This window comes from Notamacropus eugenii, chromosome 6 (genome assembly GCF_028372415.1).
Source record: "Notamacropus eugenii isolate mMacEug1 chromosome 6, mMacEug1.pri_v2, whole genome shotgun sequence".
Classification (NCBI taxonomy): Eukaryota; Metazoa; Chordata; class Mammalia; order Diprotodontia; family Macropodidae; genus Notamacropus; species Notamacropus eugenii.
Window position 1 is genome coordinate 344,987,447 of NC_092877.1, and position 121,921 is coordinate 345,109,367.

At 39.3% G+C, this 121,921-nt stretch overlaps 2 protein-coding genes across 5 annotated transcripts in view; one reads left to right on the forward strand and one right to left on the reverse strand.

The window, feature by feature from the left end:
- KCNMB3 (potassium calcium-activated channel subfamily M regulatory beta subunit 3) overlaps positions 1-7,176 on the forward strand; it is a 17,608-nt gene extending 10,432 nt beyond the window's left edge. Inside the window, exons 3-4 of the mRNA XM_072618426.1 lie at positions 4,940-5,138; positions 6,618-7,176. Of these exons, the coding sequence (XP_072474527.1) occupies positions 4,940-5,138; positions 6,618-7,007 (589 nt within the window). The 3' untranslated portion in view covers positions 7,008-7,176. The remainder of the gene's footprint in view (positions 1-4,939; positions 5,139-6,617) is intronic.
- Positions 7,177-13,023: 5,847 nt separating this feature from the next.
- On the reverse strand, positions 13,024-103,752 carry PIK3CA (phosphatidylinositol-4,5-bisphosphate 3-kinase catalytic subunit alpha). Of its 4 annotated transcripts, none has more exons than XM_072618430.1 (22): positions 103,622-103,706; positions 60,170-60,515; positions 51,503-51,930; positions 50,333-50,542; positions 47,958-48,208; positions 46,106-46,351; positions 44,541-44,626; positions 43,948-44,053; positions 43,183-43,335; positions 42,915-43,049; positions 39,001-39,125; positions 36,633-36,714; positions 36,124-36,288; positions 35,742-35,845; positions 30,481-30,652; positions 28,889-28,995; positions 27,849-27,970; positions 23,177-23,255; positions 18,355-18,525; positions 17,463-17,580; positions 17,196-17,347; positions 13,024-16,471 (listed from the first exon to the last, which is right to left on the reverse strand). In XM_072618430.1, the coding sequence occupies exons 3-22, from the start codon at positions 51,852-51,854 to the stop codon at positions 16,201-16,203; spliced, it is 3,207 nt and encodes a 1,068-aa protein (XP_072474531.1). In that variant the 5' UTR covers positions 51,855-51,930; positions 60,170-60,515; positions 103,622-103,706; the 3' UTR covers positions 13,024-16,200. The 4 variants fall into 4 exon arrangements, with proteins under 4 accessions (XP_072474531.1, XP_072474532.1, XP_072474529.1 ...); XM_072618431.1 differs by lacking the exon at positions 103,622-103,706 and adding an exon at positions 62,206-66,704; XM_072618428.1 differs by lacking the exon at positions 60,170-60,515 and having other exon boundaries at positions 103,622-103,752.
- Positions 103,753-121,921: the final 18,169 nt, after the last annotated feature.

A 121,921-nucleotide genomic window follows, 5' to 3' on the forward strand; every position in this document is an offset into this window, starting at 1 on the left:
AAGATATCTTTGTATTTCTGAGCTGCTTGGTTCTCACATCAAATTTATTATCGGAAAGAGTATAGGGAAGAAAGCTCATTAGGGAGAAAAAGTTCTTTGAAGAGGTCCCCTGGTAGGAGTTCAGCTTAATGTTCCAATGGGAGGGAGGCATTTACCATTGAACAAGAAGGTAAATATATCCCAGATTTCAGATCTATAATATTATAGAGTAACCCAGTTCTTTTCAGTGGTAGAGAAATGACATTGCATCCCCTTTCTCCTGACTTAATGTTTTCCTCAGTTCAGTGTTTAAATAGCTCTGTCCCCTGAAATTTATCAGATTGAAATGACGCACTATTCAAAGAAAGAACCAGTAGTCACTTTGACATTTCATGAGACATTGTGAAGATAATGGATGCTAAAGATGTTCACACTGGCACTCAAGGTCTGTGGGAATGAGTTTGGAGATCATCCCTTCTATCCACATTTACTGAATTATTATACCACTTACTGCCATTTTGCTCATGAATACTATTTGATTACTTGAAAGCAGAGCCCCATTTATAGACCTCATAAGTTCATGCATAATTAAATGTGAAATCCAGATGATTAAAGTTGTAAGTAATTGAGTATTATAAAATCATTATAAAATTACAAAAACCAAGCCAGACAAATAGGGGCAAAATAAATATTTCTACCAAGAGTAGAGTGAGTAAGTGGGTGATGACAGAGAACAGGATCATAGATTTAGAGCAGAAAAGCATTATGGAGATCTAGTCTAACTGATATTTTTAAGATGAGGAAATGGGTCCAGAGAGAGAAAATGAACTCAATCCAGTTGACCTAGGTAAGTAGTGGAACTGGGAGACAAAGCCAGGTCCATTCACTACACAATCAGTCTTTCCACTGTATGGTGCTGTCATTCTTTGCTCGTTTCAATGTTTCTGGGGCTTAGAATTAATTATGTGGCCATATTGCATTTAGTGAGTGACGTTGCTCTTAGAATCTTAGGTACAATTTTGGACTATCTTCCTACAGTTGCAGGTAAACTCAGTAAGAATTGAATCAAGATTGTAATAGAGTAGCTTGTAGCCCAGGAATATTTCTGGAAGCTGTGGGAGGAAAGTGTCTTCTGTGATCAGGAATTGATCCAGAGACCTTTCAAAGGTGTTCTATATGCCACATGGTCCTGTGCTGCAATATGTGTTTGTTGATTCTCATAATGCCGTATAATAACCTTGCATGTAATATTATAACAAACTATGACATCTTTACGCACAATATCATTCTAGAATGTTATAATTATAGCTCATATGTGAATAAAAACTCATGCGTAAGACTCACAAATCTGTCTCCTTACAACAAACCTGTTAGGTAGGCAATGCATGGACAATTGACTGTCTCCATTAACACAGGCCCACACCACAAATACCAAGTCTGGACTTGGACCTACTACTTCTGACCCTAAGACAAATGTTGTTTCTACTGCACCTGTGAAGAGTTCTTTTTATTGATTATTTCTTTTATATTTCTGCAGTTGTATATTTCAGTGATTCTCAGCATTTAGGACAAAATAATTCTGTAACAATAAAGGATTGACTCACCTTTCCCCTGGTACTGATATCCAAGATAACACATTTAGGGGTGAAAAGGGTGGGAGAAGTGACATGGCATTAGACTTGAATTGGAATGTTTGGGCTCATATCCCAGCTCAATAACACACAGCTAGTAAGTGTTAAAGCTGTATGTGAATTCAGATCTTCTGAACCTCTCTGTGCTCCAGTTCGCTCATCCGTAAGACGGAGATAGTAATGCTTTCTGGTTACCTCATACAGTTGTTTTGGGGAATAAAAGAAAAATGTGTGTAAGGCTTTCTTGCTACCATAAAACATTAAATAAATGCCAACTCTTAATTCCTGTTAAGGCTTGACAATCACAAGAATATAGGCCCTACTCTCAAGGCACTTCTATTCCAATGGGGGCAACAGTACTTGGAGGAGGATTCCACTACAGGGCAGGTAGAAAGGTGCTGTGTTCCTTAGGGTGCAACAACAAGGTGGATAGTAATGAATCTTCTTCAGTGCCATATCCATTGATTACAAAAATATCCATTACTGACTTTGAGCCATTTGACAGTCCCAAGGATTGTGGTAGTGAAAATTCCTTGGGTCCCTACAGGGGTTGTAGAGTCTAGACTGGAAGCAGAGCTGGTGGTTTGGGGGACACTTCTTATTTTTGATGATCTTGGGCACATGGCTCTGAGTTGCCTCCACCAGGGTTTGAGGGGAGGTGGTAGTTGAAGGTTGATGTGTTTTAGTTGACTGGGCACATACTATCTTCTGACTTATCCTCGTAGTCCATTGCTACTTCAGCTAGACTGCCTGGACCACTGCTGGTGGCAGTAGGTCAGTGGTTAATGATAGTGAGGATGGTAGGACCAGTCTCCACAGGGGTTGCTATCTGGATGATGGCTGCCTCTTCTAGAGCCCTTCTCCACCATCATTCTCTTTCTTTTGCATCTTTAATCTCTTTACTCACTGCCTCCTCCTTTTCCTTCCACCCAATTGAATCTGATCTCAACAAGTATTTAAGTACTAGGCATCGAGATATAAAGACAAAGTGAAAAATCCTCCCTGCCCTCAAGGAGTTGGTCCTGTTCAGCCATTCTGAGAGGGAGTTTGTGCATTTCTGGTTCTGGTTCAAACTTGTCACTACAATTAGAGTTCCCTGCCAGCACTTGAGTATGAATGGAATTCAGTTGGGTTTAAAAAATTGGTGGCCAGGAATCTTATCAGGAGTGTCAACATCATGTTTCCTAATCCCCAAAGGCTGAAAGAATAAAGGAAATGATTAGGGATGACCTAAAACAGGTTATGGAAAGAGGCAGACCATCATGGAAAACGTTCTAGAGCTGAGATCAAATACCCACTCTGACATTTATTAGCCAAGTGATCATAATTAAAGTTAATTAAAACTCTTTCCACTTTGTTTTTTCTACCTTTCTGCCTTGGGCATAGTTTTTTGCCTACTTCATGGGGTTGTGAAGACAAGGCATCTTATTCTAATGACTTTTTATCTATACTACCTGTGGATTTGATAACTCAGTGCTGTTCAAATATTATTTCTGACACTGACCAGCTGTGTGATCGTGGGCTCTAAGCCTCAGTTTCCTTATCCATAAAACAGGGATAATACTTGAGTAACATTGGTGGTTTGTTAGTGGAGGTTACTGTTGGCCTTGCCTATTTCCACCCTGCTTGCTTTTTGGGGGGGGACATTTAATTAACCTCATTTTGTTACAAGAGCTACCTATTTTATGGAATTTATAAGAGATGAAAAATTAATAATATAATAACAATAGCTCAGAGCCCCTAATTTGGAAAATTCCTAACATTCAAACAGAAGTTTAGCTTTCTGTCCTAATTTAAAGTTTTATATAGTTAAATCTTTATTAGTACAAATAATGAATCCCCTAAGTAGCTACATTATTCAAATTTACACTGCATATTTCCATTAGGCTGGAACCAATGCCCACACTTACATAATAATAGCTTCAAATAGTGCAAATTCAAATACATACAACTGCTTCAGAAGATTCACACGCCTCAGGACCTAGCTGTATTTCTAGTTCACTCATTCCCTCTTAACATTTGAAGCAAATTTAGAATACAGGAAGTGTTTAGGTAAAAGAAGTGAACAGAGTATGTTACAGTGTTTGTTACTGGACAGACATGGAAAGAGCAGACTTTTTTTGTTGAGCGAGGAGGGAACTTCCCTCATTTCTTGAGGAGGTGATAACTTCAGTCTGAATCATTTATTTCAAGGGCCCAATGGCCTCCCTAGATCTGTTCCTTCTCTGTGGCATCTCAGCGCTCACTTCCTTTTCTCATTATTAATTTTTCCTTTCAGTTGCTGTCTTTGCCCTGCAGTTCTTTCCACAAGAGAGCTAATTCAGCTCGCTAAATTCTAGGGGAGCCTGGGGATTCTGTGTCCATATTACTGCTGCTGCTTCTCAGGTCTCTCTCACCCAATCCTTCCTCTTGGTCTGTGTGTATCTCTACAAACAACTGCATGTCACTCAAGTCTGCCTTCCAGTTCAGAGACCAAGGTGGAGAGAGAATACTTGTCTCTCTGGACTCCCATAAAGGTCAAAATGAGGTTCTCTGTAAAATGCTTTACAAACCTCAAAGCACTCTAAAAAGGTCACCTATTGCTCTTACTGGACTCAGTGATCTTGAAAGTCCTTCCAGCCTAACCTTGTGTAATTATTTGCTGAAGATCTGGTCCACCCCTTGCCTGCTTGTTGATGCCCAATAAAAAGCATGACTTAGTAAATTAAGATTTTGTATTAGTTAGGGAGTCCATCACCTGGGTTGGTTAGTACAAAGGAAAGTCCTTGAGGGCAGGGAGGGATGTTTTGTTTCGATATTCCCAAATCCCAGTGGTGTGGTTTGATGGATATGGGTTCTGGAGTCAGGAAGATGCAGCATGTGTTCTGGCACCATACTGACTGTGAGAATCTGGTCAAGTCACTTACCTTCCCACTGTTCCAGGAAACTAGGACTAAAAGTTACAGAACCGTGACTGACCTGTATCAATATAGTGTGTTTCGGAACAGGGAGTTACCTACAAATGGGAAATCACAGTTCTGGATCCATCCCAAGCACTCAGGACAATGCATTTAATTAATTCTTGTTGAATCAAATTGACCCATGACTTCTCAGACTCCTTGAAAAATGAACCTCTCACTGATTTGCTCAGGGTGCTTAAGTCTTAAGGGGCAGGGCAGAAATCAGGGTCCACAGGACCTGATCCCTGACTCGGCAACTTAACCCTTTGCCAAGAATGTTGATGAAAAGAAGGGCAGTCTCCCAGACTTGATTTGTTTGTATGTCAAATGCTGCTCTGCCAGAACTGTGCTTTAGAGGAAAGGTAAATCATGAATATTTTTGAATTCAAGCACGCAGCGAGAAGAGGCAAACTGTACCATTATGGACATGCACGTGAAGGACGACTGGGTGGATTGTTCGTTCACCTGTGGGGTTGACTGCCGGGGCCAGGGGAAGTACCCTTGTCTCCAGGTGTCTGTAAATCTCTCCCATTCTGGCCAGAAAGCTTTCCTGCACTATAATGAAGAAGCTGTTCAGATAAACCCAGAGGTAATGTATGTACTGGTGAGATATTTAAAGGGCCAAGGTTGCCAGCAGCTTTTTGTGGGTCAGGGGCAGAGCCTTCCCTCCAGGGGGTCCAGGGTCTGGAGTTTACTCTTAGGGGGCTTTGGGAAATCACACGATGTTCTTGCCCAATGCATAGAGATAAAAGCAGGTTAAAATGATCAAAGAGCCTTATGAGGAAAAAAGTCAAAATCGAAGAGTGAGAATGAGTTGGGTTATAGAATCATAGATTTATGTCTGGAATGGATCTCAAATAACGTAGTCTAGGACTTCTTAACCATTTTTGGTGTCATGGACCTCTTTGGCAAGGCTGTGGACATCATTGCAGAATAATTTTTAAGTGAATAGAATGTGTGTGTTCATCCTTTGTTGCTGAAGAAGACCATGCCATCAGAGAAATAATGACATGACTTGCACTTGACTTTGTTTTGAGTGAGGGAGTGTTGTGCAGGTCACCTGCCTCACTTCTCCTCCAGAGCCATCTGGATCCAGTGACCAGATATTCATCAGGATGACTGGAGATGACCCAGGATGAGGCAATTGGGGTTAAGTGACTTGCCCAAGGTCACACAGCTAGTGAGTGTCAAGTGTCTGAGGTGAGATTTGAACTCAGGTCCTCCTGACTCCTGCACTGGTGCTCTAACCACTGCACACCTAGCTGCCCCCAAGTGCATAGAATATATAGAATTACAAAGAAAACAAATTATATTAAAATACAGTTATCAAAATAGATTTTTTTAAAAAGTTCACAGACTCCAGGGTAATAACTTCTGATCCAGGCTGACCCCTTAATTTTAAAAATGAGGAAATTGTTACATGATTTGTCCAGAACCACGCAGATTTGAACCTTGGTCCTCGGACTCTAGGATTGTTCCTCCAAGTTATTTATGTGAACTTCACATGCTTTAAAAACTCCACAAAAAATCAGCTGACAAAATCACACCCTTCTTACCTGCCTTCCTGAGTTGATGTTCAGTACCAGAACCATCTCTCTCTCCTCCCCCCAGCCCTCTCCTCATCCAAGGATTCAGGGCAATAACAAAATATGACATGTTTGGGAGATATTTCTGACCAGTATTTTAGTTGCTGGACACAAGGACACCAGATAGATAACTTGAGAAGTTGACAATTTCAAACAGAAAAGTGAGGTAACAGAAAGGAGAGACAGGGTTACGAAGTCCTAGTGGGAATGCTGTTGTGAAGGGAAGGCAGAGAGAAGAAACAACTGAAGATAACAGGTGTCTCCATCCTCCAACACTTCTTACTGTGAATTTTCTTTTGATTCCCAACTTGAGATCACCAAACCACTGCTTCATCCTCCGGACCCTTGTCCCAATACCCTGCTGCCCTGGCACCATTCCATGGCTATGAGACTAAGGCCACATCTAGGTTAACTGTGTTTTAGCATTTTGAAACTGTTGCCTTATGACCATGTCTTTCTTTCTTCCTCCTTTGCCTTCCTAGTGCTTTTACACACCAAAGTGCCATCGAGATAGGAATGATCTACTCAACAGTGCTATGGACATCAAGGAATTCTTTGATCACAAAAATGGGACCCCTTTCTCCTGCTTCTACAGCCCAGACAGCAAACCAGAGGACGTTGTCCTGATAAAAAAGTACGACCAAATGGTTATCTTCCACTGCTTGTTTTGGCCATCATCGACTCTGCTGGGTGGTGCATTGATCGTGGGCATGGTGAAATTAACACAACACTTGTCAGTGCTGTGTGAGGAGTACACCAGTACAGTGAAGGCAGAAGCTAGCAACACAGCTTCCCGGAAAGAACTGCAAAAATACAAACTGTGGAGGAAGGGGAGACAGAAAGGAAGAAATCAAGGGTTTTTAAGATGGTAAACACGCCTACTCTTCTCTTTACTAAAGTTTATTTAGTCACTGCTTAAGTCTGCTTGCAGACCCTGCAGAAGGTAACTCTGAAATTGTTACATTGTATATTTCATTGTGAAAAAAAAGGACCATGCATTTCTTTTAGCAATTAAAAATGCACCAGTTCTTTTCCCCATGATCCCTGTCCATTCTGTCTAGTTTTTGATACATAACCAAAAAAGCACAAGATCTAGATATTTTTGGACTCAGATTTAAGCTCTAGTTTGAACTGGTCAATGATGTGGGAGGGAGCTGCATCACTTGCTCCCCAAAGTGGTATCATCAACTGATGTAGACACACTAGGTAGGGTCCCCCCTCTAAACTGGCTTAGGCAGACATTAAATGTCAACTCATTCATTACAGAAAGCCGAAAAGAAAGTTTTCCAAATCCTATTACCAAGAGAGGAAAATATATAACCTATATGTCATTTTGATTAGAGTTGTTCCTTGATGGGAACCTGGAAAATTCGGTGGCCAATCCAAAATCCATATATATTTACTTCTTAATGGGCACGTTTTTTTTTTTGTGCAAGTTTCTCTTGCACAAAATTATGTTTCATAAACTTATGTTAAATGAGTTAATAGTCCCCACACACATACATTCACAGAGACACATATTGGCTGGGTAGCTGTTTTGGGCAGGTCCTGGAGTGGGAAGAAAATGACTGAGAATGTAGCCTTCACTGGGGGCAATCCATAATGTCGCTAATTCCCACAAAATAGGTAACAAATGATAGTCCTTTTAAAGATCCTGCCTTGGAAACTGAATCATGAAAGTTCTAAGACTTTAATAATGTTTTTCAGATGAATTCAGAACAACTTGGGGTTGAATATATAAGGCCTGTTACTGGCTAACAGAGTGTCTCAATAATTTTTTTTTTTTTTTGTTTGCTGCCTGAATGACTCTGGGCAGGTTGTTTGGCTTCTCCAAGACTCAGTTTGCTCATCTGTAAAATGAGAGTGTTATAGATGTTATAGAGATGTTACAGATGGTCTGTAAGGTCCCTTCCTGTTCTAAATGTATGACCTTATGGTCACTGGGGTCCATTCTAGGATGAAATCTACAATCTTTAGGAACTTCTATCATCATAGGCTCATGAATCTAGCACTGGAAGCAGCTTTAGAGACTTTCAAAGTGAATTCCCTTATTTTGCCAGTCAGGACACTTGGGCCCAGAGAGGGTAACTGACTTGTTCAGGGTCACACAGGGTCACACAGCTAGTAAAGGTCTGAGGGGGGACTGGAAGCCAGATCTTCACAACTCCACAGCTAGTGTCCTCTATACTCTACCATACTGCTCCACAGAACAGAGAATGGGGAACTTCAGAAATAACTTTTGGATGTCACCAAGTCACAGTCAAACACTTTCCTGTAAAACTGAAGCTTGCAGAATCTGAATGTTAATGTAAGAAATACTTTCTAGACCCAAAAGCAGATCTGAAAATTTTAATTCAGCACAGTGATAGAAATGAATCTCAAGGTTTTAGGATCACAGTAACTAAGTAGAAGACAGAAATAACGGTGCTAGGGTTAGGATACTTTCTTCTTCCACAAAGTTTTCTAAAGACTTGAAAAATTTGCCCAAGTTTTGCTCCCTTTAGGCAGTCTTATCTCTGCCCTGGCCTTCTCAAAGTTATTGGTAAGACTGAAAAAGAAGGGTTAAGATCTCAGGAGAGGGGGGGAAATTATACTACAGTCAAGTCTCATCTCAGTCCTCTGGATTCTAGGGGCACTGGATTTTGCCATTTTAAAGGACCAGTTGAAGAAATTGGGTATGTTTAACCTGGAAAAAAAGACTTAGTTAGAAGGGATGTCATAGCTGTCTTCAAGTTTTTGAAGGGAGTTGGGGCGGGAGGAGGGATTTGTTTTGGTGACCACAAAGCACCAAACCAGGAGCAATGGGCAGAAGTTGCAAAGAAGCAAATTTAGGCTTGATGTCAGGAAAAACTTCCTATCCATTAGCACTGTCCAAGAATGGGGCAGGCTGCCTTGAAGATAGTGGTGCCTCCTGGAAGGTCTTCAGTTCCTCTGATGGCCACTTGTTGGATATTATAATAGGGATTCTTTTTGTGCATTGGTTAGGCTGGATGGTCAATGAGTTCTTGTCCAACTTTCCAATTCGGTGCTTCTGGGAGCCTTCTGGCAAATTCTTACAAGAATCCCTTTGAAGTGTGACACAGTCAATAGCTAGTTTTATCCATTGAGATAAAATCGGTTTTCCTAGTTTGGAGAGCACTTACCATAAGATTTATTTTTTGGGGAAAATTATTCCAATCTATATTATAGGCAATTTTAGTATTTTATACTGGATTATGGAGAGTATACAAAATGTACAGTACCAAATGGGCTATTTCAAGGAAGTGAAACAACTAGACAAGAAGAACAAAGTCAATTCAGGAAAAGACTTAATCCTTTGATCACATGGGGAAATTGTGTAATAAGTAAATGAGATTTCAGTGATTATCTGCTAGAGAAGAAAATACAACATTTTCTAGGCAGAAGCGTTGAACTTAGTGGCGCGGGTCTGCAATGCAGTCTATTTCCTAACCTCTACGAAACACTTGAACCTACCAGTGTCCTACCATTGTGCTTTCTTCCCCCGACTTCACTGAACAGTGCCCAGCCTGCCACTACACTAATGGCTAATTTCTAAATTCTGCAACTAAACCCACTGTGTGATGGGCCCAAATTCCTTATTTGACTTTTGTGGCTGAGGAGGACTAAACTGTCAACCAAAAACGATCCAGAAACAACCAATTCTTAAGACTACCACAATTGTGCTTGTAAATACACAGGAGAAAATGAGACATCCATACTTTACTGTGTCTTTTTTTTAAATACAAGGAATACTAAGGAATGTTCAAACACATAAGTACAAATAATTATTTTGCTTTGTTTTTTTTTTAAATAAATAGCATGATGATACAGACTGCAAAGTTAAAAGAAAAAGCAGAGCCAGTTTCTGCTAAACACAGCTACACTAAGTGCAGTCATAGGCCAAAGTCTTTTTGCCAGGACTAACAAGGGTGAGAAAGATGCCATCTTAAATTAATACTGCAGTATTCTACATTTTCAATACAATAAACACATGCACCTTGCTCTGTCTTAAATAATTTTTGGCCTATAATCAAAAATAAAATTTAAAAACCTTTAAAAAATAGGTATAATACATTATACCACAAGATTTCAGTCTTGAGAATGCCAAAATTACTACAGAGCAATACATGTATGGCAGCGGATGAGTCTGAAATGGGTGTCATCTCTCTTTTTCAAAGATTCCAAAGTAAGTCAGATCATAACTCTTCTGTTCCTGGTATGATGTGCCTGGCTATTAGTGAGGTTTGCTGACTTTTTGAAATAAGAAAATACTCTTTGGGGTCCTGTGGAGCATTAGACCTGGGAGCTGTCAGGTCTTGGTTCTATCCTTAGTTCCTGCCAGCGTGCCCCTCCTCAGGCAGCCCAGTGGCTTGCCATGTTGGTGACAGGTTTACTGCTTTTGCCCCAGTGCAGTTCAGAACTCCCCAGCTGCAGAGATTTACAGGCATTAACCCACCCCCACCCCCACCCCACCCCCCCAGCAGCAGGGAATCCAGATGGGGCCCTCTATCCCCTGTTGCTCTTTAGTTATTAAAAAAAAAAAAAATCAGATAATGATCTTATTTTGTAAAAATCACACTGGAATTGGGAACCAAGTGTTAAGAGATTAAAGTATTTTGAGAAATTATTAAAAAGGAACCCCTTCTAGTCTCCTTGGCAACCCAAGACAGATTCAAAATGATCTGGACCAACTAACAGCATACGGGACAATTCTGTCTTAGTGACAGTTTAAATCAAGATTGCACATTGGTTAGAAAAACAAAAACAAACCCAACAACAGTTCTCAGACTTTACTAGGTCCTTACACACTTACCAGGTATAAATGTATGATTCCAGTGATGGTAGGTTGTGAGCATTAGCTGCCCAAGGCAGTGTAGCACCAGTATAATGGGACCATTTTTTTTTGTTTTTTACTAAAGATCAAAAATTAAAACTCTTGCCCGTAGCTGGGCTTTAAAGTCGAAAATTTTCTTTAACTCCTAAACCAGTGGCCTAGGTTAACAGTAACTTGGTTAGCTGGAATAAATATATTACTATTCCTAAGACCAAGTAGGAAGAACAGAATGGCAGCTATTAGGAGTAAAAATGAGAGTCCTTAAAGCAGTAGCAAATGTGAAATGAAATACAAACCTATTTAAAAGTTAACTACTTGACTTGGGAACTTCACTGAATTCCAAATGCTTCTGAAAGTCCCTTCTCTAATCTGAAGCACTCTGAAAGCAATAAAATTAAGACCTAGCAGAGTACATGCATGAATCTGTGCATGTTTCTACATACATATGTGTGCATGTGTAGGCATCAAGCCTGCTATTAATGAAGAAAATAAAATTAAAAATTTACAACCCTGCCCCCCCATTCACATCACTGTCAAATCTGTTGGCAGGTTTTTCCCTCCCAAAGTATAGCTGGGTCACTGATGAGAAATGCTGAAGATTCCCAGTTGCTTTCAGTGGAGATCAGCCTTAAGAGCTATGAAAATAGCCAGAGTTAACAATCCACAATGCTTTGTTTGGCAAAACTTGGGTAATATTAACACATCATTCAGAATTGAAAGTCCTGTAGGTTGACTCCTTGACACAGTGGGTCTTAAGAGGGACTTTAATTAGATCCATGGTCATCTCTTATATTGAGATCCACAAATCAATATGCTCAGGTACTGCAGACTGATCTGTTTTAGGGTTTGTTTTTTTTTTTTGGCAAGGCAGTGGGGGTTAAATGACTTGCCCAAGTTCACACAGCTGTTAAGTGTCAAGTGTCTCAGGCCAGACTTGAACTCAGGTCCTCCTGATTCCAGGGCTGGTACTCTATCCATTGTGCCACCTAACTACCCCTTACTGATCTGTTTTAAAGAGTTTATTCAAGGCCACAGCATCTCAAATCCCAGACATGAAGCTGTTTGTTTTAAAAAGGTAGTGAAAAATAAACAGAATGTTTGTGGGTGTACTTTAAAAACAAAGAACAAACTAGTGATATTACTCTTTTTGCAATTCAGGATTCCTGTCCGGTGGTACCTGTGAAAGTACCTTTCACAGTTCTTGGACAAAGGCCAAAATGTGTCACTGATTACCCTAAAGCTAGAAATCAGAATTGAAACTTTTGCTGTACACATCTTATTCAAAACGGACTGGTAGGCTACTTGGATAAAAACAAACACCCTCCACAGAAAGGGCTGATGTTCACTATCTGAACAATGTATTGTAAGTTTTGGGCACTCTATGTAACACAGGGTGTGCGTGCATCTGACAGCAGTGGTATAAAAAGTGATTGTTTTCTGAGTAAAAAAAAAACCAGAAATAAGAAAGTTGTGTTTAGAGAGCAGAAGGAGCACATAACACTTCACTAACACCATACTACTTTCTGTAAGTTGAAGTACTTTGGGGATATCTTAGACATCCATATGATCATTATTTAAAGGGGACTTTTCCGATGGTGAATGGGTCCAGCCCAGGTCTGCAATCTGTACAGACAGGAAAATATAAGGAAAAGTACAGTTGTTCAGTGTGGACAGTAACATGCTGATCATACAATAACGAAGCAAAGGAAATGTCTTCAAAGAGCAGCAAGCATGAGTTATTGACCATGATAGGACTAAAATGGATTTACAAAATTATTGAGATGAGAAAAAAATAAAACAGTAGGGGATAACCAAGTACAAACTTATCTACAAGCTGTGAAATTGCTGTGGTGCCTTTGAAATATGCAGGCTTCTTGAATCTTTTCTACAAGATCCCAAACCATTCAATTTTCAGTTAAAAAAATTATACAGCCAGTCTGGTTTACCTTTAAGAAAACCTAGCAATATACTTTAAAAAAGGGAAAGGGAAAAAACCCAAGAGTGTACAAACACTCTAATCAATACATCATATTCTCATTTAGTAAAGACTACACTTTACAGAAAAATACTTTATCAGCAGCCTGTTTTCATCAAAAAACCAATAGTCAGTTTCACAGTTGAAAAAATTACATTAAAATATTTTACAAATCATTACATATTCACCAGTTCCCCATTTTCTTAATGGGCTTATAAACACAAATCGATTATGGGACAAATCTCAGAATTGATTATTTTCGACACGATTTTACAGGTGACAGTTACGAACCAAGAGAAACAACCTCTATGGTAAAATGTCAAATAAAATCTACTCTCTGATTTAGAGATGCATTCTCAGAGTCTTCAAAATGGGTGTGTCCCTTTAAAGAGAGGCTATGCTGAAAGGTCAAGCAGGTTTTTGGATTTCTTTCTAGGATGTACTAAATGTTAGGGCTTCTGCTCTTCAAAAATGGGCTCCATTTCTCCTTCTTTTCCAAATGATTAGGCAAGAAAACATTTCTTGGGAGAGCCAATGGCACTGAAAGTCAATGGTTATATCTAAAGTTCTGAGAGGTGGTTTTGGGAATTGAAGCAATCCCAACAGTTCAGTGATTTTAGAGCCCCATAGCAAGACTTCTGATCTGAAATCAATTTGAATCATCCAACAGTTAGGTGAATTAAAGCTGTAATGGCATGGTCTTTTGAAATCCTCTTTTTCTCCTTTCTTTTTCTCAACTTCTCCTTTCCTAAGCTCTATTCTGCTTAGATCTGTTTACAATTCAGTTTGGTTTCAGGTCACTTAGTTTGGCTTCTGTTTTTGTTTTTTTTCCCTGAATTCTTCTACACAGCTCAGATAAATGGAAACTAAATTAATTTGGCTCTAGTAATTCATGCACAAATTTTCACCAGGGTCCTAGAAAGTGATCTATACTGATGTGTGCAATGCAAGTATCTTTTATTTCTGTACATTATTAATGCTTTAGGGACATTTGGGTAAAAACAACATTCTGTTATAACTTTAAGGAACTTGATCAGGGTTTCAGATATTTTTTACTGGGTTTTCCCCTAATCAATCCCTGATATTGGAAAAAGTAAAATGCCAGCATGTGTCCAGTGCCAATTTGTAAAGATACATCATGGTTATGCGTCAAACAAGGAGATGGAATCTATTAGCTATGAAAGCCTTCACAACTGCGAAGGAGAACTAACCACAAAGGGCTTAAAATCTGCTGAACTGTTCTGAGACAGTCAATTATAAATATGAAAAATGAATATTCCAATACTCCAAATTTATTTTTCTCAGTGGCTTTCACTAAGACAGTATTATTTACACGCTTTAATAAAGTACCTAAGTCTTCAACAACTAACTCTAGGGAGCTTATATCCATATGCGTCCTAAAATAGCCAAGGATGTTTTATGAATCTTGGCAATACAGTCCCTGGTTTGCTTGATCTAAGGCTCTAGGATAAGTAGCTAATTTCATTAAAGAACTTTTTCTAAATGAAGTAAACCATTCAATAGCTCATCACCAAGACAGAGAACACAATGTGCAGTTTTTATAAAGTTATATTAGAATATCATGCCTAATCTAGACACTTGCCAGCCCCCCTCCATTATTGCACTTTTTTTTCCTGTGGCACAAAGACATCTGCAGAAGCGTTTTCCTAGGCCCGTGGGCATTTATTCCAAATACCAAGTGGAAAAATGGGTCTATAGTGAGGGAAGCATCCTTACAACCTAACCCTTCCCTTGCAACTCCCAATCAAAAAAAAGGGGGGTGAATCACTTCTTCCGAACATTTACGAATTTATCTTAAGTGCAACTTAAGAAATTTGGAAAATGGCCCCTGGCCACTTTCAAGTGGGAACCAATCTCAATCACCTTGGGTTCCATTTTGATTCTTGAGACAGAGGCAGAGAGCCTGCAAACACACAACAGTCCTGGTTCCTTTTTCCCTACTGCTTGGAAGGCTCCTTTTTTCTAAGTGCTTCCATTTTAGAAGAAGGTGAATGCAAACAGGACAGAAATCTGCATGTTACTGAGCTGATTTAAAATGATTACGCTTCTTTTGGTAGAAGAGAGAGAGTGGGATAAAAGTGAAAAGGAGGAAAGAGGTGGTCCTGAGCAGGAGATTTTGCCAACTTTAACAGCGTATCCCTGGGCAACAGTGTACATGATGGAGGGGCGCCTAGGCTTCTCTCAAAGATCAAGAGAATGACTGATGAGGTGACTATGGAGGGCAGAGTCTTACACCAAAATATCTGAGGCTGTAAAATAAATGCATGACTATGGGAGAGATAATCTAAATAAAGAGTATATATTAATGATAGTTTTTATAATATAAATAGCCTTTTATAAAAAATAATCTTTTAATAACATTAATACTTTCTTCTAGGTTCTGGAAAACATGCATGAAAAATGTATTCAGTTCAATTGCAAAAAGAGGGGAAAATGTCAAACCTAAGGTGAACACTGCATGATTCTGGTACATGACAGCTAGTCCTTCGCATTCCTTTTCTATGGCAGTTTATTTTCCATAGGAGCTCAGAATTTCCCTGGGAAATGAACAACTGGATCCTTGTAAATGCTTGTCCAGGAAAAGCACCTTCTAAAAGGGCTTCCTTCTCTTTGCTCCCCAAACTATGCAGATAAGGCCCAAAGTCATCAAAAGGTTTGATTTTTTTAAAAAGGAAAAAGCTACTGAAATTTAAAGATTCTGTTCCACCCCAAGTGTTTTTCTTCATGAGAACTGGGAGTCAAAAAACTTACTTCAAACTATAAATTGAATATAATGGAAAAGTGATGGATTTTCATTCTTAGCAATTCTCATGCAGCTCAACACCACTCTCTGGTTTCCTTGGGCTTGAAGTACAGACTGACTTTGTTGCTTTCACGTTTCAAAACATACAACATTTGCAACACAAAAAGAACATATTCTCTCTCCTTAACCATCAGTTTCTATATATTTTGTTTTGTTTTTTAAAAAAATGATACAAACAATCTTCAAAGTTTACCTTTTTGGACTTAAGGCATAACATGAAATTGCACATTAGACTACAGCTGAATTCTGAAGTGTCCCAGTTTAGTGCTATCAAACCCTGTTTGCATTTACGCTGTTTCAATGGTAGAAGAAAGAGCTCATCTTGGTTCTTGCTGTTTATCCTAATGCTGATCCTGATTTGTGCGATTCCTACACAAGCAGCCTTGGCCTGCTGACAGTGAGAGCAGTTGGAGCAGCCCCGAGGCCACTGCTTCAGTTCAAAGCGTGCTGCTTTATTGTATGGAAAATCCAATCCATTTTGGTTGTCCAGCCCCCATGGTGAGCATCGTTCATCTGCTTCATGAAATACTCCAAAGCCTCCTGCTCAGTCTTATCCAAGGCCAGGGTCTTTCGAATATAGGCGATATCATCAAAAGACTGTAGTTCAGGCATTCCTGAGCCAAGCATCATAGAGAAAAGATTGATGAAGAGATTGGCATGTTGCCGAATAGCTAAGTAAGCCTTATAGCACATTTCCTGAAATCTGTAAATAGAAAATTACAGTTAGAGCGACATGGAGTAAGTGGTATTAATATCTCACTTTAGCTGCAATTCTAGTTTCCTTTGGGTAAGCTGGAATTAGTCTACCACGGACAGCAATGGAAAATGAATTTGCAAAGGACCTTGCCTTGTTTCAGCTTTTAGCAGGGTGGTACCAGAATAGATGGAGGGCCAGCTCTGGAGTCAGGAAGACCTAAATCCAGCCTCCAACACTTACTAAGCTGTGTGACCCTGGGCAAGTTATTTAGCCTTTGCCTGCCTCAGTTACCTTAACTGTAAAATGAGAATAATAAATTCACTGACCTCCAGGTTTTGTTGTGAGGATCAAGAGATAGTATTTCTAAAACAATGAGCACAGTGCCTGGCATACTACAAATGCTTATTCCTTTTCCTTTGTTTATTAGTTCCTACCTATGTGTCCTTGAGAAGTCACATAACCTTTCTGTACCTCAGTTCCCTCTTCTGTAAAATGAGGAGGCCACACTAAAACTCCTACAAGGGAAGCCTATCAGCTAGGGCCAGAACAGTCTGTGGGAGGTGAAATTCCTTTCAGCAGTCACAGTGGCTCCTCTGTCTAACAAGACAGGGCTGTCAAGGAACTCTCCTGCCTCCAAGGCAGGCCTCCTATCCCAGCACTCCGCGCTGTCCCTCTCCAATGAGCTTATCATGTGAAATCGTGCCCACAGCTATCTGTATTTGAATCCTACCTCTCAAATTCTCTTGTCTTTGTGCATTCTTGGGCTCCTTTACTAATCACAATTAAGAAATCTTGCGTCAAGACGAAGGGCACACGCTCTCGTTTATAGCCAAATTTCTTCTTCTTGTGATCCAAAAAGTGTCCAAAGTCTATATGAAACAGCTTTTTAAAAAAGAAGGAGAAATTACATTATATTTTTGGCCAATGCAAGCATGTGAGATATCCAATTTGTGAAAGTTCAAATGTCAAAAGATTTTTAAAAAAGGAAGCTTATTACTTGTCCATCATCTTTCACCATGATATTGCTATTGTGACGATCACCAATTCCCAAAATGAAGGTAGCCACACAGTATCCAGCACAGGAACGTGTGAACAGATCAATGGCTGCATCGTATCTGTAAGGACAAATAGAACAGTTCTTTAGTAGCAAACGCAATGAGGCTCACAGTCATTCAGTCAAGAGATTCAGCAACACATTCCATTTTAATTAGGTACATAGCTATCGACACTAGACATGGAAAATGTGACCTCTGCGAGTCTACTCCTTTTTGGCTTGCTGTCAAGCAACTTTGAGAGGGATTCGAGGGAAGTTTCCAGAAGTCATCTATTAAGACTATATGGAGAAAGCTTACGATAAAGGGTTGCTGATGCACTGTTTTTGTCACTAGTACTCAAACTGCCTCTAAGCAAACGTGTTCAACTCAAAAAAGTGGAAAAAAAAACAAAACCCAAGTATATACACCAAAAGAGTATGTTTTGATAGCAGAAACCTTTAGGCATGGTGCAAGGGTTCCCCCTGAATTACAGCACTTTGGACCCTCTGGGTTCATTAGCATCCATATGTTTGAAGTGGACTGTACCTTTCTTTGTTAACTAATTCAGTTTTAAGGAACTCTATTTAAAAAGTCAATCTATTAGCAAACAAATTTAGATTAAACATAAGAAATAAGTTTATAATATCTCCACAACAAATTTTTAATCATACACAAAAACTTTCATTCTTTTAACTTTTATAGAATGTAAAGATTTAATTGAGCATGCATCTAAGAGTTACTTCATTTTTCCTTTTTCAGCCAAGGTATTCAATGACTTTTTTACCTGAACCCTCAGGGAAATAACACACAGACCTATCAAAGGTCAGACTTAGGAACTAGACGACATCCACTCACATTTCTCCTTTATTCTTGTCTTTGAGCCACTGATGTAACGTATGGCTGTTGAACTGCAAGGCCCCTTTCAGGCCACCTTTACACTGAATCTGCATGATAGTGTGAGAATTTCTGACCACCTCAATGAGGCCAACGCAGTCCCCGATTGATAGACAACCATAAGGTAGCATCCTGTAAAAAAGCATTAACTAATTTATAAGCAATTGGAGGAAAAACCCGAACCACTTAGCAATACAATATATAAACACTGCATTTATATAGCATTTGAAGGCTCATAAAAGCACATTTCTTCCTCTCAGCCTCCAAGGTCAGGCAGGGGCTTTCCAGTTAATGAAGGTGAAGCTTTGGAGTGCAATGACTGGGCTAGGGTCACAAGGGAGGGAAACTGGGGCTCAAACTCCAGTCCTTTTACTTTGTCACTTACTCCTGCTTTAACTCTCAGGGCACTGCTAAAAAGTGTATTTTAATTGGTTTTTGATTGTAGCATAACTGGCAATATTCCCAAGAACATCACCTCCCACAATTCACAGGACAACCCCTTCCCCACAAGGAAGTCACAAGAAAAAGCCATTATGAACCACAGCATGTTATGGAAATGGGAGTAATCATTTTCATTCTGTGCCATCCATGGACTGCTGGAATGCTTTATTTCTCATCTGACTGATGCACCATAGCTGTGTGGAAAAAGCCCTATGTTTGGGATGTTAAGCCGGCAGACGGTAGGTCTGGATAGGTCCCACCATATTGGAAGGGCTCTGGATCCAGTCCTAGATAACCCAGACTGCTATCCCAACTAGGCCAGGGAAGCCCAGGGGGACTCTTTGGCACAAGGCTGGTCACCAGATAGTGATTTTTTCTAGCCACAGGCCCTTTGTATACACTCTCCCAGAATGCATGGAAGTACTGCAACTACCACTGGTAGTGACCTTGTGCCACAAAAGAACAACTGTGAAGAAAACAACTGCAGCCAGAGGCACTGTCGAACACTTGAAATAAAAAATATAAAACCATGAAACTGTGAGGTGTTTAAAGAGATCCGTTGGCTGTGTAAATATGAACTTAAAAACAACAACAAAATCAAGCTTCATGGGAAGTTGTGAGGTCTTCGGGGCAGCAGGGCCCGTGGGTGTCTGGAGTTGGTCCAAATCAATCAGTGTTTATTAGGTGCCTAGACTATGTTGTTCTATGATACCACAAAGAAAGGTGAACATCCTAATGTCTGAGGAGCTCGCAGGGCAGTGGAGGAGGAAGAGACCCAAAATGTGCCCAAATGAGCACAACAAAAGGAACCAAGGAGGAGGGAAAGACTGCTCTGAGCTGAAGGCTCCAGAGAACCCCAAAGGAAGATGTTTTGGGCAGGTGGAAATGAGAAGGGGGCATTCTGGGAACAGGAAAGAACCTGCGCAAATGAAGGGAGGGGAGAATGCAAGCTAAGGTCTGGGAATAATTGTAGGAGTGTGTGCATAGTACAAAGCATAGAGTGAAGTAGTGTGCAATATATTTGAAAAAGGTATTAGACCAGAATTTTAGAGGTAGGAGGGAGCTCAGTACTCATCTAGAAAACCCAGCTCTGAGAAAAGACTTTCCACTATACCCATGACCCACCCAGTAAGTGACCTACTCTCCCCCCAGCTTTTGCTTGAAGTCTTGCACTGAAGGAGGACCCACTGCACTGTGGGACAGCTCTGGTGGGAATGCAGCTTCTCTTGACATGAAACCACAGTCCACCTCTTTGCCACTCCTCATTCTGCCCTAGGGGCCAAACGGAGCAAATCTGATCCTTTCTCCACAGAAGAGCCCTTCAAGTATCTGAAAGTTGGGTGAAGCCAGATTCTAAATATCAGTAAAGTTTTTTAGTTAATAATGACCTCCATGTATTGCCTGAAGATCTGCAAAGTATTTTACAGATATCGCGTGTGGTCCTCACAACAACCTTGTTAGGTTAAGTGCTACCTCCATTTTATACATTTGGAAACTGAAGCCAAGAGGATGTTTGTTGCTGGGATCACAACGCTAAGAAGTATCTGTAAGCAGTAGTTAGGCACTGCAGGTGTGAGATGGATGAGACAGACCTACTTTTCCTATAAAAATGTAGGCTAATTCCATTTTTTCTTCAAACGTATAAAATTATAAATTGAAATGAAACGATTCACTTATGACATCATTATTCAACTAACGCATGGAAGCAGAGTGAGGAACATCAGCTCTCCTAATGACCTCAGCTTTTTAAAAGGGCTTTCACATAAACTACATCAGCTTGTGGGAATCATCCCCAAATAATTTTTACCTCATTTTGGAATATACAGCAACACTACAGTTAACAGTTGATCGCAGTGATGGCATGGATACTTAGGCTTATTTTTGTATACTTCCAATGCACCTTAATCATCTTTTAAAAGGGTACTTGCACATTTTGTTTTGACCCAACAGCCATTTGCCAAATATGCGTAGCCCCTTACAGAGCACACTCCCTGAGTGGCCTTTTGCTTTGCCATGGTTGCCACCAACGTGGATAATGCTTTCTTGTCTCTGCATCCTTTACACGAATCTCCTCAGGATTCTCTGGATTCCTTCTGGTGCAATGTCCCATCACATTCATATGTCAGCATTTATCTCGTCATTTCCCAGTCACTGGGTATATGTTTTGTTTCTAGATTTTTGTTATCATAAGTAACATTATGAACATTTTTGTCCATGGAGACTTAGCTGAAGCTCTTGGTTCATCAAAGAAATCGATTTATGGCCATAGCAACAACCACAAAAACAGAAGAATGTTGGTGATAACCACAGGTGCAGTCTCCTTCGAGGCCATGTGGGGGCTGTTCCCCTGGCATCTTTCACAAGCTAGGAAGAGGTAGGATTTTGTAGATGTTTGTATTTGACTCTACATATACATGTATACAACCTTCAGATAATTAAAGCCTTACAAAGCAGATGCCTAGAGGGTTGTAATCTGACAGTTTAGTACTTTTTACACAGCGCCATCAATCTTGGTTACAGGCTTTAGAGGTTTCTGTGACTATTTTTGACAAATTGTGAAATTTTAAGGAAGAAGAATGAATCAAAGATGAAGTGAGCTGACAGAGCACTTAAGTAAAGCAACTGACAAAGACTAAGGAATCCAGAGAGAGTGTTAGATATGAGGAAAGTAAGCATGACATCTGAGCGCTATCAATGCATTTTAGTTCAGCACTGATCCAGAATGAGCCAAAATGCAGCTCTTGAAGTTGACCTCTACGGACTTTACGCTAGGCCTCCCAGGGCTTCTGAAACCCTATCCCATGAAGAGTCAGATGTGACTGAAACAACTGGACAACAAAACATCAAACTTAAACAACATCAGGGTTCCACATAATACCCACTGGATTGACTGGCAAAGATGACAAAAGAAAGATGACAATTGTTTCAGGGGCTGTGGAAAAATGAGAACATTAATATACTCTTGATGTAACTGTGAACTGTTCCAGCCATTCTGGAACACAATTTAGAACTTCCCAAAGTGACTAAACTCTGCATACTCTCTAGCCCATCAACACCACTACCAGGTGTATGCTCCAAAGAGAACAAAGAGGAAAATGACACATATATGTAAAAATATTTACAGCAGTTCTTTGTGTGCTGGCAAAGCGCTGCAAACTGGGGGAAGGAGGGAGTCCAACAGCGGGGGAATGGCTGAACAGCTCACAGCATGTGAATATAATGGAATACTATTGCACTATAAGAAATGAGGAAGGGCATATTTTCAGAGAAACCTGGGAAAGCTAGAATGAACTGATGTAGAGGGAAGTGAGCAGAACCAGGAGAACATTTATGTAATAACAATAACATTGTAAAAACAAACAATTTTGAAAGACTTAAAAAGTCTGATCAGTTCTATGACCAACTGATTCCAGAGGACGCACAATGAAAAATGCTTCCCACCTCCTAACAGAGAGGTGGTGGACTCAGGGTGCAGACTGAGAAACAGAATTTCTGGATATGGCCAATGTGAGAATTTGTTTTACTTGTCTGCATATTGTCAATAAGGATTTTGGTTTTCTTTTTTTTTTCTTTTTCTATTAAAGGTGAGAATATTTCTGCTACCTGAAAAACATTTTTTTTTTTAAAAAGAGCACTGCATTTTTCGTAATGGTGAAAAAAAAAATCAAGGCTTTGTATGTGCATCTGCTGGTGATGGGTCCTTCTGAACCTGAAATATTCCGAGTCTGCTTTAACTCCTTGCTCCTGCACAGAAAGGAAAACTTTTTCAAGAATGATTGAAAGCTAGTATTAAAATATGTATCTTTTGTCTCCCTTTGCATGCCCTGCTATCCGTGCTGGGGCTCCAGAGGCCATTTTAAAAATTCTGACAGTCTGACTGCTCTTCTCACTGGAGATATATCTATATCTACACTTATATCTATACCTACATCTACCTCTACATCTATACCTATATGTACATCTATACCTACATCTACAACTATACCTATATCTATGCCTACATCTATACCTATATCTATACCTACATCTACACCTACATCTACACCCATACCTATATCTATACCTACATCTACCTCTACATCTATACCTATATCTATACCTACATCTATATCTACATCTACACCTATACCTATATCTATATCTATATCTACATCTACATCTATACCTATATCTATACCTACACCTATACTTATATCTATACCTATACCTATATCTACATTGCAACCCTCAGTATTGGAGAGAAGCTGATTTCATCACGACTGAATGGCTTTCTCAGTTTAAGTCAACTTTCCACACATAAGAAAAGAAATCTGTTATTCATTGTATTAGTTCTATTACTCACCGAAGATCAAGACCCTGATTTTGCCAGATGTTTTCCATGATCCGAATGATCTGAAGGGTTAACATATCCTGCCGTAAGTCTGAAACAACCAAATACAACATATTATTCCATAATATCATTACAAAAATTGGCTACCATGGGATTCCAACAAATTCAAAATAGGTAATATCCTCGACATATATAGATGCATTCACCCAAAAAGATTTCTCATAACAATAAGTAATCATGTTATTATTTTTAAAGTACAACAAATATGAGAGGCTGAAAAAGAAATATGGGGGTGCAAGTCTGGCCACTGACATCTATGTGCTGTGTAATCTCTCAGTGTTCCAGGCAACTCTTTAAGACCTTAGGTCACAGAAAAATTGCCATTCTACATCAAGGGAAGGAACTTCCACATTGGAAGTTTTCCATACTGCTAAAATTAAATGTCTAGACCAAAAAATATGGAAAAAAAGAAATAAAAACAATCATATTTGTGGAACAAATTCAAGATCAGTCATCATACAGTTCATAAAGGGTTTTAAAAACCATTTGAAAAGTTTTGATTTTCTATTGCCCTCTCTTCTCATTTCACCATCAGACTCCTAAGACAGCATAGTCTATACTTCTCTATTTCCTCACCATCCACTTACCCTTTAACTGATGATGATGTGGATAAACCCAATATAGTTGTATTGTCTTAGCCTTCTCTCATCTCTCGGGGGGCATTTGATAGGATTAAAGGATCACAGCTCTAGAGCTGGAAGGGACCTCAGGGACAAGTTTACAGATGAAGAACCCCAGGAGGTGAAGGGCCTTGCCCAAAGTCTCATGAGTTAAAAACTGTTACTGGGAACTACAGGCTCAGAATTTTGATTGCCGGTAGCATTCTTTGCCTTGTAAACAATGCAGGGCCTGCCTTTGTGAGATGCTTTTTCTTATTGGGTCTCCTTACTGGTGTGCTCCTACACGATTGTTCTGCCTTTCTGAACACTCTGGATCAGAAAATTCAAAGATGGAAGGGACTTCAGGGGTCATTCCTATACATGAGAAGGGACCCAACCTGATGAATGCTCATCCAACCTTTGCTTGAAGACCTCCAATGAGGAGGAAGCTATTGCTCAGAGAGGCGGCCCATTCCTCTAAACCCTCCCCAATCCACTCTGTCTCTTGGTTTTTACTTGATAGCCCCATAACTACTTGAAGATCTCTATCATGCATCCTGGGGTTGCCTGTCTTCAGGCTAAATGTGCTCCGTTCCCTCCACCATTCTCATATGTCATAGATCCAAAGTCTAGGATCTTCACCATCTAGGGCACTCTTTTCCGGACACTGTCTAGATTGTCAATACTCCTTCTTTAGCTGTCATACCCAGAACCAGATGAGGTCTGACAAGGGCACTATCACCTCCCTAACCTTGGAAGTCATATCCTTCTCAAGGAAGCCCAAGTTCATATTAGCTTTTTTAGCTACCATCTCACACTACTAGACTCATATTGGGCTTTCAGTCCACTAAAACCCCAAATCTTTTTCAGAATGGCTGCCCATCCATTTCCATACCTCTCCTCCACCATCATCTTACACTTGTGAAGTTAATTTATTTTTATATCCAAGTGAAAGACTTTACAATGATCCCCACTGATGTATCTTACTAGATTCAGTCTAATGCTCTAACCTGTCAATATCCTTTAGGATCCTCTAAATTGTTAGCTATCACTCCCAGTTTTGTGTCAACTGCAAATTTGATGAATAAATTAAATATGCTTTAATTCCAGTCACTGATACAGAGCAGAGGGCTATGCCTAGAAGCCTGGGGCACACTGCTAGAGACCTCTGTCAAGTTGACACTGAGGCATTAATATTGGGTGTTTTTAGTCCAGACATCCAATACATTCTGAATCCTTATGTTGGGTTGTATTGCAGTCTACACCATATTTTTCCACCTTCTTCACAAGAATAGTGTGACTTACTGAATCTAAAGCTTTGCTAAATCTAGGTAAATCTCAGTATTCCCCTCCTCTACTGCTTTAGCAATCCTGCCAAAAAAGGAAATGAAATTCTTTTGGTCTGACTTGTTCTTGACTAAGCCATACTGACTCTAATCAGTTTCCCTTTCTAGATATTTGCCATCTCCTTAATGATATATTCTGGAATTTCCCCCGAAATTTAAGTTAAATCAATAGACTACAGTTTGCGTATTTGGTTCTTTTTCCTATCCTCTTCAGTCCTACTATACCCATCATGGTTCAGGTTCTTCTTCTTGGTCACCCAGGCTCCTAACAGGCTTTCCTAGCTCCAGTCTGTCCATTCTCCACACGACTGCCCAATGAGCCTCCTAGCCTACAATGCTCAGGTCACTCTTCTTGGCCCAGCAGTGGCTTCAAGCTGTTCTTCTCCCCGTCACCTTAACTACCAAGTATGAACTCTTGACAGACCTTCTAAGGTCACTATAATCTTCTAACCTGCTTGTTCTCCCTTATTTCATACCACCCCCCCCCCCCGCATATATTCAACTTTCTAGCCCAGCTATATTTTCTTTATCTACTGCTTCCTTCTCTGCTGACTACAAGTACGCCAAGACCTTTCCCATTCCTCAAAATCTTCACTAAAAACTGCTGTCCCCTTAGTCTAGCATCTTAGATGATTCTTCCTTGCTGGATCAACTCTCCCCAATTATGATGTTTTTATTTTGTATATATTCTCTATATACACATATACATATTTGTGCCTATGTATGTGCATATGTACTGTATGCCTCCTCTGAAAGAAGGCGCCTAAGAGTATGGATTTTTCATTCTTTGTATTTATACTGTCAGTGCCACTCTCTTACCTTCAATTTCTCTTTCTCTTGGCTGCTTTGCTACTGCCTACAGACATGCACAAAAAAGCCCTCACTTGATCCATCTATCCCTGTTATCATTTCAAATCTCTCCTCCCTTCTGTAGCTAAATTTCAGGAGGTTGTCTACAACAGATGTTTTCATTTCTTTTTCTCTCACTCTCTTCTCAAGTCTCTGTAGCCTGACTTCCAGCCTCATTATTAAGTTGACATTATAATTGATCTGTTAATTGACAAATCCAATGACCTTTTCTCAATCCTCCTCCTTCTTGACATCTCTGCAGACTTGGACACCATCAATCACCCTCTTCTGCTTGAGACTCTTATTTCACTAGGTTTTTGTAATATTATTCTCTTCTAGTTTTTCTCCTACTTACGTGATTACTTTCTCTGTCTCCTTTGCTGGATTTCTATCCAGGTCATGCCATGGTCCTCTTCTCTTTTTCCTCTATACTATTTCACTTGATGAGCTCATCAGCTCCCATGGATACAATTATCAACTCTATGTTGATGATTCTCACATCTACTTATCCAGTCTTAACATCTCCGCTGACCTCCAGTCTTCTTTTTCCAACTGCCTATTGGACATCTCAAACTGGCTGTCCGACAGACACCTTGAACTTAATATGTTAACTTCCTCCTCTTCCCCCTGCCCCAACTTCCCTGTTGCTCTCAAGGGTACCATTATCCTTTCAGTCCCCTCGCCTTGCAACTTTGGTGGTATCTCAACTTTCACTCACCCTCCATACTCTACCTGTTGCCAAGGCTTGTACATTTTACCTTTGTAACATCTCTCCCATACATGACCTTCTCTGCCTATACTCTACATTCAGGTCAATCGGACCTATTTGCTGCTAAGATGCTTTACTTCCCGTTCCTTCTCCCACCTCTGTGTGTTATGTTCTCCCTCCTGCCTCCACGGTCTAGAATTCCGAGCTTCCTTCCAAGATTCAGTTCAAGTGCTGCCTCCTACGAGGGGCTTCTTCTGACTCTCCCAGAGGCTCCCCCTTCCCTCCCTAAGTTAATTTGTATTTACTCAGTACATATCATGTGTGCGATTCTTTCCATCTGTATTTGTTCACCTTCAGTCCAGTGTAAGCTCCTTGGAAGGATTTCCTTGTCTTCAACCCAGCATGTTAGAGGCAGGCTTTTAGTAAGTGCTTGCTGATTTAGATTTCCTATGATCCCTTAGTGAGTTTCGTCTGGGCCTCTCTAGTCTCTGTGCCCAAGCACGCAACCTCTCCCATACCTGGAATGGATCTCCTATTCGCTCCCCTTCCCTTCCTCCCCACTGCCATCTGTGGCTGTCCCACCCTTCAAGGTCTGAGTCAGGGACCACCTTCTCCATCCACGGCTCTGTCCCTGGCTCCTCCAAGTGAACACCATCTTTCTTTGCTCAAATCTCTCATAGTCCTTTTACTTTCCTTTGTAACACAGTTATTTGTGTATATTTTCTTCCCTGAATTAGACTGTACATTCATTGAGAGTGGAATCACGTATGGAGTCACATCTATATTTATATCCTTATCACCTAAAATAGCTGAGGTTAATAAATGTTTAGTTGAATTTGTATGTTTACATGCATGGGTGCTCATTTCAGAACTTCAGTAATGATGGGAAAAACTGATACAATAGTTGTTGCTGTTATAAAGTTAATCCTGTTAAATTTAAATGTCATGCTTTTCTTTGCATCTTTTCTCAAGAAAGCCAAGATTTTAGACCAGCACTGTGTACTTCATGAGTATATTTTTAAAACAATTTAAAATAAAGTTTAATTTGTAGTACCTAAGATCTTTATATACAAAGACAGTGGCATATATCAATTTTATAAGTTCATTAATATTTTCCTTACCATCCCCATTTTTAAAGATGATCTCATTGTTCTGAAATAGTAACTCTGACATGATGTCTGGGTTCTCCCAATTCAACCACAGTGGCCTTTTTGCAGAGGACATAATCCGACACTCTTCAAGCCTTCAAAATGATTAAAAACTTATATAAAATATGGTACCTTCATGTCAGACTAATCTACAAAGTGTGGATCTTTGAAATGATACCTTTAAATTTAAAAAAATTCCTTTTACATTTTGTGGATATGATACATTTCTAAGGTACTCTAGGGAAATGAAAATAACTAAATATTAGCTTGTTTGCAATTTTCAACTAGGAGCTTAAATTTTAACAGTATTGTGTTATAGCAATCACATAAAATTTATTTTAAAAATAATCACATATTCTTACTAAAGAAAATATAGCATATGCTAGGCTTGTATTTATCCAAAGTCAGACTATTTTCATTATTACTATTTTGTTGGGGGAAGAATAATCAGATCATAGCATCAACTAATTCATTTATTCTGTTTTTAAAAATATAATTTTTTCTAAAATGTTTTGTCTAGCTAATAATAGCTCACATTTCCGTAGGTACTCTAAGAGGTTTATATGGTATTTTCTGCACAGTAACCCTGGAGGTAATTAGTACAAGTATGATATTTTTCATTTTTACAAATGGTGAAATTGGGGATCAGGGAGGTGATGTGATCATCACTAATGGACCCTGTGTATTCATTCTTTCATTCCTGATGAGTTCTACTTCTCTTGGCCAGGATGGAATGCAGGGGCTATTTCCAGGCCAATGCCCCTCTGACTGGCATGAGAACTTTGACCTGCTCCATTTCCAACCTGGGTCAGTTCACCCCTCTTTAGTCAATCTTGTGGCCTCTTGCTCCTGGAGGCTCATCAGACTGATGCCCCAAAGTGAGGGCAGATCTATAATTGACATTGCCCCCCTTGTATTTCAGAACTCTAGAGTCAACCTCCCTGGTAGCTCTTCATGCTTAGTTCTGAATGGATCCTTAAATTTACTCATAAAGATTTGATACAGCATCATACCTGAGATTTCCTAGTTGATGAGCAGGGTTAAGGGGAGAGATAAAGCCTTGTAAAGCATCCATGTAATCAGGCCGTCTCATTTGCTCAACCAAGAACTTCATCTGTACCTGATATAATAATCACAGTCAATGTCTGAGAACTACAATGGCATAGATTTCACGAGAAGTAAAGCAATCCTTCCTCTTTCATAATCGAGTCTTTGAACTGGACCTTGACACTGGACTGTGGTGCATCTGGCTGAGCTCTAGAAGAAGGTGGCTGTAAAAAAGGAGAGAAGCTGGGATGGCCCTGCACTCCTCCTTGGAGGGCATGGGGTGGAGAGAAGGCTGAGGATATTGCCCTGTGCCTGCTGATAACAGCACTAGCTTCTGGCTATGAGAGAAGAATCTGAACATGGCACAGTGCATTAGCCTACAACTTTTTGATTTTTCAGACAACAGTATTGCCCTTTTCCCTGTAGCAGGAAGAGATGATCCTGAAAATTTAAAAAAGCAGAGGACTGGCACTATGAATTCAGCAAGGATCTATGCTTAACTGGGTTCTGTATTTTACAATGGGTCCAGTGTATGAACTACAAATCACTTCGCACTACTTCAAGTCAGACTTAGGAAAATATGCAAATTTATTTAAAATACATTTAATGATTGATGCAGTTTTTTTTTTTGTCTAAGTTCAGTTACTTAAAGGATAAAATGCATCTAAATATACATTTTTGATTCCTAAGCAGTGAGGTCTCTCCTGTTGTTGAATTAATATGTAAGTATAACAGTATAATCACTTCCTAAGGAATGAACCACACACTCTAGTTGTCCCTTGGGTTAACACGGTGAATTTCTTTTATCAATTTATTGATTTTGGGGTGGGTGGGTGATAAGAAGTAGTACTGACAGAACGAATTGGATCATTCTGAAGATTTTTAGCTGGTATTCTACACACAGGTCTAAAATCTACCACAAAAAAAAAAGCCAAACCAAAAAAACCCAACTAAACAAAAAACCCATGCAGGGTATGAAGATAAATAGAGCCTAGACTGACTCAGGAGCCCAAGTACTCACTAGCCTCTGCTCTAAGTCTCCATAAAGAAAACTGGGCTCTTTGACCCAAGCCCCTGGGGTAAAAGAATCAATTATAGTACGGTGCCTGATGATCTCCACACATGTCACCATTTAGACAGTCATACTGTTTAATTCCAAAACAAAAGAAAATCCTTTTTAGTCTATACAATAAAAATCCCGCTGCTTTTAGGGAATGTGGCAGATAGAATTAAAACAGAAAAGTGTGAGGGCAGGAAAGATGGGAAGTCCTATTTCATATTCTTCACTATTATAAGAACTGGATTGGTGGACTATGTCACCCTACTAGGAACACAGGGGCTGAGATGATAAACATCTTTATCACAAATTTACAGTATGAATATGTACAAAGTACTTATGTCAGTAATTTCACTTGCTCCCCAGCGAACCCTGTGAAAACAACACTACTCTGTATTTTCAGGAATACTGCTAAAAAGGATTTTATGACAATAGGTTGGTCAAAGGAAAGAAGCCTCCAACATTTACTGGCTGAGAGGGAGCCTATAAAGAAAGCTGTACCTTTTGGGTCTCATCCTTCTTCTCCTGTTTGAGAATATCGGTGAGATTAATCAATTTCTCCATGGCCTCCACCTGCCGATTCAGATGTTTTAGATACATCCCACATGCTCGGCAGTACGACTCCAAAAGCAAGCCAAATCTCTGGCTGACAGTTTTGTTATGCATTTCAGACCTAAAATGACATTTTGAAACTTAAAAATAGTTCCAGATACCTGATTTTGAATATCATTTGTATGTGCTACATAAAGGACTCCATTTCTATGATAGGATACTTAAATACTTATTAAAGCAACAGGTAGGGTAGGGCCTGGGAGCTCATCCTGTGACTTCACTGGTGTGGGGAGCTGAGGATCTCCCTTTCCCAGTGTGGGTCAGAACCTTGTCATGAGGCAGCAGGGGTGTGACTTAAACTTGGGTCTCCTGGCTCAAAGCTCCGTTCCCCATCCAGCACCCCAGTTTGCCACAACTGAGTCTTACACCCCACATCTGAAGTTGAGGGCAAGCCTAATAAGGGTGGATCAATTAGAATCGAGACCTTTAGCTATCACTTGCAAATGAAGACTTTTATAGGACTAATTGATATTACCATTAGGCATTTTTTTCAATTACTTGTCATCCATTCATTTGTTATATGAATGGTCAGTAATGATCAAAGTTAGGTGAACTTAGAATGAAGTAGAAGAGGAAGAAGCAAAGAGCTAATTTGTACATTAGCCTCTCACAGAGTCCCTGCAGAGCTCTGTGCTAGGGAGAGGGGAAGATACCCAGCTAACTAAGGAGGTCAGATAAGGAGGAGAGGATCAGGACATGCCCAAGTACCACAGCATGAGAGCAGGTGTGCAGTAATAAAGGCCATTCAAGGACTAAGGAAGCTCTGGCAGGACAGTCACAGTCCTCTGGCATAAGAACACCTCCACTGGTCTACACTGGCCCAGAACACAGTCAATTTGAATTTCATTTCGATAAAATAGTGATAAAACTTGTCAGACTGGGCAGACATAGATGAGCAGTGATAGGTCTCACTGGAGACAGCAATAGACTGACACCTGAGGAGATGCCAGATTTCTCAGGGTACTGAAACCTTATCAGACAAAGTGTCTTTAGATTAAAAAAAAAAATAAAATAAAATGAAAGCTCAACTCTGCTTATTATTGCATATACCACCTCCACTAAAATATTATGTTACTTGAGGATGCTAGACGGTACAATGGACAGAGTGCTGGGCTTGGAGTTCAAAGGAACCCAGGAAAGCCTGAGTTCAAATCCAGCCTCGGATGCTTCTGAGTTGTGTGACTCTGGGCAAGTCACTTAGCCTTGTTTGCCTCAGTTGCCTCAGCTGTAGAATGAGGACAACAACAGCACCTTCCTCCCAAGCTTGCTGCGAGAATCAAATGAAATGGCATTTGTAAGAGCGCTTGGCACAGTGCCTGGAAGGTTGGCACTTAACAAAGACACGTTCCCTTCCTTCTCTTCCCTAAAAAATTTCAGGTTTTTACCAAACTTGTTCATACGAGGAATAGATGAAAATGACATGAAGAAAAACCTTTGAATAGTTTAAGCCTACGAGCTCTGTGAAACCTGTTAGAATATTAGCCTGAATGCTTCACTTAAAACTTAATTTGAAAGTTCCTCACAGTATTTTAAATTTTGGAAATGTGCTCAATGTAATGTGGACTAGATTAACTACTTAGCAAGCAGCATAGTTCTACTGAATCAATTTAAAAGAAATAGTGAGATACTAATGGATTACTAATATGATTTAACTATTTTGTATGTAAAACTGGTGAGGATCAATGTTATCGCCAGAAGGAACCAAGGGAATTATCAAGTCTTAGATTAGGGGTTCTTCACTTGAGGTCTACAGACCCTAATAAAGGTTTGTGAATAGACTTAAGGGAATCTCTGTGAGGTTAGATATGAAAAAATTCACATTTTTACGTTTACTAATCTCTAACTGCAATTTAGCACTTCCTCAATTATTTAGAAACCTTCTGAGAAGAGGCCCCACCAAACAGCCAAAGGAGTCCTTCATACAAAAAAGATAAAGAACTCCTGGATGTGACAAAAACCTTAAGGGTACAGTTGCTATTTGAATGTAGGAGATAAAGGAGAGAAAGCTGACTAAAAAGGTGATGTCTGAGAAAGGGATTTGTATGTATGGACTGTGGCTGAATACATAAGACTGGCTCTTGGTCAGGAAAGGAGAACACTTAGTAAGGTCCAGTAAAAAGATATTTGCTTTAGAGTCTTATAGTTCTGATCAAGAGATCTTTAACGAGAAAATTATGGCTGTGGATCAGTTAATCCTGGTATCATAAGAGATTAGGAGGTATAACATAAGAAGAACAGCAAAAAAATGAATCACTAATTTATGGGAGATGAAATCCAGGAGAAGGGGTGGCACTAAAACATCTGCCCTCTGACCACAATAAAACACATAAAGTATGGGTAGCAAATTGAATGAACTACAGATATGAGTGCAAAGAAGGAATCGGACCTCAGACATCACTGAGACTAGGCAGGGTTTCATGCTTGGAATAAAGCTCTTGAAAGGCATTCTTTAATGAAAAGGAAAATCTAGATAAAAGGCAATGGGGAAAGAATTGAATAAGAAAATATGCTCATTATGAAAATCTGGAACTAAAAGGGCAAGCATTGAGGAAAAAGCTTGGGAAGGCATCCATGAGGGAAGGGGAGAGAAGCAGTCTGGCCGTGGGGTACACCACAGACCACCTGGAGAAAAAGAGAAATCAGATGAGTTTGTGAAATAAGATCATAAAGCTGGCATGGAAGCCTGTAGGGATAGAGGACTTTGTATCAACACTGCTGATCTACTGGAGTTACCTCACTGCCAAAAGCAGAGTGACTGGTAACATTTGCGACTTGCCTCAATGACATTAATTCTTCAAAACATAAAAGCAGCTGCAAAAGAAGCAGAGAGTCCAAACCGGATACTGACCAATAAGGAGGAATTGGCTTCAGTCATGAAGAGCTCATGACAGACAAGGAGAGGAATGCCAGGCAGAACCTGATAATCACAGATTTGGGAGAACATAAGGAGATCACTCTTCTGTCTTCCAACTTATACTCATGTCTAATCTGTCCTCCATATAACAGCCAAACGAATCTCCCTAAATCACACCATGCAAATCCACTGCTCAAAAGTTTTCAGAGTTCACTATTGCCCCAGGATAAAATACAAACCCTTCAGTGCATAACTAAGTTATGCCTCCAACGTACTTTTCTAGACCCCAATTGGTCTCTATGAATTCTCTGACTTCATACCTTTGCATGGAGGCTGTCCTCCATGCTGAGAACACATCCCTTTGTCACCTTGGCTCTCAGAATTTCTAGCTTCCTGCAAGGTTTCATTCAGGTGTCATCACCTGCTCTCCTAGAAACCTCTTTTGATTCCCTCAGTGGTCAGTGGCTTTAGCTTGGATTTGCTTAGCTGTTTCCTCACTTCCAGGCTCTAGTATCATGCAAGTTTCCGGAAGACCAGGATTGTTTTCTGGTTCTGTATCCCCAACACCCAGCATAGTGCCTTCTACACAACGGTGGAAATTTGACGCTTGTTGGGTTTAATATGTCTTATGGATGCTCCAGGTATCTGCATGGGGTTCAACAGATCTATCTATGATTTGTATCAAGTTACAGAAGACATATTTGCCATATCTGCAGAGGACACACAGCTGGGAGAGCTCACCAGGCTATCAGAATGGGCCTGGATTAGGGATCAATGTAAAGTTCTAACCACTGAGGTTCAAAAAAAGCCTATGTCCACAAATAGTGGATCCAGAAATCATGGCTTGATGAGGGTTCCTGTGAAAAAGACCTGGGACTTTGATGGATCACCAAGTCAATATAAGTCAGCAGTGGTAAAATGGCAGTCAAAATCCAAGTGTTTACCTCGGCTTTATGATGAGAATTCTGCACAGGGTCCAGAACAAGGGTAGCAAACACTTGATTCTACTCTGGTCTGTTCAGAATACATCTGGAACTCTGTGTTCATTTATGGAAGGAAGGACACTGACAAACTGGAGTGAATTCAGAAGAGGGTGACCAGGATGCTGGGAGGATTGGGACCATGACTTGAGAGGATAACATGAAGCAGGCTGGGATGTTTGCAATATGGAAGAGAAGCTAATTACCTAATTACCTGAGCCTCTGAGAATCCTTTATTTCTTTCAAGGTTTAGCTCAGAGGTCTTCTCCTTTGGGGAGCTGTTCCTGACCTCTGGTTGTTAGTGCTCTATCTATCTGTTTACATATCCTACCCTCCCAGGATAGGATTGGGAAGAGAAAGGGAGAAACAGAATGGGGCAAATTATCTCACAGAAAAGAGGCAAGAAAAAGTTTTTTCAATGGAGGGAAAGAGGGGTGAGGAAAGAGGAAAAGGGTGACCCTTCCTCTCATCGCATTTAGCTTAAGGAAGAATAACGTGTACACTCCATTTGGTATGAAAATCTATCTGGAGTCTCCCAGGAGACTCTAAGCTGCATGAAGGCAGGGGTTGTTTTTCTCTTACTCCTGTATCCATAGCATCTCTTACAGAGTCTTCCACATTTGGGGGTGGGGGTGCTCTCCATGTGTAAATTCCATTCACTAAAGGACATTGGCAACTCATCCACAACTTATTATCTAGAGACCTGCCTGGGACAGTAAGGATGTCAATCACTTGCCCATGGTTCCCCAGCAAGGATGTGCCAGAGGCAAGACTTAAACCCAGATCTTCCTTACCAGCAGAATGGCACTTCTACTCAGTAGACTACACTGCCTTGTAGATCAAAAAGAGCTAAATAAATGTTTGTTGAATAAATGGGTGAAAATGATAGATATTTTCCACGTATTTGAAGAAATGTCATTGAGAAGAGGAATTCAACTTGGTCTACCAGAAGGCAAAATTAAGATCCATGGGTCAAAGAAGCAAAGGGGAAGATTTTGGTTCCCTGTCCACCACAGCTACCCCACACTCATAGAAAACACTCCATCCCTGGATGTTCACTGGACTTGTCAGAAGTACACATTCAGTAAGATGACCCTGGAAGTCCCTTTGGTGCCTTCTGACTAACCTCCACAAACCCTCATCTGCTCCACCCCAGCAAACCTGTAAGATCTACCCAGAAACAGGCACACTGATTCTCAAGTCTAAGGGAAAAGTAAATCATAACTGATGAACACCTAATGCTCACAACATACCTCACAACTACAGAATTGAACGGGGGGGCGGGTAGGGGAGGAAGAAAGGGAAATGTAACTTACTTTAAATGCCAAAAGAAAAAGTGTCCTATCCTTTGATTTGTTAGTGCTTTCTTGAGTAAAAATCTCACAAGTAGGTTATCCAAATATTGTTCATATTTCAGAACCTAATGAACAAAAAACCATTGCATGAATTGGAGAAAATTTTTTAGATGGTTAACATTTTGAAAACAAAGTGTTCAAAATGCAAGTTGCTTTGTGCTTTTAGTACAATAGATTAAAAATTTCACATTTTAGAAAGAATAAGCAGGTTAGTCACACATTAGGTGGCTTTTGAGTTTATATATTTTATACATCTTAGGAGAAAACATTTACTACAAACATAAAAAAATCAAGATGATGTTTTATGAGTGAAATCTTAAAATGATAAAATACATGAGCATACCTGAACTAGTTGAATTAAGTACTGAGACAGTTTGTCATCAGTTAAATATTTCTCCAAGCATCGAACAGCAAAAGCTCGAACCATAGGATCTGGATAATTACAATCCAAAAGTTCCATGGCCTGTTCTGGTTTGATTGGGGGCCAATCTTTTACCAAGCAATACATCTATATGTGAAAAGATAAAAATATGTGTACATATCTTAGATATAAATAGTTAAGAACAAGGCTTATTCAAATGTGTTGCTTTCCAAGTTCTAAAAGTAATTAAAGCAAAAAAATACTATGAGTATATAATTTAAACTTTTCTATTTATTTTATTAGCTGAAGTAGCATCATTTTATATACTCTAGCAGGAGACTTTTTACTATTGATTACATATTTTATATGTATATTGCTTAGAGTAAAATAAAATCCATCAATTGATACATGCTCATTTCATACCTGTTTCTCCAGTAATGGGTGTGTGTGTGTGTGTGTGTGTGTGTGTGTGTGTGTGTGTGTGCATTTACCTGGGCTACTTCATCTCTAGAATTCCACTTAACAGACAGAAGAAGTTTAGGTAGAATTTCTGGTATATTGACACAATAATGCCTGTTCAAAAATAAAGAAATAAGTAAATTAAATACATACATTTACCTTGTTTGCACATTATTCAAAAGTTTTCATTGTCTAATTATCAGTAATTCATAGATATCACTACGAGTTTTAAGATGGAGGGCACAGAGGATAGAATGCTGGACTCTGAGTCGGAAGAGTTCAAATCCTGCCTCACATAATTAGTAGCTGTATGACCCTGGGAAATCACTTAACTTCTAGATGTCTCAGTTTCCTTAACTGTAAAATGGTGATGGTAATAGTAGCCCCTACCTCCCAGGATTGTTGTGAGCAAACAAGAATACATGCGTAAAGCAGCTGCAAACCTTAAATTGTCATATAAGATAATAGCTGTCATAAGTAGGAAAAAAGGGAGCATTACAAAAATAAAGGCCTATGTACACAAACACATTTACAGTCATTTGTAGTAAATTTTGTAGAAGCAAAGAACTAGAAACAAAGCAGAAACCCATTGCTTGGGGTGTGGTTAGGCAAGCTGTGGTCTATGAAGAGAAAATGAATTTTAGTTTACTGTAGGAAAAGATGAATACGCTGAATACAGAACATGGGAAGGCTTATTATGAGATCAAGTGAAGCAGGGAAACATACACAGCAATAATGATGTAAACAGAAAGACATGGAAACGACCCCCCAAACCCAAAACCAAACGCTGTGGTTATCAGGCCTAATCTTGGCCTCCCAAGACTTGTGTCATGGCACTTTCCCTCTCTCCCATGCTTCTTTGCAGAGATGAGGGTCTATGGGTATGGAACACTGCGTATATGTCAGACTTTTTGACATGTACATTATTTTTGCAGAACTGCTCCCCCCCTTTTTATTCTTTGTTATAAGGGGGAATCTCTGGAAAGGACAGGGGAGAAGGATATACTGGAGATGTAGGCAATATGAAAAAGAAGATATCAATGAAATTTATTTTAAGAAGAGATAAATAGGAAACTTAAAATGGTATTAATCTAATGGGGAAAGACAGGCCTGAAAAGAGCTCAGCTAGTGGACCAGAAGAGAGAAGGGGACTGTGCTTGGGATCTCCTATCAATATAAGTCAATGCCTTCTCTGCAACTATGGATCTTAGAAAGTTGCTTAAAACACCATGGAGTTAAATGATGAGCCATTCTATGTCAGAGGCAGGACTCAAACCCAGCTTTCCTGCCCTTTTCTAGCCATTATACCATGCTGCCTCTTCTGAAAGGGCAGAATGACTCAGAAAGTTTTTTAAAGGAGTCAGTCTTAGATTCACTTGTTCATTTATACAACATACAGCAGATCTAATATACAGCAGTAGTTTCATTTCAAATGTAATTTCAAACATCTTTAGAGTCTTGCAGAAATTTGCACCATTCAAACTATGTTACCTCATTTTTTCATTATTGAAAATGAGACCTATGTATAACTAAGAAGGTTAAAGAATGAGATTTAAAATGAAAAATGAAAGTTTTTATTTTAAAAAGTAAAAACAATAATCAGTTCTCCACCATTAACTTAAAGGAATGAAGCCCAGGGAGAGAACACTGGGAGCCATAGCTAGGCCCCATTGCACTGAGTCACTAATTTCAGTTTCTTTACTCAATAAACCTTTTATCAGAGTTGCTAGAAATGAATGATATTAACTAATTTAAAATTCCACCCAGAACGAAATAAAGGTCCCAGGACAGGCAGTGGAAGGACAAGAAACAAAGATAGTTCTTGAATGTTGTAAGCAGAGTTGGAACTATCAATTACCTGGAATGGGGAAAGAAGGAAGTGAAAGATCAAAGAAGACACGATCTCATTGCTCTCCTATCCTCGACTATTTTACAAAGTGAAGTGCCTTACCATATGTGTCAGGCCTCAGTTCTCTCCCATGAGAAAGAGACAGTATCTATACTACTTACCTCACAGGGCGACTGTGAGGACCAAGTTAAAATAAAATTGAGGTACAGAACTCAAGTGTTATTATATAAATGCTACCTATAGTATGAACCTTGATATTCAGAAGGAAAACCCTGATTATGTAATTTACTAAGGTAAAAGAGAGAAGACATATGTTACAAAGACTTTTAACCAGGCTGAAACAAAAAGATTCTCAGAGATAACCAGAAAATTAGTACACCACTTACTGATCTAACTTAACTATAATTTTGAGCTCTGTGCACTGTGAAATACGTTTTCCCTTACAGTAGATTAGATTTTGGAAAGGTCCTCAGTAAAATAATATTCAATTAAAATCAATACTATGTGTTACAAAAACAAACCATATTTTGAAAGTGTCTTTTAACCCTGACCTGTGACTCCAAAGAAAGTCCTTCTCTTGCTCTGTGATCTCAGACAGAGGGTCTCGTGTGCAGATTGCCCGGAGTTGTTCTTTGTCATTTTCTCTTAATTCATTATCTCGAGCTATTCTATTACTCTGTAAAACAAAGAAATGTATTAGTTACAGTATCCTTCTGTAGAATTTATTTCTGGATTCATTTGAGTTGTACACACAAACAGTTAATAAAGAGATAGATATTCATTGCTTTTCCAGTATTAGCAGGGACTATCTGAATGGCCAGACTATGCGAGATAAGCTGGAAAGGCCAAATTTCCACTCAGTACTATCCCACAAATTCTTGGTGTAAGTCTGGCTAAATTACCTGAAATTCTGGATGTACCACACTACCTAACAAGGTAGATGGATGATATGGCCTGGACAGCAGGGTAGGGAAAAATAAATGATGGGTAATTTATTTCTCTGGCTCCCAGTGTGGTCCCTTCCCATTCGATTGGAACCTAGGGGGAGACTGGCAGAGAAATGAATGAAAGCCTTGAAGGTCTTCAGGAGACTCATTCTTGGTAGAGGCCCACTCTGAATCATTCCTGTGACTTCCTACATTTCTTTTGTATATGGGTTGGACCAGATGGCCACTAAGGTCCTTCGCAAGTCTCAAATTCTGTCCTTTTGTAGCAATACCTACAATTTAGACATGTAAGAAACAAAGAAAAGCACTAGTAAAATTCTACAAGCCATAAGGTAAAAAGGGAAGGAAAAAAATCCAGTTTCATTTTCTTAGAAATTATCCATTTCCTTTTCATTTTGAATCAGATTCTTCAACCATCACAAGCAACCATTGATTAAGCACTTGCTATATGCCAAGCACTGTGCTAAGCCCTAGGAGACATTCAAAAGAGTCCAACAGTCCCTGCTCTCAAAGCTCCCATTCTAACAGCCTCAAATTAAATGGAAAGGTCCACTAGTCCTTGGGGTACAGCACAGAACAGAGACTTAGGTCTCTTCTTTAATGTCATACCATTTTCTGATACTGAACTACTGGGCAGTGTCAAGGACTTTGGCAATAAGAACTTTCTTTTCTAGGTTTTCAGTAGCACCTACAGGAGCAGGTCCAGGCTGCATCTTCACAGGGGTTGCTTCTGGGAGGATGGCTGAGGGCCCTGGGCTGGCAGCAATGCTGCTCTCTAGAACCGTGGGTCTGGGGTTCTGGTCTTACTCTCTCAGGGTCTGAGGAGAGATGGCGGTGATTTGACTCACTTGACTCTCCCTCAGGGTACCTTGCTGATTCAGTTAGGCTGGAGTGTTTGCCCTCTAGGTGGCAGCTAGTGGGGATAGCTGGTCTCACAGGAGCCACTTCCCTGGATGATAGCTGTGCATGCTGGGCTGGAAATAGGACCACTGAGTCTTGAGGGTGGCACAACTCCCAAGATCTCTAGGTCCATCTGCCTGATTGTGGTAGTGAGTCTGCAGCGATTGCCTACGGTGATAAAGAAGGTGGGCTTCTTCTCCACAATGCATTCTCTCCTACGTGATGGCTCCAAGGGCTAGGCTGGAAGCAGGTCTGGTGGACTGGATAGCACTGCCATTCCCAAGACTCTTGGCTCCTGGATTGTAACCATCAGGGTCTGATGTGAGATGGCAGTCAAGGTGGTAGTGGTAACGGCCTAACTTGCCAGGTATATGCTTCCCCCTATTTGTTCCTTAGCTTGCCTTGCCTAGGCATGCCATGCCATTTCTGACAGCCAAAATCAAAATCTGATTGACTCAACTGATTTGTGGTTCTGAGTACTACTCCTTTACCCAATAGTAAGACAATTTACTTATACATAATGGATTCTGTGAATACATGTTAAGTTTTATATTTTCTGGTCATATGAACCCAAAATAATTTGATAAAGCTAATGCAGTGAAACAGATTATCCATAACAACTAAAACTTGTGCTAGATAAGTACATATTTAAGAGTTACTAAGAGCTTCTGTTATAACTATCTTATAATCTATCTTTAATAGCTACTGTTGTATATTCAGTGTTAGATACAGAGTAATACAGTTCATAATTGCAATATCCCAAGGTGCCTATAGATACTGCTCTCCTGATATCACTATTGTTTGGGGAATTTTTTTAGGTGTTTCTTCATACAGTATTAGTGATTTTCCTTCTCATGAAGTAGTACCAAATATCAGTGGAGGTACAAAGGAATAAAGTTATTTTCCTCCTGGGAGAAAGTTGGGCCACTTGGCCTTGGAAAATAGGATTAAGCAAATGGCTCTCCCCTTGTGTTCAATTGGGTGATGATTCCAAAATAGTATCCAAGATAAGACATTTAACCATCTGATCCACTGTAATTTTTTTCTTAGCATATATCAGGTATTCTAGTCTCATAATTAAGATGAATCTGTGGCAAGTTAATGACATAATTTTGATTAAGTGTTATTTGTTCATTTTCCTTACTATCACCAAGGTAGAAAAATACTTATTTGTTTTAGGGAGAAGGTAGTTGTGATAAAAATATAGAGCTCACCTTCTGTACTAATGATCAAAGGTAGTTACTTGTTTGAATCATGACCATACTAGTACTAGAAGAGAGCACCATGGGAGACTTTGAACTGCTATGTTAATGCTAACTCTCAGTAAGATGGGACCATAGGTCTGAGGGTCCCAGATGTGGAGCTAGAGTGGACTTCAGAGATTGTCCAGTCTAACTTTGTGATCTTATAGATGAGGAACCTGAGGGCTCAGCAAAGAGGTCACACAAATAATAAGTGGCAGATCAGGGATTAAAACTCAAATACTGGACACCAAATCCACAACTTTTCCCATAACCCCATGCCCTAAAGGAGCCTGAGCTCTCAAAGGCAATACAAGATGAGCTCTGATGACAGCTACCATGCCAGAGCACCCTAGATTGAGGGTACTCACAACAACACCCTGAGCTGAGCACAGAGAGGCCAAGGACAGGCAGGAAGACCACAATGTGATACATTCTTTGAAACAAAGAAGAATTAAAAGTGGCCCTCAGTCCTGCACAATCTCCTTCTGTCTCCGCAGTGATAGAGATAGGGCAGTGGGAAAACTGTAGAAATTACTAAGAATAAGATTGTTTTCAGACAATCTAAAACACAAACTTAATAAGACCATTATAGATTATATAAATGTCTACAGTTTTATGTGTTATATGTTATCTCACATGTCAGAATGAATGTATTAGCAAAATTTAGGTAAAAGAAAATCTCTACCTGTAACTAATATGGTAAGACAGAGGTAGGAAGAAATAAGATATGTTACATCATAAAAAATAACCACAATTAAGAGGCTATGTCATGGAAGGCTAGACTATTAAGAAATGTCATCAATGCATCATTAAGCAATTTCAGGTTGTCACTGATTAAGGAAATTGCAATATTTCTTCTGAAAGACCAAAAGTTTTCTACACACATAGTAATGGCAGTGCGGCACAGGAGAGAGGCCACTAATCTTGAGGCCAAAAGACTTGGATCTGAAATCTGGTCCTAACACTGAGGATATACCCTATTCCTAGGAAATCTGCTTTCATCTCGGAGTGTCTGTGGCTCATGTGTAAAACAGGAGTCATAGCACCTGTGCTACCTACCTCACAGGGCTATTGTGAGGAAAGCGCTCTCTCCACTTTAACCTGCAACACAATCATGAATTGTCATTGCTGGTCTGGGAAAATGTTTTCATTCTATCATTTCCTCCCATTATACCACATTAATACACAAAAAGGACACTTGCTATACAAAAAATATTTCCTTGCTTCAGTGTCATCTGATAAGGATAATCAAGTGAAACTTGGAACCCTTGCTATAACAAAATTCATGGATAGACAGAACGTCTACTGGTTAATGTTTATTCATTTTTGTAAATACCTAATGATCCATTATTTTCAAAAGTAAATTTGCCTTACCAGTCCAGCATGGGAATAGTTAAATCCTAGTTCTCGAGATACAGTCCAATTAGCATGTTCTTCAATCACTGACATATCTGGGAACTTTACAGGATTGCTAAACCAGTCAAATTCCAGCTCTAAACATGGAGTTTCCTAGGAGAGGAAACAAGAACTGTCATTTGTAGTCCACTTAACTACCATGAGTTAGCAAATATTTTTTACTTTTACTCATCTTTTTTCAAAAAAGATAAATGATTTTAAAATAAGTATGAAAGCAACATCTGACCTTATTGGGATTTGACCCAGTAACTCCAATAGGATTCAGCAAATCTTCTAATCCATGAGGTACTGGCCACAGATTCAAAGCCATTTTTCCTGATACCAGAGTATCTGTATAATCAAAGAGGTTAATATTTCCCCAAGCCAATGGACAATGTTCCTTGAGAGAAGAGAAACAATGAATGTTCTTTAGTTATCTGTTTCATTGCAAAAATAAATTTTTCTGACAATGGCTCTCAATGACATCGTTTTATTGTAAAATGTTTGTATCTAAAAGAAGCAATGTTATTTTTCAAAGTTTAAATGTTGACATATCTTTGCTTTTTCCCATTTAAATCTTTAATTTTCCTTTAATTTTATTTATATGGAATGTAATTATGAAAGAAGTAAGAAAGCAATTTAGTCACTTGGTGGCCAAAATAGGTGGTTCATATGATTTTTAATAAACGAACTTCAGGAAGTATTTTCTATCTTAAACAGAATCCTGAAATACACAAAGATTTTCTTCATCCCTTGGCTACATAAAGCGTCATGATATTTTGTTTGAGGGGTGCGGCATGGGGAGGAGGTTCACTTTTCTTGTGGTTTAAAAAACTACATCTGAGACAAGATTTGAACCCAGATCTACTATGATTCAAACTCAAACATGCCAGGCTGCAAGTATCGCTCATTATTCACTGTGCCACTGTGTCGTAACAATTTCTGTTAAGAAAATGCAATCAGGGTATGATAAGATATCAAAGATAAACACATTTATTCCTCAAGTCCTTACCTCTTTTGCCCCTTTCCTGCCTTTAACAGAACAAATGGAAAGGCAAAGTTGAGCAGCACGTGGAAGATCAGGAATGTATATATCATACATTAGCCATTCATTCCATCTAGGAAATTTTTAAAAGTTTAAACAGAATTCAATAGTTAGATCAAAAGAACAAACAAACTTCTGTACCATAATTAGAGTTAGATTTTTATCAGAAAGTCAGTAGGTGAATGAAATGAAAGATGATCTGGAAAATGTATCAATTTCAGGATGCCTACTTTTTAAGAAGCAACACAAAACAGGTTACAGAATTAAGGAAAAGATATCACAAAACATCACAGAAAGACGGGTAAATTAGGTTATCAAGCAATAAATGCCTTTTACTTGCCAGTATATTAATTATGAAATTATACCTATGGTGTTTAATCAACTGAAATGGGGATGTGTGGTCTGAAAGGGCTATTCCTCCTTTATCCTACTTCCTTTTATCATTTTATCATTTTAATCATTTACAGCTAGTGATTTAAAATTATCAATTTTTTAAACTAGACATGATTATAAACACAGATATGACCTCAGAAATAGAAACTGGCATACTTCCTCTTTACCTGGGATTGGAACAAGGTACTCTTTGAGTATTCACATTGTCACATAATGGCTCTCCCCCATGGCAGATACCTGTTCGAACATAGATCTAGAAAAGAATATAACATTAACTAGGATAAAAGTAACATAACCAACATGGCTTTACTATTTCTGTGAGTGACATCACCATCCATTTAGTTTCTAGTACTCAAATTGTTCATATCACTTGGCATCTTCCCTCACCTTCACTTCTTATATTCAACCTCAGTTGATAAATTTTACCTTTAAAATATCTCTAGTACCCATTGTCTTTTTTTTTTTTTTAAACAAATCCTCCCATTGTCACCACAATATTAATTTTCAGCACCACCTTCCTGGATCACTGCAATGTTCTTCTTCTAGGGTTCCCACCTCTACTCTCTCACTTCTCCAGCTCATCTTTGACTTAATCTTCCTTCTGTATGAATCTAGCTGTAGCACCCAAAATGCTCTCTCCATACCTATTGAATCCAGCTCTCCTTTCTCAGTGTAACCATCTACAATCTGGCATTAGACTATCACTCTAGCTGGATCTTCTTCAACTTTGCCTCCATATTGCTCCATGATCTAGCCAAACCATACAACTTGCTTCAACCCCAGATAACCTAAGCTTCCTATTTCTATGCTTTTGCTCATATGGTGTTCACTGCACTTGGAATTTCTCCATTCCATTCTCCTAATCAGCATACCTATTCCTTTAGATATAACGCAGATGCTATATCCTCCATAAAGACTTCCCACATTACTGCAGTCCATAAAGATCTCTGTTCCTTGGATGTGACATCAAGAGACATAAGGGAGATGAAACTTCGAAGACTCCATGAAGATGGGAACCATGTCTTAACTAATCCTCGTATGTTTACCAGCATCTAGCATAGTGCTCTATACATAACAGACCCTTAATGGTTTCTGGACTCAATCAAATAAAGCAAATCATTCTTAAAACAGATATCAGATATATTTTTGTGCTTTCTTTAGTCTGCTACAAAATAAGCTAATGGGGACTTATATTGACAGTAGTTATGCTGCCTCCACCAATCAAAATGAGGAAAGTAAGCACAACTATTGAAATACAGGATTTCTAATGATGAAAAAAACCAAAACGAAATTAGTAGCAGAAACTAGAAAAACAAATAAAACCTGACTTCCTTATTCTCAGACAGGGCTGGGTTGTTTTCTAGATAAAAAGATGGCATGTTGTAGCAGAAACAGAACTAGATTTGGAGTCTGCGCCTGAGTTTAACCACTTCAGAGCTGCTTGATCCTTGGCAAATCATTTCTCAATACTGAATTTTAATTTTCTTATCTAAAAGTTGGTGTATATTCGCCTGCCCTTCCTACTTCACTAAGGTGTTGTGAGGATTAAATGAGAGACGTACATGACAACATAGGCATTGTATAAATAGAAGGTATTATTACTATTCTAGGCCCTTGAATACATTGCATTGCGGACAAATGCAGTTTTACAGTGTCAGTACACAAAACTGACAGAAACACAGACATTACAAAATTATTTCTTTGTAGATTAAGAATCAGTATTTGAATTTACCTTATCAATATCCCGAATATTTACATTTACATAAGTTGCACAAAGAATTCTTATGCGGAGTGCACTATTTACGCCCCAAAGGGATTTGGTTGAAGCTTCTCCATTCATGTATGGTGTGGCTGTGGAGATTCTCCTGGAATAAGACGGCATTGTAAAAGTATCCAATGGTAGCTGGGTGTAAAGACTTTCTTTAGCCATCAGCATCAGATTGGGCATTCGACCAAGCATTATACAGCTTCTTATGTACTGTAACAAATTAGAGGAGGGAGGGGAGGAAGATTGGTGACTGTATCTATTTTCTTTAGAGATAATGCCTACAAATATCAAAAGGAAAATACTTACATAATGCACAGAGATTAAAAACAACCAGCATTTATAGAAACATTTATAACCAGTTATGTTTATGTCATTTAAGACTGCTTTTAGTTGCACTAAAATTTTAACATTCTGGAAGAGCTTGGACAATAGGGCTGACCATGCAATATTGAGTGCAAATTAGGGGGAAAAACCCACCACATTCCTCTTTAGGTATAGTAGTAGTATTGTTCTACTACAAACACAAGCAAAGTATGAAATTTACATGAGGAGACTGCTCATTAAGACAGTGAAACAAACTTCCAAAGGATTGGGACACCATTTAAGCAATAGGCAGAGTGGTTCATCTCTTCTGTCCATGGTTTCCTGACAAAGTTAACATCCAGTAGTAAAACGAGACAAACAAAAATACTAAAAGAAATGATATAAAAAAGATAAAACCATGGCAATATTAAAAAAATTAAAACAACTATTTTGGTCTTCATTTTTTGTAGTGGGTACCTAAGCAGAAAGCTTAGAAACATCACTATAAAGGTTATCTCTTTAAAACTGGGAAATTCTGGTAGCACTTGACTGAATTAGAGGGTTAGTGTAAAATTTGTACAACAAATCTAGAGGTTTAAACGTCTTCATTTCTACTGGTTTATAAAACTGCTAACATTTTTAGTTTCTTCAGTTGCAGTATTCCAACTCTTGCTAATTAACTGTTGTATCAAAGGCAAAGTATAAAGTAAGGCCAAATAAATGGACAATATTAATCAAAATATTACCTTAAGGTTTTTTTAGTCTGTTCTAAGAAAGATTCTCTTCATACATAAAACTCATACAGTTACACTCTTTAACTGATATCATTAATTGGTTCCTCAAAAATAAATGATTTCTAGAGGAACACTATCATGAATGGAAGAGATTTCCTGGGTAAATCTGATTGAAGATGGTCCTAAGTAGACAGGATTTGCTATTAAGGTTTAAAGCAAGAAAAGCAGGAAAGGATTTGAAGAGGAAAAAGAAAGGGAAAGGACCAGCATAAAAAGCTTTCATCAGGCTAGAACCTCTCCCTTCTTTTCCCTTTCATGGATTATTCCTCCACTAGCAGAAGGAAAGGAAGACATCTTTCCCATGCTGGCTCAGCAAACATATTCTGACTGGCTGGACTCAACTGGGTTGCCTCAAGACAGGTGGGGGGGGGGGGGGTTCTACCTCCTTGGAGATTTTTGAACAGAGGCTGGAGGTCCTTTGTTGGGCATGTTATAGGGGAGATTCCTTTAGGATGTGGGTTGGACTCTTAAATTCTGTGATTCTGTGAATCATTCTATACCAATTTGAGGGCACAGTGGTTCCTGGGAGACAGGAAGGAAACAGCTACTGTCTAGGAAAATGTCAAAATAGACTTCACATGAAAAACATCAAAGAACTTTTGTTACTGTTAAATGTAAACAGAATGGTTGGGGTGATGCTTTATAGGGTATGTCTTTACACTGTAATATGATTTTTTAATTTTCTATCAATAAAATCTTAAAAACTCAAAATCACTCACCTTATATTGGCTAAGAGGATATTTTTCTAGCAAATACTCATCACATCCACACACTTTTAAAATGTATTTGCCCTGATACTCTAAAACACAGAGCTTCAGCTGCTCAGATGACAGCAACATACTACGTGTTTTTTTCCGGATTGCTTCAGCGATAACATGTTCTGGTACACAGTCATGATTGATTTTTAAAGTGTACTTCTGCTTGTCATTGTTTGGGGAAACTATCACCCAAATCACCACTATTATTTGCCCTAGAACAAAATGCAATATTGTTATGTGCCATCAACATGAACAATATCATTTTCAAGACATAAGAGATTTTTCATTTTCAAGAGATTTGTAAGTCTGACTAAAGACCCAGGCAACTTTGAAGTAAAAACAATAGAAATGTACAAATAATGTATCTTCATTTCTGCTCAACAATCTCAATCAAAATCTTGACGATCCAATAGGTAGCAATTACGTTTTCCGACATCACTGCACACATTTTCTACTCATTTATGACTGATGTGTTGGCACTTCTTATACTAGTAAGTTATAAGCAGATTCCCTGTCTCTAAAAGCATGTCTAGGGCAAAGGCGCCACACCCCATGGATCTAATAATGGGAGTGATTGATTCAGAATTGCAACAGACAAATAACCTATTAAAGTAGATGAGTGGTAGAAGCAACTCCAACGTTTTACAACTGGGAGGCACATTTTAAAAGTATGCGATAATAGCTAAAATAGCTGATAAGTTAAAATGACAGAAAAAGATGAGGAAATGTAAATTTTCTTAAGGCAAGGAAGACTGAGAAGACCAAGACGCATATAAAAAGACAGGAAAATATAATAAGATCAAAAGTATATGCTAGAGAAGAGATAACTTTATTTAAGTTGCATAAATTAGGCCCAAATGTGATTAGCAAAACATTATTAGTAAGGTTATTTGTTAGCTCTGTAACCAAATATTTTATACTCTAAAAATTAGGAATTCATGTTCCACAAATCAAAAATTAAAAATAAACCTGTCACATGCAAAACACTTTTTTTAAATTCTGAAGAATCTGGAGTTTAAAATATTTTTAAAAGCATTACGGCCTATGACAAAGGGAAGTTTATTGTAACTAAACAGGGCAACTTCTGTTTTAATGAGGGAATAAATTCCTAAAATAATTTTAGGAATTGCTTGATATTAGATTAAACCATAAAAGCCAAATAAAAGATGCAGTCTTGCATAGCATTATCCCCTAATTAGAATGATAACCACAGCAATAAGTTACTGGATAGAAATTGTTACTAATATGGTGATGAAAGACAAAAACCAACACTTTTTTAATGTGAGTAATGGCAACACCAAAATCTTTCCAAAGAGTTCAGAAAATGTCTGAATTAATGCGCATTCTCATTTAAGAACTGGTAATTAATTCTCATTTCACTTTTGATGGTGAATTTAAGAATGGGGAGCTGTGGATCTCAGAAAGAGTTAATGCCCAAGTTGGCGGAGATCCGGCTCCTGAGCACTGACTGTGGGTCCCAGAGGCTGGACAGCACAGCAGATGGCTTGGAGGAAACAACCCTGGGCAAGGACTGGCTGTGGGGTCCCAGGTGAAGCACTTGATTGACAAAGCACTCTGTGTACTTAGCAACTCCCCGGTACTTAAGGGAGACCATGAAGCAGGAGCATGATGGTAAATGCTTACCAACTGACTCTCTAGGAAAAAAAGTATTCATTAAACATTTTATCAGATGCATTCTTAAGTCTAGACAGTCAACTAAATAATAAACCAAGTCCTGGTTTGTAGCTTTTGCTAATTTTTGAGGTCAAATAGTCATACTGAAAGTTTAACAATTGCTTCTTGTGAGGGTCTGAGCTGACTCCAGTACACCCTTGCCCTACAGTCTAGTGAAGAGTAGGCAAGCACTGGAGACAGAGGACCTGTAGAGGTGTCCTGGCTGTGCCTTTTACCATCTCTCTGATGTAGGGCAAATCACTTTCCCTCCCTGCCTCAGTTTCCTTATCTGTAGGAGGCAGTTGAACTAGATGACCTCTGTTTTTCCTTCCAGCTCTAAATCAATGCTTCTATGATAAATTTAGCAACTTATCCACCAAGTCAGAGATGGGCTGTAATCTGTGTCTGAGGGAAGGTCCCACAAATATAGTTCCCCACACTGGCAAAATAACTGATCCTTTACACATATGCATATTTACCTGCAGCTGTGACCTATCAAAACTCAGTCATGTATAAGGCATAATTCACAAAAAGCTTACAATCTGGGTGTGGAAAAATTATTTTAAATACATATACACATATGGGTGGAATTTACCATAGTAATCACTGTAACAATAGCAAACCTTTTAATATGTTAAAAGAAGGTAACTAATGCTTCTTACCTTTATCTAATTTATTGTATATGTGCTTTGGCAATTCTGGTGAAGATTCTACATTTGGAGGATAGACATATAATGCTCTACTATGGGGTGCATGGACATCCCTCAGATCCACAGCTTCTTTACAAACATTAAGAATATTTCTTCTGAAGTCTTGTACTTCTGGATCTTTAACCATATCAAATTCACAAACAGGCATACCAATAGCAAAACCTTAAAAAATACAAAATAATATTCTCAATAACCAAACCAATGTCATGGTATGAAAAGATTTTATATATCTTGGTAACTGCTTATTTTTGGTGATGAAGGTTATATGGCACAGAAGATTCTCCTTTCCCCCTTGAAAGAATTAGAGATATCTGACCAATTAAAAAGAGGATCCTGAAAGGGCTAAGGACTCTCTTTAAAACTGCTTGAAGTTACATTTGGCAAAATGCAGCCAATAATATTAATAACCATTGCAAATAATCAAAGAATTTTATTTTATTAACTTCACTCCAACCAAACTTTGCAAGTGTAAACTTGACACTTTCTCCCAATCCTTCAATTAATTTCTATTAAGGAAAACCTTACTGAGGATAGCAAGAGTTTTAAAAATGTCAGTTTAGTGAGCTAGCGGTCAAAACTATTTAAAATCTGCTCTGGCTTTGTTTGGAGAGTCATCTTTAAACTTAATGAGACTGAATTGGAAATATTAAGGTCCTTTAGTACCTTAAAGTAACTCATGTCAATATTATTGTGTGTTTGTCCTTCGTTGCTGAAGAAGACCACACCATCAGAGAAATAATGACATGACTTGCACTTGACTTTGTTTTGAGTGAGGGAGGGCTGTGCAGGTCACCAGCCTCACTTCTCTTCCGGAGCCATCTGAATCCAGTTACCAGATATTCATCAGAATGACTGGAGATGACCCAGGATGAGACACTTGGGGTTACATGACTTGCCCAAGGTCACACAGCTAGTGAGTGTCAAGTGTCTGAGGTGAGATTTGAACTCAGGTCCTCCTGACTCCTGCACTGGTGCTCTACCCACTGTACCACTGAGCTGCCCTTACTCATGTCAATAAGTCATATGCAAAAAACCAGCCTCATTGCTTAATAATTAATCCTCATAATATTAACTTAAAAAAAAAATGAAGAGGCCATAATGAAGATGACAAAATTATCTTACCAATTTCTCGATTGAGAATTTTTTCTTCTCGGTTGCCAACAGGTTCGATGACTTTTAGGAAAGGCTGAAAAAGCCGTAGGTCACAAAGTCGCCGTGTTTCATCAAAAAATTCTTCTCTTTCTGCTTCTTGAGTAACACTTACGAAAATGTAAGAAGTTTCATCCTGAAGGAGCTGGTGAAGAGGGTATTTCCTTGCTTCTTTAAATAGCTCATGTTTAATAGTTACTAATGTAGCCTCACGGAGGCATTCTAAAGTCACTATCATTCCATTAGGTAGTAGACATTCTACTAAGATTCTTGGGGGCATCAAATGGATGCCCCACAATTCACCGGATGATGGTCTTGGAGGCATGGTTCTAATATTTTGGTGGTCTTACATACAAAACTATTTCAAGCATCTAAATATGCTGCTCATCCAGAGGCGAGACCTAAACAAAGGAAAAAACATTTATTAGGAGAGTAGCAGCTACAGAATGGGTAAATATGGATGATAATCCTGGGCAACAGAGTTCTCTAAAGTCCAAGATTGCTGATGTCATTTTGAAAAATATAATTACAAAACAGAGGTGCTAAGGTAAATTTATCATATAACTATTGAGAAAAATGAACAACACAATGAATAAACCACAGGGCTTTAATGAAGCCCAGGGATATTTTAAAATCTTTCTTTAGATCTGCAAAAATAATCAAACAGCTCAAAATATATGCATTAGCCTTTCATTCTAAAAATGCCTCTCCTCTCAGCTCCTCATATGCACATCTATGTCTCCCTATAATTACTTAATAGGGCATTCTCAGTCTTTTTCCATGGATGTCAGTCCTGCAACTACTTTATATAATTAATATCTAAGTAAGCAAAAGAAAAATATTAAAACAAATAAAAGATTCACCTAAAAAAGGATGCATACTTTAAAGGGAAGAGGTTTCTTTATCGTAACATTCTCATGGCTCATTAAAGTTCACCTGAATCTTTCCTTTGCTAACAATGGACTAGGATGGATGTGTGGGTCAATAATATCAATAATGTCAGTGACCTCTACACTTGGAACGTCACTGCCCATATTTTTCTTCTCATCCTGTACAATTCTGGGCCATTTCCTTCCACAAATTTTTTTGTATAGTACATAGGATCTACTTAGTGTGCTAGCTTACTATTTCATGGATACTTCTGTGAAACATTCGGGTTATCCAGCTACTCTTTTTACATGACTGGCCTTTTCCAATTATACACAGCTTTGAGGATAGTTTTATGGCACTTCACGTATACCTATCTTTAGGAATATATGCTATAGCCTAATTCCATCTGCCATATGTCTTTCTACCACCCTTTGGGCCATTTACATTTTGATTCTTCTGAGACTGAGCTGTTCAAAGGCTCAAAGTCTCACAGATTTGCAGATGGAAACTCAGATTCAGTCAACAAACATTTGACCTCAAAAGTCATCTGGTCCACTCCCTATATTATACAGATGAGGAAATGAAAGGCTCAGGAAGCTTAAATGTTTTGCCTTAGTTAGTTGTATGGATAATAAGCAGAGCTTGATTTAAGCCCCATTCCTCCTATCCAAATTATATGCCATCTACTTCACTATGCTGCCTCACGGAAGCATCACCAAGAGAATCTTCAGGCTAACAAGCTAAAAATTGTTTTGGATCTGAGCACCTTTTTACATCATGAAAAGTGTGGGGCCATCTCCCAAATGGAACAGAGCCCACTCTTATCTTCTAATCTTAGATCCAGTTGACTGTCAATCCAAAATGCTTAATGCTTTTGATGGACTAACTCAGTGAGCTTACCTATCCACCCACTCATGTCAACCTGAGTACTATGCATTCCATGCTAGGGTATTTGGGTATTTAATTTTGCCCATGTGGATTGCTAGGCCGTCATCACTGGGAGTGTAATATTTCGGGACTTAATGCAATCAGCATAATGCCAGCTACAAACAGTAAATCTTGATAAGTTTCACATAAAACACATAAGAAATGCGCACACACGAACACCTACACATACATATTCCCCTCCTTTCATTTGGGCACTGTATGTAAAAAGCGTCTTCCATGAAAGTGGTGAGCACTTGTCAATTATCTGTCTTTTTATGCCTCATTTGACAAAGTTTTTTTTTTAGTTTTCTCTATCAGGTAATTTTTTTTTAATGATCCTGACATATTGGCAGAAGGTACCTTGTTGGAAGAGAGCCACTAGTTTGTGTTATATATGGAGTCGAATGATATTTTAGAATCAACAGACTCACAACATGATCTTTTATCATCTGCTTTTAGTCTGTTGTATAATGAAGAAAATGGGACGTGTAGTAGAAAGTCAGTTGTGAAAATCTGCTTATTTTCTCCTCATGCTTTCTTCAAGGATTCCCTCCAGACACATATAAACTATTCTCATTAAATTTTTGTAGATGAGAAATATATGCTTTGGTGGTTGCTGATATCTTCTGGATGCCTTTTTTTGGGGGTAGATACAACTGTAGTGATTTCCTTTTTGGCATCTTCTCTTGCTATCTTTGAAATTAATTCTTGAATTCCTTTAAAATTGTGTCATTTCCAAAACATTTTTTTCTGAATGCATGTATTCAAGTCTAGCCACTCTCTAATTCTGTCTACCAAGTACTATTATTACAACTTATATAAGAGGTAACAAAGTGCTAAAACACTAACATGGTGGTTCCACTGTCCTTAGTGACAACAGATCTTTACAGAAAGGCTGCCAGACAGGTTTCATTTCTTATTTATTTGCTGTCCTACTCATCTCTAATGGCTCTCAGGGAATTCATTTTGGTTTCATACCAAGATTTCTGACAGGTAAAATTTCATCTCTACTCTTTTACGTTGTTTTCTGAGTTGGTGCTGCTCACAATCTTTTGTTAGTGTCTTCCAAAATGTTCTGCAAATTGGCATGCACTCTAAAAAGGTGCTGCTCTTGACTGGTACAACTAGCTGTTTATTAAGGGGATCAAGTGTTAATCAGTTAAGGTTGTTTCTGTGTTTTTAGCCTACTCATTATTGAGACAAAACTCCTTTAGGAAATTATAATAATCAGAATCAATGTCTTGCTTTTATCTACTTTCTAATTTTAAGAGTTAATAGCCTGTTCAAAAAATGTCAGGCCATGTGCACAATGTTCCTATCATTCCTGTTTCTTTGGTTTGTTGTTAATTTTGACCTTTAAGCTAACAAGATAATGATCTGACCATACATAGTTGATTCAGAAATGAGTCCCATGCAATTAGTAACTATTTACTTCTCATCTGTTAAGACAGTACTTTTTTTTGATGCTCACTTCTTGTCATGTCCAGTGCCTCCTCCTAGAAAAAAAAATGACACTAGACTTGAGACCAAAGGCCCCAGAAGGATGAGGGTTCTAGCCAACCATCGCTTTTTGTTCCCGGCCTAACGCCTTGTTACCTCTCCTTGAACTCTGAATGCCGCCCAGCTCAGCTCTGCTTCTTTCCTAGGCCTATCTTCTATCACTGCCTTCTTTTACCATGCTCTCTGGATCCCTGGTCTATAAATTAACTTCACCCTAAATGTCTTTTCAGTCTTTTATTCCCACAAACCTGGTTTTCTTGGGAAGATAACCCTAGTCATCCTCCTTTCTGATGTGCACACACACGCACGTGCATACACACCAATAAAGAGGAACTACTGGTATACACCCGATGCCACTGCCCAACTTTCCCTCTGCTGACATTCTGTAAGCTCTTCTTATGCCGAAGGAACCATTTATTTCTGCTGACAGGTTAAGATACTTGTTGCTGAGCTCTACCAGGCTCCAAGTCACTCTCTCTCCTTTTTCAACTTTAGCAACTGGCTCACAGTCTTCACCCTGAGGCCTGCCCGCATGTATATGCTGATGTTTTCTTGAAGACTCTCTCTCCTCCCACCCCTGCCCAGTTTGTCAATGTTCTCAGCTCTTTACTCTACCTCTGCCACCTGAGATCACACCATCAATCCAAACTGCTTTTTCCATGCACCCAAACTCTGAAATTCTCTTTTCCATTCACATTTTTCTGCATTTCTGCTTCTCCAGGTTCTGATGTGCCTTACAAAACCACAAATATGAATAATTCAGGGACACACAGGAAGAGTTAAAAGAACTAATAGAGTCAAGTGGGCAGATGGAGGCTCTCATCAGTTACTGTAACGGCCTGCTGGCAGATCTTTCACTTCAAGTCTCTCCCGCTCCAGTCCATTCTCCCACTAAGCTGCTGATGTGATCTTCCTAACGTGCAGGTCCAATCATGTCATACTCCCTACCTCAAAACCAAACTGTCATAATTCCCCATTCCACCCAGGATCAAATACAAAATGCCCTTTTTTGCTTTTATAGCCCTTTAGAACCTGATCGACTTCCTACCATTTCTGGGTTCTTACACTTTATTTCATTCTGTGTATTCTATGATCCAGCAATGCTGTTGTTCTTTGCATTCCCTTTCCTATTTCTGACTTTTCACCATGTGCTCCCCATGCCTGGAATTTTCTTTCTCTTCCCCTCTGCCTTCCAGTGTGAGGCTGCCTCTCTCCCCCTGCTACCCTCTGGGATTACTGCCCACTCACACTGTATATACCTGTATGCACATAGTGACTGAATATACACAATGAGCACAACAATGTCAATGGAAAGAACAAAATGAGAGTGAAGATAGGGTAATTTTAAGAATCAAGTTTGGCCCTGGAGAAGAGTTGAAAAAATACATTTCTCTCCCTTCAGTGCAGAGATAGGGGACTATGGGTGTGCAATATTGCATATATCATCAGACTTGGTCAATTTGTTAGTTGATTTTGCTGAATTATTTCTTTGTTGCAAGGAAAAGCTTGCTGATTGGGTGGGAGGGATACACAGTCAGTTCTACTATAATGTGAAAAATGCATTCTGAAAAATCACTGCACTACACAAAATTGCAAAATAAAATCCACAGAGCTAATGGGGAAAGTGTGGCTAGATCTAGGAACAAAATCTTCATCAGTGACCCATTAAAAAAAAAGATAGGAACCTAATAAAAATGGTAGCATAATTTTATACATGTTAAGTGGTTAAAAAATACATAAATCCTAAAAAAAACAGTGCTAGTATTAGCAGCTTCAGGCTGTTACTCAGCCTGTGCCCAGTTCCTATAAGGCCTGGGCTGGCAAAGTTGAGTAGATTTTGGTGGGAAAGCACAGCCTTGATGGGAAACAACCTTGAGTCAGGGGACCTCAGCCAAGGTTGAAGGTAGTAAAGGGGGAGGAATGGATCAGCCTTCCTCAGACCACAGCTCCAAATACACCAGAAAATATACATAAAAGTGCCCCTTTATCTTGAAAAAGAACTCAAGTTTACATGTAGAAATGTGAGTGGATGAGGTCGCAGCTTGAGAACTGTGAAGTAGTGTTACCCAACCTAGCAGGCCAGCACAGATGATGACCTGAGGAAGATGTTTGAGGTGCTCAGTTCAGCTGGGGCACAGTTTTCTGTTTCTTGCTCATGAAGCTGTGCAGTTTTAAGTGTGATGTTACACTAAAATTGGTCCCTAATATATCATATTGCTTTGGAACAAATTCAACGTGAAGTTAAAACAAAAAGTAACTATAAAAAAAGAAAAGAAGAAGGTTTCTTCAGGACAAGAAGTGGTTTGTTTTGTTTTGTTTTTTTTTTGCTTTTATCCCTAGGACCTAGCACAATACCTGGAACACAGTAGGTACTTCATAAATGACCACCTGTTTGAATCCTAAGAGGTCTGACCATGTCAATCCCTGCTTAAAACCCCTACGGGCTCTGTACTGCCTCTAGGATACAATGAAAACTCCTCCGTCGACCATTAAGGGCCTTCCACTATGTGGTTTCAATCCACCTTTGTGAACAGATTTAATACTCTTCATATACTCTATGTTCTAGACAACGTGGACACAAATTTCTTCCTTCTTCTTACTGCCTCTCAGCATCTTTTTCTGTCTTTAAGGTTCAGTTGAGGGGTTGCCTCTTCCATGCAGCTCTCCTGGACAGCCCATTGGTCAGTGATCTCTTCTTTCTAAAATTACTTTGTATTTACTTATTTGCCAATATGTTGTAACAATCAATCAACTTTCTTTACAACAACAAAGTCCTTATGGGTCATCTGCTTTGTGCCAGGCACTGTGTAAGTGTTGGGACACGAAGACAAAAGTCAAACAGTGGCTGCCCTCAAGGAGCTCACCGTCTACAAAGATGAAATGTACGCGTAGAACGACTGACCAAACAGACACAGGATGAATACCAGCTAGTCTGAGAAGGGAAGGCATGAGCAGCTGAGTCTTGAAGGAATCCAGGAATCTTGAAAGGAGAAAATGAGGAGGGAGAGCATCCTAGGAATGGGGGACAGTCCATGCTTGTCTGTTGTTCTACACAAAGGCACAGAAGTGGGACAGGAGTGTCAAATGGGCAGAGCAGCAAGTAGACCAATATTGCCAGTCCATAATGTGTGTGGCAGAAGAATAACACATAAGAAGTATGGAAAGGAAGGAAAGCGTCAAGATAGAGAAACTTTAGATGCCAAACAGAGAAATATATAATTGATCTCAGGGAGTCACCATATCTCTCCCTCAACTTAATGCAAGATTTTTGAGGGTAGAAATAGGTGATATTTGACCTTTGCACATAGTAGGTGACTGATAAATGTTTGTTAAATTTGGCCCATTATTCCCCCTTACAAGTATGTATGCTCCTTGTGGGCATAGGTTAGTGCCTAGCACCCAGTGGGTGAATGTATTAAATAGGTGTTTGTTCAATTTAGTCAAACTAGGAATCAATATAGGGTAGATTACCAGCAAGTGTTAAAGTTTCAGCTAAGGGTAAATTACATAATAGGAATGGCCACAGGGAAGTGAATTAAAGGGAATTATCGGGAACTGTATCAAAGACATAACATGAAATAAAGTAACTCCTACCAAACTGTAGTACCTAGGTAAAGAAATGTCTCTATCTATATATGTATGTATGTACATACATATATATAACATATATATGCACACACATCTGTATGTATATGTATATATGATGGCATTTCTGTACTTCAATAAAGCCTTAGGGAGAACCATCTGCTAGGGTCAACAAACCTCTTTGTGGGTGGTACAGTGAAAAATTGGAAGGTCTGGAGTCAGAAGCCCAGCTCTGCCCCTCCTTTACACCTTGTGTGAGCTTGGACAGATCTCTTTCATTCTCTTGGCCTTAGTCTTCTCAGTGTAAAATGAGAAGGCTGGCCAATGCCCTCATGTCCCTCTCAGCTCTAGATCTCTGAGGCTATCCTAGGACAAATAACCCTCTGCTGATTTTCCTAGTGCTATATGGAAATTCCAAGCTGCTACAAACTTCATGTAGCACTTCTGTCCTCTGAACTCCTATCCTGCACTTGGATTTCTGGTGGCCTCTTTCAAGGTTACAGTATTGGGGAAAAGTCCAGAGTTGCAATGTAGAAACCTTTCCCCAGAATTAATTTTGATGTAAGAGCATTTCAAATCTAAAGTATAAAAAGAAATATTTAAGCTTAAATGATATTGGTTTTTCTTCATGCTTATAGAAGAAGTTACCAAAGTCATGGGACTTGAAAAATGAAGCCATTTTTATTCCTATCTCTCTAGAAACAAAATTTAAATTGGTGGGGAAAAAAGTGTTAGCTCATTAAAGCTGGCGCAGAAAGAAGTGATCACTAAGCTCACTTTAAGGAAAGGCATAAAAATGGACAGGAAAAGAGCCAAAAGACTAATTTTAAGCTGGAGAAGTTGTCTATTTTTAAAAAGTTCAAATAAAATCAAAACCAAAACCACAAGCCACACCAAAACAACAGCTGTGTTTATGTTTTCGCTTATTGAATTTGAATACCACTTGTAATGCAATGGTAGGGGTAACCATTGTATATAATAAGTAAGGAGAAGGGCATTCAAGTGTTTGCTGCAAAGTGTGTGCCAGGGGGAAAAATAATCTAGTAGAAAATGCTCTGATTTAGTAGAGGAAGCTCTGGTAGCAGGGGCAAAAGTTTAGCAGAAAGAGCCCTGGTTTCAGAGGGATCCCTGGTTTAGCAAGAGCCTGGGTTTAGTCGAGACCCTATGGGCAGTCTGCCCATGCCTCCCAGGGAAGTAGTTAAGAGGAAGTACTCTTAAAGCCTCAAAATGCTACAGGAATGGGAGCTATCATTAGTAGTCAGCTTTTTCACATGTAAAATACCAATAATCAACCATACACATCCCTTCTGCTTACAGGGACAAAAGTGATACACTGGGACAGTGGGAATGGCGCTGGCTTTGTTTCTGCTCAGATCTTTACCTATTAAGGGACCATGGGCAAGTTCATTTTATCTAGAACTTATCTATAAAGTGGAGATAATGCTACCTAAACTATAGAGAGCTTATGAAAATAAAATAAAAATGAAATAATATCTTTAAAATTCTTTGTAATTATAAAGTGCTTTATCAATATGTTATTTATCATATAACACCTTGAAAATCTTAGATGAAAGATATCATTTAATGTTATAATTTTGACATTCTATAGTTATGATTGAAAAAAGGCAGCTTTGGGTGCATTTCTTTTTTCAGTGTAGGCACCCTTCTGAATTACACACCACCCCAGATCTCGGGTACCAACTGTGGCCCACTCACATTTGTGACTAGGTTGGACTCTTTAACAGACTGGACACTAACCCTGCTTGGGTCACTCCTCCATGGTTGGCCCTGCATAGGGCTCGGTTACAAATGGAAATAGAGAAACAAGGGGCTCCATGTGGCATGCCTCTCCAGGGAATCAGTCCTGAAAGTGGGAGTGCTAATCCTCCTGGGTAGACCCTGGGACTGTGGATGTTCCTGTAGTTCCCAAAGCTCTTTGACTTCCAGGATAATGATATGGTCCAGGCTGACTCTTTGCCACTTGGCTAGGTGGAATCCCTTGCTGATCCTCTCCTCCTCGCTGATGGCATGAAACTGCCAATCCTGAATTTTGCATGAGATTATTTTCTTATTCTTCCCTTTAGATTTCTATAGAGATGAAAATCTAGCAGAAGGAAAAACATACCAATTTGCCTTTAAAAAAATGTACAATAGACATCAATAAATTCAGCTATAGTAACTTTTCAATATCATTGTGCCCAACTCCAAAATTAGAAGGTTATCTGAAATTGAACTTTAAAGCCTGAGAATATAATGGGCAACAAATGATATCAAATGAAAAAGAACCCCAGATCTCTATGTAGAGAAACAGGGTTTTAAAAAGATATCAAGAAATGATAAAGGGTCACAATTTTAGAAACCATCAATCTAACTGAGAATATTCCCCTCCCTACAAATTGGAAGGCTTATCTGAACCTAGTAGGTAGATATATTTATAAAATATAAAACAAAAGAAGAAAACCAGTACCAAAGTCAAGGAGTTATGTATTGGTGACTTGGACTCAATGTCTCCGTGATTACAAATAGAATAAAACCTCATACTTTTGCGCATATCACCAGACTTTCTGGATAAATGAATGTTGTGTCCTTTACAAAGGAAAAGTTAGCAAGGTAATTTTTTTTGCATTATGGTTTGAAAAGGATCCATATTACATTTCTGCTTTTCTGTATTTGGCTGTGAGGTTTTTATGTCCTAATATATGGTTGGTTTTGGTGAAGGTGCTGTGGATTCCTGAGAGAAAGGTATGTTCTATTTGGTTATCTCCACAGGTCTCTCATTTATAACCTTCCTTCCCTCCCTCCTTCTCAGTTCACCATAAAGCCCATAGATTGGGCCACAATAGATCCCTGCCCAAGCTTCACATAATGGCTGTTTTTTGGGCCCTCCAGCCTTAGAGTGCATATCAGTGCTAATGTTTCTCTTTGGAACAGCAGCCCTGAGGGTCTTTCCCTCCCAACTTGATTTTTTTAAAATAATTAAAGGGGTCATTTCCTGACTACTTCTTAAAGAGAGGTCCATTCACTAAATGGGCCTCACCTCACTCTAAGTGAGTAATTAAAAAGACCTTAGACCAGCCTCCCATTGCATCCTGGGCCATCTCCAGTCATCCTGATGAATCTCTGGTCACTGGATTCAGATGGCTCTGGAGGAGAAGTGAGGCTGGTGACCTGCACAGCCCTCCCTCAGTCAAAACAAAGTCATGTGCAAGTCATGTCATCATTTCTCTGATGCCATGGTCTTTCTCGGTAACAAAGGACGAACACCACCGCAACGACAATTGGAATATAAATACGAATAAAACACACTGCATGCTAACCCGCCTTAAAACAGAACACCCACAATTTAGACTTTTCTTGCCTCAGAATCCATGTAAATCATTGTCTACATGGACTCTACTGTGGCGGTCATGCGCCTCTCCAGTCACTGAGGTCCACAGGACTGTGCCTCCGCCACAAGCAGGCCTACACAGTTTCGTGTGAAAGGATGACTCTTCTTTGTGGCTTCCTGCTTCCTCTCTCACTGTCAGCGGTTATTTTTAATCTGTCTTCCTTGCACCTAACAGACCTTTGTCCCTGTTCGAATTTCTGTAGGTTTAGAAACCAGACATCCAAGATTGTTAGAGAAGTGTGTAAAATACAGGTTCTGAGTAAAAAGGCCCTCTATTTTGGACACTCCAAGGCCTTCTGTATTTATCTTTCTGATTCTCAACCATGTTCCTGACAGGCAAAGCTCCTGGGTAGCTGAGCTCTAAACAAGTGAATGAAAGCACAAAAAACAGCTATCAAGCACTCACTAGATACTCAGCACTACGTGGAGCAGATCAATGCAACGACAAACACCTGCATGCTAACAAGAGAGAACATCTGGCAGAGGGAAGTCAGACAGGTCTCCTGGAGGAACAGTGCAATGAGACGACATGTCCTTGCCAGGAATGGTACCACTGATCTGATCGCTCTCATTAGAACTACAGGAAGAAAGGATGTACCGGGCAAGGTACAGACATAGCTGGAAAGGACCATGGTAGCCTGAGAATGAGCAAGATAAGGGGAAATGCTCATTAATCAGAGCCCAGGGTTACAGTTCTGGAGACTTCACAGAACCAAAGCACTTTGTATTTGAAAGGGGCCTTAAAGGCCTAACTTATATTCAAACAAGAGTCCCTTCTGTGGCATGCTCAGAAGTTGATCCTCTGGCCTTTGTTTGAAGGCCTCTATCAATAAGGAAGCTACTACTTCTTCAGGGAAACCAATCTACTTTTGAATAGCTCTAACAGGTAGTTTTTCCAGACATCAAGCCTAAATCTGCCTCTCTGCACCTTCCCCCCACTACTCTGTTATACTACTCTTTGGGGACTAGCAGAATAGCCCTAATTTTTCTTCCACAGGACAATTCCTCAAATTCTTGAACACAGTTAAACCTTCTCCAAGCCAGGCTTTCTCTTCTCTGAACTACAGACCTCCACTTCCTTTAACAGATCCTTATACCATCCTATTACCATCCTAGGGGCCTTGCTCTGGGGCACACTCTTCAACTTAGGTGTTCAGAATGGAGGTAGCAGAACCAGAAATGGTAGAGCTAGAAGGCACCTTAATAATCTATAACACCCTCCCCAAAGGATGGATGAAAAAACTGAGGTGCAGAGAAAGTAACTTGCCTGGGGTATACAACTAGTTAATAGTTAGTAGCTGATCAGAACTAGTTCCTAGATATCTTCAACACATTCCTATCTTGTCATGCTCCCATTTTAGGGAATTAGGTGCTATCCTAACAGTTCCTCTTACTGAAAAGGATGAAGGTATAAAAATCAGTACTCTTTAAAAGTATATTTTGAAAGGAAGTATGTGAATATATGGGCATGTATACTTACATATTGAGAAAACAGTTAAGAGAGAGGCAGATAAACTTTTTCATTAAGGGAACATAATAATCATTCATCCAATTAGTATTTGAGTACCTAATATGTACAAGATAATGTGCTGCATCACTTTGGGGATAAAACTCTGAATTATATATGGTCCCCTGTCCTTAAGGTGCTTATAACGCGCTAGGGGAGGTAAGCAGGAGTTACACAACAATCGTATTAAAAGGCACCATATAATGTGTTTCAGTGTCAGAAGAGAAGCACAGCTTTGCTAGGTGACCAAGGATGATGCCACAGTGACATTTTGCCTTGAAGGATGGATTAGGATCTCAATAGTCTGAGGCAAGGATGGGGCGACTCTAGAAAAAGGAAAGATATAAGGCAATGAAAGAAATAAACAAGTCTTTAGGAAATAGTAGCCCAGTTTGGTCAGAGCATGTGACGGGAATAGTGGGAGGTCCTTTTTTTTAAAAGTTAAGTTTTACTGATACCTTTTGTTTTAATGCCACACACATTTCTGGATATGCTCTACTCCATACCCCTGGACCCCTCCTTTGTAAGAGATTGTTACGTAAAAACAACCTATACGATGTCCTGGCCTGATAATGGAACAGTCCCAGCCTCTATCCTGAGAGAAGGGAAACATTTTTCGTTGTGTGTGTGAGGGAGAAAACTGGAGGAGCATAATGAGGCCAGATTGTGATGGTCCTAGACACCAGGTTGAGGGGATTAGACTTTATCTGACAGACAATGACAAACTACTGAAAGGTCTGGGGCAAGGAAGTAAAACTGAGAGCTCTGCTCTCAGAATATTAATCTGTGTTCAGAGAAGACAGTAAATAAGTGCTTTTACCAGCAGCTAAGCTATTGGGTGGTATAGGCATAAATTAGATTATGATGGTGATGGTAATGAAAAGAAAGGGACTGATTGTCTCTTACAATGCTCTTGAAGACTCAAACCAAAAACTTGCTGACTGACTAGATGTTGGGGGTAAAGGGGAAAGAAGTTAAAGACAATTCCCATATATGTGTGTGTGTGTGTGTGTGTGTGTGTGTGTGTGTGTGTGTGTGTGTGTGTGTGTATTCTACTTCTCTTGTAAGGAGGAACTAATAAGTGGACTTGACCAAATTTTTGGTGCCTAGTGAGAGCCCCTGAAAATCTATTTTTTTCTTTATCCATATAATGGAATCACTAAGTAATTGACTAGAATTCAAAGAGACAGCTGTAATATGCACTAGTTCTGGAAGGATGCACATTATCCACTACATTTAAACTGGTATCCTTCACTGATCTTTGCATGTTAATCATGAAAATGCACACTTAAATCACATATTTGATGAAAAGATTATTTTACCCACACAGTACTCCATTAAGGCACAAAGTATAGTTGTTATGGCAAGAGTATAGAAAATTCAAATTTCATTGATATGTTTCGCAATTTTTAAAATACACCTTCAAATTACAAAATGAATTTTGACAAAGAGTAAAATGATTTTTGGAATTTTCAATAATGATTACAGAGTCTTGTATATATGATGTACCATGTGAAAACAATGTGTCAGAGATACTAGAACTAACATAAAGAAATGCTTAAGTCCTAACTAATGAATATCAGAACTACTGAAAAAAGATTCTTTCACTTCAATCCTATTCTTCTCACATCATCTATTAATAACCGGAAAAATTCTTTGTGAAGAGAAAGAAGAAATGGTGCGGAGAGCAGAGTACAAAGAAGGGTCATGAATGAAATACTGCAAATAATTTAAAATTTAAAAGAGCTAAAAATTGACTGTAAGCATATTACTAACATTAATCCTCACTATTTTTCTCAAGTATCCAAAAAAAAAAGAAGAGTTGTGTTTAGACCCTGTCAGTGGTTTTCCCAATCTTTCTTAGGTCAAAAGAATTTAAAAATTAAACATGTCTGATGAGGAATATTTATACGATAGCCAAAAAGGAGGTTTTATCACAAATGTATTGAGCGATAGGCTACTAGGAAGTGAAAGTGACTTCATAACACAGGAAGGCAATTGGGTATCTTCTGGCATTACATATTTAATAGGATACAAATAATTTCATCTTAAGAGTAAGGACTGTTAAAATAAATATTTCTTTTTTCCACAAAACTGAAGGCAAAAAAGTATAATTTCAAGAGGGCACAGGCACACAGAAGAAATTGGTTACACATGAGGCAACTCTAGAAACTTCAGTAACTCAGTTCGTTATGATATTATTTTATTATATGATTACTGCTTTATTCGTTACTAATCACATTTAATGTTTCCTAGCTTAAGACCTTCAGGACACCCTGTATTGTATTATAATTTGGCTATATTATATTACAATTTGATTACTAAAGGAAGAATTTAATACTGTCTCCTACGCAAAGATACTATTGCCCCATCATCAAGTGCACTTTGTCTTGCTTTTCTAATACTGGTAATGAAATAATTTCAATTCAGTACAAAATTTACTAAGCATCTAATGTGTAGAAAACCCTTGTTTAAGCTCTGGTTATTTAAAAACAAACAAAAAACTCAGAGCCCCTGCCCTAAAGTAATTTTTTATTTAATACAGGAAATGATATACGGACAGAAATAATCACATTAGCATATGTGTATATAAAAGGTCAAATAGTAGTATGTGTGATTTGAAGAGGAAAGGATAACTCCTATTTAGGGAAAATCAGAAGAAGTTTCCATGGGGAAAGTGTCACCTCCTTCTTATACTCCACATTCCAGACAATCCAATTTCTGCCATCCTCCTGCCTTGATTCATTTGTGCACTCTGTCTTCCAGTTAGAATGGGTTTCCTAAGCCACTTTCCACCCAGTATTTCCAAGTAGGCCTTGAAGGGAAGCTTTCAGCAGATGAGAATATAGACTGTAAAAGAGTAACTTAGAAATCGTTAGACCAAGTCTGTGAAGGACCCTGAGTGCCATTCTAAAGGGCTTGTACTTAATTCTGATACTTTCTGAACAGATGAATGATTATTTATCATGAACTATGAATTAGTCTACTTTTGTATGCATATGAAGAACATGTTTCAAGAGGGGAAAACCTCAACACAGGAAAGCTAGTTAAGAAAGGCCTTTTAATAGTTCAAAAAAGAGATAAGGGTGTAAATAAGATGTGTAGCAGCAGGGACAGAAAAGAGGGGCCCAATGTAGGAGATAATGCAGAAGTACAATGAATAGAAATTGATACTTGATTGGCTATAGGAAGAGTGAAAGAAAGATGACTTGCAAGTTTCTAGCATGGGACTAGGGTTTGAGGGGGTGGCAAATTTTAGAGGGGAGATTACTTCAGGATTGTACTTGAAGTTAAGCAGTTGGCAGGATACTTAGTTGGGGGCATGGAGAGAGAGAGAGGGAGGGAGGGAAGGAGAGAGAGACAGAGAAAAAGAGAGAGAGACAGAGAGAGAGAGAGAGAGAGAGAGAGAGAGATATATAGAGAGAGAAACGTAGACAGAGAGAAGAGAAAAGGAAAGAACAGGAGAGGAAAAGCAGGGAGGGGGGAGAGGAGAGGGAGAGAGAGAGAAAGAAATGGGGATGGGGGAGAGGAAGAGGAGCTGGAGAGAAGAGAGAGCTCACTAAACAAAAGAGAAAACTGAAGCCAAAAGAGATGATGAATCTCTGGAGTGAACTGAGTCAAAGGCAGAACCTGGGATGACAACTAAAACTTAGGAGGTAAGAAGAACTAGTGAAGGAGAATTTATAGGATCAGAAAAATAGGAGGAGAACCAAGAAGGGGCAAAGTCATAGAGATAAGGGAAGAGAAGAATATTAAGGAAGAAGAATTAAGTCTATGGTATTAAATACTTTATTTTTAATAGCAAATTCACATACTCTCTTTTAGAAGTTCTCCTTGGAATTCAGTGAAAAGACTATTGTGAAGGGTATCAACTTGGATGTCTCTAATGAAGTATCACAAGGCAGTGTAGCCAGTTCAACATTTTACAGAATTTATGGTGAAAGTGTAGGTGGTACACTGATTAAATTTGCCATCAACACAAAGTTGGCAGGCATAGCTAACATATTGCACACACACAGATGGCCAGGTGAGGCATTTAGTAGATGCTGACCATGTTCCAGGCGCCTTCTGAGCACTGGAGACGCAAATAAAAGCAGCCCAGACAGTTACTGACCTTCAAGGAGCCTGCATTCTAATAGGGAAAGACAACAGAAAAGGAGGATGTGAATTGTGGGGGCATGGACTGGTGGAGGGCCCTGGCAGGGAGCAAAAGCTCACCTGTCATCCACCAGAGAGGAGGAACCCAGAGGCAGAGACCAAATTCCCCAGGAGGAGGAAAGGACTGTTCAAATAGAGAAGGCATGGCACACAATAAGTCAGGGAATGGTCCCAATCAATTAAACAATACACACATTTATTAAATGCCTATTATGGACAAGGACTGTTCTAAGCTCTAGGGATACAAAGACACCACCGAAACACTTCCTATTCTTAAGGAGCTGGCTTTTCATTCAGAGGATGCAATAGCAATGCAAATAAGAGCTAAGTATAAGGAAAACAAGAAGATGCTGCTGGGGCAGCCAGACTTTGTGAGCAGACAGGAATGGCTGAAAGCAACAAAATCAAATTTTATAAGGAAAACTAAAACCCTGTACTGGGTTTAAAAAAAATTAAACAAGCACACAAAGTGAGAAAACTAGAGTTACCAAGTCCAACCTGGGCAACAGAATACCTTTTCCAACATTCTTATGGATGACATGTGGCCATCTCCAGTGCTTCTTAAACTGTGGGTTGTGGCCCCATGTCTCGAAAAAAATTTGGCAACAATAAAAAGTTTCTGAACGTGCAACGACAAAAAATTAATTAAAAATCAGACACATAGTGAATCCATGGTGTTTCTGGCAGTACTTGCCCGTGTTGCATCCAGAAAATTCACTGCAGTCTTGGTTCTGAACACACAGCATGCGCACTTTGCACTGTGCATGCTGTCACACCACACAATGCAAACAAATGCTGCTGAAATGCGAAAAGTAGTTGTGAGTGGAAAAAGTTTAAGAAGCCCTAATCTAGCCTTTACTTGAAGATTTCTAGTAATGAGGATCTTCCTAGCACCCAAGGCAGCCCATTTCACAGCTCTAATTATATTTGAAAGTTTTTCCTACCTCTGAAGTTCATTTGTTGCTCCTGGTTCTGCCCCGTAGGGCTAAGCAGACTTTGCTAGCCCTTCAAAGACTTAAAAGACAGGTGTCATTCCTGCCTGTTTCCGTTCCTCCCCTCCCCATCCCCCAAGAGTTCTCTTCTACAGGTGAAGCATTGCTCAGTGGACAGAGCACTGGACCTGTAGTCAGGAGGCTCTGATACTTCCTAGCTGTTGATCTTGCACAAGCCATTTAACCTCCGTCTAAGTTTCCTCAAGTGAGATAATGTTTGTAACACACTTTTCAAACCTTAAAGCATTATATAAATGCTAGTTTTCTTCCAAATCCATCGCCATACGGCATGAACTCAAGCTTCTCCATTATCCTGGTTATCCTAGAGTGGTGGTAGCCTATCAATGTCCTTCATAAAATGTAGTTTGCAGAGCTGTATCCTGTACAACACGCTTCTCTTAATGTAGCATAATGTCCCATTTGATTGTACGACTGCTACATAATAACAACAGCTAATATTTACATTGAACTTAAGATTTGTAAAATGCTTTACATGTTATCTCATTTGATCCTCTGTGGGAGCTGTAATTATCTATTAATTTTATAGATGAAGAAACTGGCTGAAAGAGATTAAGGCTAGCTCAGGGGTCACATAGCTGTTAAGTATATGAGACAGGATTTGAACTCCAAGTTCAGCACTCTACCTACGATACCACAGCATTATCTCCTTCTGGGCTTTAGGCCCTCTCAATCCCGCATTTTCTTCACACCAATTGCTCTTTAGACATGCCTCCCTAACCTCATTCTTATAGAGTTGATCTTTTTAGCCCAAGTGCAATTTATATTCATTCAAATTCATCTTGATTTAACTCACCAAAAGACCTGTAAAGGTCTTTTAGGATCCTGATTATCATTCAATGTACTGGCTAGCCCATCTCATTTTGTGGCATCTGCAAAGGTCCCACCTGAAGACACAGGCTTCTCTTTGCTAAAGTAACAGCCCTAGATGTGCATGAATGAGATCACTCCACCATATCTTCTCCAGCACATAGCCCTATTAACTCTATTCTTTCACTGCCTACTGGCTGCTTTCCTGCAGCCTGACAACGTGCCTGTGTCTTCCCTATCATCAAATAAATCTCAGCTGATTCATCTATCCCCAATAACTGCTGTCCTTTTTTCTCTCTTTTGTAGCTAAACTTCCTGAGAAGGCCATCTGTCTATAATCAATGCTTCCATTTCTTTCTTCTCACTCGCATCTTAACTGTATGCAGTCTGGCTTCTGACCTTATTATTCAACCCCAACCGTTCTCTCCCTAAAGTTACCAGTGCCCTCTTTACTCAGCCCTCCTCATCCTCTCGCTCTCTGAAGTCCTTAGCACTGCTAAGCTCCCTCTTCTCTTCAATACTTTCTTCTCTCTAGTTTCCAGGAAACTCCTCTATCCTACCTGTTCTCCTGTTTGCTCCTTCGGTCTCCTTTGTTGGATATTCCTCCAGTTCATGCCTGCTAGCCATGGATGTCTACAAAAGCTCTGTCCTAGGCCCACTTTTCTTTTCTCTCTATGATGATTTCATCATTTCTCACGGTTTCAATTATCATCTGTAGATGATTTTCAGATCTACTTATCCATTCAAAACTGAACTAATTATTTCTCTGCCCCAAATGCTCCCCTCCTCTCTTCCTAACTTCCCTTTTATTGTTAAAGGTGCTGACCATTCTTGCATTTACCCAGGCTCATAACATTAAAAGTCACTGTCACTCTCCCTCACCCCCTATATCCAATCTCTTGCCAAGTCCTGCCTTCTCAACATCTTTCTTATATGCTCCCTTCTTTCCTTTGGACGCTGCTGCTACAATGGTAAAGGCCCTCGTCACCTCATGCCTGGACTACTCCAGTAACCTTCTAGCTGGTCTCCCTGTCTCAAGTCTCTGCTCCACCCAGTATCAGTGATCTTCCTGAAGTGTAGGTTGAACAATTTTCTCCACCCCCTTTCAAGAAACTACAACAAACTCCTTACTACTCAGGAACAAATGCAAAATCCTTTGGCATTTAAAATCCTTTACAACCTAGACTCTTCCTACCTTTTTGTCTTCTTACATTTACCCCCTCCACATAATCCTCTCCTAACTGTGCATTTTTACTGGCTATTCCCCATACCTGAAATGCTCTCCTTCAGCACCTTTGACTCTTGTCTTCACTGGTTTCCTTCAAGTCTCAGATAAAGTCCTGTCTTCTTCAAGAAAGTATCCTTCCTAGCTCCCTAAATGACTGCCTTTTCCAGCATCTACCCAGGAGATATCTCATAGGCACATCATTGTTGGCATGTTGTCTCCTCCATTACAATGTGAGTTCCTCAAGGACAGGAACTACTATTGCCTTTATACTGCCAGCATCTGGCACAGGACCTGACACTTAATAAATGCTTGTTGACTTGACAGCAGACATCCTGGCATTCTTATACAGAGATAGAAAACATGATATCTATTCAAATTGAAGCTTTATTTTATTTTAGCTCATTCTCTTAACCATACTTATTTTGTGTGCCAGATTCACTTTGCAGGACAAAAGATATTGGTTTTCCTCAGCTTTACTTAATCTAATTAGGCACAGAACTATCAGGAGTTAGTAGTAAAAATGCCCTGACCTGTCCTCACCTCAGAATCATATGAGTATTATCATAGATAATTTTATTATTTATTCTTTAATGCTCCCAAAGTCAAACCACAGATAAAAAGTTTATTTCAAAAGGGAGTCCTGTGTTATTTGATGAAAGGCATTATATACAATGGAAATCTGAAAATAATTATTTTGCTTTAACTATATATGTCCTAGCTGCAACCTTTTTTCTTGATGTTATTTATTATGCTATCTGCATCATTTGTTGGAAATAACAGAACACCTCACTACTTCGTTAGCAATGTCACAAGGAAATACTGCACTATGCGCAACTCCAACTTAAACAGTGGTTTCTAGGTACATAATTAATTTATCCTTCAATATTTGTTCTTTGGCAAAGGGGATATTTAATTAAAATCGAAAGCAACTTGGAGAAATGCTTCATGGCCATAGCTGGCATGTAAGGGCCATGGATAAACCTTCTGAGTGTGCGACTGGAAAGAATGGCTCAATCTTGGCCCAAGCATTTTTTGTGACCAAAGCATGAGGCTGTAGAAAGCAGTACCTGCAGAGTAACAACTGACACTAATTAAGAGTTACATAAATGTGTGCAAACAATGGAAGAGAGACGTTAATCTTTTCCAAAACGTGGAACTTCCAAGGTAATTAAAAATATATGCATGTACATACGTGTGTGTGCTGCACACAACTGAATTATTGTTAAAAAATGTTCTTCATCCTCCTCAAAATGCACAGGATACTTATTTATACTTGATAGACAACACAGTACTTAATTACATGAGTTCAAAACATGCCATATGGAAATGTATACAATATTTTTAATGAACAAGCTATAGGAAACTCATTTTGTTGATTGCAATCAATTCTAATAAACTATCCATTAAAATAAGTGATATATTTAATAATATATTTAGCCCCCTAATCAGTCAAAAACTACAATGAAACAAAAAATTAAATGTATGAATTGTCATGGACAGACTTGCCTAATGGCAAATCTGCGAGTGATACACTGCTCCAGATCTTATTAGTCTGGTCCTTGGGGAGCAGGTGAATTCTGTCCTTATGACTATATTCCCAGCTTAATACTCTGCTGATTTGTAAAGAACCCAGGGCCACCTCTGCCAGGCCTAGAGGCCTGAGGGCTACCCGAGTCTTACCTTACCTATCGCAGGTCTTTGGCTGGCCAAACCGGATAAACGTATGAGAGAAGAGACTTTCCAGAGTCGAACAAGGGTTAGGCTTTATTCAGGGTCTTGGTTACATGTGCAGGGGGAACTCTTCCTTAGGAGAGAGAGAAATCTCCCAAGGAGGCAAAGATCTTACAGTAAGAGAATGAAAGTGGAAGTGGAAGTGGGGAGAGAGGGGAGAGGGAAGAGAGAAGAGAGGAGAGAAGGAAGAGGGGCCTTCTGTCCTCTAAGGGCCCCTCAGCGCTAAGAGCGCCTTCAGGCTTTCCTGACCCTACTTAAGCTCTCCGGCCGCATAGTTTGCACCTGAATACCGTGCCTGTTAGATAACAATAGGTGTGCTCAGATCTGGGCCAATCTTGAGGGCGGGGATGCTCTCTCCCAGCACTTTTCTCACAGGAAGAGACGGAAATGCACGAGATATCTCGGTCTCACACCTCAATTCCCTGCTGTTCCCTGGGGGGCCTCATGAGAACTCTAAGGTTTAGAAGTCCTCATCTTTACCCGCCCGAGACTGTCCACATGGAACTGAGCTTACACCCCCAACACACCTCTCTGACAAAGAAGTAGTAAATGATCAGCCAATAATGGAATACAGTGAAAAGTATTTCCTCAATATTTGCCTACTGAATCAGAAAATAAAAAAGACTTTTAACATTACGCTTACTAAGTTATTTAACTCATCAATTTTTATACTAGTGGCAGCTATTAATTTCACAAGTTATGATTCATTATTTTGCTGATATTAAATGGGAAGAACAAGAGATAAAAGAAGTTCTTAAAGAAGAATCCTAAGAGTTATACAATTCCAAGTTAACACATGCCTGGTTAGATGAAGGAATATGCTTGTGAGAAGGATATTTCAAGATAAAATGTGACTCAAGAAGGAGTTGGAAGTTTTGAGTTATGGGATATCCTGGGGCTAGAGAGAGGTATTGTAGCAGAAAGGCAAGAGAAATCTAAAGCAAAAGATTTCAAAGTGTTACATGTGCCCATTAAAATAATTAGAGGGATGGTTAAATGAGGCAGTGTCCATGAAATTTTTTTTTTAAATACTATTTGTGCTGGGCATGGTGTCACATGCTCTTTTACAGTCTCTGCTACTAGGGAAGTTGAGATTGGTGTATCCCTTGAGCTTGGGAGTTCTGAGCTGCAGTCAGACTAAAGGCAATTGTCTGTATACACTAAGTCTGGTACCAACAAAACGAACCCTCTGGGAGTGGAAGGCTACCAGGTTGCCTAAAGAGGAGCAAACTAACACAGGTTGAACAAATGGAGTGGGTGAAAATCAATATCAATATTGATATCAGATCCATTAAGTGACTGATCCATTTCTGTCCTGGACAAGATAGGGAGCCTCAGCTTCTCCACATGACCCCCAAAGGACTATCTATGAGGACCGAGGCTGAGATCATGTGCAGGGTCACATTTGAACCTTTATTTCCCCCACCTATATGGCTTAAGAGAACTGAAATAGAAACTTTGACACAAAGTCTAATAGAGTCTGTTTCTATTATTATGTGACAACTGTTTTATAGTCCATAAGAACAGTCTGATAACACGAGATTTTCAAGAGACATGAAAACAGGGGCACACAGAAAAACACTCCCAGAGGCAATCTTAGATAGTAGGACAGGGCTACAGGATTGCTATAACAAACTACCTTCCTGTATTAACTTCACAAAGATGAAACTCAGATCTATAGGTACACAAGGGAACAAACTAAAAAGTCAACAGTCCCTTTTCTGTTCTATGATGAAAGAACTGTAATATCTAGGGTTATCAGACTAGAAGAAAAAAAACTACATTCACTTTTCTCCAAGAACCAACTAATGCATAATTAAAACATGTTTTTGGTTCCTTTGTTACAATGGGATTTCTTATGCCTCTGTTTTTATCCATCACTAGAATACTCAACAACGTCATTAGAACGGCGTTCCAAATAATCCAGCCGTATCTATGACTGCACTGGATTCCACAAAAGCAAAATTCTAAGAAGAGTATGAGTCATTATCCCTAGGGCAAAAAATAATGTTTCTTTGGTCAGAATGTTAAGCTTATTACTGATGCCAGTAATTTAGCCTAGAAATTCTTCTTTGAATAAAAGAACAGAATGTTTCTTCTCTCTATTCAAACATCTTCGTCATTCCTAAACTAGCCGAACTGTCCATCTGTCTGCTCTTGCTATAATATAATCCAAATCTGGTGTGATGACAGGAAAACAGCCTTCAGTCTCGATATTTTCAGGGCTCTTTTGTTCCTCTGTCCTGCCAGGCTGGCATTTTTCCAGGGCACACTGACAAACAGAGAGCAAGTGTCTACTACAAAGGCACTCTAAAAAGGGAAATAATGCCAGTGAAACAAATTCAACAGTATTGTAGGTAAAAAGCTCTCACATTCATATGCTGTTGTATACCAATGAAACAAAGCAAATATGCTTATGTATCACAATGGGAAAATTGACAAATGATGGGAAATTTTTATTATTTAGGTTGCAACAAACTCACAATCTCCCCCCAAATGTTCTCAATTCGAAAACAATCTCATATTTTTATCCTCTTTTTTCTATGAAAGCAGCACAGAATAAAATATGAAGACTGTTGGTTTAGAATTGGAGGATGTGGGTTCAAATTCCAAGTCTGCCATTCTCTAATCATGGGTGTCTCAGAGCTTGCTTGTATAAGCTCAAGAAAGGTAATTGTTACATTTTCAGTGTGAGCACTAACATCACAGAAATCAGGAAATGCTACAAAGCAGGCAGGGCTTGATTTTATTGTTCTGGTAGCTGTCTAGAGTCTAGACTTAAGAAAGTGATAGAGAAAATGTTAACAATGGAGACTAAACGTAAATTCTTGGAAAACATATATAATATATATGTATAAATAAAATTAAAATAAATAAATGAATTTTATATGTTTACCATTTACCAGCACTTCTGTGCCTCTAACCTTGGGAAAGTCACTAAGCTTCTCTGGGCCTCAGTTTCTTCTTCTGCAAAATAAGAATGATGGACTAAATGACCTCAAAAGCCTCTCTCAGTTCTAAATCTATGATTCTATTACCATTATCCATGTTTTTAAAAAATTCTATAAACTATAGTTTATACATTTCAAATTGCTGAAGTAATTTGAATAGTTTACATATGCTTTAATATGTACTATAGATTTTCAATTCAGTTCAATATTTATTAAGTGCTTACGAATTACAAAGCACTGTCAGTGTCTCAGTAATGGAAATCTCTCTCTCTGACAATGATTTCATTTAAAATACTATGACAGAATCATCCAACTTAAGAGCTGGAGAGGATGTCAACGGTTATCTCTAGAACACATCTCCTATCCCCATGGGATACCTTCTAGAGCACATTCAGATAGGTGATCATTCAGACTGGGTTTCCAGTACTCCAGGAAGGGCCCTATCACTAACCAAGGCAGTTCGATCTACTTTTAACTAGCTCAACTGGCTAACTCCTTGTCAGGAAGTTTTCATCCAGCCAGAGTTGGTCTCTTTGCAACCCTTGTTATCAGCTCTGCCCTCTGGGGGCCAAACAACCAGTCTTTACATAAGGGTTCTTCAAATACCTGAGAGCTAGCATGTCTTCCCTGAGTCTTCCATTTACAATTCCTTCAAGCAATGCCCTTCCCTATCCTTATTATGCTCCTTAGGATACTTCCCAGTTTACCCATGTCCTCACTAAACTATGCCAGTCAGATATATGCCCAGCACTCCAGATGTAGGCTGGACTGCAGAGGACAGAGGGACTGCTCAGCCTGTCTTAATTCAGCCCTAGACTGTCTTCGTTTTCTTGCCTGCCATATCACCCTGCCTATTCACTATGAGCCTGTACTAAAACTTCAAGAGCTTTCTCAGGCAAACTGCTATCTAAAACTCCTCCTCTGTCCTGTCTTTCTGAAACTGATTTTCTAAATTCAAGTACGAGACTTTACACTTATCCCTATTAACTCAGCTCCACCATTGCCCTTCCCCAGTCCCTCTGTCTATCTTTTATATACTCGGTTATTTTCATAGTCTTCCTCATTAGGATGTGAGCCCCTTGAGGGTAGGGACGGCTCCTGCCTTTCTTTGTATCTCCATGGTGCTTGGCACAGACTAAGTAGTTAGTAAATGACTGGTGACTGAGTCCCACGGCTCCAAGTGCATTCTCACCTTGTCTCTATCTCTCTATAATAGTAGTTACAGATGCAGCTTTGCTAAAAATCTAGATAATTCACACATTCTCCCGATCTATCTATTTAGGAACCCTATTAAAATGGGAAATAAGATTAGTTGAGCATCATTTGTCCCAAATGAAATTAAGCTGGCTCTCTGTAATCGCTGCTTCCTTTCCCAGATGTTCACTAACAATCTCTTCTAGAATTTTCCAGAAATGAAATTCAAGTTTATTGGCTTAGAGTTTGTAGTTTGTTCCCTTCCTTTTTTGGAAAACCCAAACAACATTCCCTGGTGCTATGGTGCTCTCTGCTTTCCACAATCTTTCAGAGGCTTAGTCATCATATCTGCAGATACAGCTCATCTGGAATTCAATAAGTGCTAACCAGGGCTCTCTGTCTTCTTCCATACCTTGAGCATCAACTCCCTGTGAGCCATTTTTGTTCTCATTTCTAGCACAAGGATTATTCTTAATGGCAAAGAAACTACAAACAAAACCAGAACTGCACAGCTCTGGCTTTTCTCATTTGTCAGAGGGCCCCATCCACCTCTAAACAACAGCCCAACCTCTCCTCTGACTCTCCTCTTTAAAACCTCCACATAACTTTTTAAAAAAAGACAGACTTTAGCTTTCCTTTCTAGCCTCCACTCATTCTGAGTTTTATCCTACTGACACTATTTTTAAAGGAAGGGCCCTATTCTCACATTTACTTTCTGTGATCTGCCTTTTTTACCACCTTTTGTCCATATCTTTGGGTCAGTGAATGCACTCTCCCTGTGCATTCTTTCTGCATTCACATCAGTCTCAAACAATTCTCATTTACCCCTTTACAGAAACTGTTTCCCTTTTCATACTCAATTTTATTCTTGGAATTTTCCTGTCACTCCTTAGCTAACTTCCAATGAAGAATTTTAGGTCAGGGGAACCTACTTATCTTCCTCTGAATCCTCTGACATCTCCTGTCCAGTTTTCCTCTATCACAGTTTTAGGAAGAAGTGGTCACTTTCCCCAAGAGTCTCATCATTCCCCCCTGAGCAATATCTCTGTTAATGAGAAAAAAAAGGCCAGTACAGACTTTGCTTTCTTGATTTCCTTCACTATTTGAAGGACTATAAAATCATTAAGGCAAGTCAAGAAATTATTTGTTGCTTTGCTTTGGGTAGAGAGTCTCAGGAGATTATCTGCGGCCCCTCCTATCAATAACATATCATGCCTTTTCAAGGTTCCCAAACACCTCATCCATTAACTCCTTCTGCCCAGGTGGTCTGCTGTGTACAGCAATGGCAAAACCATTTTTATCTCTCTCTCCACTGATTTTAGACCATGTGCTGTACATTAATTCTTTCCCACTATAATTTCTGGATTTCCCCCAGAATATGCTAATAACACTATGGTGAAGTAGTCTCCACATATTAGTTGTAAATTTTTTCTTAAAAAATAAAAATGCTTTTCTTCTAAATTTTAATAAATTAATCATTTTATGAACCACTAGTTTTATTATTTGCTTTAACTTCTAATGATTACATTTCTGATTAACTAAAATATGTCCATTTAAATCTAGTGTACAGAAAATGTACAGGTTGTTAGTAAATTTTCCCCATGAAACCTAGACTGCTTAAACTATTTCACATTTCTCTCATTAGCAAAATATGCAAATTTTATTATGCACTTGTCCACTGCCATTACTTCTGGTTAGACCATACTTGCAACACTAGAGTTTTTACTTCTAGAAACTGTGTCTTTAATACCAGAATTTATTACCTTTTATACTGGAAGTAGCTTAGTATCAGCCTGTCTTTACAATAGTTACATACCAGGCTTTGATTAAAGGCAAAGAAACAGTGGCAGGTTGTTAAAATGGGGCTAGAATTTTCAGATTTACTTCAAGAATCTCTAAGCTTAATGCCTGGGACCATTTGCTGAAACTGGAAATTCTTTAAATTCTCCATTTCAACACTATTATATATAAACTTACATAGTATACTCAAACACACATGTGCACATGTATGTTTGGATGGGTGTGTAAGTATGTATACATATGCACATTTATGCACTGCAGTGTGGTATAGTGGTTTGGGAAGGAACTGGCCTTGGAGGATCTGGGATCAAGTTTTATCTCTCATACATATTGACTGTGTAACCCTGAACAAGTCACTTAGCATCTTAGTGCTCTAGTGACTCTCTAAGACTATAAAAGTTGCAGAGAAGGTGCTAACCTACACTATTAGCACAGTGAGTTTGAGGGAGTTCCCCATACCAGTAAAATCATAGGTCTTTTTCATCTCTCTCTCTCTCTCTCTCTCTCTTTCTCTCCCTCCCTCTCTCTCTCTCCCTCCTTCCTTCCCCCCCCCCCCCATATAATAGTATACACTTTAGCTTAATCACATTTGGCGTTAAATTGTCATAAATATTTGCATTTAAAAATTTTTTGAGAATCACTGAAGGCCTTTATCTGGAAATTTGTATAGGCCATAACAATATTCTCAAATCTTTAGCTTATGTCCAGCTGTGGCACCCTAATTTCCATTTCTCTAGTTTTCAACCCTAAAAGTTTGGCTGAAGAAGTATAAAGCTGACAGCTGGATATGAGGATATTACAAATGACTGTAATTTTCTAAAATGTGTCTTTTAAAAGAAGAGTTGCTACTAAATATTTCATGGGTCACATTTGGGTTAAACCACCACTCCATGTCTTCTATGGCACACTGGGGTCAAAATTATGCAGCTTGGTCTCTCAGTCCCATTAACACCCCACCCCATGTATACTAGACTAACAATGCATGTGAAACTTTAGAAACTGAGTTTTTATGGAATTAAAATATAAATGTATTGCTATTTCAATTACTTAGTAAAAACATACTATATATAAGACATCATGCTAGATGTTAGAGATACAAAGATAAAAATGAATCTGTTTATGTCTTCAGGGAGTTTTAATTGAAGGGAAAACAGAATACTAGCAGTTGGGGAAATCAGGAAAGTATTCCCATAGAAGGTGGTACCTGAGCTAAGCCTTGAAGAGATGAATATTTAAGATACACACATAACTTGTCATAATTCATATAATGATTGCTACTACCTGAAATATCTCTGCTACATAAGGAAGTCTCAGTTCAGCCCACTAAAGTAAATCATTTCACAAAAGTAGAGGCCTTTTGGGAAAAAATGGATTAGATACTGACTTAACATGATAAAACAACAAATTCAAATCCCAGATCAAATCTAAGGTCAATGCTAAGATGAAAAGACACTAAAATTATATTTATTTATTTTATAAGTGTCTCTATAAATACTTTCCCACAAATTCTACAGAAACATTATTTTTTTTTTTTATAAATTTCTCCTTTTAAGAGTGCTTCCATCCTTATCCTTTCCTTAATACAGGAATTCTCCAACTTACAAATATGCTGCATTTCATAAGTTCTTTTCTAGGTCACTGTTTTTGGAATACAGAATGCCAAGAATAACTCCCTTTGGTCATACTGGCCAATGACTGTTCGAGTAGATGGGAACACATCGCTGGGCAAAACAAGTCTTGCCACTCCCACCTATGAATATGGGCTCTTGGGACGGGGGTGGGTTGGGGGGGGGTGGGGGGAAGACAATGCAACATGTCCAGCTTTAGGACTTCAGGGAGAACAGGACCTCCCATCCCTCAGGATGTTTGTTTATAATTAAGGTAGAGTCCCAAATTAGGTGTTTTTAATTTAGAAGCTGGAGCTTTGTCACTTTTCAGTGTATCCATTTTCTAACTAGTTCCTTACTGTAGAAACTTAAAATCCTTAGAAACCTTCCTGTCTGGATAGAGCTTCTTAGAAGGGAGTCTGCCCATTGTGGCAACATTTCCTTTAGCAAGTAATCAGATACTCAAAAGGAAGAAAGGAAGGAAGAAGAAAGTAAAGTACTACCTCATTATTTGACAAAAATTATTGGGAAAGATGGAAAGCAATCTGGAAGAAACTAGATTTAAACCAGTATCTCACACTATACACTAAGATAGTCTTCAAGTAAATACATGATTTAGATGTGAAGGGTGACATCATAAATTAATTAGAAAAGCAAGGAAGTAATTGCCTATCAGATCTATAGATAAGGAAATGATTCATGACCAAACAAGAGATAGAGACATTCACAGGAAGTAAAACAGGCAATTTTGATCACTTTTGAAAAAATTTTTGTGCAAATAAAACCAACGCAGCTAAAATTAGAAGAGAAGTAGGAAAACTGGGGATGGTGGTAGATTTTGAAGTCAATTTCTGTGATAAACATTTCATTTCTAAGATATGTAGGAAACTGATTCAAATTTATAAAAATAAGATTCACTCTCCAATTGTAAATGGTCAAAAGAAATGAATAGGCAGTTTTCAGAGGAAGAAATTGAACTATCAATAGCCATATGAAAATGACTATCTAAATGACTATGAAGTTGAGGAATGTATATCAAAACAACTCTGAGATTCCACCTCATACCCATCAGACAGAAAAAGTGACAAAAAAAAGTTACAAATGCTGGAGGGGCTGCAGGAAAATATGTACAATATTGCACTTAGGGTGGAACTGTGAACTGGTCCAGTCATTCTGGAAAGCAATTTGCAACTATGCCCCAAAAGTTATTAAACTGCACCTATTTTTTGCCTGAGAAATACTCCTAAGTCTATAGGCCAAAGAGATCAAAGAAAGAGGAAAAATACTTTCTGTATAAAAATATTTATAGAAGCTTTTTTTGGTGTGTGTGGAGGCAAAGAACTGGAAACTGATGGAGTACCTGCCTATCAATTGGGAAATGGCCAGAAAAATCATAGTATATGAATATTACTGTGCTCTAAGAAATAATGGAGACAGTTTTAGAGAATCTGGAAAGTCTTGTATGAATTGAAGCAAAGTTAAGTGAGCACAATAAAGAAAGCAATTTATGCCATAATAATGTAAAGAAAAACAATTCTGAGAATCTTAGGAGCTCTGATCAACATAAAGACCAAAAGATTCGTGTTTAAACTTGCTACCCATCTCCTGATAGAGACATGAAAGACTCACAGTAGAGACTGGAAAACATTTTTTTTTGACACAGCCAATGTGGGAATTGTTGTTGTTGTTTGTCCTTCATTCTTGAAGAGGACCATGACATCAGTGATGTTTTCACTTGGAAGTGAATTGGATTGAAGTGAGGCAGGGCTGTGCAAAGTCACCAGCCTCACTCTCTCCTCCAGAGGCATCTGGGTCCAGTGACAAGACATAGATCAGGACAACTGGAGATGGCCCCAGATGCGTTTTTCTTGAATATAAATGCTTTTAAAAGTTTTGTGCTTTCTTAAATGGGAGGTAAAGGATGGGAGAAAGAGAATGTGAATCTGAAAATAAAATGCAATAGAACTTAAAAAGGAAAAAGAAAAGTAAGGCACCGTAACAGGGTTTATAACCTCCCAAGAAGAAATGTATGGCAATAGTATTTAAAAAGCTATTTTCCAAAAATACTTGTAGTCAACTACAGGAAAAGCAAGATGAAAATAATGGCTGTCCAATGTTCCTACTGAAAGAGAAAATTAAGTGATTGGGAATTTGACTGGAGAAATAAAAAGTCTCATTCTTACAGCCACCTTGATTTCTCTTCTTTGAAGTTCCAGTCCAAGCAAAAGATTTGGTTATGCTTAGAGGAAGTGGAAGCAAGGCTGTAGCAGGAAGTGGTTTAACATAAGCTATAGATACTAATTCTTTAATAACTGCTGGCTTCTCTTCTCTGACAAGGGAACGAACCTGGCACCATCAAAACAGATAATAGCACACAAATGGTCTTTTCTCAGAACCCTGGACTATCAGTTTCAGGCAACCACTGATAACTATATGTGCTCTCCCCTTACATGTATCAGAAGACCTCAAGAAAACTTTCCACCACAGCTAGGCAGTTATCATTTTTTATGATGCCACAAAGACTAAAGGTTAACAGTGAATTCAGTAAGAACTATGTTAACCATAACCACATAGCACAGCTCTAAGTTCTTGGTCAGTAAATTCATACAAGAGACCTTACAGCTTATCTAGTCCAATCTTTTCATCAATTATGTTCAACATAATGGTGGTTTAAGGTAATATAGAGGGATGACTACTGGGCTAGGGTTCTCCTATATACTAGTAAAGACAATGTGGGCAAGTAATCTATCTTTTATGGGTCTGAATCTATCATCTGTAAAATGAAGGAATAGGCCAGCTGGTTTCTTCTAATTCTAAGATTCTACAATTGTCAAGGAGGGGAGTAAGATTTTATAATTAGTATAACTTATGAGGATTCCTGATGACAAACTGGGTATCAGGCCAATAAAAGTGATGTTAGTAACAATTCAAGAAAATATTTTTAAGTGCCTATCTTGAGTGAGGTACTGAACCAAGCACTGAGAAAAGTGAGATAAAAATGAAAGTCTCTGACTTCAAGAACACAGGATCAAAGTGTCACAGATTCAGAACTGGAAGGACATAAAATCTAACCCTCTCACCTTATAGATGAGGAAACCAAGGCACAAAAATGTTAAGCAAGTGATCATGAGCTTCACTTAGAAAAGATTTGAATCCAAATTTTCCTCAATACAAATCCAGCATGCTATCTATCAAACAGATTTCACCATGAGCATACAATTCAAATGTGAAACAAGATGGGGAGTAAGGAGGATTAAGTTGGAATCTCAACTCTATTAATATCTGAGGAGGGAAAAGAATATACTAATAGCTGGGAGGGGAAGGGGGAAGTAGGGGAGCCTTCAAGAAGGCGGTGGCACTGAAGTTCCATTAAAGAAGATAAAGAGTCTGACAGGCAAAGATAAGAAGGCACTGGGATTGTTGTTTGTCCTTCATTCCTAAAGAGGACCTTGACATCAGGAAGGAGATGTCAGGACTTGCAGTGAAGTGGATTTGAATGAGGCAGGGTTATGCAAAGTCACCAACTTCACTGTCTCTTCCAAAGTCATCTGGGTCCAATGGCAAGATATAGATCAGGATGACTGGAGAAGACCCTGGATATGGTGGGAGGCCTTTGTCTTTTTAAGTTAAGGTCTTTCCTGGTTTCAGTTTGTCTGATGCAATGCCCATTTAGTGATTAAGGCTAGGTAAGAAGAAATGAGGTAAAGAATGACCTCTTTTACCTAGTCAAAGAATGCAATCAATCTGGGAGGGGAAGAGCCTTAGGGATTTTGGTAATAGGCTGTAAGAATGAACAACAGTGGCAGATGACACAGGGACAAACTAGTACACCAATTTGTCTGAACCACTGAATGTGGGATAATATGAAAGATGGATGGAAAGGTGAACCCCTGACTCCTAGCTCAAGGAGCCCCTGACTCCTAGCTCAAGCTTATTCTCCAGGCAACAGAGAGTCATACAAAGTTTTCAAATGGATTCTGGTGTGGTCAGACTAAACTAGTCTTTTGGCAGATTATTTTGGCAACTGAATGGAGGATGTAAGATTAAATAAAGAAACAAGTGGCAAAGAGACCATTTAGAAGAGTATTTCAATAGTATTAGCAGAAGTGATGAGAGTTTAAATGAGGGTGGTGGGTATGGGTGGAAAAAGGGAGAGATACAAGAATGTTCTATGAGGGGACAAAATCTAGGAGACTTGGCAGCTGACTGGAAATGGGAGGTGAGGAAAAGCTAAGAGTCAAGGATGATTCTGAGGCTTTGAACTTGGGTGAATAGAAAGATAATAATAGAGCTCTTGTCAGAACTGGTGAGGTTGGCTGCACGGGAAAGACAATGATTTGTTTTGAATATGCTGTTGAGATGCCTATGAGATATCCAAGTAGAGGTAGTTAGTAAGTAATTCATGATACAAAAGAGTGGAGTTTGTGATGAGATTAGGGTTAAGTTTATAGGTTTTCTGAGATATGGATTTTATCCAACAAAAATCAGGAGGCATTAAGCATAATGAATATCATGTAACATTGTAATAAAATAAATCAATTATATTTGAATAAAAAGGAAATGATTAGTTGCCAATGTAGAAATCATTTATGAATCAGCTCTGGTTGTTGTTAAAGAACCAAAAAAAGGAGACTGATGCTCACCAAAAGTATATTGTCACCATTATGGAAGACATCCAGTACCATGTCCAAACTGGAAAAGAGATTGCCTATAGCTGGTGAGGGCCTCCAAATGCTCCTGTTTGAAGATGACATTGTACTGATTGCAGAATACTGAAGGCCTTCTAAATGAGGTTCATATTTACCAGAGAGTTTGACCCAACTCTCCATACAGGAAAAACTAAATGGACAAAGAACACATATAGACCAGATTTTGATATGCAGTTGGATGAGCAAGTCATTGTTCACCTGTACATATACCCTGGACAGCCAAAGCAGATGGACAATGCAGTATAGTGTAGTGGCATGGATGAGGATGAGGGGATATAGACAAAATCATTAGAGATGAGAAAGTAATTACTAATCCTTGAGGCAACAAGGAGTCACTGGAACTCAGTGAGCAGGACTATGGTGTGGTTAGCACAACACTTGGCAGTTCTGTGGAGGATGGACTGAAGTAAGGAGTAAGTCGAGGCATGGAGGCTGATTAGAAGGCTGTTTCAGTAGTTCTGGGGAGAGGAGATGAGGGTTGGTGCTAAACACTGGCGACAGATATGAAGATAAAAACAAAAGTCTTTCCCTCTTCAAGGAGTTTCCATTACACTGGCAGGAGGAGCATATAATGTATACACAAGCAATATGAATCTATACAGACAGAGACACACACACACACACACACACACACACACACACACAGCATGTTATTAATTGGGGGTGTGTGGTAAGGAAAGACCTGGTACGGGAGGCATCCCATAAGCCTCGCTTGTAGAAGACTACATGTAATCGAATTGGTCAACTACAGAGTAAAGCCTAGAAAAGGAGAAAAATAAAGCAAGAGCAGTGTTGACAGACCGGGAAAACAAAGAGGAACAAAGGGCAGCGAGAAAAAAATAAGTTTCAGGAGAACGGCCTGCAATGGAAAGAGTGATCAGGGAAGATGAGGACTAAGGTTTTAAATATCAGACAGAAGACTATACAATAAAGATATCTAGGATGAAGAGGAGTATGGTAACACTGGATCAGAATTTCTGGAGAGCAGAAAGGAACATGGACTGTAGAGGGGCATAGAGATAAGCATGAAAGGACACGAAGAAACAGCAGGGGGAAGGATTTTTGACTCTGCTGAACTGACAGGGATGTAGCAGCATGGAAAAACTTATCGACATGTAGACAACAGTTTTGTAATGACAAGCAAAAGCTAGCTCCTCTGATTCCACTGATCTGATTAATTTGAAGTGATATGTTCAGTCAACATCTCATCTGGTCAGTGACAAACAGCATAACAAGAAGTAGGAATATGAATGAGCTAATCAGGATGTTCAAATGAGACTTCAAGCCTGAAAAGACCCCATGATGAGTAAAAGTACACTTTGGGGAGTTGGAAAATATAATAAGAAAATGCTACTAAAACCTGAAAACCACTCATGAGTGCACTCTCACACAGTATGGTCATGTGAAGAACAGGCATGAACAAAACTGTGCCCAGTAATGAAGAGTCCAGAGCAGACACTACAAGGATGACAGAGCTCCAGAAGTTTCCAAGACTAGCCTGTTCTCACACTGAAAAGGCTTTCCACGAGTCACCATAAAGTCATGTCCATTTACTTCTGCACCTTCCACTTCACTCCTCTGTGATGATCTGAATCTATACTCTGAGATTTTTACAGATAGTTTGATAATATAGAAACAAATCGTGACTGTCAGTAAACTTGGCAAATCCAGTAGCTGTGTCAACGCTGTAAACAAAAAATCAAGTTATAGAGGAGAAATGGTTCCCATCCCAACTCTGCCACTTACTAGGTAAGTAATTATGAGTTGATCACATTCACATCTCTGAGTCTTAGTTTCTATATCTGACAAAAGTTGATAACAACATTTATATTGCCTACCTTACAGAGCTGTAATTGAAGAAAGTGCTTTGTATACATTAAAAGGATACATGACTTTTCAGACTGTCATCTAGTTTTTCCAGTGTTGAGACCTAATTTTGAATGTCTATGTAAAGGCTATATTTTTTTTGTGTATGAAATAACTACAGCAACAGCTGAGTCATGCCAGGGGGTACTGGCTAAGAGGGCAGCTATAATGAAAGGTTTGGCAGTGTTTAATTTTACACATATAGATATGGTCAAAGAAGGATGTTTAAAAAAACAATTTTAAAGGAATTTGGAGTCTCTCAGAAAACTAAGCAGATTGGAAGACTTAAGCAGTCTTCCTCTTTAAGCCAAGCATTAACTTCCAGCGGGGAAGACAAAAACCTCTTTGGCATTCTGATTATCTCACAAGGACCGATGCCATTTGAAACTACTTTTAGTTTCCCATTGATATTATAATTATCAGAATCTGCTTGGAAAATGCTACATTCAACACTGTAACTGCACCTACTGTGAAGAAGCTTTTTGATGCTCTTAAAAGAACAGATAAGGAGCAAGTAATGAACACTAGGTTTTTTATACCTCTTACAAAGTACAAGTATTTTAGAGGATAAAGTCATTAAATATGAATACCTTAAGAAGCAGATGCCAATATTTCAGTCACACATCCTATAGCTATTATCCAATTTTCAAGTGATATTACAAGACAGAAAATAAAGCACTGAGGATATAGTTGTTTGCTGTCCTCACTGCTATGCATAGCTTGATTTCACGTGTTGTTGATCTCAATTTGTCCTTCATAGTTTTCCTGGTAATGCTACATTATAGCTGAAAATGAATTGTAGAATCTTATTATGTAGAATAGTAGCAGCAGCTGCAATGATTTTCAAGATGTTTGAAAGTATATTTAATCAATTAATTAACAAGCATTTACTAAGTATCCATTATATGCCAAGCATGGTACTAAGTGCTCCAGATACCAAAACAGTCCTTGCACTCAAGAAGCTAGCTACACTCTAATCGGGAAGACAACATAATCCACAACATACATAATAAATACTGAATTGATGGAAGGTAACCTTAGAGAGGACAGCACTGGCAGCTGGGGAGAAAAGGTTATGTTCTACAAGGTGTAGAAATCAAGGTATGAGAAATAAAGGCAATGGTCTGTTCCAAAGGTAATGCCACATTATCCAGACCAACAGAACATACACTCCTTGCGGGCAGGTTCTAGTTTGTTTTTGTCCTGGTACCTTCAGTACCCAGCATGGTGGCTTGCCAGAATAAGCAGACTCTTAAATATGAACTGAATTTAATGTGCCGATAGATAACTCCTCAATCCCTACAGAACACCAAAAGTTAGACAACATCTGTAAGCATTAAGAATAATTTTAAAATCTCTCTTCTCATAGGAAAATTAAGCCATAAAACTCATCTTTGCTTTTATTGCAAAATGACCACACATTCAAAATAGTTCTGAACACTATCTACTACTTGAGAAAGCTAGTGGTTTAAGGCATCCAAAAGAGAAAGCTGAACAATTTGCATGTAAAGATTGAACATAAACAGGAAAAATAAACCAGGAACAAAAACAATATACAAAGTAATGTTTTTCACAATTATTAACCTTTTTCTCAAGCATGATTCTTATCTCATGATAAGTTGATCTAAGTTGAGCTTCTAACAAGGAAAAGGCACAACACCTGTTTTCTGGACAAAAGCAAATAACTTACCAAGGAAAATCTTGGCATATACTTTCCTGAAAGTCTTTGTATCCTCAGGATGTACCAGAGTTAACTGATACCTTAGTAGGTATTTAAATGATACCATGACAATATTGCTTCTGACAATATTAGCAATTGGCTTGCAATGATTCTTTTACTATGTTAAAGCTGATGAACTATTTGCAATAGTTACAAATGAGAAAGACCAGGAAAAGTGCAAAGTTGCAGTGAATGGCACTTCAAATAGAAAGCTTTTCCACTTCACTCCTTTTTGAATGTTACCAACTTTTCTATCTACGAAATTTCCTGCAAAAGCTCTCAAGCATGTGGGAACAACATTTCTGGACAGTTTCTGAAATCACCTGCATAGGTGTTCTGAAATTCAGCTCTTTGCTGAAGTCAGAGAGATGCCTTTGAAAGAAAAGCCTCCCCTTAAAAACATCTTAAAGGCCCAGTCAACTCTTCATCTCCCACCAGCTGCAGTGCTTGGTTTTGTCTTCACTTGTCATCATGCCCCGTGCCTGGTACCTTCCCAACTCCACTCTTTTCAGCTTGCTTTTCTGAGTTGTTACCCCCATTAGACTGTAAGATTCTGAAGAGCAGGGACTCTCTTTTTTCTTATTTGTATCCTCAGCACTTAGCACAGTATCTGGTACATGGTACATACTCGATTTTTACTGTATTGTATCGTATCATTACTGTATTACAAATGCTTGAAGAACTTAGAAATTAACTGTCATTTTACAGATGAGGAAACTGAGTCCCAGAGTGGCTCAGCTGCCCAATGTTATATTGTTAGTTAGTGGAAGAGCTGGTTACTAGGCCTTCAGACCCATCATTCTAGTACTCTGTAGCACAATGCCTTTCTGTGTTCTATAAGTCTATTTTTTAAAAAAAATCTCCAAATATTAGTAAAACATGCCAATTAAACATAGAAGGAAAAACCAGCTATATTTTAAAGCTATAATCCAATGGCCTAACAATAGTAGGATGGTCAAAAATCAATTACAGTACATTTTCCAGTTTTTGAAAACACATTTTTTACAATGTACAAAATTATGATTACATATAATCAGGAGAATAATTTCTACAATGATAATACTGAGAAGAAAAAGAACCTTGAAAGCACAATACCAGAAGACTGATGAAATATGCTACCCATCTCACAACAGAGAGATGATGGACTCTAGTTTCAGAATAAGATACACATCATTTTCTGACATAGATTTGCTGAACTACGCTTATTTATTACAAGGGAGGCATTTTTTTTTTAATGGGAAGGGGAGCTGGACAAGTGGGAAGGGTCCTTTTCAAAGAGGATACTCCTTTCCAGCTGTAAGATATCTCTTCTCCTTCTCCTAAATACTCTAGCTATATTTAGCTATGGATCTCAGAAGTTTCATAAAAATTATTCTTATTGGAATTTTTTATTTTAGTCCACAATTATTTCAAATTATTCAAGTAATTGCTTCTGTGAAATCTGAACCAGCTATATCCTGAAAACACAGAACACATAAGAATTTGTGCTTTTGATAGCTTAGGAAACTCCCTCCACTGGCAGAACACTGACCATCAGACACCAAAACCTCTTCTGACTTAGGAGGTAAATACTAGAAAATTGAGGCTCATAGTAGTAAGTGACTGCTCAGGAGCATACAGCTAAAAAATTTCAGAGGTGGGGCTTGAACAGAGATCATTTTTTACTCCAACTCTTATCAACATTGCTTCTCTCTGTAGTAAAAGCATATGGTTAAAATTATTTAGAACTACAACTATTTACAAGAAATATTCAACATTGTTTTTCATGGCCAACAAAAATAGTTAAATATTTTATAGTTAAGCCAAGCATCTATCATGTCCTTTCTGCATTAGATATTTCTTTAGAATAATAGTGTTTGTACCTTTCTTGTGAGGAGTTTTAAGCCAATGTGGAATATCTGAATTACATAACTTTATGCTGGTTGGCAATAATTCCTATTTTATTAATGGAGAGGCAGATGTAGTTCAACTCAAAAGAGGTATATTAGCAATGGGGCCAGAATACAAAGTCATTCTCATTTCTATACTAGTTATAAACTTTCAAAACCCTCTGAGCATCCAGTGTTATTCTTGTCAATGCTCTTCAATAAATTGCTGGCAGGGGGTTGGACCTGGCATCAAAAAGTTCTAGATTCCAATTCCACCTCTATTACTTACTAGCTATGTGCCCATGGGAAGATCACTTAGTATCTCTAAGCCTCAGTTAACGTCATCTGTAAAGTGGGGATAATAATCCATATAGTATCTGCCTTACAAGATTGTTATGAATCCCAAGTAAGAGAGAGAGAGGATATAAATATATAGAGATCATATATAGATATAGATATTCTTCTCCGATACACATGTAAATATCTCTATACACACCATATATGCATGTATATATGCTTGGAAATTTTTATGTAAGTTGTAATAATAAACCTAATAATAATTATAGAAGCTTGACCCAATGCAAAGGAAGCCTTCTCATTAGAAAAAAAAAATAACAACTTGGTCAGGTCAAAACCAGAAACATCCTATCTGTATACACCAAAATATTTATAGCAGTACCCTTTGTGGTAGCAAAGAAGTACCATTTATACAGAGGAGTGGCTAAACAAGTTGTGATTAACTAATGTAATAGAATATTATTGTACTATAAGACATGATGAATATGAAGAATTCAAAGAAGCAAAGGGAGAACTGATGCAGTGTGAAGTAAATTGAAACAGGAAAATAATACACATGATGTAGTCATTAGATATTATGTGCAATAATATAAACAGAAAGAAAAAAGTGAACAAAACAGAACACTATATAATTATAACAACCAATCTAAAAATTCACTGCCCTCCCATTTTTGTGGAGGCCAAGGGCTATGGGCGTAGAGTATTGTATAAACTGTCAGGGACAGCTGGTTGGTTTTGCTGAAATGCTCCCCCCTCCCCTTTTAGGTTGTTTTTAAAAGGGATGGCTTGATGGTAGAGGAGGAGAAAAGGATATATCTAGAAATTAAAATTATTTTTAAAAAGTATTAATAAAAATAAATTTTTTTAAAAGTACCTAGAAAGTACCAAGGTAGCACTAGCTATCCAGTTGTCTTTCATTCTTGATTAAAGGCTAGAAAACTCCTTTTCTGATCACATATAGAATCAATAACATCTTTCTTATCTTTTGGAAAACTATGTGGAACACTAAATAATGTGAGACATGAAGCCAAGAAGACCTGCATTCATGGCCTACTTGAGGCACTTTCTAGCTATGTGACCTCAGCAAGTCACTTAACCTCTCTGTCTGCCTTATTCTCATCGCCTATGGAATGGGAATACTAAATGCACCCAACTCACAGAATTGAGAGAATCACACAAAATAACATACGTAAAGTGCTTTGGAAACCTTAGTCTTGTGTCAGTGCTACTTTTATTGTTGTATTGCTTGTGAACACACTATTGTTCATAGCGTGCTATAGTCTCACACTCACAATGTTATTTTAAAAGCACAACAGGACATATTTAAAGCTACCGCATCAAATATTTTATCAAAACATTCATAGGAAGATAGCACTAAGTTAATGTTTTCGCCAGTTCCAAAATGAAGTGCTTTATCAGGCATAGTATGATTTACATGAAGTAAAAGGAGAGATGCCATTAAGATAAAAAAAAGAAAATAAGAAATTTCATGAATCTATAGATTTGGGCTGTACTTAATTACTGCATTTACGAAATAAACGTAAAGTTGTAAAAAGTACAAGAAGTTCAGGAAATGAAATACTCTTTAAATAGCATATAAACCTAAGAATTCAAATAATGAGCTCCTTAACAAGGATTAAATGCTTCATATCTCAAAACAGAGGTCCAAAGTGAAAAAGGGATGTACCTACGATACTGCAACCAAATAATACACATGATTTGAGAAAACAAAACCAAAGGAGTACAACAGTTAAGTCTGAGGTTGTAGGTAATTAAAATTTCAGGCATTCAAACTGGGGACACTCCAGAACTTGTCTGTGTATCCTTTTACACTTCACTTTCCTCTGTCAGTCAACAAGCATTTATTAAGCACTTATTATATGCCAGGCACTGTGCCAAGAACTGCAATCAGAAAGGCAAATTCCATCCCAGCCCACAAGAAGCTCACATGTAATGGGGGAGAGAACATGCGAGTAACTGTCAATACAAAATGTTTACATACTGGGTATATTAGAGGTAATCTCAGAGGGAAGACATAACTTTCTGCTCAAACTTCTTGGTCATTACTATAGTACTTTTACAGAAATGTATGTGTGCTTCAAAATATAATTCTCACAGAATTCTTCATTGATCAAAGAACATAGATAAACTTCAACCTATTTCAATAAAATAATACATTTCTCATTAAAATAAAACTATTGCTAATAGTACTATGAAAAATTAAGTTTTCTTGAAGCAGCTGTTATTGCACAAAACCATGGCATACTCTCCTAGAGGTAGAATAACATCAACACTTTCCCTCTGATAAAGCCCTGGCACAAGGCTGATCTAATACAGATAATTCATCCTTAGTATATGCCTTCCCCAGTTCTAGCTATTCTTCTGGTTTGTGCTCTAAATCAGTCTTCTGGTCTACCAATTTTTTATTTTGGTGACTACACATATAGTCTTCAAACTAAGAAAAGGGATAATAACTAGACTTGTTATTTCATTGATATGTGGAATTCCCATGTGAGAAAACTCCCTCTACCACTGCAAGATAGCACTTTTTCTGCAATATATATAGGCTTAGAGAGTTGCCTAGAGCTGTGATGTCAGATTGAAATAGAAACAGAGCCACTAAACTGTATACAAGGATTGCTCTGGGCTCCATGTTGACTTAGAAAACTACATATTGACATTATCTATTTTGTATTGTATTTTTATTCATTTTGTTAAGTATCTCTCAATTACATTTTAATCTGGTTTCTCTGCATGTGGACCATGTTTGACTCTTCCCTAGAGGACTGAGAGGCTAAGGGACTTGTTTAGCTAGGGTCACATATTAGAACCCAGACTTTTCAGGCAGCTCTCCATCAACTGCTCTAAGTCTGTCTCTTGTAATAAAGAATCCTCAATTCTGAATTTTCCCATTCTTCTGGTCAACAAGTCTGATTTCAATGATTTGGGGAGCCCACTGAAAAACCTGTCTACATAATCATCTCTCCATTTCTGAACCTATCAAGGAAGAAAAGTGGCAGTGCTGATGCTTTGAAATTTGCTCCAGTGATATGATTTATGTTCAATCAGTCAATAAGCTTTTGCTAAGTGTCTGCTGCATCTCAGGACCTGTGCAAAGCACTGGAGATAAAAGAAAGCCAAAAGCCACACCCTGTTCTCAAGGAGCTCACAGTCTAATGGGAGAAACAACACGCAAACAACTACATTCAAACAAGGCATAAATGGAATAACTTGAAGGTAACCAATAGAGGGAAGGCCCTAGGATTAAAGGGGTTGAGGAAAGGCTTCTCATAGAAGATGGGATTTTATGGGGACTGGAAGGAAGCAAAGGAAGCCAGGAGGTGGAGCTAGGGAAGGAGAATAGTCTGGGCAGGAGAACAGCCAGTGAAAATGTCTGGAATTTGGAGATGTCAGGTGGGAGTAAAGTATAAGACTCAAAAGGTAGGAAGTGTCTAGGCTCTAAAGGGTTTTGAATGCCAAAGAGAGGATATTATATTGGATCTTAGAGGTGATAAGTAGGCACAGGAATTTACTGAATAGGGGGAGGGAGGAATTGGCATGGTTAGAACTGTGCTTTAGGAAGATTAATTTGATAACTGTGTCGAGGAGAGACTTGAGACTTGAGGTAAAGAGACCGATGAGCAAGTTATGACAATAGTTCAAACATGAAATAATGACTTGCACCAGGATAGTGGCAACGTTAGAGAAGAGAAAGGGACATATATAAGAGATGTTAGGATGGTAAAATTGACAGGACTTCCAACAGACTATGGCAGTGGGGGAGCGGGGTGTGTGTGAGAGTGAGGAGTCCAGGATTACACCTAGGTTGTGAGTCTATGTGACCAGATGGTGGTGCCCTCCAACAGTGACAGAGAAGTTGTGAAGAGAGAAAAGGAGAAAGATAATGAGTTCAGTTTTAGACATAATATTGAATTTGATTTCTACAGAGTTTGAGATGTCTAATAGGCAACTGGAGATGCGAATTCAGGGACTGAGGAGGCTGGAAAAGTAGATTGAGGAATCATTAGCATAGAGATGATAATAAAAGCTATGGAAGCTGATGAGAGTATAGAGAGAGAAGAGAAGAGGGTCCAGGACAGAGCCCTGGGTACATGGGTAATCCAACTTTAGCAGGTTTGACCTGCATAATAATCCAGCAAAGACTCTGAAGGAGTAATCAGACAGGAAGAGAGCTATGATTTAGTGTCACAAAAACCTAAAGAGAAAAGGAGATCAAGGAAAAAAGGGTGATTGACAGTGTTAAAGGCTGAAGAGAGTTCAAGAAGGATGAGGGTTGAGAAAAAGCCTTTGAATTTAGTAAATAAGAGATGTAACTTTGGAGAGAGAAGTTTCATTTGATTGGTGATGTTGAAATCCAGACTGTAGAGAGTTAAAGAGAGAATGAGAGGAAAGGAAATGGAGGCATTGATTATTAGTGGCTTTCTCAAGGAGTTTCATCACAAAAAAAGAGAAGAAATATGAGATAATAATTAGTAGGGATGAATCAAGTAACGGTTTTTTGAGAATGGGAAATGACCAAATGTTTGGACTTGTTTGTAGACAGCAGGGAAGCCGACAGCAGACAACAAAAAATTGAAGATAATCAAGAGTGGGGATGATAGAGGGAACAATCTGCTGAGAACACAGGATGGAATGGGATCACTTACACATGCAGATGAAGTTGTCTTAGTAAGGAGAAGGGTTATCTCACTATATGAGATGGGGGAAGGAGGACCAAGTGGCAGAAGACTACTGGGTGATGGGAAATGAGGAGGGAAGAAGAGGGAACTCTTGGTGAATGTTTGTTTTTTAAGTGAAACATCAGGTAAAGTTCCCAATTGAGAGGAGGGGAAGGGAGAGCCATGGCAGGTTTGAAGAGGTTTGAAAAGGTTTAGATGGGTCACCAGTATGGGGGAGATTGTGAGGTGAAACTACAGAAATAATAACTTATTCTCCTAGCTCCATCAACAGAGCTCCTCCTCTGTCGGGACTCATTCCCAAGTTAGCAAAGTCTCATCCCTTGCTATTCTCACTCTTGACAAATCTGTGGTGTCAGAGTTCCCTTCTAAAGCCTGGTTGGGTGCTCTCTCTTCTCTATGAACAACATTACTACTCCAATGACTAATTTCATATCTGAGTACCCCTTCCATTGTGCCTTCTGAAACTCCCACTCTATAATGGACCTCTTCTTCTCAAGCTCTTTCTATTCTTTGGCCTTCACTGAGATCTCCCTGAAGATACTTCATCCCAGGTCTAGCACTTCTTTCTAGCCCTGGAAAACTGGTCACCCCTTCTCTCATATTTCCAACCCCAAATCTTGGTGGGGCTCAGAATTCTCCTTGACCCCCACTACCACTATCACTCTAGTAACTTTTCCTACCTGAATTTTCATGTTATCCAGATCCATACAGATCCTCATGCCTATTATCCAACACTCCTCAAGACACTTTCATTCTTTTTTCAGTGAGGTCAGTACCTGGCTCACAGAACCCCCTCCATTCCAATACCTGTGCTCATGCCAAGGGACTTCAGCATGTATATGGCTTTCCTCTAATACCCTCACTTCCCTGTTCTACTTCCATGGCCTCCTCATCCTTCTACATACTTATGTCAACCACATTCAGAGATGGGAATGCTCTTGCTTTTGCCAACACATCACTGACACGCCTAAGAAGTGTGAAATTCCTTTATCCTTTCACTATATTCAAGCATGCCATCCTGTCTTCCTAGTGCTTTACTCTTACAAATCGGTTCTTCATCTGCATTTGTAATCTCTCCACCTCCCAGTATTTTGCCAGGCCATCACCCTGGCTCTAGCTACATTCACCTTCATGCCCATCCTTCATTCACTCCTTATTAAGCCAGTTTGCATCTATACATTCATCTACTTGATTCCCCTGATCCCTAGTCCTATAACCACTCAGACTTCACCACATCCCAACCATCTGCTGCCTCTATTCCTACCAATGCCACTACCTACATGTTGCTGTACAGAGATGGAGGCAGTAATGAAATCATGCTGACTATGAATTCATATGATCAAACTGCATCAGCAGCATTCCTTTTACCCCTTCCTAATTCTCTATCCCACTCTCCAGAGAGCTGTTCTAAACCTTGCCATCTCTGTTCAAATCTCCTATTGTATCCTCTATCTCCACTCACTCAGCAGAGGTCCTTGCTTCATATTACACTTATACACATAATAAAAAATTAAGGCTCTCTAACAAGTACTCTCTCTTCTTCCATCTTCATCTCATTTCACAAACCCCCCCACCAGTTCTTCCTTTACTCCAGTCTTTGATGAGGAGGTATCTCTTCTCCTTTCCAGGGCCAATCATTCTACATCCTAACCTCCTTTCATCTCTCTAGCAGATTAGCTCTAAGATTATCCCCTCCCTCTTTTATGTCCAATATCTATGTCCTAGCTTCTTCCCAGCTGCCTATAAACACACCCTAAGTCCTGTCCTTAAAAATTCTCTTTTGATCTGACCATTCTTCTTCCCCTAAGCTATCCTCCAATATCTCTCCTCCCTTATCTTGAAAAAAGCTATTTTTACTCTTAGCTTCCATTTCTTCTCCTCTCACTCTTTTCTTAATCTCCTCAAATTTGGTTTTTCAATCCCTCTCACTCAAGTGAAAACTGTTTTCACCAACATTTCCAATAATCCCCATCATCATGCTCCTTAATTTCTCTTCAACACTTCATCCTACTAAGTACCTTCTCCTCTTGGCCACTCTCTCTTCTCTGGGATTTTGTGGCAGTGTTCTTTCCTGTTTCTCCTCCTACCTGTCTGACCATCTCAGTACCCTCTGCTGGTTCTCATGCATGTCATGCTCATTAACCATAGGTGTATCCTAGTTCTGTCCTGGATGTTCTTTTTTGTCTAGATTCTCTCTTGGTGAAAGCATTAGCTTCACTATGAAGATAACTCCAACTTATATATCCAGGCCTAGTCTCTCTCCTGAGTTCTACTAAATGCCCATTATGCATTTCTAACTGGATGAGATAGATATAGGCATGTCTAAACAGAATTCTATTTTCTCTCCCCAAAGCCCATCCCTCTTCTAAACTTGCCTTTTACTGTTGAGGGCACCACTGTGCTTCTACTCACCAAGGCTCACAATTCTGATGTAATCCTCAGCTCTTCACTCATACTCACTCCATATATCCAGTCACTGGCCAAAACTTCTTGTCTCCATCTCCACAATTCTTAGAAAGAGATGACAAGAGAGCTACTACCTTAGCTCAGGCCTCATCACCTCTTACCTGGACCAGATAATAGCTTACTCAAAAAGGCAGTATGTTGTAGTAGATATGGCACTGCTTTTGGTGCCAGGAACATATGTGTTCAAATCATGCCTTGGCCATTTCTGAGCCATGTGACCTCCATTTTACTTCTTTATACCTCACTATAAAAGGAGGAGTTTGGCCTCAATGCCTTCTGAAGGTCATCCTCCAGCACTTCCCTGGCTGGAGCCTCCCTGCTCCAATTCACCTTCCAAACTTACACTGTACTGCCTTTCCTAGAAAGCAGGTCCAGGTATATTAACCCCTTACTGTCTGTATTGCCTAGAAAGGTTCTAACATGTACTCCTCTGACATTGAAATATCTTCCAACCTGGCCTCTTCTTACATTTCCAGTGTCCTTAGAATTTACTCTAGTTCTTGCAACCTGTGATTTAGTCATTCTGATCACTCTCTATTCTGTACATAGGACATTCCATCTCTTGTCTCTCATACTCAGATTGCATTCCAGCCATACTTTTGCCTCTTAGAATCCCTCTTTTCCTTCAAGCTCAAGAGTTTTCTTCAGGAAGAAAGCCTTTCCTGATCTCCCTAGCTCCTACTGAGTCCCTCACCAAATTGCATCCTATTAATTTTGTATGTAATCTGTATGTACTCCTAGGTATACCTAGCTTCTTGAGGTCAGAGAACTTTTTACTTTTATCTTTAGCACTTAACCCAGAGCTTGGGGCCTAGTAAGCACTTAATATATGTTTGCTGACTGACTGTAGAGGGAATGAGAGGGCAAACTGATCTTATTTCTAAAATTTTTTTAACTTCTGACTGAAGTTCACATGAGGAGCAATGGCCAGAGTGACTCTCTTTTGTGAAATGAATAAATCATTCTAGTAATTCTAATCCATAATACAATCAACATTCATGAACAATTTCTCACTAGAAGTATAAAACGAGATGGATACCCTTTGTCAAGTACATTTTTTCTGGTCTCAGTGACATCAACTCAAAAGTAAAGGGTTTGGATTAGTTGATGGTCTGAGTCCTTTCCCACACTCCCATTCAAAGGCAAAGAGAAAGGTCAGAAAGCTACCAGAATGAGATGAAATGAAGAGGTCTCTGAGTCATGGGAGTGGAAAAGAAGGAACTGCTACTGCAAGAGAACTCTTCTTGGCATCCCTGGAGATGATATATTTTTTTTTTGTTCAGTTGTTTTCAGTGATGTCTGACTCAAAACCATTTGGGTTTTTTTGGAAGAGATACTGGATTAATTTGCTATTTTCTTTTCCAGCTTCTTCTACAGATGAGGAAACTGAGGCAAATAGGGTTAAGTGATTTGCTCTAGTAGGTTCCTGAGGCCAGATTTGAGCTCAGGAAGATGAACCTTTCTGACTTCAGTGCTGGTACTCTAGCCATTGTGCTACCTAGCTGCCTGCTGACAACTTTAATGTCACTTAACAGCCACACATAGGAACTCATTTACAGAGACAATACGGAAAAAGATCCTTAAGATGTTACGCTAGAGCATGCAAAATAAGACCTGGACTGATATCCTCCCTCTGCCACTCATTGGCTGAATGAGCCCGAGTACATCAGTTAACCTCTCTAGGCTAGTTTCCTCAATTGTAAAATGAGGACTAGAATATTTCAAAATCAACAATCCAATGAAACTGGCCCCTTTCAAATCAACAGGTAATGAGAACACAGATCCTTCAAGATAGTAACATCTTAGGTTTAAATCTTGCCTCAGACACTCACTAGCTATATGACCCTGGGCAAGTCACAACCTCTCTAAGCATTAGGTTCCTGTCTATAAGACAGTGATAATAATTACATCTACTTCAAAGGGTTGTTGAGAGAATCAGGTGAGATAATGTAGATGAAGTGCTTTATAAAACAAAACATTATGTAAATATCAGTTACAATTATTAAAAAATGGTTAAAGTGATACTAGTAGAAATAATCAGTTCTACAAAGAACAAATGTCTTTAGGACAACTGGGTTTTACTATATGCTCTAAGTATTAGCTTCTAAGTTTGGAGATGGAACTGAGGACATTTATTGGCCACAGGGATAATCGTATCTTGAGGAAAGGCAATAAAGTGGCTTTGTCCCACTGTTTGCTCTACAGGCATTACTTAAAAGTCCAAGCAAACCAAAGGAACCTCAATCTACTACCTGGGCCCTTGCTACTTTCCCAGGTTTCTTATATTCCACTTCTCTTCATGCTCTCTGAATGAGCCTGAGTACATCAGTTAACCTGATGGGTCAATTGCTGTTCTATAGATGCAATGCAACAGCTTCATTTCCACACCATTGCACTACGTCTATTCACTCCTCTACTCCCTGAAAAACCTCATTTCCTTCAGACTCAGTTCAATGCCATTTTCTACATGAAATCTTGATTCCCCCAGCTCCTAGTGTCATCCCCTCCAAAACAACTTTATGTTCATCTTTATGCATTCTATATTTACTTATATATGTATGTCTTGTCTCTTCCATTAGAATGGAAGCTCCTTGAGGGCAGGAACTGAAACACTTTTGCCTTTGTATCCCCAGGACTTAGCACAATGACTGGCACATAATAAAATGTGCTTAATAAAATGCTTGCTGATTACTGATAAGGCACAAAGTTTTCTAGGTTCCTAGAGCCAGGAGAATATATGTGTAAACACCGCACAAATTGGATGTGTAACTGTGGCCAATTTGCCTAACCTCTTGATAAGCCCAGATGACTCTGACTATAAGCTACAGAATACTTGCTAAGGAGTTTCCTAGACAGATGAAATCACAGATCCAGAACACATTCTATCTCCCCTCCAACCCCTAAGAAAAAAGAAATGAAGGAAGTAGACTAAATGATCTCTAAGTTACACCTAGCTCTAAATTCTTTGACAACCATACATAGGTTGAGATTACAAAGTAGATTTAGACTTGATAAAAGGAAAGCCTTCCTAATGATTAGAGTCTACACTCTAATATCTCATTTGTGACTTTGATATCAAAGTGCTCTACAGAACAGTGATGAAACAAAACCCAGGTTAAAATAATAAACAACTTTTTTAAAAAAAAATAAAAGCTTTCTCACAAGACCTCTGGTGTCTTACAGACATCTCAAACTCAACATGTCCAAATCAGAGTGTGTTATCTCTGCCCCCAACTTTCCTATTTCAATCTGGGCATCACTAGCCTTCTAGGAGTCAGCCTTGACTCTTCAGTCTCTGTCACCTTACAGTCAATCAGTTGCTAAATCTTATCCACTTCCCACCTTTAATCTCTCTATTCACATCACCCTCCCCACCCCACACACCCCTCAGTGCAGGCAGTGAGGCTGGGCTATTTGCTGTTCCCATTTCATCTCCTGCCTCCATACCTTTGCTCAGGCTCTTCCTCATCTCTATCTTTGAGAACCTTTAGTTCCATTCAAGACCTAATAATGAAAGAGCCCTTTTCTTCAAGATGCCTTTCCTGATTCTCCTGCTTCAGGGGCTCTTAAGCAAGGATTTATGAACTTGTTTTTTTATTTTGATAACTGTATTCTAATATGATTGGTCTCCTATGTATTTTATGTTATGCATTTAATAACATTATCCTGAGAAGGGATCCATGAACTTCAGAAGACTGTCAAAAGGGGTGGTTTATAAGATACAAAAACAGTTAAAAATCCCTGCTCTATTTGTTACTGGTAACTCTCCTCTCCCTAATCACTGTGCATTTATTTATTTATAAGAACAGGGATTGGCCTTATAATTTAATTGATATAGTGATAGATATTTTGTGCAATTTATATTCTTAGTGAGTTGCCTGGAGTACTGAGAAATAAAATGACATGTCCAAGGTCACACCATGAATACGTGTCAGAGATGGGCCTTGCAACCAGGTCTTTCTAACTCTGAGGTCAGTTCTCTATACACTAAGCCTTGTATATCCCTTGTGTTTACTTGTGAACCTACTGTAACCTCCTAATGGAATATGAACTTCCTCAGGGTATGGCCTGTCTTTTCTTTTCGGATCCCCAATGACTAGCACAATTCATGGCATATTGGAGACACTTAATAAATGCTTCTTGACTGACATATCCTCAAATCCCTGCTTTTCTTCATGATCTAGTTCAACTTTTATAGGCCTTCTCAGTCCCTTCAGTTGTTAGTACCCTCCTCCTTTACTTTTCTTGTTCCGTACATGCCTATTTAGGTAGATGTTATCTCCTCATTAGAATGTAAGCTCCCTGAGAGCAGGGAACGATTTTGCCCTTTTACTTTGTTTTCTCAAGGCTTAAGACAGTCCTTGTTGCTGTTCAGTTGCAACCCTATTTGGAGTTTTCTTGGTAAAGATGCTGGAGCAGTTTGCCGTTTTCTTCTCCAGCTCATTTTACAGATGAGGAAACTGAGGCAAACAGGATTAAATGATTTGTCCAGGGTCACACAACTAGTAAGTGTCTAAGAAGGGATTTGAACTCATGAAGATGAGTCTTTCTGACTCTAGGTTCAGCACTCTATCTACCTCACCATCTAACTGCCCCAAGATAGTCCTTGGTACATAGTAAATATTTAAAGAGTGTTTGTTGATTGACTAATATACTGCCTACACACATACTGTGCATGTGCGTATGTGTATATATGTATATATGTGTGTAAATGTATATTTATATATGTAAGCATACATATACACATGAAGTACCCCACCAATCTGAAATCTCCCATAAAATGCTCCACCTTATCAAAAACTCTCAAAATTTCACAATATGAATTATTACAGTCTTAGCACTCTGTTTTGCACATAGTAGGCTCTTAATAAATGCTTGTTGATCCGACTGAATTCCTCCATGGATCAACAGTCAGTCACTCTAACAAATATATAATTGCTTTTGGTTTCTTATTTAAGGTAGTGTTTATCTACATTTCTTTAAATCTTTACACCCATGGCTTGGAAACCAGCAAATAAATAAAACATCTTATGGCGCTTCCAAGCAGGGAAAGTGGTCTACTATCACTCCTAGCTGCTTCAAATGTAGCAACTGGTATGAGTTACAATGAATCAATAATGATGTTTCTTTTTCATAGAACCTATAGTATTCGAGCCATCACCCCTCACACTGATTTCCTGCATGTACAAAAAAACATTGCTGGAACGAGGAAGCCTCAGCTGAAAGAATTAATCATTGCAGTTTATATATATATTTTTTAAATGACCAGGCAACTTTAAAAAGCATCCTCTCAACCACCCACCCCACCCCACCCCACCCCACCCCTTTTACCGGAACTACACAAACAGTTCCAAATTCTTGAAACCAAAGAGAGAGAATCAGTTTCACAAGCCTGGAAGCCTTAGTGCCTACCTCTATCATTAAGTACCAGTGTCATCCTAAGACAATCCTTTGGCTATGATCAAATCACATTTCCTAAATGCTTACCCTTTACATAGGCCAGCACAGGGCACCACTTAACCTTCCTATGCCTCGGTCACTTTGGAGCTACACTATGACACAGGCATGATAATAAGTATCCAAACACATGCCGAACGAGACAATGTTTCTCTGAGTTTCTCCAAGCAGAACGATGATTTACTGTTTTGGTTAAAGAAAAGAAAGCCCCGGGGAGTGTGAAGACGAGAGAGTTTGGCTATTATCAGCTTGCTGGGCAATTTGACTGCCCCCTCCAAGCGCACTCCCCCCACCCCGTGAGAAAATGACACAGCACCGAGGGAGGAGGGGGCTGAGGACCCTTCCAGCATCACAGCCCCGGGGGAGGAACGAACTCGCTGGCCCTTCACCTTGGCCCCAAACGACCCTCCAGCCCCGCGGCCAGGCCTGGGTGGGTGTGTGTGAGGGGCACACACAGCAGGGAGCCCTGGGAGGAAGAGGAGAAGGGAGGGAAAAACAAGGAAAAGGGAAGGGAGGAGGCGAGGAAGAAGAGGGGGGAGAGGGAAAGGAGACGAAAACATGGAGCAGAGGGTCAAGAGAAGGGGAGGGGGCGGGGGGCAGGGAGGACCCCAGGGGAGGGAGGGGGCGGCCCTCGCAGACACTCCCCCCCAGCCCGGGCCCTGTCACCCGCTGCGCTCCCCTCCAGGCTCGCGGGGCTCCGGCCCCAGCCCAGCCCGTCCCGTCCCGCAGCCCTCGTTACTCACGCTCCGCTCGGGCTCGGGCTGCTCCAGGCTCGGCGGCTCCGCCCGCCCGCCCGCATCGGGCCCGGCTCCCGAGGCCCGCTGGCTGCCCCGCGCCCCGGCCCCGGCCCGGCCCGCTCGACTCCCCGCTCGGCTCCGCTCCGGGCGCGCCTCTCCCTCGCGCCCGCGTCTCTCTCGCGGCGCCCCCGCCCCGGCTTCTCCCTCGGCCTCCGGCTCCCCCCCCACCCCGCTTTTTTTTCCCTTTTGTCTCCAGAATAAACTTTATTGGTCTCTTTTTCCGCTCACATCATGTAAACAAACAACGAGCTCCTCGCCCCCGCCCCCCGCGGGCTCCGGGAGGGGAAGAGCGAGTGAGCCAGCAGCCTCCCAGGGGCTGAGCCTGCCATGCCCCGGAAGCACAGGCCCAGCGGGGCGGAAGTGAAGCCGAGGCGCCGGGCGCGGGGGGCGGGGGGGGGCGGGGAGGACAAGGGGCGCGAGGAGGGAGCCCGGGAGGAAAGGAGGGAGCTGCGGTGTCTCACTGCGCCTGCGCGCGCGCTTCCACCTCGTCTGCGGTCTCTTCGCCTCTCTCATCTCTCTCGTCTCTGTTTCCGTGTCTCTGTGCCCCCCTTTACCTTTCTCTGAGTTTGTTTGTGTCTCCGCCTCTTTGCCTCTCTCCATCTCTCTCTCTCTGTCTTTATGCCTCTCTTGTCTGTGTTTCTGTGTCGCTGTCTCCCTTTGTCGGTCAGTCTGTCCCTCTCTGCTTCTGTTTCCCTTTCTGTCTCACATTCTCTTTGCCTCTCAGCTTCTCTGGCTGCCTTTCTCTCTGTTTTCCCCTATCTCTGTCTCTGTGTCTCCCTCTGCCGCTCTCTTTTTCTGTTCTTTATCTCTCTCTCCCTCTTCTTTCTCATATTCTCTTGGTGTACCTCTCATTCTCTCCCTGTCTCCTGTCTTCTCTCTTTCACATTCTCTCTATGGGTTTTCCTCTCTCCCCATTCTCTCTGTGTCTGCCTGTCTCTCCCCCTCACACCCTCTGTCTCTCTCTTTCCCTTTTCTCTCTCCTTCCCCTTTCCCCTGATTGAAACCCAACGAACTTTAATCTCCAGCTGCACAGCTCTGTGCGCTAAGGGAAACAAAGTTTTATCAAACTTGGCCTCTAGCCACCTGGACCTCACTGTCTGGGAAAGGGTATGATCCCCAACAAAGACGTTGTAGCACTCAGTGACCCTGATCAGGGAATTAGAATAGCTCAACAACACACCAACCTAAAGCCCAAATATCAAGGGAGGTTTGAGAGAGTAAAGTTTGTTCAAGAGGAGTATGCAGGGTTAGGTGGTGTGTATATGGCTGGGTTCTCTTATAGTTTTAGGGTTGTCTTTGTAAAGGGTTGTGGAGTTTATGGCATCCTGGTGAATCTCATTTTCATAGGTAGCACAGTGGATAGCTTACTGGACTTGGGAGTCAGGAAAACCAGGTTCAAATCTTGCTTCAGATAATTCTAGCTATATGACTCTAGCCAAGTCAGTTAATCTATATTTTAATCAGTTTCCTTAATGGTAAGTTGTGGGTAATAGTAATACCTATTTCTCAGGGTTGTTGTGAGGACAGAATGAGAGATTTTGTAAAGGGACTTTGCAAACATCAAGACACTATATACATGTTAACTGTTATTGTTTGTATTCTCAGGGCTTAGCACAGAGCCTGGCAACGGTAGTAGGCATTTAGTAAATACTTGTTGATTGAGTAAACTCTGGGTGAGCTTATGACTCAGACTCACCATCTATACTAACCACAACCTGCTGTGTGCCTTAGATTTTTAAAACCAGTTTGGTCTAAGATACTGTCCTGTCTGAAGTTAGGAGGCTCAATAATTAACCTTTACACATTCTTTCTATCCTTGTTGGGTGGAAGAATTTGCTCCTCCCCTCTGCCCCTTTCCTGACTAGTGATCTTAGAGGAATTGCTTTACTACAGCTTGGCATCATGGAAAGAACACTCGATCCAGAGCCAAAGGCCTGCACTCAAATCGACCTTTTATAGCTCTGCTACATCTGCATAAGTTTGGACAAGTCATTTAAGTTTTCCAAGGTATCTGTTTCCTGCTCTGTGAGATGTGAAAGTTGGTGCCTTCCAGCTCTAAATCTAAGATGGGAATCAATGTAAGGTGGAAGAAATACTGATTCTGGAGTCAGAGATCCTGGGTTCAAATATTGCCTCTGATTTTACCTCTGTGGACTTTGAACAAAATATTTAACTATTCTGGTCTTCAGTTTCCTCACATGTAATATGAGGAGGGACTGATGTGTGTGGACCAAATGGTTGCTGAAGACTTTTCCAGCTCTAGATCTATGATCTAATCATCTCATAATTCATAATCTCCTCCCTCCCCCAAGCTTCTCTAGAGAGGAGAAAAAGCACCGGATTATGAATCAAGACCTGGAGTTTCATCCTGACTCTTCTACCAGAGTTCACTACTGTGACCTTCCCTGGGCCTGTTTTTTCATCTGGAGAAAATGAAGAGAGTGGACTAGATGATCTCTAAAGTCCCTTCTAGCTCTCTCTTTATGATCCTGTGATCTGCTTAGGTGTTTTGTAAACTTCAAAGCGTCACATAAACTTGGGCTTTATCACCTCCCTGGGAGTCAGTTTCATTAGTTTCCTCATCTGTAAAATGTAGATCTCTAATGTTTTCTTTTAGTCCTTCACTTGAGAGACACATGAGCCTATTTGTTAGTGAAAGATTAAATTGGGGGACTTTGGCTGTGGTTAGTAAACATTTTCTTTTAGTACCACAAGGTGATATGGGATGGCTCCTGTTTTTAAGTGCTATCAAATGGATGGACAGGATCTTACCAGCTTCGTTGGAGCAGATTAGTGTGAAGGCAAGCCTAGCCTCCAGGGTTAACTCCCCCTAGCGGCCCCGCCCTCTCTCTCTTTTTTTTTTTTAGCTTAGCAAACTAATCTTGTAACAGTGAGCCAAGGAACGACATCTCTAAGTATATGCACCTCATAAATTTGTAGGCTCTTAGAACTGAAAAAGACTTCAGAAGTCATCTGTTGCAGCAGCATGATTGTAGTGGAGAATCAGAAACCTTGGCTCTGAACTTCAGAGGTGTCCTTGGGCATATCACATAAATTCTGTGGATTCATTTGCAAGATAAACTGCATAAACTAGGAACTCCAAGATGTCCCATGCAGTTCTAATTGCTTCAAATTAAACTTACAACCCATTATAGGGATCTCTTTTTTGCATCGCTGACAGCCTTTGCTTGAATACCTGTTTCAATGGTGGTTACTTAGTCCAACCCAAAGCAGAAATATCTTCTACATAATAATAGCTGATTGCTATTTAGTGTTGCAATATGTATGCTTTACATACATTGGATTCCCTCCTCCCACCCCCCATCACTGCCTTGTCATGGTGGAAGGGCTCAATGAAACTATGAGCTATGTCATGTAGGGTTACCCAAGATGGATAGGTCATAGTGGAGAGTTCTGACAAAAAATCATCCACTGGAGAAAGAAATGGCAAACCACTCTAGTATCTTTGCCAAGAAAACCCCATAGACAGTACTAACATCATGCTAAATGCCAGACTGGATGAATCAAAAGCCAGAATTAAGGTTACTGGGAGAAATATCAATCATCTCAGATATGTAGATGATACTACTCTGATGGCAGAAAGTGAAGAGGAATTAAGAAGCCTCTTGATGAATGTGAGAGCATAAAAGCTAGCTTGAAGGGTAACATAAAAAATAACACCACCAAACTTAAAGCTTGGCAACTGATCCTATCACTTCCTAGCAAATAAGAGGAAGAAGAAATGGAAGTAGTGTCAGATTTTATATTCTTGGGCTCACAGATCACTGTAGACAGCAACTGCAGCCATGAAATGAAAAGATGATTGTTTCTTGGAAGGAAAGCTATGGAAATCTGGACAGCATACTAAAAAGCAGAGATACCATCTTGCTGACAAGTTCCATAAAGTCAAAGCTATGGTTTTTCCAGGAATGATACATGACTGTGAGAGTTGAATTATAAGGGAAAACTGAGCACTGCAGAATCAATGCTTTTGAATTGTGGTGCTGGGGAAGACTTTTGAGAGTACCCTTGTACAGTAAGGAGATCAAACCAATCAATGCTTAAAGACATTAATTCAGGCTACTCACTGAAAGGTCAAATACTGAAAAATTTTAAATACTGTGGTCACTTAAGGAGAAGATGGGACTCATTGGAAAAGACCCTGATGTTGGGAAAGATTGAAGGCAAAAGGAAGGGGGGTCGGCAGAGGATGAGATGGATAGATGGTATCATAGGAACAACAAACAGGAACTTGGACAGACTTTGAGAGAGAGTAAAGGATAGAAGGGCTTGGTGTGCTGTGGTCCTCAGGGTCACTAAATGACTGAACATCAACTACTACATTGGTTCCTCACAACAAAACTGGGAGGGAAGAGAGGGAACGAGAATGAAGAAACTGAGGATCAGAGAAGTTAAGGCCTTGCTCATAACTATTTAAGCAGGATTTGAACTTAGACCTTTTCGTAGAGTAGAACTGAAGAGGACTTAATAAGAAATCTAGTGTAACTCATCTCAGTGGAAGAAAATAAGGCTCAAGGTTAAATCCGGGTAGTTCAGTGGTAGAATACAGAGTGCTAGACTGGGATTCAAGGAAGATCTGATTTCAAATCCGATCTAAGAGACTACCAGCTGTATGACCCTAGGCAAGGCACTTCACTTCTCTTTGCTTCAGTTTCCTCATTAGTAAAAATGGCGGCAAAAATAACACCTCCCTTCCTTTCTCAGTGTGGTTGTGAGGATCAGATGAGATAATATGCAAACCTTAAGACATTATGGAAGTGGAAACTGTTATTCAATGACTTGCCCAAGATTGCACAGGCAATACATATAAGAGTCGGGATTTGAAACAAGGATCTCTGGCTCTTTCCACTATATCACACTTAACGCTATTACTTTCTAGTCCTGCTTTCTCTAGAATTTCTCTGTAGAATTTCTATTTTCTTCAACCAAATCCTTGTGTGCTATGATTTCCAACTCCCTCAATGTCCAAGTCATCTTCTGAACCGGTTCTAGCTTGTCAATATCCTTCTGAAAGCATGACAGTCTGAGATTAACACAGTGCACTAGTATGGTCTAACCAGGGAAAAATCCAGGGAGTTATAACCTCCTTGTTTAGGATACTATATTTCTTTTCAGTAGTCTAAAATAATAGTATATTTTTTAAATTTTTCTTTATTTTTATATAATCTAATTGTTTAAGCTACTATGTTTCTATTCAGGAACCTAAGATAATATTATGGGTCTTTTAAAACTTTTATATAACACTATTAACTAATGTTGACCCTGCAGTTTACTAAAACAAACAAACAGACATTTTCCTCAAAAAACTATATTGTCTTGCTTCCTGTACTTGTGAATCATTGGCATGGGGTCTGTTAAAGTACAGTGTCATAGGTCACAGAATCCATCCTTGTACCTTTGGCCAAGATTCTACAAACAGACAAATGAGTGGGTTTTTTTTTTTTTTGTTCAATTTTATTTTTGAGCCTAAGTCTTCCTCTCTTGCCCAGACTGGAAGTGGAGCATAGAGTCAGGGACCAGTGCTGATCCCCACAGAAGCCTTGACTTGCTCCCCTCAAAATGGAGGCTGGTTCATTCTTCTTAGGCAGCCTGGTGACCCTCATTCACGGTATTGGTGTCAGGTTTAGTGAAGACATCCAATGGAGTTTAGATTTATTGTAATTCAGAATTCCTGAACTCAAGCGATCCACCAATCTTAACACATCCAATATCCTATTTATTCTAAGTATAAACAATCATGCCCAGAGTCAGTCTTTCAAAGACTTCCATGGGAGAATATTTCATAGATTCCCTTATAAACCCATACAAGTTGGTTTTTTAAAAAAAAACAAAACCCAAAACAGATCTCAATGTCAGGAAATTTCCTTACATCCAAGTCCCTCATGCTGTAGTTTAAGGCATTTCCTCTGATTCTCTCTTTACTGGACATAGAAAACAGCTGATCACCATCTTCTGAATACAGTTGTTCAAAGGATGTTGTGAAATGTAGTGGACTATGCAGAATTTTGTTCAAAATTTGCAATAGAGAATTGCCTCTCCAGTTTCCATGATTCCTTTTTCAAAACCAGGACAATTCTGTCACCTAGAAAATGGCAAACATATTTATGAAAGAATATTTGAAAAAAATATGTCTAGCAACCCCACTGCTAGACAGATCAAGAGGAAGGTGGTTATCAAGGTAACTGTCATCCTCTACCTTCCAAAGTTTAATCTTTGTGTGAATGTAACCCTGGGTTCTCGAAGGCAGTGCCAATTGCATAAGTGTCCTTTCTCTACACAATGAAGTACAGGGCCTAACTATTCCTAGCATGCTAGAAAAGCTTCAAGTATGGCTTCAGGGATGGACCAACCTAACTAAATAACTCTTGGTTAATACCCAGGCAACATGACCTTTGAGATTCACACTGATAAAATTATAGCTCCTTGAAGGATTGGAGGAGTGCCAATCACACAAACTTTTTTTTCTTTGGAAGAATAATTTAATGAATATTTGACTGCATTTTCTACAACTGTGCACTGAAAAGAGTATTGACTTTGGAGTCAGAAAGATGCTGGGTTCAATCAGTCAGTTAATAAGCATTTACTAAGCACTTGGTATGTGCCAAGCACTGGGATTGAAGAGGAAATACAAAAAGAATCAAAAGATAGTCCCTGCCCTCAAGGAGCCCACATTCTAATGGGAGTTACAGCAAGCAAACAATTATGTTTAATCAAGATATATAGAAGATATAGGAAATAATTAAAAGAAGGAAGGCCCTTGAATTAGGAGGGGTTGGTAAAGGTTTCCTGTGGAAGATAGGATTTAGTTGGGACTTGAAGGAATCCAGGGAAGCCATGAGGTAGAGATGAGAAATGAGAGCATTCCAAGCATGGGGGATAGCCAGAGAAAATGCTGGGATACCAAGAGGTAGAATGTCTTGTTTGTGGAACAGTCAACTGGATTGAAGAGTTCACAGTGGGTAGTAATGTGTAAGAAGACTGAAAAGGAGTATGAGCAGGTGATGAAGGGCACTGGATGTCAAAAAGAGGATTTTGTATTTGATCCTGGAAGCAACAGAGAATCACTGGAGTTTATTATTCAAATTCTACTTCTGATGCTTACTGCTTGAGTGACCTCTTGGGCCTCAGTTTTTTCAACTTTAAAATGAGGGAGTTGAACTAGATAGCCTTAGAGGTATCCTTTAGCTCAGAATATATAATGCAATGATCCCATGAAAAGGAGGATATCAGGTTCTGTTTCAGGAAGTAGAGAGAGTGCCATAAATGGATAGAGTGCTAGACTTGGAGTCAGGAAGATCTGAGTTTGAATTCTGTCTCATACTTACTAGCTGTGTGGTCTTGGACAAGTCATTTAACCTTTGTCTGCCTCAGTTTCCTCATCTAATAAAATAGAGATAATAACAGTACCTATAACAATGGCAATAACAACTTTCTAATAGAAGAATCCCTAACTTGGCCAGATGTCTACATACATTCCTCCATTTGGCATTTAATGCCAATGTAATCTAGCTCCACCCTTTCCCCCGGGCTTATTATACATTACTCCCACTCCTAAGCTTACGTTCTGGTCAAACTGGCTCTCTCACTATTTGCTGCTGACAACATTCCATCTCTTGCCTCTAAACTTTTGCCTAATCTGGCTCTCCTTGCAGGAATCCTTTCCTTCACCTCAGCCTCTTGCAATTCCTACTTTCCTTCAAGAATAAGTTCAAATACTTCCTAAAAGAAGTCTTTCCAGATCTCTGAGATGTTAGAGTTACCCCATATCCTTGAATAACTGTGTATAGGTGGTATTTACTAATTTAAGAATGTGTTTTCTCCCCTCAGTTGAATGTAAGACACTTGAGGGCAGAAGTTCTTTAATTTTGGTCTTTGTAGTAGTGGTAGGTGGGTGATATAGTAGATAGAATGCTGAACTTGGAGTCAGAAAGATCTGAGTTTAAATTATGCCTGATAACTAACTATGTGTCTCTGGACAGGCCACTTAAACCCCACCCAGCCTCAGTTTCCTAATCTGTAAAATGGAGGAAAATAATAGTGCTTATCTCACCAAGTGGTTACAAGTATCAAAGGAGATAATAATAAAAACAAAATTATTTGCAAAACTTAAAGTGCTATATAAAGCTATTATTATTGTCAGGTCCTAGCTCAGTGCTTGGCCAGACGGTAGACATTTAATAAATGTTTGTTGAATTCAATTGAATGTGCTATTGACTTAAGGTATATTGATAGTGAAATGGGAAGGTATTACCATCTCTGGAAAGACTGAATTAATTACCTAGATGTGCTATATTCAATGAAACTGCACCCAAGACTTTGGTCATTTTGTTTCTGAGGAGGCAGCAACACCATTTGAAAAGTCCTTGGTTTCTGAAAAGCCCTATTTGGCAATGCACTCCCAGTCTGAGGAGGGGAGTAGAAAAGAGACTGTAGTGTTATGTGACTGAAACAAGTTAATTTTGCAGATGACCCAAAACTGTGAGGAACAGCTAATATGTTGCATGACAATTAGGTTTCCAAGATTTTCTTGATAGGCAAAAATGATCGGCCAAATCTACTCCGATGAAGCTGAATATGAATAAATATAAAATGTTTACAATTGGATTAAAAAAGTAATTCACAAACAGAACATAGCTTTTGTTGTTCAGTTGTGTCTGACTCTTCATGACCTCATTTCTGGTTTTCTTTGCAGAGATACCGGAGTGGTTTGTCTTCCAACTCATTTTACAAATGAGGAAACTGAGGCAAATCGGGTTAAATGACTTGCCCAGGGTTAGAGAGTTAGTAAGTGTCTGAGGTCAGATTTGAACTCAGGAAGACAAGTTTTTCTGATTCCAGGCCTGGGACTCTGTCCACAGCACCCTCTAGTGGCTCTCTGAAGAGCACAGGTATATAACAGTTAACCTGAAAAAGATCTTTATATTTTAGTAGATAGCAAGTTCGACATGAGTTAACAGTACAACACAAAAGCCTCCCCAATATAATATGTTACTAGGACAATTAGAGAGTCATAGTGTCCAGAGAGAGGGAGAAAACACAGCATTCTTTAGATGATGAGTTCCTTGAAGGCAGGGACTCCCTTTTGCCTTTGTATCCCCAGACCTCAGTACAGTGCTTGGCAGGTATTTAATAAATGCTTTTTGACTTGTTGACTTCATTCTGTTGTACTTTGCTCTGGTCAGAGCAAGTCTGGATTGTTGGTTTGAGTTCATTTTAGGGAGGACACTGAGGCTGGAGCAGATCAAGAAGAAGGGGATCAGGACAAGATAGGACAGAAAACCAAGATTTATAAGGTTTAGGGAAGAGAAAATATAATGGGGACTTGATAACTTTCTTCAAGTTGAAGAGTTTATATGAACAATGGAATTATAGATTTAGATCTGGAAGGAATCTTTTAAAAATATTTTTAATACTACTTTATTTTTTCTAATTTTGTGTAAAGACAATTTTTTTTAATCATTGATTTTTACAAGATTTTGACTTCAAATTTTTTTCCTCTTTCCCTCCCCTCTCGATCTGGAAGAGATCTTAAAGACTATCTCGTTCAACCGCCTTTCCCTTCCCTTTTTACAGATAAAGAAACGGAGACACAGAGAAGTTAATTACAAGGTCATAAGTATAACAGGTAGGAATTGAACACAGGATCTTAGCCTTCAAATTCAATCTTATTTCCACTCTACCATGCCATGTAAGCATGGTAGACCCCAGAGGACAGAGCTAGAAAAAATGGGTCAAAGTTGCAGACAGATGTATTTGGACTCTATAGAAGAAACAATTTCTTAACAATTGAGAGCTGTGCCAGGGATGGAATGGATTATAACAAGAGTAATGAGTTCATTCTCCTTCATTGAAATTCTTCAAATACACAGCTGGATCAGGGATGTGTTCTGGTGCCAGTTTTAGGCTGATTGTTAAATTTTCAGTGGAACCATTTATACCTTGCAAATTAGCAAAGGCTACAAATTAGAATGTGTTTTCTCTTGTTGATTGTTTAGACATAAGAAAATGATGAAGAAAATGTTAATAATTCAGATTAAACTTTTGTCTTGACTACTTTTTTTTTTTTAAAGTACCATCAGCAAACCTCTGGATGGGTGATCAATTTTCAGGAAGCCAGAGGACAGCGGGAGCTGCACCTCAAGGATTAGACTTCAGATAGAAGTTCTCTTCTCCTCTATGCTTGAGCTATAATACTAGATCTATGTGTCTTGTCAGGATAGGAAAACTCTGGAATATTCTCTTTGTATATGGACAAGGCTCATGACAGAGAAGTGTTGTCTTTGGAGAAGAGTTAGCAGGCCATATGCTTCCTGCTGGGAACTATGATAAAGTACAAGAGGAGCCATGTGTTCCAAGTAAGGGTTGCTTATTGCTGGTTGTTGTCATTTTCCATGAGCTCTTCAGCGAATTTTGTTTTCTTGAACCTTTATGTAACAGGATAAAGTTCAAGGAATGGGACACCATGTTTACTTTTGGTAATTATGTCTCCCAGAAGCCTTTGCACAAGTCAACAGCTTTAAATATACCCAATTAAAAAGGATGGTGAAATTTTGCCGGGGAAGGGAAAAGGAGGAAAGTCTCATGAAAGAAGTTGCCTAGAAGCAAGCAACTTGTGGTCAGGAGCAATGCTGCAGGAAACTAGGCAAGGAGTGAATGACCATCCAATAACAATATAACTGGAGAAAGAGCAGAAAGAGAAACTGGAGGGGAGAGAGAGAGAGAGAGAGAGAGAGAGAGAGAGAGAGAGAGAGAGAGAGAGAGAGAGAGAGAGAGAGAGAGAGAGAGAGAGAGAGAGAGAGAAAGGAGGGAGGGAGAGGCATGGAGCTGGCAAACAGGTGAGTTAGGGAGGATCTAGAGCTCCAAAAAGGCTGTTGCACCGGCTATGAATGACTAATGTGCTCACATTGTGTTGGAGACACCAAGGTGTTAAGTGAAAGTGAGATTAGCACTCTTCTAAAGGTAGGTGTATGAGGATGGGACATTTGGCAATGACTGCCATGATCTAATTCCAGTTGCTTTGAATTTGCAGGCATGTGGTTTGGTTTATTAAGAGGAAGATCAGTGGGGGCTCATGACTAATAGGTTTATAAATGACTACCCCTAAACCAAGAACCTGGGGGTTAGGTGACAAAGGGTCACAATTGAGATGGGGCCCCAGAGAAACACATAAACATTTTCTGTTTTGAGTTTCACAAACTGAATGCTTTCAATGGGAGTTTCAGTGACAAGAAACTAAGTAGTGTCACTTAGGGTGTGTCCCAGATATTTGGGTGGAGGCATGAATCTCCACTTGCCCTTGAGAAGTGCAAGATTCCACACAGTATATCCAAGTCCTTGTTATGTGACAGCCTCTGAAAACAAGGGTTGAATTTTTAAATTATAAAACTACAATAGTAATGTCCTCCTACTCAGTAAGTGTGCCAAATACCAGCTCATAATCACACTCAAAAGCTTTGGCCTTTTAAATGAAAGGAAGACATTTTAAAAAAACCAACCTAAGAGGGAAACATTGGCATACCATTTATCTCACTGTTCAAAAATATAATTTGATCCAATGCATACTTAATAATTTATAGGATGTCTTAGTCACTAAAAATACAAAGTATGTGTGTGTGTGTGTGTGTGTGTGTGTGTGTGTGTGTGTGTGTGTGTGTGGGTGGTTCCTGACTTCATGTAGCTTCCAGTCTAACATGCAGAAAGGACATATACACAAAGTATTACAATTTAAAGCAGAATGTGATAAAAACAGAGAAGAGGTCCAGACAACATGTCATGAGAAATTTAAGGAGGAAGAAACAAATTTCATCTGGAGGCACCATAGGAGGTTTCATACAGAAACTGGCATCTGAATTGGGGAATGAAGTAGGGAAGGCTTTCAACAGATAGAGATGGAGGATATGAACAAAGGCATGGAGCTGAGTGAAGATAGAACATGAAAGAAAAATGGGGAATATTTCACTCTGACTGTTACCCAAAAACGTTGGCATTCATAGTTGCTAAATGGGCATTACATGACCCCCTACTAGCTCTTGCCATTACTAGAAATGTTGTATTCCTGGTTATATAGTTTGATAGGAAGTTCCTACAAAATAAAACCAATAGTAAGGAATTTTGTGGTAAGACTTCAGGATAGGAGACCTTATCTTTAATTCCCAAAGTGAAAAGCTAGATAACTGAAATTCTGAGGTTCCGTTTTTTGAAATAATATTTGTGAAAGAGTTCTGCAAACTCTAGCATTTTGTATAAATATCAAGTATTGTGATCAGGATGACTATCCAATTGCAAGCTCTTATAAGCCTTTGACATCAAATTGTTTTGATGAAAATAACTCTAAGTTTCTAGAGCTGCTTATAATAAATAGAGAAAAAAGGAATATGCATGTATGCTAATAAATGTTCATGTATGTTAATGAATTATGACACATAGATGAAGCCAAATGGCATTTATGACAGGTGGTATGATGCTAAGACTAAAGAAAGTTAGGGTGTATGGACCAAGTCAGTGATGTGAGAATTGTGGATCAAGAAGGACCTAAAAGGGGATAATAGATTTTGAGCCAGAAGGACATTAGAGGTCATCTTCATATTACAAAAAAGGATGGTGAAGTCCAGAGAAATCAAATGATTTACACAAAGTCACATAGCCAGAAAGTGTCTTAGGTGGTATTTGAACTGAAGTCTTCCTGACTCCAGGTCCTACCCTCTATCCAATAAAGCAAACTGCTTAGTGGAGGCATTGTAGAATGTGACCTGAAGTAGACTGTAACCTATCAAATGGGGAAGAAATTAGTTAAAACCTTCAAAAATCCAACTGGAATGCTATTATTCCACCTTAGTCTATCCTACTTCAAGCCATGATCCATTAACAAATTCCTCAAAATACCACCTTGTGAGATGATCTGATGTCATGAAGACATTAAATTTATCATTCCTCTCTAAGTGTAAAAGTAAGCTCTCTGAGAGAAACGACCATTTCTTCATTCTTTGTGCTTGTTTCTCCAACACTTAGCACAGTCAGTAAGTATTAAGTACCTACTATGTGCCAGGCACTATGCTAACGGGCTTACAAAGAAAGGCAAAAGACAATTTCTGCCTTCAAGGTATTCACAGTCTATTGGAGGAGATAAAATGCAAATTTTGCATGTACAAATAAGATACATATTGAAAGAACTGGAGATAATCAGAGAAAAAACATATTACCAAGGTAAATGTTGGCAGAATGGTGGTCCAAGAAGCCACGTGTCACAGCTGCCACAGATTACTGCAAGGAGTCACATTAAATAATCTCAAAAGTCTCTTAGAACCCTATGTATACAACAATGGCAACAATGATGATTAACATATATGTAGTGGGGTGTATAACATTTATATACCTGAGAGACTGCTGAGACTAAGGGACTTGCCCAAGGTTACACAGCTAGTAAGCATCAAAGGCTGAATTTGAACTCCTATCTTCCTGACTACAGGCCCAACACACTATTGACTGCCCATATATAATGAATGGATGAATGACAAAGCAGTTATTCAGAGGTTACTGTTTTCTGGGCACTGTACTAAGCACTGGGGGGATCCAAGTGAAGAAAAGCTACAGCTTGCATTATAGTTGGTATTTAGTTGTTTCAGTCACATCCAACTCTTTGTGACACCATTTGGCAAAGATACTGGAGTAGTTTGCCATTTCCTTCTCCAGCTCATTTTACAGATGAGGAACTGAGGCAAACAGGGTTAAGTCAGGGTCACACAGCTAGTTAAGTGTCTGAGGTTGGATATGAACTCAGGTCCTCCTGACTTGAGGGTCAGTGCTCTATCCACAGTACCACCTAGCTGTCCTGAATTATAGTAGGGGGCAACAAAACATGTAGGGGAATGGTAGCCAAGAAAAGGGGAAGTCAGAGGATTGGGTAATAGAACCTAAATGCAATCATATGATATGTCCTTTCTAGAAAAACTGGACTGGGTTGAGATTGCTCTGGGAGCTAGAGGTACTAAGGAATAGGAAGGGAAGAGGAGGAGGACATGCCCAGTAGCTTGGCAGGAAGATTGTGGGGTCTGTTTATGGGGGCAGACTAGACATAGTGAGGTTTTTGAGGTTGTTCTGGATCCATCTCGTGGAGCCAATTGCTAAAGTGAGCACTTGCACCTCAGAAATTGGTGAATTCTACAAACCAGTGCTTTAGTTGATTGTCTTGACTTAAAGTGATGGAAAAAATGTCCATAAATTTGAAGATGTGTTTGTGCACTTCCCCTGGGTTCAGATCTTATTAGTGGTATTTCATAGCTGCATGGCTGTAGACAAGTCACTTGATCCCTCTGAACCTCAGTATCCTCATCTATAAAATGGTATCATAAAACCTGTGGAACTACTTCAAAGAGTTTTCTGAGTAAGGAATGAAACAATGTTTATAAAGAGCTTTGCCAGCCTTCCAACCTTAAGGCTTTGTGTAAATCTCAACAATCATCATCATCATCATTATTATAATTGCTGATATTTACATAGTTACTTAAGCTTTGCAAAATACTTTACACACATTCTCCCTTAAGCCTCACAACTAACTCATGCGGTAGTTGTGAAATCATTATTATTTCATTTGTAAATGAAAAAGGGAAGTTCAGAGAGATTAATTTATCCCAAACCAAATAATTTTCCCCTGAAAACTCTTCCTTCCTTCAGACTTCCTTATTTCTGTTGAAGGCACTACCATCCCTTTTCTCCTTATCATCCTCACTTTCCCCTACTGCAAATAGTCAGTCAGTTGCTAAATCTTTTCCTTTCTATTTCTGCCACATCCCTTGCATCAAATCCCTTTTCTCCACTCCTATAACCAGCATCTTAGTTCAAGGACCTCATCTCCTCTCGTCTCCCTTATTGTAATAGTCTCCTGATTGGTGTTTTTGCCTATCTGTCCACATGAGTTGAATGTTGTTTGGACAGTGCAGTGCCAAGGTGAAATGCAAAAAGCCTAATCCCCCAATTTACTGTATGTTCTGATGATGTTCAAGGATTAATCTCTAGCAGATTCTGGCAGTAGATACTGAGTCCTATTTTAAGTCATTCTGTTAATGCTTACTGAGAGGTTTTGTTTTTTTTTACATTTAGCATTTCTAAACAGATTATATAGGAATAAATACCTGTTTCATGCCTGAATCACATGGGGCATTATGAATCAGGCATGTGACCCTCTTCCTTTTGGGGAAATACATATGAGATACATGTGGCATGAGCTGTAACCTAAGGCTTAACGAATTTTTTCCCCCAGAGCATGGGGATTTGATGAACAGAAAAGTATGAAAAACCCTCTTATTAGAAGCCAGGATGACTAGGACTGAAATCAGTCCGTGGGTATGTACATCAGTGGGTATGTACAGAACAGGGAATGGGTCATTGGACTTTGCAGTCAATTTCCTAACATCAGAGCTATTTGCATCTTCAAGCTCACTAAATTGGATAATTCATAAACAAAACCCATGAACGACTTGCTAGAAGATGTGTGATATCTTTTATTATGCCTTGCCTCTAATTCCCTTTGTGAGCATATGAAATTCTCAGATATGACCAAGAAACTCCCAGGGCCACAAGGATGTCCATTTAGCCTTTTAATGATTTTCTGCCATGTAGTACAATTATGCTAATTCTATGTGATGTTCATTTTAATAAGGAGATTTTTGGTATTGTAGTAGCACGTCACCCCCCTACCTCCCTTAACTAGACCTATGTATGATCTTATTGGAGTAGAGAGTTCCTAATCAGGAATCTTTTCTACAATCCTGATTGGCACATCTTCTATAATGTATCATCTTAGAGAATTGCTTGGGGGAACTAAGATGTTAAAAGACTTGTGCAAGTTTACATAGCCACTGTCTACCAGATGAAGGTCTGAACCCAAGTTTTGATGAACAAAACTGACTATATACTACCAAGGGTGGGGAACCTTCAGTCTTGAGGCCACATGTGTCTTGGAGGTCACAGATTCCTCATCCTTGTACTATACCATACTGCCTCTGAAAACCTTATTAGGTAACTGGATAACTAGAATAAAAAGTAAAAATCAGAGTCAAACCTGGGAGAATATTATGTAGATATGCCAAGATTATATTGAGCAATAGAAGGTAAGGATTTTAGTGGGGCATTTAATAAGGACCTATGTATTAATGGAAGAAGCTGATGTAATTTTGGGCAGGTGATCTGGCAGGGAAACATGGTTAATATCATTTAGCATAAAATAACAGTAGCCCCTTGAAACAGGAGAAGAGCAGTGGCCTTAGAGGTAGAGCATCTGAGATTGCATTCTAGCCATACCACTTACTTTCTGTGTGACAGCAATGTCACTTCTATCCATGACACAGTAAACCTTTGCTGGGTCTTTGTATTCTCATTTCTAAAATGAGGGGTCTAGATTAGGTCACTCTCAGGTCACTTCTAGTTGTAAATCTATGATTCTGAGTCTTGTTTCTCCTGGGAATAGGACACCATGGAGCTGCACTTCAGGGTACTTTTAGAATTCTTAGACTGGTACTGAAGGAAATGCTAGCTGGGTAGGGCAGTGCTGACCTCATTCTGAGACTTTCAAGACAAATGTAAGAGTCAGTTGTTTTTAAAGCTAGAACTCACAGTGGCGGAAGAGACTCAGGAAGAAGGGCTTCCTGCCCATCCAAGGCTTGAGGCCCCTCAGAGCTTCCTCTGACAGAGGCCATGCTTCAGCTCCATTACAAAGTTCATTCTTGTGATTTCCCCCTCCACACCAAGTCTCCAGTGCCCACAAACAATTTTTGACCAAAGGATATCGGTGATTGCTTTGTCGAAGGTCATTTCTTCCTGCAGATCAGAGCAGGAAATGTCATTGCTTGGAATGGAAGAAAAATGGAAATGGGGATGACTGTTATTTCATTTGGGGAAATAAAGGAGTGGCATAATTTGAACAAGGGCAGTATCTTTTAGGCACAGTAGACAAAAGTAACTGGAGAGTTTCTAACCTCCTATCTCATCCTCCCACCAGTCAGTTATAGGTTAGAGCTAAACTTGCATCTGTACTTTTGCAATGAATAACAACAGTTGATACTGATATAATTCTTTAAGTTCTGAAAAGTACATCATTATGCATGCCTTCATTTAAGATTCACAGTACCCCTGTAAGGTAGATACTACTGGTATTGTCACCTCCATTTTTACAGATGAAGGGACTGAGGTTCAGAGAAGTTTAGCAACACAGTCAATAAATGTTAGAATTTGAACTTGGTTTTTCTTTCCTTGGGTCTGGGACTTTGACCACTGTGTCAGGCAGAATGAATATGATAAATCCTACCGGAAAAAAAGTATGTAACTATCCCCAAAGTTTAAATACAGTTATTCCTTCCACATGGCAATATTCCCCATTGCAGTTTCTATATATTGTGGGTTGAGATAAGATATTAAAAAGGGAATTTTGGGGGGATTTTTTCTGGAAGCTGCAAATGACACATGGAGGCCAGCACACCATGCAGAAAAAATTTAGAAATTCAAATGCATAAAATACATGCATAGTATAGTGTACTATCAACTCAAATTTTACAATGAGTTACTGCAAACACCTCATAAAAGAAAAAGAAAAAATCAGCCTTCTTCTCCAGTATGATAGGAGGACCAAAAACTCTCATGCTGATTTTCAGGTTATGGGGGCATTGTGCCCCTAACCCACAAGATGTGGAAGGGATAAGTGCAGGGGAATTTAAAGGTTAATCAACCTGGAATCATGGAAGCATGAACTATCTTTCCTTGTCACCCCACTTCTAACTCCCCATCCCTCAACTGCTCTGTGATAGAGTTCAAACCAGGAGACTTGGCTTCATATTCTACTTCTGATCTTCCTGTAGCCAGAGGCAAATTGCTTAACCTTATTGTTAATTGCTAGGCCTCAGTGTCTTCATTTACAAATACGTGAATTATCAAATGAAAAATGATGTGGGTATTTCTGCTAGAGAGGTAGCTAGTAGCCCAAGCAGGCTTGCCCATTCATCCTTTTCTTGACCATTTCTCCCCATAAATTCCTATCCTTAGGGCCTTCTTTGCTTTACTTAACAGCATTAGCATACTAGTGGAGTTCTAGGGCCATCAGCAAATTATCTGGCATTCTTTCCATATCACCAAATCATCTTCTTTTTCGCTTATACCTTTCCTTGATGACATCCTTGTTTACTTTCTAATTCTTGCAACCTACTGAAGATTACCATGCTTGTTTGCCATTGCCTTTTG

Excerpts from the sequence above, each read along its gene's own strand:
- PIK3CA (XM_072618428.1), bottom strand. The coding sequence starts at position 51,854 with ATGCCTCCAAGACCATCATCCGGTGAATTGTGGGGCATCCATTTGATG. Across the intron at positions 30,653-35,741 it reads TTTTTCTTTTGGCATTTAAA|GTCTGAAATGCATAACAAAA; the intron begins GTAAGTTACATT and ends ATGTCATTTTAG. Across the intron at positions 17,581-18,354 it reads GACAAGAATAAAGGAGAAAT|ATACGATGCAGCCATTGATC; the intron begins GTGAGTGGATGT and ends TTGTCCTTACAG.